This window comes from Cervus canadensis, chromosome 16 (assembly GCF_019320065.1).
Source record: "Cervus canadensis isolate Bull #8, Minnesota chromosome 16, ASM1932006v1, whole genome shotgun sequence".
Classification (NCBI taxonomy): Eukaryota; Metazoa; Chordata; class Mammalia; order Artiodactyla; family Cervidae; genus Cervus; species Cervus canadensis.
This window is the reverse complement of record NC_057401.1, coordinates 61,052,555-61,196,733: the sequence shown is the minus strand read 5'-3', so window position 1 is coordinate 61,196,733 and position 144,179 is coordinate 61,052,555. Positions and strand designations below refer to the sequence as shown.

The 144,179-nt window shown below is 49.4% G+C and overlaps 1 protein-coding gene across 2 annotated transcripts; it reads right to left on the bottom strand.

Annotated features, from left to right (window-relative positions):
- Positions 1–29,404: 29,404 nt before the first annotated feature.
- UBE2QL1 (ubiquitin conjugating enzyme E2 Q family like 1) lies at positions 29,405–84,396 on the bottom strand. 2 transcript variants are annotated; one of them, XM_043488793.1, is made up of 2 exons: positions 83,137–84,391; positions 29,405–30,765 (listed from the first exon to the last, which is right to left on the bottom strand). In XM_043488793.1, the coding sequence occupies exons 1-2, from the start codon at positions 83,920–83,922 to the stop codon at positions 30,634–30,636; spliced, it is 918 nt and encodes a 305-aa protein (XP_043344728.1). In that variant the 5' UTR covers positions 83,923–84,391; the 3' UTR covers positions 29,405–30,633. The 2 variants fall into 2 exon arrangements, with proteins under 2 accessions (XP_043344728.1, XP_043344729.1); XM_043488794.1 differs by lacking the exon at positions 29,405–30,765 and adding an exon at positions 61,008–62,136 and having other exon boundaries at positions 83,137–84,396.
- Positions 84,397–144,179: the final 59,783 nt, after the last annotated feature.

Genomic DNA, 144,179 nt, shown 5'->3' with positions numbered 1-144,179 from the left:
TGCAGCAGAGTCACTGGGCCCCCGTTTCCTGCTAAAGGGCCTTCTCCCTTTGGGGGTAGAGCTGTTGTTTGCCTGTCCAGTGTTCACCTCTGCCTTCCCCACCAAGGGAAACCCGAAATCCACTGAACAAAATCAGGGTTTCCAGGGCCCCTTTCAGCTACGGCGGGAAGGAGGTGACCAGCCCCTGCATAGCCCGGGGGAGAAGCAGCGAGACCCCCCCGGGTTCCCACACTAAGAGTCCCCTGCTTGCTGGCCCGAGTGCTCGGCGGGCAGGGGCTTCAGCCCAGGGGCTGATGCAGCAACTCCTCTGCAGACGACCGAGTCCATCACGTGTGCACCAGTGACGGACAGGTTGGGGACGGGTCCCCGTGGGAGTCTGATCAGGGACAGATTTGGGGTTCGGGTCAGGTTTTACCTCCTGGTGTTCTTGGCATCATGGACCGTGAGCCTCAATGGGATTTCAGGGGGAAACCCGGGCACCCGAAGGCTTAGCGGGAGAAAACCTTGCAAGCGATTTTAGGCGTCAATGGCCCTTCAGAGTGTTACTGGCCGGGCTGGGCTGCAGGAAGACCGTTCTCTTTCATCTCTGCCAAGACCGCCACGAGCTCCTTTAGAAAAACAGCTCATCTTGGCCAGAGCCCCGGCGTCTGGACAGCCCGGCTTGCCAAGATCCAGGGCCTGCTTCAAACAGGAGGAAGGAGGCGGTAGGCGGGTCTGGATCACGAAGCCGCTCTTGGTGTTAATTTACCCCAAACCCTCCCTGCCAGGAGTGGCGTTCTGGGAAGGCTGCCTCCTCTCCAGGGAGACAGTGCCCTCCATCCACATCTGCTGGTCACTGGCTCAGGCGGGAGAGAGGTCAGGCTCCAGGTGTTAACTGGAAGCTCCTGGATGCTGAGGCTCATTTTGGGTTCAGCCAGAATTGGCATTTCCAGGAACCCCCAGTCCTGGGGCTTCCCCGGTGGCTCAGACGATGAAAGAAAGTGAAAGCTGCTCAGTCATGTCTGACTCTCTGCGACTCCATGGACTGTATAATCTTCCCAACCCAGGGATCGAACCCAGGTCTCCCGCATTGCAGGCGGATTCTTTACCAAATTAGGTAATCTTCCCCTTGGGTGGGGAAGATCCCCTGGAGAAGGGAAAGGCTGCCCACTCCAATATTCTTGCCTGGAGAATCCCATGGACAGAGGAGCCTGGCAGGCTACTGTCCATGGGGTCGCAAAGAGTCAGACATGACTGAAGCGACTTAGCACACACACACACACACACACCGTGAAATGTGAAAAAGCTCACTTAGAAATTAGTTTTCTTGGACACTTTGAAAGTCTCTTAGCCGTAAAGCAATCAATATTTTATTTATGCAGACATTAAAATGTTAATGTTAAGCAGAATGCTCATGCACGGTTTTCAGAATTGTCTAGAAGTGATGAACTGTAGCTTCTCTTGGGGATTTATTCATTTTTCCCCCCCAAACTGACTGATGCACTATCTTAGGTACTAGACAGCTTGCTGGATGCCCTGACTGCTGGGGTCAAAGTGATCCTAGAGGGCTGACCTCTGCCCCCAGGTGCCAGGCCCGTGGGGGAGGGGGAGGAGGAGAAGCAGAGTGATGGTTATAACTGAGTCCAGCCCAGCGGGCATTCACAGTGGTGGGGATGGCTTGGGTGGGATGGAGGAGACCCCGAGTTCAGTTACCACCTGAGCGTCTGGGTGGCCAGAGGAGGGATCCAGCGGACCTGGGTGAGGAGCAGGCGGCTGGGGACACCTGGCTCTGCTTGGCTCTTCCGTGATGGGTGCCTGCCGGGTGGCGGGACACGAGCTATGGAAGGGGCAGGCCCAGGGGGAGTGGGAACAGCGGACGGTCACCTCCCTGGAGCTCAGTGATGAGGCAGAGCTGGGGGGACAGACGGGAGGGTCTGCAGAGCCCCAAGGACACCCCTGTGCCATCGGAGGAGAAGTGCAGGTGGACGGGAACAGGCAGAGGGGCTCAGCTCTGGGGGCCCGGGAGGCAGGGGTCCCCGGGGGAGGGGAAGGCCCTGAGGGGTGTCAGCCTCCTCTGCCCCCTGGGTCTCCATGGCTCTCGCTCCAACAGGGTGCCTGGCTCTCCCCTTCACCTCTCCCTGGGTGGAAATCCCCCTGAGGCCGGTCACCACCTTCCCGCTTCCGCTCCCCTGTCGGTGATGCCCACCCCTGCCCCCCGACATGCGGCATCCTCCCACCCCGCCATGGGCAAGCACCGCTCCCTGGACCCCTCACCCCGTGGCCCCAGCTCCATGCTCCCAACACCAGGGCCTCACGAGGGGACCCTCCCAGACCTGCTCCAGGCCTCGCGCCTCGGCTCAGCAGGAATCAAGAACCACAGGTGCAGGAGTTGACAGATCCGAGCTTCATCTCTCACAGTTCTGGAGGCACGAGGTCTGAGATCGAAGTGTGGGCAGGGCTGGTTCTTCCTGAGTCTTCGCTCCTTGGTGTGGAGACGGTCACCTTCCTGCCGTGTCCTCCTGTGGCCCTCCTTCTCTGCATGTCTGAAACCGAATCTCTTCTTACAGTGGCTCTGTCCTAGATTAGCGCGCCGCCTTTATGACCTCAGGGCTTCCCTTGGGGCTCAGCTGGTAAAGAATCCTCCTGCAATGACCTGGGTTTTATCCCTGGGTTGGAAGGATCCCCTGGAGAAGGGAAAGGCTACCCACTCCAGTATTCTGGCCTGGAGAATTCCATGGACTGTGCAGTCCATGGGGTTGCAAAGAGTCAGGCATGACTAAGCGACTTTCACTTCACTTTATGACCTCATTTAGCCTTTGACAAACCTAGATAGCATATTAAAAAACAGAGACATCACTTTGCCAACAAAGCTATGGTTTTTCAAGCAGTCATATATGGGTGTGAGAGTTGGACCATAAAGAAGGCTGAGCACTGAAAAATTGATGCTTTTGAACTGTGGTGTTGGAGAAGACTCTTGAGAGTCCCTTGGACTGCAAGGCGATCCAACCAGTCCATCCTAAAGGAGATCAGTCCTGGGTGTTCATTGGAAGGACTGATGCTGAAATTGAAGCTCCAATACTTTGGCCACCTCATGTGAAGAGCCGACTCATTGGAAAAGACCCTGATGCTGGGAAAGATTGTGGGTAGGAGGAGGAGAAGACAGAGGATGAGATGGTTGGATGACATCACTGACTCAATGGACACAAGTTTGAGCAAACTCTGGGAGATAGTGAAGGACAGGGAAGCCCGGCGTGTTGCAGTTCATGGGGTCGCAAAGGGTTGGACACGACTGAGCAACTGAACAGTAACAGAAATGATAAAACAGCATTGAAAGAGAGCTGTTTTCCCAGGAAGAAAGCTTCCTCACTTAGCTTACTAAATTGTGTTCACAGCTCCGGTAGAAAAGGAAAAATATGCATTTTGGAAGACTTTGAGGAATAATTTCCTACCTGTTCCAATTTCCAGTTTGTAATAAAAGTTTTCTCTCCTTTCCTCTGCGGCTGATCTGGAAATTGGAGCCGGCCCGGCATAACCTGGACACGGCCACTTTATTAGCATTTTTCAAAGTCTTGACAGATACATATGCTTTCCGATACCTCGTTTATTGCATCCTTCGTGCGGACACGTTTCTGAAGGTCTGGGTGCACAGTGAAGGAGGCTGGGATGGCGGGTGGGCAGCCCGATCCATGTCGCAGAGCCAGTGGTGACAGTGACACTGGGGCTCTGTCCCTCCCGGGCTTTTGATCCCCTGCAGCTTTCAAAGTGCTCTCCCGCTGAAGCTGGAAAACACCTCAGACTAATGTGAGGGGAGGAGGGGGCGGGGCTTGAGATGTGTGCACTGAATACTCAGAAAGCGTGAGTCGCTCAGTCACGTCGGACTCTTTGCGACCCCATGGCCTGTTGCCTGCCAGGCTCCTGTGTCTGTGGGATTCTCCAGGCAGGAGCACTGGAGTGGGTCGCCATTCCCTTCTCCAGGGGATCTTCCTGACCCAGGGATCTAACCTGGGTCTCTTGCTCTGCAGGCAGATTCTTTACTCAGAACTTAGGGGTCTGTAAGTCCTGTTTCACCTACAGATGCCCGAGAGGCACAAGATGCTTTTCCACCCAAATCCCGAACCTCTCTTCCAGGGCCCCTCACCTGGCCAACCCTGAGACTCCTAGGGAGACCTTGACGCCCTTTTGATCCAGGGGGCTGGGGGCGGAGCCTGGGAATACCCAGGGGGGCTTCCAGGGAAGACGGGCTGCCCTGACCCCACCACAAGGACACTTTAACTCTGCCCCTTGCCCCGCCGGTGCCCTCCTGAGGCTGAGGGTTCGCGCTGATACTGGGCCGCCCTGAATCACCCGCACCTGAGGGTGTGGGCGTGAAGCCGTGGGGAAGACTGTTTCACATTTCACTTTCCTCTAGAAAGCAGCAAAGCAGCAAAGGGAGCAAGGATGCACAGTGTTTGCCCCAGGACTGCTCACAATAACCCACATGTGGGAGCAGCCCACGTGCCCACTGACCGAACATCAGTGGACAGATGGACAGATAAAACGTGGCCTATTCACACAGTGGAATGTTCGGCTATAAAGAGGACAGGAATCTTGATATAACATGGATGAAACTTGAAAGCGCTGTGCTCAGAGAGGGAAGTCAGACACACAGGGATATGTATGGAGTGATTCCATCTACATGAAGCACCCAGAACGGGGAGGCGGAGGGGAGATTAGTGACACAGACTGTACAGATACAAATGTTAGTCTTCCGGAAAGTGTCTCACAGACGCACCAAGAGACAATGTTTAACAGATGCCTGTGCATCCTGTGACGCAGTCAGGCTGACACAGACATTGACTACCACACCGTTCATCCACTCATCCATCAACTCATCCCCCCATCCACCCATCTAACCACCCCTCCATCTATGCATGGTGCATCCATCCATTTATCCCTTTATTCACCCACCCCCATCCATTTATCCCTTTATTCACCCCTCCACCCATCCATTTATCCCTTTATTCACTGATCCACCCATCCATTTAACCCTTTATTCACCCACCCACCCATTTATCCCTTTATTCACCCCCCACCCACCCATTTGTCCCTTTGTTCACCCACCCATCCATCCATTCACTCATCCATTTATCTCTTCATCCATCCATCCCACCCACCCATGCAACATCCAACATCTACTCACTGGGCACCAACTATATACCCCAGATATTGCCAGATGCTTGATAGTAAGCAGTGGACACAAAAGATCAGAGTACAACCTTTGTGACCCTTGGAGAGAGCATTAGGCATGAAGAGATGTAAAGCATTGTTATTCTCACGCATGCACTGAGGCCCAGAAAGGTGACCATCAAGAAGCAGGAGGTGAAAAAAAAAAAAGAAGCAGGAGGTGGCGGAGCTGTCCTCACCCCAGGCCTGGGGCTCTCAAAGGCCAGTGTGGACCCACTAGCGCCCTGCAGGTTCTAACCCAGCCTGGTTTTTTTCTGAGACCGTGAAACAAAGGAATTTCTCGTGTTCTCTATTTTTCAGAGTTCTCCAGGGAAACAGAACCAGTAGCATGTGGGTGGATACAGAGTTGGATTTATGGTAGGAAACTGACCACATGGTTGTAAAAGCAGACACTCCCCAATATCTGCCGGGTAAGTCGACAGGCTGGAGACTTGGGAAGAGCTAGTGTTCCGGTTTGAATCTGAGGATTACCCAGTTCTGTGGTCCTCAAGCGGGAAGAATTCTCTTTTGCTCCAGGGATGGTCAGCCCTTTTGTTCTAATCAGGGCTGATTGGGTGAGGTCCTCCTACATTAGGGAGGGTAATCTGCTTAATACATTCTAACAGTCTAAATGTACATCTCATCCACGACCCCCTCACAGACATGCACAGAATAACATTTGATCAAACATCTGAGCACCCCGTGGCCAAGTCAACTTGACACTTAGATTCATCACCTTATATACACACCCGTCCCACAGGTGTCATGGGGTTTGAAAGGCATTCTTTAAGACGGGGGAGTTTCAGGAGCTGAACTGTGGGGTAGAAGCTAAGAGACACCCCGAAAGTGGGACACAGCATCTTCTTCTTCCTGGGGGTGATGCTGGGGGATTCTTGGGTGGGGAGAAACCCAGTTTTCTTTTTCTGTATGGAGGGAGAGTTTGGGGTTATTCTCTTTTGTTCATAAGCAAAGTGCTGCAAAGACCTATGTACCACTTGCAGAAGATAAATGATATCACACACAGGGGGAAGGGAACCCTCACATTTGCAAATTTCTGATGAGACTCTGCTCTGCACAGAAATTAGATCTGTTGGCGTTTTCTCTTTTCTGTTAGATAATGGGGACAAAATTGCCCTCTGGTGCCTCCCAGTGATTGTCCGTCTTAGTTAAACCAGTCCTAGATAAGAAGGTCAGAGCTGGGCCTGGGTCTTGCCTGTGGCCCACATGTGCTTCTCGGGGAGGGCAGCGAAGGGAAACAGAGAGCTCAGGCCATAGGTTTGCCGCCTGGGGGCGCCTGCCGAGCCTCTGCTGTGGTTGGGGGGCCCCCCTGTCATCTGCCCCCAAAGACTGAATGACAGAGCTAGCTCAATGACAGGGGCCCTGGGCGACTCGAGGACTGAGGGCCCACAGCCTCGGGCAGGAGTGGAGCCGGCCAGCCCAGGCGACGCAGTATTCTGGGGGAAAGTCCCAGCGTGAGGAAGCCCCCTGGGCAGGTGTTTGGCTCTGAGCAGTCTCCAAAGGCCCTCTCACTGCAGTGACAGCAGCCCGCTGCAGCCCCGGGGTGGGGACCCCTGGGGGCGAGACCACGTGCTCCAGCTTCCAGCCCCCAGGGGGTGGGCGTGCACGCATTTGCCCAGAGCCAGGCCGTCTGCTCAGGAGTCTCGGGAAGGAATTGGTTCCTCTTGACCATCAGAGCCTAAAGCAGTCCCGGAGGGAGCCGAGCCATCGGCTCTTCTGGCTTGGGACCCCAGGAGAAAGTCAGGAGGGACAGCTCTGCCCCGTCTTTGGCCCATCCGTCCATCATGACCTTCTGATTTACCCTTCCACTGGGCAGAGACCCATGGACAACACCCCAGAGGGACCAAAAGTCCCAGGTTGCCACAAGCAGAGGTGGGTTGGACCCGGTGGGAGCTTAGGCAGTTTGGGGAGGTGGGGAGGAGAGATGAAACTGATGCTTTCAAACTGTGGTGTTGGAGAAGACTCTTGAGAGTCCCTTGGACTGCAAGGAGATCCAACCAGTCCATCCTAAAGGAGATCAGTCCTGGGTGTTCATTGGAAGGACTGATGCTGAAGCTGAAACTCCAATTCTTTGGCCACCTGATGTGAAGAACTGACTTATTTGAAAAGACCCTGATGCTGGGAAAGATTGAAGGCAGGAGGAGAAAAGGACAACAGAGGATGAGATGGCTGGATGGCTTCTCCAACTCAATGGACATGAGTTTGAGCAAGTTCTGGGAGTTGGTGATGGACCGGGAGGCCTGGCGTGCCGTGGTCCACAGGGTCACAAAGAGTCGGACATGACTGAGTGACTAAACGGAACTGTGAAGGCTCCAGACTTTTAATGCCAGAAACTGAATCTGGACTTCTGCCAGAGACGATACTTCTGAATTGATTTTGTACAAGAGAATGAAAGCTTATTTAATTTCTGTTGTTTGGAGGTTTTTTGTGATATGTAGCTGAAACAAAACCAAACATAGTGGGAGAAGGAAAGTTAAGACTAACAGTGATACATCCTGGTAACACAAGACACAGTTCTTGATGACTAACTGGTGTGCGAGGTGTAAGGAAAAGAGGCGGAGGCTTAGGTGACATGGGTTATATGCTTGAAAGCTGGGTAGACAGTGGGCGGGGCACATTAGGAAAGACTTTGAATTTGATTTTGGGCAAAGGATGCCCAGGCTATTGGAGATGGGGACTTAGATCTTAAGGGATGGGCTTGGGGTAGAGACTACCCTGAAATAATAGGTGGGACCACGATCAATGAACTTCCTTGGTGGCTCAGCAGTAAAGAATCTGCCTGCCAATGAGGGAGACTCGGGTTCGACCCCTGGATTGGGAATATCCCCTGGAGAAGGAAATGGGAAGAGCCGACTCCCTGGAAAAGAACCTGATGCTGGGAAAGATTGAAGGCAGGAGGAGAAGGGGACGACAGGGGATGAGATGGTTGGATGGCATCACTGACTCAATGGACATGAGTTTGAGCAGACACCGGGAGATGGTGAAGGACGGGGAAGCCTGGCGCGCTGCAGTCCATGGGGTCACAAAGAGTTGTTCACGACTGGGTGACTGAACAACAGCGACCAGTATTCTTGCCTGGGAAATGCTATGGACAGAGCAGCCGGGTAGGCTGCAGTCCGTGGGTCACGAGAGTCAGGACTTAGGGCCTAAACAACAGCAACCACAACGTGTTCCTCCTTGGAGCTCCCAGCTGCAGTGGTGAAGCGGGGGCGCCTTCGTCTCCTGCCCACCGGCCCCACATATCTGTAGCAGCGCTTTATTCAACTAAAAAACATTTTCCAACCTTATTTTACCGAAACATCCTTACATCATAAAAGAGATGAGAAGCACGGCTCTGGTTAAACCGTGGTTGAGCTTGGAGCCTTCCTGCCCCATCCCACCCCACCGAATCCCACCATCATCCTGAACGACGTGAGGGGCTCACACACACACCACGTCCTCCAGCTTTGGGAGTCACAGCTTGAAAGACGCGGATTTCACGGGCTGTGACCGAAGCGGGAGCGAACTGACCCCGAGAGGCTGCGGAAGAGACAGGGATCAGTAAAACCATGGATCCTTATTCCCTCTCCTGTGCCTCAGACGGGCTGCTCCTTGGCCCACTGCCTCAGTCCTTTGGCCCCTCTTCCCCAGGACGCTGGGTCCTCCCCACTCATGCACTATCCCAGCTGCCTGACGTCCTCTGCAGGCCTCCCACCACGATCCCTGTCCTCTGACCACTGAGCGGCCCTCCTTGGCCAGTCCTGCTGTCCACTGGGTTTTCACAGCTGAATCTGCGACCCTTCGGTCTCAGCAGACTCCACACCAGAGCCAGCCCCCGCCACAGCAGGCCCTGGAGCTGTGAGTTCTGCGTGGGAGGGCTGGCATCCGGTCCCCTGATCGCCAGCAGGATTTCGGAGGTGCGGGGTGCTGTCTGGAGGGCTGGCTCGGTGTGTGCTCAGCACTGTGGGGCTGACGTCAGTGGGAGATGCAGCCAGAGTCTTTTTTAAGAAGTATCTTCATTGAGTTCTAACCCACTTATCATCCAAGACGGTCATTTAAAGTGTACGACGATCTGATGGTGTGTTGGACAGTTTTCTCTGTTGAGTCAGCTGGACCATGGTGTCTAAGTGTGTGGTCAAAGATTATTGTGGGTGTGTCTGTGAGGTTGCTAGCTGAGATTAATGTTTAAATCAGTGGAGGGAAGCAGATTCCTTAAAATAATCCTCTCTACAGTCACACCCTATTGGCTCTGTTCTCTGAGAACCCTGATTAAGGCAAGCGGTCTTTGGCACATTCACAGATCTGTGCGATCATCACCACTGCAATTGAATTTAGAAATTTCATCACCCCAGAGAGATCCTGCAGCCTTAAACATCACCACTTCAAGTTCCCTAATCCTCCCCCAGCCCTTGACAAACTTCTCATCCTATTTTCAGTCCCTACAGATTTGCTTATTCTGGACATTTCCTACAAATGCGGTCATACGACACGTGGTCTTTTGTGGCTGGTGTAATGTCTTCTCGAACCTTGGCTGCAGGGGGAGCTCAAGTAGACATGTACAATACCATCGACAGGAGGACGCCGGAACACACCAAAAAAAAGATGCCCCACGTCCAAGGACAAAGGGGAAGCCGCAATGAGATGGCCAGAGGGGCGCAATCACGTTAAAATCAAATCCCATACCCACCAGGTGGGCGACCCACATATTGGAGAACAATGATACCAAAGAAGTTCTCGCACTGCTGGGAAGGTTCTAAGCCCCACGAGAGGCTTCCCAGCCTGGGGTTGGACAAAGGGACTTGGAATCCCTGGGGAAATGATTTTGAAGGGCAGTGAGATTTGATCCCAGAACTTCCCCGCGGGACTGGAGGAAACAGAGACTCGTTTGTTTCCATGATGTCTTCACGGCTCACCCACGTTATGGCATTGTCAGTACCTCACTGCAGTTTTTTTGCTGAAAATATTCCATCGTATGGACACACTGCCTTTTAAATTCATTCATCACTTGGTGGACATCGGGGTTTTTCTCACTTTTGGCTGATGGGGTGGTGGTGTTAAACTTCTTGTGTGAGCATATGGTTTCATCTCCACTGTGTATACACCCAAGCATGGACAGGTTGGGTCTCATGGTGACTCCATTTGTCCCTTTCTGAGGAGCTGCCAGACCATTTTCCCAGGAGGCTGCACCCTTTCACCTTCACCCAGCATGTGTGGGCCAGGCTCCTGAGGCCAGGGGAGGCCTGGGGAGGCCTTTGGGTTGGAGTGTCTTTAAATGACTCCTGGGACTTCCACGATGGCCTGGGGGTGGGGAAGACCTGGAACCATGAATGTGTGTGTGTGTGTTGTGTGTGGATGTCAAGGGTGTGTGGATGTCAGGAGTGTGTGCGTGTGTTTGGGGTATGTGTGTGTGTATCTGAGGGATATGTGTGTGTATGTTGGGACTGTGTGTGTGTTGGTGTGTGTGTGTGTGTATCTGAGGGATGTGTGTGTGTATGTTGGGAGTGTGTGTGTGTTGGGAGTATATGTCAGGTGTGTGTGTGTGTGTCAGGGGTGTATGTGTATGCCGGGGATGTATATGTGCATGTTAGGAGTGTGTGTGTGTGTGTACGTGCACGCTCATGTTGGGGGTATATGTGTGTGTATGTTGGGGGTGTATGTACATGTTGGGGATGTGTGTGTGTATATGTTGGGGGTGTATGTACATGTTGGGGATGTGTGTGTGTATATGTTGGGGGTGTATGTACATGTTGGGGATATGTGTGTATGCTGGGGGTGTATGTACATGTTGGGGATGTGTGTGTATGTTGGGGGTGTATGTACATGTCAGGGATGTGTGTGTATGTCGGGGATGTGTATGTACATGTTGGGGATATGTGTGTATGTCGGGGGTGTATGTACATGTTGGGGATGGGTGTGTATGTTGAGGGTGTATGTACATGTCAGGGATATGTGTGTATGTCGGGGGTGTATGTACATGTTGGGGATGGGTGTGTATGTTGGGGGTGTATGTACATGTTGGGGATATGTGTGTATGTCGGGGGTGTATGTACATGTTGGGGATATGTGTGTATGTCGGGGGTGTATGTACATGTTGGGGATGGGTGTGTATGTTGAGGGTGTATGTACATGTCAGGGATATGTGTGTATGTCGGGGGTGTATGTACATGTTGGGGATGGGTGTGTATGTTGGGGGTGTATGTACATGTTGGGGATATGTGTGTATGTCGGGGGTGTATGTACATGTTGGGGATATGTGTGTATGTCGGGGGTGTATGTACATGTTGGGGATGGGTGTGTATGTTGAGGGTGTATGTACATGTCAGGGATATGTGTGTATGTCGGGGGTGTATGTACATGTTGGGGGTGTGTGTATGTTGAGGGTGTATGTACATGTCGGGGATATGTGTGTATGTCGGGGGTGTATGTACATGTTGGGGATGTGTGTGTATGTTGGGGGTGTATGTACATGTCGGGGATGTGTGTGTCCACGTGGTCCTTTCTGGGGACCTCGCGGGTGTGCCGGGTCAGGCCCGGAACTTGGTGGACCAGTGACTCGAGGCGGACGTCTGGAAGGCCCGCTGGCCAGGGCTGTCCACTGGGCATGTGTGGAGCTCCTTGGGGGCCCCGGGCCAGAGCCAGCCTGCAGGCCCCTGGACTGTGCGGAATCTCCTCTCCTGCCTGATACCTCACTGCTCCAGGGCACCACCATCCAGCAGCAAAACCAGAGTGGGGACCGACGTCCCCCAGACTCCAGACAAGCCCATCCCAGTGGGAGTCATAATTGAGTGCCTGAAAACTACAGACAGGGTGGAACACCTCACTTAGTTTAATTATCTTATTATGACTGTGATGCCCGAGACCTCAGAGATGCTCGAGGGCCGTGGCTCGCAGAGAGGCAGCTTTCCTGAAGCCGAGGGGTGGCTGCAAATCTGTAGCCGTGTGTCATATTCCTCCTAAGGAAAGTGCCATCTGGGCCTGCCTCCTACTCTGAGAACCAACTTCTTGCTGCTCCGGGCTGGGTCTGCACTGTTTGCCTGGAGGATTTAACCCTGAACAGGCAAGCCCAAAGGCCCGAGACAAGAGGAGCCTGCACTCTGGTGTGAAGTCTGGTGGGGGGCTGTTATTAGTCAGCTGTCACTGTGTAACAAGTGAGCCTGGGATTTAGTGGCCCAGGGCTTCCGTGGTGGCTCAGATGGTAAAGAGTCTGCCTGCAGTGCAGAAGGCCTGGGTTTGAGCCCTGGGTGGAGAAGAACCCTTGGAGAAGGAAATGGCAGTGTTCCTGCCTGGAGAAGGCTACCGTCCTCGGGATCACAATAAGCTGGACACGACTGAGTGACTAAGCACATATACTTAGTGACTTAAAGCGACATGCACTCGTTTCATGACAGTCTCTTTGGGCTGGGAATCGGGCCTGGCTTTGCTGGGTGCTTTTATGCTATCAAGATATCCATGAGACCTTAGCCACCTCTAACTTGCAATGGAGAAGGACCTCACTGGTGGTGGGCAGAGTCAGTTCCTCGAAGGGACTGCCTTCAAGTCCTTGCCACATGGGCCCCTGCAGAACCCGAGGGAGAGGCGGCCAGCAAGAAGGAGTCACCAGCTTTTGTAACCCAGTCATGGAAGTGACTTTCTCTCAATGTTGCGGTGTTCTCAGGCTTGAAGCCGACACGTGAGTGGGTGGGGAGCGGGGGTTGATTACACAAGATTGTGGGTAAGAGGGGGTGGGCATCCTCGGACTGTCCTCCAGGCTGCAGCCACGAGCCTTGGAGTGGTGCTGTCCGTCAGAAATAGTTAAAATAGTAAGAATAAACTGGTAAAATTAATTTGAACTATTTATTTAATCAAATGTATCTAAAACTATGATTTCAGGGACTTCCCCGGTGGCCCAGTGGTGAAGAATCTGCCTTGCAAGGCAAGGAACATGAGTTCGATCCCTTGTTGGGGAACTAAGATCCTACCTACTTCGGAGGAACTCAGCCTTTGAGCTGCAACTAGAGAACCTGTGCACTGAAACAGAAGGTCCTGCCTGATGCAGCAGAGGTCTGGGGTGCTGCAACCAAGACCCAGTGCAGGCAAATCAATAAATGGGTAAAAAATTCTTAAAACATGACTTCAACACGTAATCGGGATCAAGATTGTCGTTAGGATAGTTCACATTCCTCTTGGCACACTCAGGCTCCGAAATCTGCAGCATCTCAGTTTGGATTGGCCAGAGTGACGCCATGTTGGATGGTGCAACCTACACCAGGCTTCGTCAGGGGTTCAGCGCTCAGTGGGCTGAGGCAGGACCCAGGGACCCAGGAGAGGGTCTAGGTCCTCAGCCCTGGGGGACCCTCTCTGGGAGAGCGCCCTCTTGACCTCTGCCCCTGGTGGCCATGCCAGCCCCACCATCATGCGCTCACCTGGCAGGCACTCACCTCTCTCTCTCTGTTTCCAACTTTGTGCCTTTGGCCTAATTGCTGCTCTTTGCTTGGTGGAGGACCCCTTCCTGCCAACCTCGAATCACCTAAGGCCCAAGGAGGTCCTAGTGACCTTGGGACCCCCAGAAGAGGGGCTGACCTGATTGCAAACCTGCTTGGATGGTCCGGTCCAATTTACATTTCAAGCAAAGGGCAGGTGTGGTTCTTAGTTAAAACGCTGATGCGTCTGTGATGGAGGAAGCTGCGTGTCCGGGACCTACGGGCTCTTCCATCTCCCCACTGCAGGAGTCAAGCTCACCTGTTGTGTCCAGGGCGAGTCCCTGCGGCCTGGCCTGGTGCTCCCGGTTGTCGCGCAGTTTGGCAAATGCTGCCCCAATACTGACTCCATAATGCCTGCCTCGCCGGGAGATCCTAAATGCTCACTTGACCCGAGAATCTCGCAGGTCCTGTAACAAACAACTTGCCCTCCACGGTGTCTCCTGCAACCCACACCGGCCTGTTCGTCACCCATCCTATGCAGACTTGCTCTTCCTCAGTCCCTTCTATACTGACTTTCTCACCAAATTTAAGAGAAGGGTGTAGAATGCAAGCCCTAGGAGCAAAGGGTCCAAAAACTGGCATTTCCTGATCTTTGCACTTTCTGGTCCTAACGTGGCCAGGACTTAAGGCCTTTCAAAATCCTAGGCATGGATGATGACTGCAGAAGGGGTCTCGGGGGAATGAAATCTCCTTAAGGCTCCAGATATGTTTTTTTGTTTGTTTCTAGTACCGTAAAATCATCTTTTATTCACTTTCTGTTGTAGGTGTTACTATATGTCACTAACCCAGCAACAGTTCAGTTCAGTTCAGTCGCTCAGTCGTGTCTGATTCTTTTCGACCCCATGGACCGCAGCACGCCAGGCCTCCCTGTCCATCACCAACTCCCGGAGTTCACTCAAACTCATGTCCATTGAGTCAGTGATGCCATCCACCATGTTGTCCCCTTCTCCTCCCGTCTTCAATCTCTCCCAGCATCAGCGTCTGTTCCAATGAGTCAGTTCTTCGCACCAAGTGGCCAAAGTATTGGAGCTTCAGCTTCAGCATCAGTCCTTCCAATGAATATTCAGGACTGATTTCCTTTAGGATGGACTGGTTGGATCTCCTTGCAGTCCAAGGGTCTCTCAAGAGTCTTCTCCAATACCACAGTTTAAAACCATCAATTCTTCAGTGTTCAGCTTTCTTTAGAGTCCAACTCTCACATCCGTACCCAGCAATAGTAATGTTTACAAAATTAAACAAGCTTTCCTCCTTCACCTGTAACTGGAGCTGAGTCCTTGAGTGTCTTGGAAGTACAGGGGCATCTCACTAAGAGCTCCTGTCCTGTCCCCACATATCCAGACAAATGGACACGCCTGGGGACAGGAACCACAGAGGGTCCAGGCTCAGCCTCTGGCCTCAAGGCTCACTCTGTTCATGTCTCTGGCTGGACTTGGGGTTCAGCCTTATTTGTGTCTTCTGAGAACTGCCCTCACTTTCTTATATATTCACTGTGCACTTATCTGTTTGTCTGTGGCGATACTGGGTCTTCACTGCTGCGTGGGGACCCTCTCTAGGGGCCAGCAGTGGAGGCTTCCCTTTAGCGGCTATGCACAGGCTTCTCACTGCAGTGGCTTCTCTTGTTGCAGAGCGAGGACTCCAGAGCTTGGGCCCAGCAGCTGTGCTGCGTGGGCTTACCTGCTCCGAGCCACGTGGGATCTTTCCGGACCAGGGATCGAACCCGTGTCCCTTGCATTGCAAGGCAGATTCTTAACTACTGGGCCACCAAGGAAGTTCCACACTATACACTTAAACATTAACCAAAGTGAAAGAAAGTGAAGTCACTCAGTCGTGTCCAACTCTTTGTGACTCCATGAACTGTAGCCCGCCAGGGTCCTCTGTCCATGGGATTTTCCAGGCAAGAGTACTGGAGTGGGTTGCCATTTCCTTCTCCAGGGGATCTTCCCAACCCAGGGATTGAACCCTGGTCTCCTGCATTGCAGGCAGATGCTTTTATCATCTGAGTCACCTTGGAAGTCTAAACATTAACCAAATTTAAGCACTATTTACAAAACCCAGGCTTCATAGGTTCATTGGAATGGGAGGATTTTCCCATTTTTCACTTCTCCCAGACTTCGTCAAGCAGAGAAATGCCAAGTCTGGTATTAGAATCATTTTGCTTCTTGTGGTCCCAGCATCGCCCACACGACGGCTGTCCCCAGACGGCCGTGGACCAGATCTAAAGCAGGCCGCCTGCGTCAGTGCTGGTGGCAGCAAGCATGTCACCCTGCTCCATTGCAGGTCCTCTTCTCCCGTGGATTACAGAGCTGGCCTCTCAGCCTCCCTCTGTGGAACCCAGATCCAGGATTTGACGGCGCTGTGGGTTTAATTTCACCTTGCTTGCTTGGGCCAGTGCTTCAGCTTCCTGACTTTGTCTGTGGGCCTTCCTCCCATGACGTGTGGAATTAGTGCTCCCTCCAGGCTCCAGCCGTCTGCAAACCTCATAAGCATTCCAGCCATAGCTCACCCAGCCACTGGCCAAGATGTCAGCTGGGGGAGACATTTGCCGAGGTAATTCTCAGGGCATGGTTCTGTCAAGCCTCTAGGCGTCCCGGTTGCGTCCTGGCATTGGGATGGAGAAAGACTCAGTGATGTGGATGTGCCACCGGTGGGCATCTCCCATCAGCTGGACATCTCATCAGTGAGAAACACTCTTGGGGGGCAGGTTGTTTGAAACAGAGCAGGTCCTTTCCCCTGCCCTGCAGGCCCTCAGTCTGACTTTTATCTGTGAAAAAACTTCAGCCAAAGAATAAGTTTCATCAGAGACTTGAGAACATGCAGAAACAAAATAAAACAGTCAAAGGAGACCGAATGATAATAATGTAGTCTTTAAGCACAGTTAAAGACCTTTAGCTCTTTCTCAAGGGCTGTAGATAATATTCTGAGCCACATCCTGTGAGCTGTCTTATGCCGAAAACTCCACCAGGTGGAAGGACTTACCCACGACGTAAGCTGCCATAATTCTGAGAACTGGCCTCAAAGAGATGGAAATAAACTGACCCTGGAACTGAAGATTAACTGTACCTAAAACAATCAAGATGACGCTGATCAGACCAGCGCTGACCAATTTCAAAGTGAGCGTCAGAGCCGACTGTTGTTTGTACATGCCTGTGTTCTTTCTGTCTGTTTCCTCTGATTGTTTGGGGTGGGGGCTCAGTCTTTGGACAGAAGTCTGCCCTCCCCACCGCCCACCCCCCCCCACCCGCCAGTTGCCGGCATCTGAAATAAAGCAAGTTTTCCTTTCCATCAACCTGGCCTGTTTATCGGCTTTTGAGCCGCGAGCAGCCAGACTGCGCTTTCGGTAACTCTTTAAATCCACTGGGGGAGGCAGCTGCCCACTCTGGGTTCTTTAATCCTGCCCACGGACACTGTGAAAGGAAAGCGACCTGGGGTGAGCGTCTGGGGTGACACTTGGGAAACTTACCCCAGAACCAGAGGCCCCGCGCTGGCCTCTGCTGCGCCCCTGGACACATGTCCACACGGGGAGAGGAGACTGTGGCATCCGTTTTGGGCCGATTGTGCCGGCCCCTGGAGATCAGGAGTGGTGGTGGCCGGCCTGGCTTCAGTCCTGCTCTGCAATTGCCACCTGCTGTTTCTGGAATGTTCCGGGGGAGCCTGGAGGTGGGGTGCACTCACCGCTCCCTTCCTGGGATGGCCTCTCTCACTGCTCCTGATTTTGGGATGTACCTGAGCAGGCAGAGAGGTTCTTTGGAGACCCTCACTCCCAGGGTGGTCCGGCAGCATGAGGGTCCTGCCTGGAGGTCCAGGGGGCCTGCAGGTGGGGGTGGGTGGGTGGCCGGGCCCTGGGGCTGTGGGAAAATCGAGTCCTTTCTGAGCGAGAAGAATCCCAGCTTCACTGCTGCTCTGTTTAGTTGCTAAGTCATGTCCGCCTCCTTTGTGACCCCATGGACTGTAGCCTGCCAGGTTGCTCTGTCCCTGGGATTCTCTAGGCAAGAACACTGGTTGCCATTTCCTTCTCCAGGGGATCTTCCCGACCTAACGATTGAACTTGCACCTCCTGCATTGTAGGTGGATTCTTTACCACTGAGCCACCAAGGAAGGCCAATGGTGTGACTTCGCCATAGCACTTTAAATATTGTCATTTCTGCCCCACCTTTCTTGCTCACAGGGACTCTCTCTGACCACGAATTTCCCTTTTCATTCCTGCCGTCTCATATTTTTAAGTAAAACATTATAAGGAATATATGGCTTTTCCTCTCTATCAAAATGGAAAAAAATAATAAGAAAAAGAACCCACACCAATAGCATGTTAGGAAGCTCAAGTGGGCAGTTTGGGCCAATCTATGTGAATTCTATGCCTTCTGGGACCATGAAGGCCCCCTGCCAAGGCCTCTTTGTTCTGATGGTCCCCCTGGGCCTGCTGAAACGGGGACCCTGACCAGGCCTCTGGGCAGGACAGGAATCTTTTATTGGTACATCTCCTGGTTCCATCCAACATTCAGAATTATGGGGAAGGGAAGGAAGCTTAAAAAAAAAAAAAAATATATATATATATATATATATATATATATATATATATATATATATATAGATCTTCCTACGACAAAGAAAGTAAATTACAGGGTGAACTGTAGACGGATATTTCTGTACAGGTCCTGCCTCTTTGGCTGGTTGATGTGCTATTTGTGGTTGAGAAATGCAGTCTTCTGTTTTAGGTTTGGGATCGGAAGGGCCAGTTGATCCTGCAGTCCCATCTCACTGGCTGACCCGCCGAATCCTTTGTAGCAACAGAACCCCCTCCCCGGGCTCTGAGCAGGCCTGGTCTCCAGGGTCATCGGTTCTGGTGGAAACGGTCAGAACCAGGTCCAGCTTACCCCTGCAGAGAATCTGATTTGAGGGCAGACTGATTAATTCGCGAACCAGTTGGTGTCTCATTGAGTCCCAGGCTGGATGAGCTTTGGAAAGAAAAACTGATTAGCATGGCCCGGAACCACCCACACATTTGAACACGGCGTTCCGAAGCCAGCGGCCAAGAAAGGGGGTGACGCTGGGCCTCTCTGTGTCTGGTCCCTGTTCCTCATCTCCCTCTAGTTTAAAGGCTCTCTCTCTCTATTAACCCATCAGCAGACCTTGGAGCATCTGCTTCGCGCCTGGCGGACGGAGCAGAACGGGGGCTGCACTGTGGCAGCAGGTGGGGGGCGGATGACTAACACAGGCACTTCTGTGCGGGGCTTCCCTGGGGTCTCAGAGGGTAAAGAATCCGCCTCCAGGGCTGGAGAAAGAAAGTCCCTCAGTCGTGTCCAACTCTTTGCGACCCCATGGACTGTAGTCCCCCAGGCTCCTCTGTCCATGGGATTTCCCAGGCGAGAGTACTGGAGTGGGTTACCATATCCCCCTTCGGGGTACATTCCCAACCCAGAGATCAAACCTGGGTCTCTGGATTCAACCCCTGGGTTGTGAAGATCCCTTGGAGAAGGGAATGGCTACCCACTCCTGTATTCTTGCCTGGAGAATTTCATAGACCGAGGAACTTGGTGAGCTACATACAGTCCATGGGGTTGAAAGGTGTCAGACACGACTGAGTGGCTTTTACTTTTTCAGCTTTGTGCTGTAGGCATATCCCACACTAATTCGTCTGGGAGAAGTCTGAACCTTCAGCCAGTGGAGAGAGTGGAGGGATGCCCAAGGTGGCCAGGAGAAGCTCAGAGGAGGGCGGGGGCTTTTCTCTGTGGCTTTAGGCTGAGCTGCTTCCCCAAGGGCGGCGGTCTTTCCTGACAGTTGTTGATGATGAATTTACAGGGCTGGGGGTGCTCCTTCCTGGAGAAGAGGTACCTCCCCTTTCTCTTCTGCCTGGCTCTGTGGTCCCGGAAGATGTTGTGTCTGTTCACATCCAGGAGGGCGGAGGGTGATGAGTAAGGGCTGCGGGGAGGCGACGGCGGACCCCACAGCAGGACCGGCGCTGCGGGCTGGTGACCCAGCACTCAGCCGCCCGGGTGTTCTATACGCAGAGCGAGTCTGAGAGGGGAGAATCCAGTTCCAGGGGAAAGGTGTCCTTGGGAAGCTGCGACTCACTCGTCCGAGGGAGTCCCTTGGGGGTAGTTTTCCTAATGAGACGTGCCGACCCGAGGTGCCCTTTGCAGACCCTCAGACCCAGTGGACCCACGGTGGGCTTCCTCCCGCTTCCTCTTCTCCTTGGGGAAGCTTCGGGCCCCCCGTCCCTCCCATTGTCCAGCTGCAGCTCTGCCTGCCCCCCACCCCAGGGCCGGGATACTGAGAAGAGGGACCCCTGCTCAGGCTTCCGGTGCGGAAGGGGGGTGGTGGGGGAGCGGGCATGGATGGTGCTCTCTGGACGGCGTGACCTGCAAACTCAGAGGTGGGGGCTCGGCCTCAGAGTCAAGGGCAGGCCGGGCCGGGACACGGGCGGGCGTGCCAGTTTCAGCGTCGCTGGCAGTGACACCTGGGGCGAGTTGACACTTGCTGCTCACCGCAAGCTACACCCACATCCCAACCTTATTGGAAAAAGTCTTTGCAGGTGTGATTAAAGATCTTGAGATGAGGAGATCATCCTGTATTATCTAGGGGTGTCCCCCCAAAACAACAAGTGCCCTGATAAGAAGAGGCAGAGTGGGCTTTTTGGCACAGATCAAGGCAGAGATTGGCAAGATGTAGCCACGGCTGGGGAACCCAGGAGCCACCAGAGGCTGGAAGAGGCAAGGGGAATCCTCCCCAGACCCGAGACGGGAAGCATCATCTTACCAGCACTGTGACCTTGGGCTTCTGGCTTCTGGAGCTGTTAGCGCATAAGTTCTGCACTGTTGTGACCACCCAGCTTGTGATGACCTGTTATGGCAGCCCCGGGAAACTATTATTTATACTTTATGTGCCTATTGACATATATATATATATTCTTTATGTTCCAAGACAATGGATGCTTCAAACACATGTGCTCCTGTAGATGGAAATGTTAGTCGCTCAGTTGTGTCCAACCCTTTATGACCCCATGGGCTGCAGCCCGCCAGGCTCCTCTGTCCATGGGACTCTCTAGGCAAGAACACTGGAGTGGGTTGCCATTCCCTTCTCCAGGGGATCTTCCCGACCCAGGGATCGAACCCGGGTCTCCCACATTGCAGGCATCCTTTTTACCGTCTGAGCCACCAGGGAAGCCCCAGATATATTTATACATCTAGGAAAACATGAACAGAATAACCAGGCTTCCACCTCTGGTTCCGGCTTCTTAATATATTGGATGAGAACCTTGGACTCTGAATTTAATTTAAAATGAGCTTCCCTGGTAGCTCAGACAGTAAAGCGTCTTACCTGCAATGTGGGCGATTGAACCCGGAGACCGAGGTTTGATCCCTGGGTTGTGAAGGTCCCCTGGAGAAGGAAATGGCACCCCACTCCAGTATTCTTGCCTGGAGAATCCCATGGACGGAGGAGCCCAGTAGGTTACAGTCCATGGGGTCACAAAGGGTCAGATGTGGCTGAGTGACTTCACTTTTTTTCTATGACTGAAAAACACCCTTCTGAAAAGTGAGGTCTTTAGGTTACACTTCTTCTGTTGCAGAGTCCTTTCATTATGAGAAGTCACTTGGACAGGCTAGTTTCAAAACACCCCATGTGATGGGAACAGGCTCTAGGCTAAGGACTACCCCTGGGGCAGACTGAACCAAATTAAATGACCGGGTCATTCATTTCCAGTGACCGCTGAGGCCCTTTCCAGTTTGTTTACTAAATAAACACTTGGCATGAAGATTTGAAGTCAGAGCCTTTGCTTTTATTTCCAACACTAACTTTCTGGAGTAAATTTGAGTGAGCTCCACGCGATCACTTACTAAGAATGGTTTCTATTCCTACCATTTGAATGTGGGAAAGGTGGACCCTGGATGCTGTTAAAGTCCAGGGCTCTGAGGATGATGGACAGAGGACACAAGCCCCCCAGCAGGTGAGAAGGGAGACCCTGGGAGCCTCCAGGTCCTAAAAGAGATTATCTATAAGAGATTATCTGCAAAATTATCTGTGTTATTTAAAATTGGTAAACTTTGGAAAGTTGTAGCTCGAAGTATCCTTTGAAGTTAGAGATTTAAAAGGTGTTTTAGGAGCAACATAATGTAAAGCTTAAGTGACACAGGGAAGTAATTGACCATGTTAAAGTGAAATCAGATTAGAAAAATCAAGTAACTTTTTAACTCCTGCTTTCTATCTTCAACCTCAGCATAGTACTGCCCATGAGTCCACCTCAAAACGCTGCTCATGGAGATGACATGAGAAGATAGTTCTAAAGGTCTTCGAGAAATTAAAAACGTTGCCAATGTAGACAAACAGGAAGAAAAAAAAAGGAAAATTTCTCTATGGGAAGGTTCATTCATGTTGCTTACAGTTAGGTGATTGGATTTGACAGAGGATGAGATGGTTGGATGGCATCACCAACTTAATGGGCAGGAATTTGAGCAAACTCTGGGAGATAGCAGAGGACAGAGGAGCCTGGTGTGCTGCAGTCCACGGGGCCGCAAAGAGTCAGACACGACTTAGTGACTAAACAACAAAAATCTTCAAAATACTTATTAAAAAACTTTTCATGACTCAAAAAAAATCTTTAAAAAACTTCTCTGGGATAAACTTAAACAACAAAACATGCTTTGCTTTCAAAACTCACCATGTTCAGACGCTGTTGCTTCTATAAAGACCAGTCCCTGCCAGATTATACACAATCCCTACACTTGGAGGCTGAGCAGACTAGACACAGTTTAATTAAACTTCATTTTTGCAAACAGATGGTGTACACTCATCTACCTCCATATCTCTACCTTATCCTTGTGTTTAAGTAAGAAAGTGACTTGTATTTGGCCACCTGATGCGAAGCACTGACTTATTTGAAAAGACCCTGATCCTGGGAAAGATTGAAGGCGGGAGGAGAAGGGGACGACAGAGGATGAGATGGTTGGATGGCATCACCGACTCAATGGACATGAGTTTGAGCAAGCTCCAGGAGTTGGTGATGGACAGGGAGGCCTGGCGTGCTGTAGTCCATGGGGTTGCAAAGAGTTGGACATGACTGAGCGACTGAGTGACTGAGCTGAACTGAACTTGTTTTGATTAACATGAAACAGTTATTCTAGCATGGGAATAGAACTCAAGCCAAACACCTAAGTGACGGACATAGCAGAGGCCAAGGGCATGAATCTTATGTAGTCTTGATCCGTCCGGGTACAGATGGAGACCACACATCTTAGGTTAGGGGTCAGCTGCAGTCCTGTTGGGCCTTTAACTTTTGCCTTAAGGAAGCAATGTCCCTGGACACAGGCCACTCAGGCCACCGCCTCAGCTCCCCCACCAGCTGGACTTGGATATACTTCAGGGAAGAGAGTAGGACTGGACACACGTCCATCTCCATCGCCCGAGAGAGAGGCAGAGCCGACGCCCAGCTGATGGAGGACCGTCCCTGCCTTTGCTCACAGGAAAGGGTGTGAGTTCACCTGGGAGGAAATGAACAACTTAAAGCAGATTCTAACAGCCAGCTCAAGCTGTCAGCTTGACCATTCCAGGTCAGTCTCATTGCTTTCCCCCAAAATGCTCTGAGTACCAGTTACATGCCAGGGAGGGGACACCCTGTTTCCTATTTAGCGCTGGTCTTGTCAGCAACCTCCACAGTAAATAGTCACTATATAATTTTCATTTAGAAAGTGGAAACAGCATCTGGGAGGCTAAATTCCTTATTCACATGTGATGAGAAGCAGAGGGGATTCAAGGCTGTTTGATTCCAAAGCCTTTGCCTGTTCATACCAAATCACACTGAGAGATTTTTCAAAAGAAAAATGTGCTCTTGATTGGAAAACAGTCTCAAATATTGACACCAGGGCTGAGAAGCTACTCTGATAAACAATTTAAAACTAAAAGGCAACTGATATACTGGTGTGAAAAGTTGGCTGAAGTATCTCTTAAACAAAGTGAGCTTGCGTGCTCAGTGGCTCAATCGTTCAACTCTTTGTGACCCCACGGCCTGCAGCCCACCAGACTCTTCTGTCCATGGGGTTTTCCAAGCAAGGATACTGGAGTGGGTTGCCATTTCCTCCTCCAGGGGATCTTCCCGATCCGTGGATCTTCTCCTGCATTGGCAGGCAGATTCTTCACAAAACTGAGCCACCAGGGAAGTCGCAAAAGTGAGCTCGTATGTGACCCAGCAATCCCACTTCTGGGCATACACACTGAGGAAACCAGACCTGAAAGAGACACGTGCACCCCAATGTTCATCGCAGCACTGTTTATAATAGCCAGGACATGGAAGCAACCTAGATGCCCATCAGCAGATGAATGGATAAGGAAGCTGTGGTACATATACGCTATGGAATATTACTCAGCCAGTAAAAAGAATTCATTTGAATCAGTTCTAATGAGATGGATGAAACTGGAGCCCATTATACAGGGGTGAAGTAAGCCAGAAAGATAAAGACCAATACAGTATACTAACGCATATATATGGAATTTAGAAAGATGGTAACAATGACCCTATATGCAAAACAGAAAAAGAGACACAGATGTGCATACAGACTTTTGGACTCTGTGGGAGAAGGTGAGGGTGGGATGGATGTTTAGAGAGAACAGCATCGAAACATATATATTATCAAGGGTGAAACAGATCACCAGCCCAGGTTGGATGCATGAGACAAGTCTTCGGGGCTGGTGCCCTGGGAAGACCCAGAGGGATCGGGTGGAGAGGGAGGTGGCAGGGGGGATCGGGATGGGGAATACATGTAACTCCATGGCTGATTCATGTCAATGTATGACAAAACCCACTACAATATTGTAAAGTAATTAGCCTCCAACTAATAAAAATAAATGAAAAAAAAAAGGTGAGCTTGTGTTACATGAAAACTGTCAGTTTCCAGAATCACCATTCCGTAAGAGTTTTTTGGAGAAGTATCTCTGTACTTCAGTATTAGTTTAGGTGACAGCATTGTGCTAAGCACACAATGTCAATTATGTTGAGAAACTTTGACGGGGATCTTTGGCAAACCTGTTTATAATGCATATGGACAACTGAAGGAGAAATCTAAATCACACAAATGCTTAGATTTGGTTCGCATTTCACTGATTTTTATAGAGAATACCTGTGACATGCTCCAGAGTGTTCATTTGGTAAACCACAAATAAACTGAAGCAGAAAAGAACCAGAGGACACCATGTAACAGAGAGCTGCCCACAGCGGACCACAGAGGATAACGTATGTGGAAATCCAGAGGCGTTCCGACAAATACGGACACACGGCATGCAAGGACGCCACAAACATTCCATGGAAAGACATTCACTGATTGTAAAGTCTTTCTTTTCAGAAGCACGATTTTCCCTCTTAGGACCTTGCCTCTAGATTATGTGACTCAGGCATTCAACCTCTTCTAACAGTCAGCGTTTCTTTTCTATTTATTTTATGGCACACGCGGTTTCCCCTCTCTCATTTGCGGATCACAGACTAGGACAACTTTGGAAGGAGTATACAGCGAAGCCTCAGCGTGCATCGTGGTAGTAGTCTGAGAGCGTCCAATAGCCCACAGCTGTAGATGGCATCCTACCGTGGTCACCATGGCGACAGTGTTCATGAGATAAAATGCCTCAGTAAAAGGGATGAGCGGGACACGAACCCCAGCGCTTCAGGCCACAGCAGCTCTAGTTTAGCTCAAGGAGTATCATCAGCAGTGATTCCCAAGACCTAGACATACGAGGCGATTGTGTGTCTTAATTTACCTCCGGCAGAAGAAACGGGGAAGCACCTCCTTGTTGGACCTCTGCAGGAAACAGTGGTGAGTCTGCAGTGAGGAGGGGTATAGCGTTTATCGCCTCACCACGTGCTGCCTTCCTGACCCGAGAGGAGGACCTTGGAGCCACCTCCCCCACCCCGTCCACTCTCCTATTTACTTAGCCCTATCATGACCTGGTGATAAACGCGAGTACTTTCGGATCTGCGTTCTCTTTAAACATTCTGCCTTGATCATGGGTCTTTGGCCAGCACACCGGGCGCCTGTGTTTCTTCTGGAACCGAGCTGACAGAGCTTACTGCCGGCCCTGATGACAGCAGTGTGTGTTTGGCTGTCCCAGCTCATTGGTTGGTCATATCTTACGGGTCAGATGGGCCCTGGGATTGAGGGATACTCAATACTATGTAAACTGGAGGCGGCAAAAATCAAACAGATGAGTCAGACCATAGCGTCACAGCTGAAAGTTAAGGAGTGAAGCTGTCTATTATTTTAATGTCTTGGGAGGGGAAGAAAAGTACTGTGACCGTATGGATTGAGCTCCAAGCCCCTCACCACGGCTTCCCAAAATAGGAGGGAGTACAAACTTTCTTTCAGAGCAACTTGCTTTCAACGCAGAGTGGATGACTTTGGGTGACTTCCACCCAACTTTGGAAGGTCTGTGGCTCTTTGGACCCAAGAGTGAACTAAAAGGCGTGCACTGGGATGTGGGTCGTGTGGATTGCCGAATGGTCTGTGGGAAGCACCATGGGGGACCAGAAAGCACCACCAAGACAGTGGCCTTGCTGTCACCTCTCTGGCTGACTTTGGAAAAGCTACGCTGGGCTTGTTGCCTCCACTGTAGGGTATACCAAGTTAGACTTAAGCTCCTCCTAGATTCAGTGGCTCTGCCCTCACTGCAGTTGGGATCAGCTCTCCTTCTCTAGCAAGCAAATTCTGTGAAGATTCTGCACGCTTTTGGGAGGGTTCAGATGAAACATGGGAATCCAGTTCTTAGGGAAGGGGGTAGTCCCAGAGGCCATTAGGCTGTCCGACCTCCAGAAATCAGATCTGCAGACAGGGTCCCGGCAGTGAGAAGGGGCAAGTGGCTGCCCAGTCCCTCCTCCTGGGCCTGTGTGGACGGAGACCCTGCTCCACCCCGGCCTTCCCTCTTGCCCAGCCATAGCTCAAAGCTGACTCACTCCGAAATCTTCCCTGGTGATCGGCCAGGAACCCTCTGAGCCACAACTGCTGCAATGCAATTTAGCATTTAGCTGTCTGTGTGCTATTCTTGTCTGCTGAAGTCCTCCAGGAAGGAGCTGCGTCTTTAACTTCTACGTTCCCTGTATCTGAGTGGGTAGAGAGATGCTCACTGAGTGTGCTTGACTGACTTAAAGGAAGGGGCTGACGACAGAAAGCCAGCATAGGATTTCGAGTTGACTGCATTCGAGCCGTTGGAACTGCTCAGTCTGAGCCTTCATCCAAGTGTGCTGCACCATACATTTCCTCATGCTCTAAAAATGACGCTTCAAGGTCACATGACAGTTATTTGCTTCCCAAGCACTTTCCCTCATTGTTTAAGTCCATTCTCATGCCAACCTGGTAGGAGGTTACAGCCCAGAAAACCGGGGCTCAAACAGGCGACGTGAGTCGCCAGTCACACAGAGGCTGCGGGTGTTTGCCTTTCCATATCGGGTCTTTTCATGAGGCCCAAGTTCCCGCTCACGGAATAAGGTTGTGTTAGTCACTCAGTCATGTCCGACTCTTTGTGACCCCATGGACTGTAGCCCACCAGGCTCCTCTGTCCGTGGGATTCTCCAGGCCAGAATCCTGGAGTGGGTGGCCTTTCCCTTCTCCAGCGGATCTTCCCAACCCTATGACAGAGCTATGAGGGAAGCTATAGCCCAGGGAACTGAGGCTCAAACAGATGATGTGAATTGCCAGTCACATAGACACTGCGGGCATTTGTCTTTCTATACCGGCTTTTTTTCAGGAGGCCCAAGTTTCCTTTCATGAAATAAGGTTGAATTGTGATAAATGGAATGAAGTTGGGGGCTGATAAATTGAGGTCTAAATCCTGTTTTTTTTCTGAGTAATGAATTTTAGAAATTGTTAGTCTTCCAGAGACTCTGTATGTGTGTATGTGGAACCTTACTGATCACAGAGAACTTACCGAAAGTAAAAGTGTTAGTCACTCAATCGTGTCTGACTCTCTGTGACCGCATGGACTGTAGACTGCCAGGCTCCTCTGTCCATGGGATTCTCCAGGCAAGAATACTAGAATGGGTGGCCATTCCCTTCTCCAGGGGGATCTTCCTGACCTGGGGATTGAATCTGGGTCTCCTGCATTGCAGGCAGATTCTTTACCATCTGAGATACCAGGGAAGCCCAAGAACTTCCTAAGCAGCAGTAGTTCTTGATCTTCAGAAAGACCATAATCTACACACAGGTCCCCCGCACAGCCTCTGGCCTGCTGTGGAGAGGACACGCAGGGGCTCGGGCAGTCAGTCTAGGAAAACCACTGACTGGAAAGGAGGCATGTGGGGGTTTGCATTTTTCTTCCCTTGGTTCTGTGGGCACCGGCTGGATTCAAGTTCCCGTCCATGAGCAGGGATGTGGAGATGGTGGGCCTTGAACATGTGCTGGCCCATTCAATTCCTCCCTTGCTGTCCGCGTGCAGAGTGATGGGCTTCTTGGCCTGCGTGGGAACATGAGCCCAGCCAGCCCAACTCAGAGGGCAGGCAGGACCCACACGCAGGGTCATCACGGAACATCCCCTCTAGCCTCCACTGTTTGGCCAACCCTGCCATGTTTGCCTCCAGCCCCTAGAAAGGGGAATTCTTGCTTCTAAGAGTCAAAGCAATAGTGGAGTTTTAAATTATTCCCTGCTGCTTTTTAAAATAAAAAAGTCTTCCCAGTTTAAGACTAGTATTTTTTTTAAACAAAGTTATTTCTTCTATAACTTCCAGTTTCTAACAAAACTAATGGAAATGCCATGCAAAGGAGGTTTAGGATGCACAGGTTGGAGTCGGGCCAAGCCAACGGTCTCCCCCCTACCAGCTGTTGGCAGTCACCTTGCCCACCACCTGGCTGCACCTGAACCAACCGTGGACAAGCTGTTCCATCAGCTAATGAGCAGCACGGAAGTGATCCAGCTTTGGGTCAAATATGTGCCTACGTTTCTAACAGAAAGTTACTTTTATTTTACAATTGGAAGTGGGGACTTCTGGAAAGAAAGAAACCGAGGTCTCTCCCTGACCAGCGTTTCTGCCCTAGGTCCTCACTCTCCCACGTGTGATTCCATTACAGAGTGGAACCCAGGGGCCCAGGGGCCATCGGCTGAATGTCATGCTTCCAGGATGGAGAATTCCACTGTGGAGGATCAGGTGAACGGACGCTTTAAGTTCATTGTCATTGAATTTCATGACTACTCTTACTCAGAGGGAATTTGAACAAGAGGTCAAGCATCTTAGCTGCCCAGAACTGCATCTGTGTCCAGGGCCGTAAGCACATGGTTAAAATAATTAAAGTAGCAATAAAGAGTAGATTTGGGCAAGGACAAACCCCACTGGAAGGAGCTGGTCCTTGACTTTAAGGTTTGGTGTCTCAGATCTCTGACCACCTGGGACAGGTGAATGGGTCTCCAAGTACCCAAAACTGCCTGAAGGGTTTAATATAATGAGCAAAGATGTTTCCTCTTCCTTCATGGTGCTAAACTATAAGTGGTAACATCCAGGTTTTGGCAAATAATCCATCAGTCCTTCCAGTTAGTTTCCTATTGTCTTTCTGGCTGCTTCTGGGGACCATTTCAATCCACTGGATTTTTGAAAAGACCATGGGTTCCTGAAATTCCTTTCCTGCAAATGGTGGCAGAATGCCTTCCTGGCACGTGTAGTATCTGAACTATTAAATAAACCCAGGAATCAAACTTGCATCTCTGGCATCTCCTGCGTTGGCAGGTGGATTCCTTACCATTAGCACCACCTGGAAAGCCTAAAAATAGATTACATACTTTCAGTGGAAGGAGAGCTCACGATGAACGGATTCAGGTATGCGTGATTTTATTTAAAATGTGTCCGATAAGATTTTTCCACTTGGAATGAACATTTTACCTCTTTCTGCATATTATAAGAAACAGTGGTTTCCTCATTTCATGAACTTCTTGGAAAGGTCTAAGTAACTTAACAGAAGAGAAAACTGAAATCGTGGGGGGATCAAATAACAGAAGTTTATATCCTAGCGAGGGTGCTCACGCGTCGCGGCCTCGGGGACACACGAGTGACTACTGGGCCATGCAAATCGCCCTACCGTCGCCGGGTCTCCGAAGGCAGTTCTGGCATTCCCTGTCACGAGCACACAGGAGGACGTGGGTCAGGCGACGTCAGCGAATGGGACATGGTCTTTTGCTTTCGGCGGTGGGTCGACCAGCAGAGAGGAGACAGGAACACGAACGTCGTAGGAGCGTCTGAGGATGTCGGAAGAGACCCCGTCTGCACCCCACCACCGTTGCTCTGAGCACTGCCCCCTCCTGCCCGGCCTCTGCACCCGTGTGTCCCATTGCGGCCACCGCATCCCGCCTTCACCCGTGGGCGCGGGCTGAGCTGCGGACCGCACACGCTTCGGCGTCGGCCTGGGGAGCACGGTCTAGTCAAGAGGGCAGTTGCTGTTTTCCATCCCGAGAACCTGGCCATATTGAATGTTTTGTTCTCATGAACCAGCGGTCATAGAGCACAAATGAGGTCTACATGTCATGACACGGGGCCATGGAAAGACGCGTCTTCAAGTTACGATGTTGACCTGCCGGGGAGAGGAACAGACATGGGGCACAGCAAACGGGGACCAGGCGGGGTGCGGTGTTCCCAGGGGCGTGTCGACGGGTCGAGCGAGGGGAGCTGAGGGTCCTGCCTGCTCTTTGGGGCTGCTGTCATGAGAAGAAGCTAGGGGCCCAATGACGGGGCGGGGGGGTGGGGGAGGGGAGGGGAGGGGAGGGCAGGTGGGCGGGGGCACGTCACCATCTCGACGTGTGTTCTAAAGTGACCTAGAGATGATCATTCATTTATCATCGAAACCTAATCCCGAACGGCGTTGGCTCCCCCCCTTCTCTCTGTAAACACATCCGATCATAAATAACTTAGGCGTCTCCTTGGCATTCAGGATTCCGTTCCGAAGGCTGGAGTTATAAAAAGGATGAAGGGTGCTCAGCGTGGAGAGGAGATGGCGGGTGTCTATGTGTGTGGAGAGGCAGCTTAAGCGTCTAGTGCACGTTGCAAACATCAGCCGTCAGAGACAGGCGGGGTGACCCAGCCATACTTTTCATGAGTCTTCACCAAACTCTTAAAGGTGGCTTCAGCTTCCTTGCGACTGAAGGACTTTTTCGACTTGCCAGCTTTTCTACAGATCCGCCCCTGTGTGAGAGGGAAAAGATAAAAACCCCGTGAGAGCCCAGCAGTCATCCCGATTACCGCCCTCTTTGTGAAGAACACTCACAGAGGTGGGGATTTCTGAAGTCCGCCATGAAAGGAGAGATAGGGAACATCACGGCTTTGGTACCAAACAGATGCAGGAATCCAGCAGCAGGCAAGATTTCAGGGGAGGGAGAGCCACGCGTGCTGCTGGCGTCCTTGGAAGGCACTCATCCTTGGATGCTGGCAGGCGTCCCTGGGAGGACCAGCTTTATCAAAAGAGCATCCATGCAGAAAGCAGAGCGTCGCCCTGGAGGCAAAAATGCTATTCTAACTTCTCTTCCCACCCACCTCAGGGTGCCTTTAATTACAACTTAGAGATAACGTGTTTATGTATAATGTGTGTATTTATACATTCACATACACATGCACACTTGAAAACTCTGACTTTTCACATTCAAGCTCAGGAGCAGTAAGTGACTTTCTTGTATTTCATGGTGCGGGGGAACCAGCTCCTGAGAAGACAGAGCGGCCATGGGCACGGAGGTAGAAGCTTGGCCTTGAGTGTTCCCAGGGAGGGGTTCAGGCGAGGCCAGTCCCTGGTGGTGGGGGGGCGAGGGGAGAGGTCTGCCCAGTTCTCAGTGCCTGGGCAGGCCGTGGTCTGCAGGACGGAGCATGTGGGGCTGCAGTGAACAGAGGGTCTGGCTCATCTCGACATGGTCAAGGGCTCCAGACCACGAGTGAGGAGGAACAGGAGACCCCACCGCGTGGCCGTGACTCAGGCCATCACACCCCTCGGGAAGCCCTGGGGAGAGAGGTTTAACTTGGCGGTGGTGGGGATGGGCAGACGAAGGCCCACGAGGGGTGGGGCGGGGCCGGACTCCCGTCAGATGAGCTGCTGCTGTTCTTACTGCCCCGGGCTCCTCCAGTCCCCACGTGACAGCCCATCAGCGGAAATACTGTCTGAGCCTCTCGGGCACACGTCCTTGCACCCAACCTCCCTGCGCTCGTCTGTCCTGGCAGATCCGCTTCTCTTCCCGAGCATCTCATATACACGTTTTGTAGGTGGGATGCAAACACCCGCAGTTTCACCCACTAGTGAACACACGCACACTGTTCTCAACAGAAGAACATTCACTAACGATGCGCTCTGGGCAGGCTCTCTGCATTCCCGACACGTGATACACAACATGGGCGTGTGCCACCCCACAAGGGGACCCGGACAGGAACCAGACCTCATCCCCAGGGCCTCACCACATACCTGTCCCTCCACAAAGGCAGCCCCCTCCCCCAGGTCTGTGTGGCTGGGTGCGCGAGATTCCCCATCCGAGCTCTCTCTGATAACCCACTGACAAGTCCCCTGGGAAGACATCTGAGTCCACGGGGAAAATGACACCGATCCCTAGGAACTGAGAATGGGAGGCTGTGTCACACATTTAAATTCAGGGCTTTGCGTTCCTTTCCAACACTTGTTGTCTTTTCAACAGTGCAGACTCAGAGCCACGCCCAGCCGAGGAGTCAGAAACCTGGAGCTCCCATTCTGTCTCCTCGGGCCATCTCTCTGGCTGAACTTTTCCACCTGTCAGTCAAGGGCAAGACCACCTCTTCTAATTAGCTTCTTGGTCCACATCAAATAGGAGATCAAAGCAGTCAATCCTAAAGGAAATTAACCCTGAGGTAGTCACACAGAAGCTTGGAAGACCCTGCTGACCCCAGAACCCCGCCTCTCGTAAGCCCCCCAGTACACAGGCAGGCCATGGCCAGATGTCCAGTCTGCACACACCAGTGAACGGGCCTCTTCTAAATACTAAGCAAGCGGTAACTGCAGGGCTGCTGGGCACGTCACAGACACATGTGAGCGGGTCTCGCATCATCCCTACTAGATAATCATCACTTTGCTGACAATGGCCCATAGTCAAAGCTACAGTTTTTCCAGTAGTCATGTACAGACATGAGAGTTGGACCTTACAAAAGGCTCAGCACTGAAGAATTGATGCTTTTGAACTGTGGTGTTGGAGAAGACTTAAGAGTCCCTTGGGCAGCAAGAAGATCAAACCAGTCCATCCTAAAGGAAATCAACCCTGAATATTCATTGGAAGGACTGATGCTGAAGCTGAAGCTCCAATACCTTGGCCACCTGATGCTGACCTATTGGAAAAGACCCTGATGCTGGGAAAGACTGAAGGCAAGAGAAGCGGGCGACAGAGGATGAGATGGTTGGACGGCATCACCGACTCAATAGACATGAGTCTGAGCAAATTCTGGGAGATGGTGAAAGACAGGGAGGCCTGGCGTGCTGCAGTCCATGGCGCTGAAAAGAGTCAGACACGACTGAGCGACTGAGCAACAATTACCATGTCAAATGAGCTTCTAAATAGTGAAGGAAAACTGGAAAAGACAGGAAACTACCATTTACTGACTTCTAGAAATGTCCCCGTGCCTCTTCTGCTTTGCTTATGGGATGTAGTTTTACTAGATACAGAGGGACCACGAGAAGCTAAATGCATTTATAATCATCACTATGTGGGCCAAGATCAAAGTCCAGCATTATTTCGTTAAACACAGGCAAGTGTATCTTTGCAGGGATGTCGGCATCAATTTCTACATAAGTGGGAGCAAGTATCAAGAGCTAATTTCTTTTGCATAAAACGCAAATTCTAACCACCTCTATCATTCTTTTCTATGATACTGAAAATTTATGGTATTACTTGAGAATTCTGAACTAAAAGCAGCCGGACAAATACCAGCTCACAATAATGTTGGAATATTCCTGTGCTCTTGGCGTGAACGTATACTTGGCTTATTCTTTGTGAAAGTCCCAATTGTTACAGAAAACAACAGACAAAACCCCAAATGAACAGACCAGTCTTTGTGGCCTCTTCTCCCCGAGAAGAATTATGAACATAAAACACCAGCACCCAGTCAATTCAGCAGCTGGGAGACAGAGCCCGTGGGCAACAGAGTAAGTGTGTGGCAGCCGGGGTCTCGGCATCTCCACTGCGCTCAGCTGGCTGCCAGCTCCTCCCCTCGCGCCTCTCGTCTCACGCCCGAGTTTGCAGCTAACAGACATCGCTGCCTAGACAGCCTGTCCTCCTCTGCTTGGCTACTGAAGCATCGCCCAGTTACACACCAGCCTTGAAAACCAGGGCGGCTGAGCTAGGCTTGCTGAAATGCCCGTGAGGAGCCCAGGCACCGAGAAGGCCAGGGACACGCTGTCCGCCCTGGGCCCCGTGATGGGCCAGGCCATTCTGACGTTGAACCAACTCCTATTCTTTTTTTTTTTTTTGACAGTGCCATGTGGCTTGTGGGAGCTTAGTTTTCCAGCAAGGGATCGAACCCAGGCCAAGGCAGTGAAAGCAATGAATCCTATAACCACTAGACTGCCAGGAAACTTCTTTTGTTTTTTAATTGAAGTATAGCTGATTAACAATGCTGCATTAGTTTCAGGTGTATGGCAGAGTGATTCAGTTATATATGCATATATCCATATATGTCACACACATTTATATTAATTCTCTGAATACATGCATTATGTACATACATTTTTTCCATTTTATGTTATTACAAGATATTGAGTACAGTTCCCTGTGCAATACAGTAGGTTCTTATTATATATTTCATATATAGTAGTGTGTATATGTAAATCCCATATTCTTAATTTTATCCCTCCCCTGCTTTGGTGCCCACAAGGTTGTTTCCTGTGTCTGTGAGTCTGTTTCTGTTTTGGAAATAAGCTCATTTGTATCACCTTTTTCAGATTCCACATATGAATGATACTATATGGTGTTAATATTTATCTTTCTCTTTCTGACTTCATTTAGAATGGTAATCTCTAGGTCCATCTATGTGGCTACAAATGGCAATATTCCATTCATTTTTATGGTTGAGTAATATTCCATTCTGTATATATATAATATGTATATAGTAACATATGTATTATAGTAATATATGTATATAGTGACATATGTATATAGTAACATATATGTGCATACATTGGGTTTCCCAGTTGGCACTAGTGGTAAAGAACCCACCTGCCAAAGCAGGAGAGTTCAATCTCTGGTTCGGGAAGATCCCCTGGAGAAGGGAATGGCTACCCACTCCAGTATTCTGGCCTGGAGAATCCCATGGACTGTATGTATAGTCCATGCGGTCGCAAAGAGTCGGACAGGACTGAGCGACCTTCACTCACTCACTCACACTGCTCCACGGTGGCTGCACCGGTTTGCATTCCCACCAGCAGTGTCTGAGGGCCCCCTTTCCTCCACACCCTCTGCAGCATTTGCTTGTAGACGTTCTCATGATGGCCGTTGTGACCAGTGTGAGGTGACCCCTCACTGTGGTTTTGGTCTGTGTTTCTCTAATACTTGGTGATGCTGCACCTCCCATTCTTCATTCCAGGGTGCAGTCTCCTGGAGTCTGGACTCGGGGAAACTGCAGCCTAACTTCTCTGACCCTGTGCGTGTCCGTGCTACCTTGCTTCAGCCGAGTCCAACTCTGTGCGACCCCATGGCCTGTAGCCCACCAGGCTCCCGTCCACGGGATTCCCCAGGCAAGAAGACTGGAGTGGGTTGCCATTTCCTTCTCCCCGACCCTCTGTACTTCCCTCTATAAATCAGGGACAAAACCCACTTCACAGCATCATTATGAACGTCAGATAAGATACTGAATTTCAAAACATGTTGAGAGTTTTAAGGTGTATACAACGAATTAAGAACAGTTTTTCTTATTTTCCTGGTACACTGACAGTTTCTCCTATCCGTTTCCACGTAACTAATACTCAGACAGTCTTTCCTGGAGATTTCCCTTCAAATAACTCTTGTTTTCCCTCAAACACCTCTACTTTAATGCTAAAGGACCTGATCTGAGAGTTTACTCAGCCCACGTGATGGCCCTGTGTTCTCACAAAGAGCTCAGAAAAGTACCCTCTCTCTCCCGATGACCGTCAGCCTTGCTCCAGATTGTAAATGTACACTTATATGTAACCATAGGGTTCTGCCCCAAGCACCTTAGAAAGCTCAAAATCTCACTGCGATATTGACACCAAGCAGTGCTCACAAGCACCCAGTTCCCTGGGGCTGCATCTGCCAAACATAGCCATTCGTTGGTAGTTGGTTTGAACTTTCTATTTTGCTCATGGCTTTTTAATTTTGGGGGGGCATTGTCAATCACGATGAACAACATGAGAACATTTCCACAGAGCTAACGAGTGACCCAGACTCAGGGCCTTGCACCAGCTGCCGGCTCTGCCGTGGCTTCTGTTTTCCCCAACGTGCACACTGCATTTCAGTCTGGCTCTGTCTCCTACTCATCTCTCGTTCATTCACTCACTCACTATGTTGAATCCTGGGTGTAGAAAGACAGGGACTGCGGCCCTTGCTGCAGGGCCTTAGATTCATTACGGGGAGAGAGCTGAGTGTGTTGTCGCTGCTGAGACAGAAGGGGGTACGTCAGGGTTTCTCAACCCCAGAACTACTGACAATGCGGGCTGGGTGATTCTTTGTTGGGGTCTCCCATGCCCTGGAGGGTGATTAGCAGTGTCTGCGGAGATGCTAGTAGGACTATGTGAGCTATGACATCCAAAGCATCTCCAGATATTGCCAGAGGTCCCCTGAGAGAGAAAATCACCCCCAAACAAGAGCCACTGGTGTATGGAATAAAGATGGCCCCAAGCAAGGGGGGAGATGGTCCATCTCTGCTCATTCAGCAAACAGTCGCCCCAAGTCTTCCCGGGGTTAGGAACTGGGCTGGTTACTGGGACTGCATGTGTGCGTGCCAAGTCACCGCAGTCGTGTCTGACTCTTTGCGACCCCATGGACTGCAGCCCGCCAGGCTCCTCTGTCCATGGGATTCTCCAGGCAAGAATACGGGAGTGGGTTGCCATTTCCTTCTCCAACTGGGACTGCAGGGTTTTCTAAATTGGAAACGGTTCTGATCCTCATGGAACTTATAGCTCAGAAGGGAGGATGGGTTCTACCTTTCGGGAAGAGGGAAAGAGAAGAGGTAGGGTTCATTGTCTGTGGGTTCAGAAAGACTTCCACATCTGAAGACACTTGAACTGAGCCTTGAAATATGGGTGGAAAGTGTTTGCCAGGCCATGGGGGTGAGGATAAGGGATCCCAAGTGGAGGTTGAAAGACATGGCTGTATTCAGAAAAGGATGGGCAGACACTTGGTGAAGCTAGGGCGTGTGTGTGTGTGTGTGTGTGTGTGTGTGTGTGTGTGTGTGTGTGTGTGTGTGTGTGTGTGGCGGGGGTGAAGAATTAAATACATCTGGCTTCAAAGCCCTGCTCCAATATCTCCTGGCTGTGTGACCTTGGGTGTGTTACTTAACCTCTCTGAATTGCAACTTCCTCACCTGGAAAATAAGCATAATAACAGTACTATATGACACTGAGCTTTTATAGGGACTTAATATGTTAACAGGTGTAAGATGCTCAGCTCAGTACCAGGCACAGGATGAATACAATAAGTGTGGATTTTCATCTTTGAACTTATCACAGATGATCTTATCCCTATTCTTTGGCAAAGTTAGTTTCATTCTGCCCTCCTGCAAAAAAAATGTGTGGATATTACGACGGTTTATTCGGTCACAAAAACATCTTCAGGATTCTGTATTTGTAGGGCTGCTTTCCTAGCCCTTTTGGTAACATCATTTTAACTGGTTGGCATGAACATATTCGTTTGATATTTCTCTCTTGATTAGGTTTTCTTCTATTTTTCTTCTTTGCAAACATACTGTCATGACATTTTTGTGGTTCACTTGCCCGTGAATTACAGGTTTCTGCTCCTTTAAAACTAGTAGGAACTTACAGACTCTTCATGAAAAGTTTTGAGGCTTCTTCACTCATTTCCCGTGTTGAATTACAGAGCGGCTGTAATTTGTTTTTAAAGTCTTAGAACGTGTGACTGTTCGTCTAAAGGCACTCATGCACCCCACCCCTCCGATGTGGGTTTCAAGCGTGTGTTGTGCTCAGCGTAGACTCTCTCGAGGACGCCGCACGTGCAGGAGACGCTCAGACTGGCCCCGTGCTCGGCTTGAGGAAAACAGCAGAACACGCGGATTTGGAAGGAGGTCCGAGGTCCGCTTGGAAAGACGGCAGTGATCTCACCTCTCTTTGAAGCTCTGGCGTTCAAAGCAGGTCAGCTTACAAGCTCTGAAGGACAGATAAGACTCTACAGTGAATGGGACTGCTTCAAAGCAACACTTTCCCAAATCAAAGGGCGACTCTGAAACTGCTGACCAGCGAGGAAGGCACTCCTGCTGGATGTGGTCCAATGAGGCATGAGGGAGAGGCTGATGCGGGCTGGAAACGTGCCGAGGTGATTCTGCAGCCTTGACCGTGGGTCTGAGAATGTGTGTATGCAAATATGTGTGTATATACATGTACATACGGATGCACATATGCATGTGCGTTTGCATGTACACACTCACATGTGAGCTTGCATGTGCACGTGTGTCTACGTGTGGCTCCAGTGATGCTGTTAAACTGCAGGGAGAGAGATGTGAGGGTCCCTGAGCTGACTGGAATCCAAGGGTCACCTGGAGGGAAGCCTCAGGCCTCATAGCTGGACTTGGAGGATGGTCAGTTTACAGGGGGAGCCCGCTGCCCATCAGAGACCCCATCCAGCACCAGCCAAGGCAGGGGAGGGGAGCAGAGGGGCTCAGAAGGGCAGGCAGTGAGGGGGCAGAATGATGCTGTAGGCACGTGCCGTGTGGCCACCTGAGCAGGTGATGAGCTGATGCTGGAAATGATTCTTTTTCTTTTTTTCCTTTGGCTGGATTGCATGGCTTGCAGGATCTTAGCTCCCAGACCAGGAATTGAACCCGGGCCCTTAGCAAAGAAAGCACCGAGTCCTAACCACTGGACCGCCAAGGTGTTGGGTTTTGACAGCCACGAAAGCCCCTGATGGCCCGCGTGGCCCCGTCCGCAAGTGCAAAGGCATCTGCTCCGTGTCCGGCTCACATCAGCTCCTGTGCTGCAGTGGTGGGGCCGCTTTCACACACTGCATCTCATTAAACCTCCACCGGCAACGCTCCACGTCAGCTTGGTCATCAGGCCTGGTCAGTGGGCTTCCACTGACCGGCTGAATCCCCACCCAGCACAGCTGCTTCCCGCAGACGGCCGGGTGAGGACCAGAGACCCCCGGCATGGGACCAAGGGGAGATGGCCCCATGGCTGGGCCCTCAGGACATGCCGAACCCGCCGGGAAAGGGCTTTGCCGGACCCGGGGCTCCCTCCTGGCAGCCAGGGTGGCCGAGGACACAGAGGCTCAGTCCCTCCCTGCGACCTGTCCCGGTGCTGGGCATTCAGGCCCCTGTGCCCTCCTTTTGGGTTTAACCATAATTCACACCCAACATGGCTCCTATCACACCATCCTCACATCCCGCCCCAGCTATTTGTAATTTAGTCTTAGATCTTATTGGGAACATCTTTGGTGAGACACAAAAAACTAAAAATAGAACATCATACAAATACACTCCTGGGTATATACCAAAAAAAAAAAAACCCCAAAAAACAAAAATACAAATCCCAAACCACTAATTCGAAAAGATACATGCACCCCAAAGTTCATAGCAGCATTATTTACGATTGCCAAGACCTGGAAACAATCTAAGTTTCCATCAACAGTTGAACAGATAAAGATGTGGTATACATAAACCATGGAATATTCAGTCAGTTCAGTCGCTCAGTCGTGTCCAACCCTCTGCGACCCCATGAACTGCAGCACACCAGGCCTCCCTGTCCATCACCAACTCCCGGAGTTTACTCAAACTCATGTCCATCGAGTTGGTGATGCCATTCAGCCATCCTATCCTCTGTGGTCCCCTTCTCCTCCCGCCTTCAATCTTTCCCAGTATCAGGGTCTTCAGCCGTAAAAAGGAATGAAATTTTGCCATTTGTAGTAACATGGATGGACTTGGAAAACATTGTGCTAAGTGAAGTCAGTCAGACAGAGAAAGACAAATACTGTACAGTATTGCTTATATGGGAACCTAAAAAGCAAAACAAATTGGTGAATATAAAAAAAACCAACCGGACTCATAGATATAAGAGAACAAACTAGTGGTTACCAGTGGGAAGGGAGGGGGGGCAGTGTAAGGGTGAGGGAGTAAGAGATATAAACTCCTAGGTATAAAATAGGCTACAAGGACATGCTACACATCACAGGGAATACAGCCAATACGTCAAAATAACTATAAACGAACTACAACTTCTAAAATTTGCAGATCACTATATTGTATGCCTATAACTTAAATATTTTACATCAAGTATACTTCAATTAAAAGATCAAGCCTCTATATCCTCATTGCAAAATACTATAAAGATTCTACTGCTGCTAAGTTACTTTGGTTGTATCTGATTCTCTGCAACCCCATGGACTGTAGCCCACCAGACTCCTCTGTCCATGGGATTCTCCAGGCAAGAACTGGAGTGGGTTTCCATGCCTTCCTCCAGGGGATCTTCCCGACCCAGGGATCAAACCCGCATCGCTTCCGTCTCTTGTATTAGCAGGCATGTTCTTTACCACTAGCGCCTGGGAAGCCCATAAAGATTGTACTCTATATTAAAGGTCTTATTTTTATAATATAAACCACACACACAAAAAAAGACTGTGAGGCAGACTCTAGAAATGATCAACTCAAAAGTTTCATCTCAGAAACAAAAAAGCTGCCTATCTTTTTGGAAATTACACCTTGAGGACACAAGGTCTGTCTTCTAATTCTGACACCAGGTACTAATTCACAGTTAAGACACGCAAAGCCTATTAGAAAAGCACGTTCCAGGCAGGCCGCTAGAACATTCCATTGGAACAGAGGACGCTGGGGGCGGTGTGCGCGTGGCGGCGGATGGATTGGAGCCGCGCTTGGCGGCTGTAGGTGGAAAGCCCAGACTCCTCCGTTCAGCGGGCTGCATGGAGCTTTGTGCGGGTGCACACGTGGCTCCTCCGTCCGCTGCAGAAGGCGCCGTGGTCCCTCTACCGGAAACGTCCTCACAGAGCATCGCGGGGCAGCACGCGCCCGCCTGAGGCAGGCAGAGCGCCAGCAGGCGGTGCTGTGTCTGGGAAGGATAACTGGGCGAACCCGGGGACACCTGGGAGGAAGCGGGACGCTCCCCATCAGCACAGCCTTCGCTGCACGCACACCAGGAACACACACGTTGTGTGCACACACACAAAACAGCGGAAACATTTAAAAACCAGCATTAACGCTCCTGGGGTCGACCCACCCTGAAAGACAGCAGCCCCCACCTGTTTGGCACCAGGGGCCAATTTCGTGGAAGACGAGTTTTCCACGGACTGGGGTGGGGTACGGTTTCGGGATGCTTCAAGCGCATTCCACTTATTGTGCCCTTTCCTTCTGTTATTATGACGTCAGCGCCACCTCAGATCATCAGGCACTAGATGCTGGACACTGAGAATCCCTGCTTAAAGACACAGCTGGTCTATCAGTCGCCGACGTGCAAAGGACTCTGCATTTCCCATAGATAAACTAGGTGCCTGCCACGGAGCAGAGCTTGTTTGGGGTGCTGGAGCCGCCAGGCGGGGAGATGGCCAGGGCTTGGCCTGGGCCTGGTGGGTGGCGCACTGGGAACGTCTGGAGGAGTGGATGCTCTGCGCTGTGTTAGTCACTCAGTCCTGTCCGACTCTTCGCGACCCGGTGGACTGTAGCCCACCAGGCTCCTCTGTCCACGGGGTTCCCCAGGCACCAATACTGGAGTGGGTTGCCATGCTCTCCTCCAGGGGATCTTCCCCACCCAGGGGTCCAACCCAGGTCTCCCACACAGCAGGCGTATTCCTTACCATCTGAGCCACCAGGGAAGCCCTGGAGGAGTGGATGCATGAATGCAATTGGCCAGACTCTGGTCCCCTCCCTGGCAGGACCACAGGCCAGCTTTCCACAGCACTGGCCCTCATCAGGGCCAAGGACGCGTGGCCACTGCCGTCAGGAAGGAAGGTTTTCTGGGCGGGAAGACTCTCCACTACAGTCTCTAAATCAGCTTCCCAGTTATTAAGTGATCAACGTCTTCAGATAGCCTCTCTTGATTTTTATGAACCTCTCAGGATGACAAAGTCAGCATCACTTTTATATAAACCTGGATAATATTTAATAGAAATTAAAGTGAAGCCACGACGTCATTTAACCCAGTGGCGCCCGTTAGCTACTGTTCCCCTTTCTGTGATTTCAGTTACCCTTGGTCAGCTACGGTCCAAAAATACTACATGGAAGATTCCAGAAATAAAAATTCACAAGTTTTAAATTGCACACTGTTCTGAACGGCAAGATGAAATCTCTTGCCCAGGCAGATCTTGGATACACTGCAGGTTTGGTTCTAGGCCATTGAAATAAAATGAGTATTACATTAAAGTGAGTCACACGAATATTCTGCTTTCCCAGTGCATATAAAGGCTACATTTACACACCACTCTAGTAAATTAAGTGCACAATTGCATTGTGTGTTAAAAAACAATGGAAACATTTAAAAACCAGCATTAAGTGCAAAATGTTAGTCACTCAGTCGTGTCCGACTTTTTGTGACCCCCATGGACTGTAGCCCTCCAGTCTCCTCTGTCCATGGGATTCTCCAGGCAAGAATACTGGAGTGAGTCCCCATTTCCTCTCCCGGGGGTCTTCCCCGCCCAGGGGTCAAACCTGGGTCTCTTGAATTGCAGGCATATTCTTTACTGTCTGAGCCACCTGGAAAGCCCAAGTACAATATAATGCTGTTGAAAAGTTGGCACTAATAGACTTGCTTGATGAAGAGGGTTGCCACAACCTTGAATTTGTTTAAAAAAAAAAACAACCCACATTATCTGTGATGCACAGTAAACGAGGTGTGCCCGACCATTGCCCTCAGTCCCACCCGGGACGTGAATCCTCCCTGTCCAGCATTCCCACGTGGAGAAAACGACACAGCGTAGCGTTCAGTATGATCCATGGTTTCACGCATCTGCTGGGGGGCTTGGAGTGTGTCCCCCCGCAGATAAGAAGGGATGACGTGATAACCGTTAACCATCCTCAAGCCACTGGCAGCACTGAAGCCGCAGTTCGTGGATATTTTTGATTCTTGCAAAACATAAGCATCTCTTTCTTCTACATTTTAAATAAAGTTCTAGCAATTATGGGATCTGTTTTAAGACAGATTGCATTTTCTTAGAAGACGCAAACAGGGAAAAAGGAACGTGATGATCAGACTTTATGTAAGATAATCACTTCAAAATTATTTTTTTCTGGAGGCTCTGCCAATACTTCTGCTTAAGCAACTGGGTCCTGGTGGGTTTCACCAGCTGTGTGGGGCACAGGCAGTGGCAGCTGGACTCCACCCTTTAAAGGCGGTCATGGTGGTGGCCGCTCGTCCTTGCTGTGCGGGGCACTGTTCTCAGGACCCGGCTTGCAGAGACTCCTTAAGTGGGGTGGGGGGTGGTCCCTGGACCCCCACCAGGTGGGCTCTGCTATCGACAACCCATCAACCCTGATTCACAGGTGAGGAAACAGACACAGAGAAGGCAATCACGTGCTCAAAACCACATTGGATCCCCCAGCTGAGTCCCAGGCCAGGCCAGCGCTCAGAACACGGAGCAGCTCCCAGGAGTCGGCGAGGGAACCAGACACCGACCCTTACCTGCACGGGACGCTGCAGCCCGGCTGCCCTCGCTGGATGCGGGCGCTGGGCTCCCTGAGCGCCTCTGTCCCCTCCCCCTGCACCCTTCTTCCCGCCTGGAGCTCACTCCGCGTGCACGCTCTGAGCTGATCTGGGCGCCCAGTCTGCCTTCAGCACCAAGTCTGGCCCTCTGGCTACCGCCGTGGGGACCTCGGCCCCTGCCGGACTCCGGGGACCTTGGTCAGCTGGGCGCCTTCACCCCCCCGGGCCCTGTTCTGTGGGATGCCGGCATCCGTGGTCTCCATCTGCCACACACACGGCATGGGAGGAGCCGCTGGCCACGGGCCAGCCGAGGACGGCGTGTTCCCTTCTCCAAGCTGGAGGCCCGTTTAACGCAGCACCACGCTGCTTCTGGGCCTGCTGCTTCCGAGTGGATCCCGGCGCCTGGAGAAGTCCAAGAGCAGACCTTCTGCCCTGCCGGGAGAGCCCTACGGGGGCTCTTCATCAGCTTGGTCACACTCCCCCCGACCTGGCTCCATCACACTCAGCAGCCTTCTCACAGGGGCAGCTCCGCGTCCTGGCGAGTGAGCAGGGATCGGGAGTGTTTTCCTACCCACCGGAGCTCTCGGGTCAGGATCCGGCCAACCCTCTGCCCCCACCCCCGACACGTGACATCGCAAGATGAAGACTCTGTATTACTTTATTCTTCACTGTGTGTGTGCGCTTGGTCACTTAGTCGTGTCTGACTCTTTGCTACTCCAGGGACTGTAGCCCGCCAGGCTCCTCTGTCCATGGGATTCTCCAGGCAAGAATGCCGGAGTAGGTTACTATTTCCTCCTCCAGGGGATCTTACCCACCCAGGGATCGAACCCAGATCTCCCACATGGCAGGCGATGGATTATCTACCATCTGAGCCACCAGGGAAGCCCAAGAATACTGTAGTGGGTGGCCTATCCCTTCTCCCGGGGATCTTCCACCCCCAGGAATCGAACCCGGGTCTCCTCCATGGCAGGCAGATTCTTTACCACCTGAGTTACTCAGGAAGCCCTGTTCTTCACAACTTCACTGAATCTCAGGCAAGTGGTGGTGTTCCTAACAACGTGAAATTTCAATTCTGCCCACTGGAGAGACCCCATGGCTGCCTTCCACCTGCTTCCAGTGGGATGGGTCTGAGAAGGCAGGGTCTGCGTTCTTAAAGTGCTGGGGAAGGATGGAAGTCGGGGTAATGGGGACATGATGAAGGCTCGGAAGGCAGCCCAGAACACGGTTTGTCTCTGAAGAGCCACGCAGACCGGGTCTCCGGTGCACACGTCCTGGTTCACACATCATGCCCTGAGCAGGAACCCTGGAGTCCACAGCTCAGCCTCTCCCCCGCCTCCCAGGTGCCGGTCACTTCCTGCTGGACACGGTCACCGGGCCGACCACTGCAGCCTGCGTGGACACTGCGGGCGTCCAACTTATCCAGCCTTCTGATCAGCGTTTTCCCCTAACTTCCCCATTTTCCCTTTGACTTTGTATTTCTACATAAGTTTAAAAGAATTGTTTATTGTTCATACCAGTTTAAAGGTTATTTTCCATTGACAGTTATTATAAAACACTAGCTATGCTCCTTGTATAATACATTCCTGAGCCTGTCCTACAGCCAACAGTGGGCACCCCCACCCTCCTATGTTGCACAAACCCCACCAGCTTTCTGGTCTTCCCTGGTGGCTCAGCCGGTAAAGACTCTGCCAGCAGTGCAGGAGACCTGCGTTGGATCCCTGGAGGAGGGTCGGGAAGCTCCCCTGGAGAAGGGAATGACAACCCACTCCAGCGCTCTTGCCTGGGAAATACCGTGGACAGAGGAACCTGCCGGGCTACGGCCTACCGGGTCACAAGTGTTGGACACGACTGAGGGACTAAACTACCAATTTTCTAGGCAGCTGTTCCTCAAAGTCTAGAACGTCCCCAAGAGTCCCTCGCTCAGCCAAGGAGGCCTGCTGGGCCAGCCCTTCCGGTTTTGAAGGTGGTGGGGGGAGGGGAGTGGGGGCGGGGCCCTCCTGTCCTGGGAGGAGAAAGTGGGCGGCTCCTTGCAAGCTCCGCCCCGCCCCCCAGCCCAACACACCAGCAGGTCGCCGAGTGAGGGCTGGGAGAAAGTGAAAGTAGAGTCGCTCAGTCGTGTCCGACTCTTTGCGACCCCATGGACTAGCCCACCAGGCTCCTCCGTCCATGGGATTCTCCAGGCAAGAACTGGCGTGGGTTACCACTTCCTTCTCCAGGGGATCTTCCCGACCCAGGGATGGAACCCGGGTCTCCCGCATTGCAGGCAGATGCTTTACTGTCTGAGCCACCAGGGAAGGGAGGGCTGGGACCCGGGGGCAGGGCGCCAAGAATCCGTAACGGGGCTGAATCCAGGGGCCCCTGAACTCGGCCTGGGATGCTGGCTCCCGCCACATCGGTTTGGCTTGGGAAGGGGGTCGTGGCCTGAGCCGGGCTCTGTTTGTGAGGCCACGCTCTCCTGGAGGGTGCTCAGAGGTGGGGGCAGGTCCGGGGGGTGGCAGAAGGTGACGCAGTCTGAGGCAGAAGTCGGGGCTGACCGGGGTCGGGGGCCGTGTGGGAGGGTCCGTCCTGCTGGCCCCGCCCCTCACGCGACCACGGAGCTCCAGCACTGATGTGAGCCGGGCCCCGGGCTCACAGGTGAGGCCGCCCCTGAGGGTGGGCACCAAGCGGATTCTGACCCCTCTCCTCTCCCTGCATCACGGGGGCGGCGCTCCTGCCCCAGGAATGGCAACCATCCCGGAGGCACCTAAGTCCGGCGAAGACCTTGGTGCTTTGGTTGTAAAAATGGAAAATAAGGAGACTCATGGGCTGGTGGGCATCGCTAACAGGATGTGCCTTCCAGGTAATGGAAAGAGCCAGACAAGTGTCACCAGGAACGTGTCACGCCCGGCGCACCTTTGCTTCTTGGCACATCTGCACAGACTGGCCGAGGTCTGGGGTGGGTTTTGCACGCTTTCGGGATGCACCTGTGTCTTTTTTGGGGGGGCGGGTCCCAAGTTTCCATTCCATCCCATAATGAGCACGGAGATCCCGGCCAAACAGCAGCTGCCTGGGCCCTGTCCCACCTCCATGGTCTTAAAATGGGGTGTTTTGAAAATAGACCCCCATAGAAAACAAACTGAGGTAGCTGTTGTTTAGTGATGTCACATGTAGGTGGTATCACTTGGTATCTGTCTTTTTCTGTCCTGAAATGGACTTATCTACAAAACAGAAACAGAGTTACAGATGTAGGAAATAAACTTATGGTTCCTGGGGGGGCAGGAGGGAGGGATAAACTGGGAGATTGGGACTGGCATTTACATCCTACTATACATAAAATATATAGCTAATAAAGACCCACTGTAAAACACAGGGGACTCTACTCAATTCTCCGTCATGACCTAAATGGGAAAAGAGTCTAAAAAAGAGTGGACACAGGTACACGTATAACTGATTCACGTTGCTGCACGGCTGAAACTAACAACACAGTCAATCACCTAAACTACAATAACAATTTAAAGGAAAACCAGTCGATGTTTACCAAAGGGGAAGGCGGGGTAGGGATAAATTTAGGAGGATGGGATTAACAGATGCACACAACTGTATATAAAATAGATAACTAACAAGAGCCTATTGGATAGCACTCAATATTTTGTAATAACCTATAAGGGGAAGAATCTGAAAAAGAATATATATATATATATATATATATATATATATAATTTACATATATATATATGAAATGTGGACTGAGTCACTGTGTGTACACCTGAATCTAACATGACATTGTAAATCAACTATACTTAAATTTTAAAAAATAGGGAACTTTCTTTCCTGGGAAAAGTGGCCATCTATGTGTGAAAAACCTTGAATAAGCAAGCAGCTTGTAGTAAACTTAAATCACGCCTGGTGTATTTGCCCGGAGAACTTGACTCTGACAGTTTTGTGTGCTGGCTGGTAATGAGGTGCTAATGAGGCGCAGTGCTGGGGGCAGAGGCAGAGGAAGGGAGGCTGGGAGGAGGGGAGGCGAGAGTGGGACCAGCCCCCTGCCTTCCCTCCCCATCCAGACCCCCTCCCCCCTCCCCACCCAGAGTGTAGACACCACCCCCCCCCAGTACCCTGCTGGAGCAGGCAGCTCCCCACCCTGACTTCCGAGGACCCCAGACTGTTCTGAGCCAAGTCAATGGTGCAAAGACATCCTAACACAGGAATCCCAGTGCACTTGACCTTAACAACCAAGTGTTTCATCAGGTGTACTTTTTGGAGGGTCTTGGGGTGAAATCCAGCACCGGTAAGTCGGGCGCAGCGCCCATAACCAGGGCAGGTGCTGCAAGCCTGTGCATTTCTGCCCCGTGAGCGTCCATTGCAAGCCAGTGTCTCACTTCCACCGCTGGGGTCCTCTGCCCCCCGCATTACGTCCCATGCCTCCCCCACCCCCACCCAGCCCCCCAGCTCCCTACGCTGCCTTCCTTACACTGTTTTCTCGTTAAATGAAGAAAGCGCTAGCAGTGAGAAGAGCCCTGCTGCACAGCACTCAGGATTGCAGCCACGCGCTATGAACACCTGGATAAAGGTAAGGCTTGCAAACCATCAGGGCTACATGCTGCCATCCATCCGTATGTGGGAGGCACACAGGTGCTGGGGCCAGGGCAGGTGAAACCCACGTCTGCTTTTTATGTTTACAAGAAAATGCAGGGCAAAGATAACACATGAAATAGCTTACTCAGTGCTGAGAAGGAAGGGGTGGGAATCTTTCTAGAAAACACCATGTTCTGTCACCAGAGAACAGTCTCAAGAGTGTAATCAAGAAAGAAAGTAGATTTCAAACTCAAATTTCTAGTCTCTGCCTGAAAAGCTTAGGAAACTGACAGGCTGATTCTGGCTGACCTAATAAAAATCTAAAAAGGGATTTTCTATAAGCACCTGGGATGGCTATTACTGCCTTCAGGTCATTACTTTAGGGATGTTCTGATTTCAGCTCTTTATTTGTATAAGGGTGGTGCTACAGAATCTTTTCTTTTTGATTAAGTCAGAACTATAGTAAGTAGAGAAACGAATTCAATCAGTGATTTTTATAAACATCACTGGGAATCCTCAGCCAACACATGCTTTGTAATATAATAAACATAGAGATGGGAATACCAGACCACCTGACCTACCTCCTGAGAAACCTGTATGCAGGACAAGAAGCCACAGTTAGAACTGGACATGGAACAACAGACTGGTTCAAAATTGGGAAAGGAGTACGTCAAGGCTGTATATTGTCACCCTGCTTATTTAACTTATATGCAGAGTACATCATGTGAAATGCCGGGCTAGATGACTCATAAGCTGGAATCAAGATTGGCGGGAGAAATATCAATAACCTCAGATATGCAGATGACACCACCCTTATGGCAGAAAGTGAAAGAGAACTAAAAAGCCTATTAATGAAAGTGAAAAAGGATAGTGAAAAAGTTGGCTTAAAACTCAACATTCAGAAAACTAAGATCCTGGCATCCAGTCCTATCACTTCATGGCAAATAGATGGGGAAAAGTGGAAGTAGTGTTAGATTTCATTTTCTTGTGCTCCAAAATCAACGAGGATGGTGACTGCAGTCACAAACATAAAAGATGCTTGCTCTTCGGAAGAACAGCTATGAAAAACCTAGACAGTGTATTAAAAAGAAGAGACGTCATTTTGCTGACAAAGCTCCATAGAGTCAAAGCTGTGGTTTTCCCAGTAATCATGTATGGATATGACAGTTGGACTATAAAGAAGGCTGAGCACTGAAGAATTGATGCTTTTGAACTGTGGTGTTGGAGAAGACTCTTGAGAGTCCCTCGGACAGCAAGAAGATCAAACCAATCCGTCCTAAAGGAAATCAACCCTGAATATTCATTGGTAGGACTGATGCTGAAGCTGAAGCTCCAATACTTTGGCCACCTGATGCGAAAGGCTGACTCATTGGAAAAGACCCTGATGCTGGGAAAGATTGAGGGCAAGAGGAGAAGGAGGCAACAGAGGATGAGATGGTTGGATGGCATCACTGTTGCAATGGAAGTGAGTTTGAACAAGTTCCGGGAGATGGTGGAGGACAGGAAGCCTGGTGTGCTACAGTTCATGGGTCGCAAAGAGTTGGGCATGACTTAGTGACTGAACAGCCACCACCAACAACATAAAGCTTGGTTGGTCACAGTTCTGACAGAGTGACATGTATCAACTTGCTTAATCCACACCATAGAGAGATCTCGATACCCGCCCTCATGAGGAGGAAATAGGCTCAGAGTTCAACAGCCCACGGTCACACTGCTGGTAAGTGGTGGAGCTGGAATCTGAATGCTCAGATGGTAAAGAATCTGCCTGCAATGCAGGAGACCTGGGCTGGGAAGATCCCCTGGAGGAGTAAATGGCAACCCACTCCAGTATTCCTGCCTGGAGAATCCCATGGACAGGGGAGCCTGGTGGGCTACAGACCTTGGGGTTGCAGAGTCGGACATGACTGATTGGCTAACATTTTCACTTTCCCTGCCCATCATGGATCTGCTGTACTAGGTAAAGCAATCTTCACTGATGCAAATAGAAAGACTGAGTGGCTTGCCAGAGTGGCTCCCATCCACACATGCCTAGGGTATCAGCAGGTTTGCACAATACCGGTACAATCTTTAATTGAGCAGTTTGCAATTGTATTGAAATGTTAAATAGATTTCTAAAGGCAATAAACCCCATTGTGCCAGTCCCTTTAACAGAAAGGATCACTTTATTTCTTTATATCAGACTGTTGGATCCTTTCCTAGTCTCGCCCCCTCCTCTCACGGTAATCAGGGTTATACTTGTTTCCTTTCCTTGTTTTCCCAAATTAATTTTCCTCTTTTGTTCAAAGGCAGTGAACTTTGGGGCCAGCGGAAGAAGTGTATCCCTCTCTCCAATCCCTTCCATGAGGATACAGGTCTGTCGTTACATGTAGTGGGTAGGGGGCTTGTCTTTTATCAAAACCTATGTGTGTGCTGAAAACGGCAGCCACAGAACCTCTCCTCCCCTCTGGGGACACATGTGTGTCACAAGCTGGCTGCCGGAGACAGAGGGGCCAGGTTGACTGATGCCTGACCTGTGGGTACCTTCTGCTTTATCATGTTGTGTAAACGAAACCTGTTTTACAAGTCGACAGCGATCCCTGCAAAGCCTGCTATGGTTTCTACATCATTTTCAACCGACCTTTCTCATTTGCGTCTTGCTTCTTGGTGTGGCAGAGACAGCAACTATCACCTTCTACGATAAAAGGTGGAAATGGATGCTGGTAGGTGGGGAACGGGGTCACCCCGAAAGAAATGCTGGAGTCACGATTGGAGCTGGGACCCCACTGATTTATAAACATCCTTCCCGCATTATCTAAGATAGTAAGCAGCAGCTTCCTAGATCTACCAAACCCCACTGACTCAAGAATTTTAGAAATGGGACCAAAAGGAGTCTCTGATTTATGCATTATTAGTTACATAATCTCAATGTTAAGACTACACCATGGTAAGTCCAATTAATTTTGTTTTCTTTATAAAGATCACTATTTGATCAATATAATGGTACACAATAACACTTGATGTAGCCAAAAAAATCTGGCTTACTAGACCATGGTAAGTCCAATTAATTTTGTTTTCTTTATAAAGATCACTATTTGATCAATATAATGGTACACAATAACAATTGATATAGCCAAAAAAATCTGAATAGCCACAGAGGGCAGAATGATGCCTCTATAAAGACACAGCTGGCTTCCCCGGTGGCTCGGATAGTAAAGAATCTGTCTGCAATGCAGGAGACCTGGGATTTATCCCTGGGTTGGGAAGATCCCCTGGAGAAGGGAATGGCTACCCACTCCAGTATTCTTGTCTGGAGAATTCCATGGACAGAGGAGCCCGGGGGGCTACAGTCCATAGGGTGGTAAAGAGTTGGACACAACATCACACGCTAGTAAAGTAATGCTCAAAATTCTCCAAGCCAGGCTTCAGCAATACGTGAACCGTGAACTTCCAGATGTTCAAACTGGTTTTAGAAAAGGCAGAGGAACCAGAGATCAAATTGCCAACATCCGCTGGGTCATTGAAAAAGCAAGAGAGTTCCAGAAAAACATCTATTTCTGCTTTATTGACTATGCCAAAGCCTTCGACTTTGTGGATCACAATAAACTGTGGAAAATTCTGAGAGATGGGAATACCAGATCACCTGACCTGCCTCTTGAGAAACCTGTATGCAGGTCAGGAAGCAACAGTTAGAAATGGACATGGAACAACAGACTGGTTCCAAATAGGGAAAGGAGTACGTCAAGGCTGTATATTGCCACCCTGTTTATTTAACCTATATGCAGAGTACATAATGAGAAACGCTGGGCTGGAAGAAGCACAAGCTGGAATCAAGACTGCCGGGAGAAATATCAATAACATCAGATATGCAGATGACACCACCCTTATGGCAGAAAGTGAAGGTGAACTAAAAAGCCTCTTGATGAAAGTGAAAGAGGAGAGTGAAAAAGTTGGCTTAAAGGTTAACATTCAGAAAACTAAGATTATGGCATCTGGTCCCATTACTTCATGGGAAATAGATGGGGAGACATTGGAAACAGTGTCAGACTTTATTTTTTGGGCCTCCAAAATCACTGCAGATGGTGACTACAGCCATGAAATTAAAAGACGCTTACTCCTTGGAAGGAAAGTGATGACCAACCTAGACAGCATATTAAAAAGCAGAGACATTACTTTGCCAACAAAGGTCCATCTAGTCAAGGCTAAGGTTTTTCCAGTGGTCACGTGTGGATGTGAGAGTTGGACTATAAAGAAAGCTGAGCACCGAAAAATGGATGCTTTTGAACTGTGCTGCTGGAGAAGACTCTTGAGAGTCCCTTGGACTGCAAGGAGATCCAACCAGTCCATCCTGAAGGAGATCAGTCCTGGATGTTCATTGGAAGGACTGATGCTGAAGCTGAAACTCCAGTACTTTGGCCACCTGATGCGAAGAGTTGACTCATTGGAAAAGACCCTGATGCTGGGAGGGATTGGGGGCAGGAGAAGAAGGGGACGACAGAGGATGAGATGTTGGATGGCATCACCAACTCAATGGACATGGATTTGAGTAAACTCTGGGAGTTGGTGATGAACAGGGAGGCCTGGCGTGCTGATTCATGGGGTTGCAAAGAGTCAGACATGACTGAGTGAGTGAACTGAACTGAACTGAACTGAGCCACTAACACTTTCATACTTTTCATAAAGCATTTGAGGAAAAACAAATTCTAGAGATAATGTTTGCACATCCAATGCAAACAGTGTGTTTTCCAGATACATGAACTTTTTATATGATAGACTTGGTATTAAGCCTAATAAAAAAACTATACAAATTGAACCCAAATATATTCTCAAGACATCCTAAATGTACTACAAATTAAACAAAGCAATTCTTATAGATGAGATTTCTGAGTAAACAACAGCATAATCAAATGTTCTGAAGAATCATTTTTTGAAATAAGTTTTTGAAACCAAGCAGGACCTGCAAAGAGTCGGACATGACTGAGCGACCGAACAACAACAAGGACGCCGTGGGGCCTTCCCACGGACAGGCTGCCCCCTCCCCCTCTCTGTGTCCCCGCCCCTCTCTGTGTCCCCGCCCCCTCTCTGTGTCCCAACCCCCTCTCTGTGTCCCAACCCCCTCTCTGTGTCCCCCGCCTCTCGTCTGCAGAAAAACTTCAGCCTTCTTAGCCTTCTCAGAGTTCCAAAGAAGAAATTTAATCAGAGAAGTAAAAAAATGAGGACACAAAGGAAAACAGTCAAGTAAGACAAAACAACAATAGCTTAGCCATAAAACAAAGACAAGGGCCTTTACTTCCTCCTCGAGGACTGTAGATGATATTCTGAGCTGTACCCTTGAGCTGTTTTTCAGACACTAAAACCCCCACCAGGTGGAAGAAGTTAACTGTACGCTCCTCATAAGCGTGGGGACCCCAGACCCACTGGAACCATAAGGTTGATGATGTTTATGCCCGATACTTGGTTATCTCACCACCAAGAGTCCCTTGGACAGGAAGATCAAACCAGTCAATCCTGAAGGAAATCAGTCCTGAATATTCATTGGAAGGATGGATGCTGAAGCTGAAGCTCCAATACTTTGGCCACCTGATGCGAAGAGCTGACTCATTAGAAAAGACCCTGATGCTGTGAAAGATTGAGGCTAGGAGGAGACGGGGATGACAGAAGATGAGATGGTTGGATGGCATCACTGACTCAATGGACATGAGTTTGAGCAAGCTCTGGAAGACAGTGAAGGACAGGGAAGCCTGGTGTGCTGCAGTCCATGGGGTCGCAAAGAGTTGGGCACAACATAGCAACAGAACAACAACAACCTCACCACCAACCGATCAAAAAAAAAAAATGTCCATGAGCTGATCAGGCACCTTTGACCCTCACCCTAAACACTGTCTTCAAAACCCTTCCCTGAATGCCACCGGGGACTTTGGGCCTTTTGACCACAGGCTGCCCATTCTCCCTGCCGCATGTTGGATGCCTCGCAGAAAACCCTGTACTGTCCTTCAGCACAGCCTGGTGTCAGTGGACTGGCTTTACTGTTCGGTATGGTAACATTTGGTTTGGTAACATTTTGGGGGAAGCATGAGAAAGCCATATTGGCTGTCAGTGGCTAGTATACTGTAACTGAACAGAATTATATTTCCATTTTGGAAACCTAAGTGTCTAATGGGCTGCCCTGGTGGCTGGGACCATTAAAGAATCTGCCTGTGATGTGGGAGACCCCAGCTTCAATGCCTGGGTTGGGAAGATTCCCTGGAGAAGGGAATGGCAACCCACTCCAGTATCCTTGCCTGGAGAATTCCATGGACAGAGGAGCCTGTTTATTTATGTTTTGGTCACACCTCCCAGCATGTGGGATCTTAGTCCCATGACCAGGGATTGAACCCAGGCCCGCTGCAGTGGAAGCACAGAGCGTTAACCACTGGACCACCAGGGAAGCCCCCTGGATACCTAATTTTAACCATGGATATAATGTATGGAGTTAGTCTGTATGGCAAATTCAGGTCAGCTGTGATTATGTGTTTTATGCCCACAGATATATTTTCATATACCTGTGAACACACAGCATAGACTGGAGGGGAACAAACCCCTTCTCACTGTGTGTTGGGAGGGACACGTGAGGCTGAGGCATCCCAGCTCACAGTCTCGGGTACCCAAGGCCTCCATGGAGGCATCACAGGACCACACACCCCGCATCCCACGTGTGGTCCAGCTGCTTCCCGAGGGGGAAGCAGGGATCTGGGAGAGTCACCAGCACTGACGTGGTGAAGGCTCCCCTGCGTCCCGGCCGGAACGCCAGAGGGAAGTGGGACGTGGGTGCCCCACATGGCGTTTCACACATTAGCTCATCTAATCCTCCCCCGGGAGGTGGACACAGTTGTAATTTTGAAAATGATCCTGTGGAGAATGAAGGGGCGAATCACTTCTCTGTGTCAGCAGAGGTAGCCAGGTGTTTGTCAGCGACCCAAAGGCTGCCGTCCACGGGGTCTCAAAGGGGTGGCCCAGCGGAGCACGCACCCGCAGTGACCCGAGCCAGCTGCTGGAATTAGACGTGGAGCTCATCGCACCACACTGGGCATCGTGGGACCAACGTGCGTCTCAGCTTTCACAAGAAATATCACCATATCGCCAGCATAAGAAATTTAATGGTCCTGAGTAAGCCAGGATACACCAGCCTTATCTGGTGACAGAAGACCTTGTTCTCACCACACCACCCCCTGCCTGCTCTCGTCCTAAGTAACAGCCTAGGGACTAGCGCTCCTGCTGGAGGGTCATCTGCACGGTGTCACAGACGGCAGCGCGGACGGGCCCACCCAGACACCGTGAGCACAGGCCAGCATCCTCTCAGCCCTGCAGTGACGCGCTGGTCGCTCAGTCGTGTCTGACTCTTTGCGACCCCATGGATTTTAGCCCACCAGGCTCCTCTGTCCATGGGTTTCTCTAGACAAGAATACTGGAGTGGGTTGGCATTTCCTCCTCCAGGGGATCTTCCCAACCCAGGGATCGAACCTGGGTCTCCCTTATCGCAGGCAGACTCATTATTATCTGAGCCACCAGGGAAGCCCCTGAAGACTTAAAACCAACCAGCACACCCGTTCTGATCAGGTTTCCAAAAAGCATCTTTAACAAAGTCAACGTTTACGGAAGACAAATTTCTTCTTCCACTTTAACCGAAAACAGCTCATGCAATGGTTATGTTTACAGTGGACAATTTGGGATAGGGTTTATTTTGGAGGTGCTAATTAGATATCAAAGGGAGTGAAAGAATTAAATTATCAACGCTGCCCTTTTCCTGAGGATGGGAAAGGTAATCCCAGGTATGTTTTGCAGTGATATTTTAAATGTTACAGGGCCATTTTTCACAATTTCCTGTCTTTGTCATGTGACGTTCATGTTGGCTTGTGTTGCGATGCAAATATACAAAAATCAAGCTTGTTCGATCTTGATATCCGAAATGGCAAAAAACGATGGTTTGGCTCCAGCTGTGTTTGCCTGCCTCTCATGGTATTAAGAGTGTTTTCGTGCCACCGGGATGCAATCGCCTGTTGACCTCGTTATTTGCAGATGATAGAATTGCCTAAGCAGAAAATCCTAAAGGCTTAGCAATTTTTTTCAACCCCTGTGAGGCATGATTGACAGGCCAATGCTGTTTGTATTTAACGTGTATAACTCGCTGAGCCTGAGACGCGGCTGATTTTGAGGAACTCGATGGGGTAGAGGGCGTTCCTGCCCTGCGTCCCCACCTCCTGCGCGTCAGATGGTGGCCGTGTGGCTAGTTCTGGCCGGTGGGCGGTGACGGGGGCGGGGCACGTCCGTTGTGGGCGGGCCAGTAGGAGCGGCTGCGCTCAGCCATCCTCAGCCTCCGCGGCTGGGAATCTGACCGTGCGCCTCACGTGCTCTCGATGGAGAAGGTACATGGTGGGAAGAGGCGCCAGCTCCCATCAGACCGTGTGCAGGGAACACACACTCGATGTGGACACTGAGATTTCCGGTGTGCTCTGTTGCCGAAACGAGAGCTGTGATAAAATTCTTGACAAACAGTTTAAAACAATTTACGCGCAACATGAATGATCCACAAAGGGCTGAGAAGAGCAAAGAGGGGGTGTCTTGTCCTCCCTGACGCTGGACAGAGTAGCAGACTAGGAGGCTGTGTCCCTAAAGACAGAATAATGTTCGTGCAGGAGCAGGGAGATGGGAGAGTGGAGCCCAAGAGGACTCTACATATGTGGGAATTCGTATATAATAATGAAGGCAAAAAAGTAAAGGACGGTGGAAGACAGGCCCCTGCAGCACATGGAGAAGCTGGGTTTCTCATCGCCCACAAAGCAAATGGGGCACACTTAAGATGCAAAAGATAGAGTTATAAAGCTACTGCAAGAACATACAGGGGTGCATCTTGTGAGGTAAGCCTGAGGAGATGGGTCTTCACACACAGTTCTTGCTGTGAAAAGACGGATGAACTGAACTACTGCAAAATTAGCCATGCTGCAAAATTAGCCATCTCTTCTTCAATAAAAGATGAGAGAGAGAGAGAGAGAAGGACGGGTGGGCCATGATTAACCCAGTTCTCTCTGCACGTGAGGCCGAAAGAAAAAAGCCACAGTGAAAATGAGATGGAAATGAATGTACAGCTATATAAATACATTATGGATATGTGAAAATTTGACAGCTTTCCCATATGTCAATAATAACTGTTTAGAAAATGTAACGAAAATAAGCGTTACTGACCAAATCAACAAACACGGCCCATCCTCTAAGTGGCTGCCCATTACAGCCTCTAAGGTGGCCCCAAATCCCCATTCCTGGGGTTCCCACCCCTGGTGACCTGCGATGTGAGTGTGGGCAGGACCTGTCACTTGTCATGTGAACAGATCATGGCAGAGCTGATGTGACGTCCCTTCTGGGATGGGGCCTCTGCTGCGGGCATGCTATCTTGCTTTCTCACCAGCCCCCTCTGAGGGAGACCAGATGCCCCCCCAGAGAGGCGGGGGGACCGGGGAGGCCCAGCCAGCAATCGCCAGGGGCCAGAATGTGAGTGATCTGGGAAGCAGGTCCTCACCCCATCAGGTCTTCAATTCCTCAGCCGATTTAGGCCCTTATTTCTACTTAGAATTTGGGCCTTTATAGTGGTAATTAAAGTTAATGAGGGCTTCCCTCATAGCTCAGTCAGTAAAGAGTCTGCCTGCAACACAAGAGACCCAGGTTCGATTCCTGGGTGGGGAAGATCCTCTGGAGGAGGAAATGACAACCCACTCCAGTATTGTTGCCTGGAGAATCTCATGGACAGAGGAGCCTGGCAGGCTGCAGGCTATGGGGTCGCAAGAGTCAGACACAACTGAGTGACTAAGCACACAGCACGCACAAGGTTAACGAGGTCACTAGTGAAGTGTTAAGTGTTAGTCGCTCAGTTGTGTCTGATTCTTTGTGACCCCGTGGACTGTAGCCCACCAGGCTCCTCTGTCCATGGGATTCTCCCGGCAAGAATACTGGAGTGGGTTGCCATGTCCTCCTCCAGGGGATCTTCCTGACCCAAGGATTAAACCTGCGTCTCTTACATCTACCTGAATTGGTGGCAGGTTCGTTACCACTAGCGCCACCTGGGAAGAACTGGGAAGCCCGTAAGCAAGCCGTAGTCCTTTAGGTCTGGGGTCCGTATGGGCAGAGGACATTAGGGTGCAGACAGGCACAGAGGGATGACCACATGAGGGCATGGAGGAGATGCCCACCTACAGGGAGAGACGCCGCAGCAGAAACCGACCCTGCCCACACTGTGATCTTGAACTTGCAGCCTCCAAGACGATGGGAAAATAAATGCTGCCCAGTCTGTGGTACGTTGTTATGGCAGCCCTAGCAAATGAGTACAGATGCTATACCTCAGTTTAAAAAAAAAAAAGATGTTTTCGCAGGACCTAGAGATTTTCATACTTAATGAAGTCAGACAGAGAAAGACAAATGTCATATGATATCCCTTAGATGTTAAATTAAAAAAAAATACAGATACAAATGAATGTATTTACAAAACAGAAATAGACCCACACACACAGAAAAAAAATTACGGTTAGAAAAGGGAAAAGGGAGGGCTGATAAATTAGGAGCTTGAGATGAACAAATACACACTTGACGTTGAAGCACCAACATTTTGGTCACGCGATGGGAAGAGCTGACTCATTGGAAAGGACCCTGATGCTGGGAAAGATTGAGGGCAGGAGGCGAAGGGGACGACAGAGGATGAGATGGTTGGATGGCATCACCGATTCAATGGATATGAGTTTGAGCAAACTCTGGGAGATAGTGAAGGACAGGGAAGTTTGGTGCGCTGCCATCCATGGGGTCACAGAGTTGGACACAATTGAGTGACTGAACAACAATATATAAAATAAACAACCAGGACCTACTGTATAGCACAGGGGACTATATTCAATATTTTGTAATAGCCTATAAGGAAAAAGAATCTGAAAAAGAATGTACATATACATACATATGTATAGCTGCATCACTGTGCTATAACCTGAAACGAACATGGCATTGAAAATAAACTAGACCTTGATTACAAAAGACAAACACAGAGGCAAATACATAAATAGGGAGGCAGTTCAGTGTAGGGTTTAAGAAAGAACCAGATATGATTTGTCAACGAGACCAGGAAGTACGCACTGGAATAACAAGTACAGGGGTGTGGAGAGGTGTCAAGCTCATGCTGTTGGTGGGATGCAACCTGGTGTGACCTTGATGACAGGCAATTTGACAACACTGTCCCATCAATATGTGTGCCTACCCCCTGGGATCCAGTGACCCGCTTCTGGGAGGGTCCTTCAAGGTAACGCAAGCACAGGTGAGGGACTGTGATGCACAAGAACGACAAGAGAGAGGCTGCTCTGTGGACAGCTCCGGAGTCCATGACTCCACACCTGGGGCGCCTAGCAGCCTTGCAGAGCGACCTGATCTGGCTCAGCGACCTAATGTCTAGACGTGCACTGGTGAGGAAAGACTTGCAGACTTCAGACCATCACACACAGCACGATGCCATTACTGTGAAAGCTGTTACACTGGTACAACTGTGTGTGTGTGTGTGTGTGTGCATGTGTGTGTGGTGTGTGTGTCTGTGTAAAAAAATCATTATTTCTGGCAGGTAGAATTCTGGATCTGTTCATCCCCTATTTTGTACATTCTGCTATTGGATGGATTTTGTACAATAAGTACGTACTACTTTCTATAATCAGAAAAAAGCTCAGAATTTTACATGTTAGATAAAACAATGTATAATATTAAAAATTTGCACATTATCACAAAATCTATGCTTTTCCTGGCCCCTTCAGGAAATACTGAGTCCTTGATATTCATGGTAAGAATTAAAAAAGATGATGATGATAAAAACCGTAATAGCATCATATAAGTGCGTCATCACAAGTCTTGCCCTGAGTGGACAAAGGCCATAGCTCATCGCCCTCTGGGAAGGGCAGTCTTCTGAGAGGCTGTCTTTCAGGTAGGGGACAAAGGCATCAGGCTGTGTGCTATCCTGTAAGGACCTTCAGCCTCTGGACCCAGCGCTGGGCACAGAAGCACACCTGAATCCTGGCTCCCCTCGGCAGCTCACTCATTGTTGGCCTCTGATTGTCAAGAACCGACTCGGGCTCTTGCCTGAGTATCATAAAATGTCTCCTGGAAAAAGGAACACACCTACACTGTCGGTGGGAGTGCAAATTAGTGCAGCCACTCTGGAGAACAGTCTGGAGGTTCCTTAAAAAAATAAAAATAGAGCTACCATATGATCCAGCAATCCTACTCCTGGGCATACATCCGGAAAAGATGAAGATTCCAATTTGAAAAGATGCAAGCACCCCTATGTTCATAGAAGCACTATTTATAATACCCAAGATATGGAGGCGACCTAAGTGCTCACTGACAGATTAGTGGATAAACAAGATGCTGTGTGCTTAGTCACTTCAGTCGTATCTGTGACTCTCTGTGACCCCCTGGACTGTAGCCCACCAGGCTCCTCTGTCCATGGGATTCTCCAGGCAAGAAGACTGGAGTGGGTTGCCATGCCCTCCTCCAAAGGATCTTTCCAACCCAGAGATTGAACCTACATCTCTTATGTTTCCTCTATTGGCAGGTGGATTCTTTATCACTAGCACCACCTGGGAAGCCCATTCATCCACAGGTGAATGGATAAAGAAAATGTATGTATATACAATAAAATATTACTCAGCAATAAAAACAATAATGCCATTTGCAGTAACAAGAATGCATCTAGAGATGGTCATACTAAATGAAGTAATTCAGACAGAGAATGACAAATACCATATGATATCACCTATATGTGGGAGCTGAAGTGAAAGTCGCTCAGTCGTGTCCGACTCTTTGTGATCCCATGGACTATACAGTCCATGGAATTCTCCAGGCCAGAACACTGGAGTCGGTAGCCTTTCCTTTCTCCAGGGGATCTTCCCAACCCAGGGATAAAACGCAGGTCCCCCACATTACAGGCGGATCTTTACCAGCTGAGCCACAAGGGAAGCCCAAGAATACTGGAGTGGGTAGTGTATCCCTTCTCCAGCGGATCGTCCCGACCCAGGAACTGAACCGGGGGTCTCCTGACTGCAGACGTGTTCTTTATCAGCTGAGCTCTCAGGGAAGCCCTATGGGATAAATACAGCACAAATGAACTTATGTGTGTAACGGAGACAGACTCACAGAGAGAACAGACCTGTGGTTGAGAAAGGGGCGGAGGGGTGAGGGAGGGATTGGGGGATTGGGATTAGCCATTCGAACTAGTGTGTATAGGATGGGTAAACAACAAGGTCCAACTGTATTGCACAGGAAGCTGTATTCAATATCCTCTGATAAACCATAGTGGAAAAGAACATGAAAAGGAATATACAGACAGAATATATGCATATATTTATGTAAATCACTTCACTGTACGGCGGAAACCAGCACAGCGTTGTAAATCAATTATATTTCACTGCAATAAATTAAAAGTAAAATAAAAAAGTAAAACAGTTCCTGGTCCTACTTTAATCTCAGAAGGGCATTTGACTCCAACTCAATAACTGTTGTTAAACTGAACTGAATTAGAGCCATCCCTTCTCTAATAAATCATGATATCATGGGGGAAGATCAAAGCCGGCTGCAACAGAGGACACCCATTTGTTGTTTTTCATTTAATTGGCTTTTTGTGGTTAACTGCATTAAGTGGAAGGAAAAAAAGCCCACAGATCATTTTAACTATGATCCCGTGAAAGTCAGCAAAATCGTCCCCAAATTAAAATGTAAATATCTAAGTGTATGTTGTTTGAGTAAGAAAATTACCGTACTACTTATAACATGAATTTTTATTTTATAAGATGCCTTGGATTATAAGTATTAAGGCTTCAGTCTTACGACATTTTGTTAGACTCTGATATTTGTGAAGTTTATGGAAAAATCCCTCTGCTTGTGTAACATCTGGGGTCAGTCGGTCTTGGCAATCAGTCATGGAAAAGACGCTGAGTGTCTGTCATCTGCAAAGCATTTCATCTGGACACAGAGATGAACATAATTGTGATCGAAGAGATTCATTCAGGAAGAGTCTGAGCATGTTCCCGACCTTTGTCAATGTTGGCAATGAAACCAAGCCCGCCTTGCCCTGCAGAGTTCCGTGTTCCAAGAGAACCAGAGATGGGAGGGCTTGTTTAGTCGGCCTGGAGCGGAATAAGGCATTCAGGATGCTGGAAGGAGAAGCGTGGCTATGTATAAATTGTATTCACTTCTGCCGGGAGTTGTCACCAAGAAGGGCTGTCCTGGCCTGTTCTCAGGCTGGTAGAGATATTTGGGGACAGTTTAATGAATTCCTCTACTTTTGAATAAAACAGGAATGCGTGCACAGTGCAAATGGCTGAACGAACAGTTCTCCCTGGTAAACCTTGCGTCTGATGTGTCCCCCCAAACTCTTAGGGGCTTGTTTCAGACACGATCAATAAATTTACCAATGAAGAATTGTTTTCTCATACACTGAGTGAATAGAATTACCATAAAAATGGAAATGAGGGTTTTCAGAAAGCATCCTACATCTAAGTTTGGTCAAGACAACTAGAATGGTAAATATCGCTTTTGATTAAAAAAAATGCAACTTGGGGGTATCAGCATAAAATCGATTTGATTAAAGCATACTCACTCTAATTTTGACCTCAATTGGCCCATTAATGTGGCCTTCCAGGATGGCTGAATCTCAAGCTGTTGTTTCAAATAAATCATCAGCCCATCAGCATCCCTCCCTTTCGGGCCACCCAGCGTGTCTACACTGCCTTCCCGACAGCATCCCCTCTGCACCCTGGCTTTGCCCAGGGTCCTCTGCCTCTGCAGACCCCCGACAGATACACGGAGCGCAGCCCCCCTTTCCTGAGACCCCTGCTCCCAGGGCTGACAGAGATGCCCAGAAAGAAAAGGAGGTATAGCACCTGGGCGAAGTGGAGGAGACGAAACACCGACCCAGAGAGAAACGGAAGGATGCGTGGCTGGTCCAGGGTGAACGGGGATGTGGGAGGCAGTGAAAGCTGGACAGACAGGAGGGAGAAGCACATTCCGGTCAAGCAGGGACCAAGCGGAGGAGTGGGAGCTGTGTGGGAGCAGGGGTGGGGAGATGTTTAAACACTGTGAAAAGAAAAGGGGGGCAAAAGTCACTAGGTGCGGGAGAATAACATGGGGCTGGGGTGAGCACCAGGGAGAGGGTGAGCCCCCGATCCCTGGTTTTGATAAAAGCAGGGGGAGAAGCCCGCAGCCAACAGGGCCAGAAAGAATCTTTCAGGAAGAGAAGAAAAGCATGAAAAAAAAAATTAAGGCAATTAAGATCTTCAGGGAAAGGAAAAAAGCAAGGCATTCCGAAAAATGAAGGAAACAGGAGACTCCTGCCTATGAGGAGGAACATGTGCATGGGGCGCTGCAGGAGGAACAGGGCCCGTGAGACGAGAAACATCCAGACACTCGGTCCAGGGGCCTGGAGGCGCTGCGGAAGAGGGGCTGGGGCCCCAGGACAGCGACAGGAAGACAGGAAACCGGAAATCCAGGTCACAAGAGGAGAACACGTGGCCAAAACTGATATGGCGTGAAAGGAAGACTGTGCTACGGGCGCAGCCATGTCCCCCAACATTTGTATGTGGAAGCCCTCACCCCTAGGACCTCAGAATGTGGCTGTCTGCAGACAGGTCTGTACAGAAGTGAGTAAGGTAAAGTGAGGTCATTGGAGGGGCCCTGATCCCGCCTGACTGGTATCCTTGTGTTAGGTCCATGCAAACGTAATTGCAGCTTTGCATTGCTGAACAGTGCCATTTGAAATTGGAATACATTCTTAAATAAACGGTTATGCCACAGAGGATGAGATGGCTGGATGGCATCACCGACTCGATGGACATGAATTTGGGTAGACTCCGGGAGTTGGTGATGGACAGGGAGGCCTGGCGTGCTGCAGTCCGTGGGGTCACAAAGAGTCGGACACGACTGAGTGACTGAACTGCACTGAACTGAACTGATGCCACTCCAGGATTCTTGGGCTTCCCTGGTAGCTCAGCTGGTAAAGAATCCGCCTGCAATGCAGGAGACCTGGGTCCATATCCCTGGGTTGGGAAGATTCCCATGGAGAAGGGAAAGGCTACCCACTCCAGTATTCTGGCCTGGAGAGTTCCATGGACTGTACAGTCCCTGGGGTCGCAAAGACTCGGATGTGACTGAGCGACTTTCACTTCTTCACGTGCTGTATTAGGAAGAGGAGGTGATCAGGACACAGACGCACATGGGAACCGGCAGGTGAGGACACCGGGAGGAGACGGCCGTCTACACACCAAGAAGAGAGGCCTCCAAGGAAACCAGCCTCACGGACACCGTGATCTGACTTCCAGCCTCCAGGACTGTGACAAGTAAATGTCTGTGGCGTAGCTGCCCAGACTGTGGCGCTTGGTGGCTCCAGCAGCCCTCCCATAACAATACAGCCCAGTGCAGGCTGGAGTAAGGAAAGTCACTGCTGAATGGAAGGAGGGGGAGAGGACAGAACGAGTTTATCTGGCCTCGTAGAAACCCCAATCAGGCTAAGACCACAAACAGATGTTTACAGGGAAGCTCTTCCACATTAAACCTACAGGACACATAAAGACCAGCCCTCCGTGTGGACTGATCTGAGGCCAGTGGGCAGGACCCTCGCTCACTCTTTCCTGGATTCTACAAGCCAGCCTTCATGACTGTCCCCCTGGTGTATTTTCTGGCAAATCAAATGAGGACACTTCAAGGGCACGTGATTAAAAAGCTCATAAGAGGAATTCTCATTTACTAAGACACCAGGATCAGAACATTCAGTGTTTAGAGGAGAAATAAAAAATTCAGATCACCTGGGATGCTCACATTGCAGGGGGTGAAATTATTTCCATACTCAGTGTCAACCAGAAACACCATCCTGATGGAGCGTCTGTTGCTAAAAATGTCCACTTCACTGACACTGTAATTACAGTGCATTCAACACCTTTAATCTTCCTTTGATGATTCACGGTCTTGGGTACTGGAAGGCCACAACTCAACTTCATTCTGTAATAGCTGTGGGGTGTGTACTAGGGGGAAGGGCTGGGCTAGTCCCCATGGCCCCACAAGCTCCCTGGGAGCCGCACCAAAGTGCTCCCCCGGGGGGAAGGTACTCCTCCTCTGGGGAGAGGCTCCCACTGGCGGGGGTGGAGGGTGGTGTTAGCGTCTGACTCAGGGTGACCTGAGGCTTGCGTGTGCACTTGGGGCGGGTTGTGCAGCCTAGCGGGAAGGCCTGCAAAGGCCGCGCTCGCAGACCCCAGACCCTCCAAACCCCGGGGAGGGCTGGCAGGAGTTCGTTCTCTCTGACTCCCACAGAGCCAACCCTGTTCAGCTCCGACTGGGAAAGGCAGCCAGAACGGGACAAGAACCCTCACGCAGGAGACAGTGAGATCAGCTATTTCTGATAAAGGCTTTCCGAACCCTACAGACACACGAGCAGTCTGCGTGCCGAGCAGCCCTGCAGGAACTGACTGGGGCGACTTCCCGCTGATGAGATGGCTCACCACCTCGACTCTGGAATTTCGTCAGATGCAGGATTTCGAGTCTCTCGTAGCTTTAGTTCCTATGATTGTGCCCTGTGCTCAGTCGTGTCTGACTGTGACCCCGTGGACTGCAGCCCGCCAGGCTCCTCTGACCGTGGGATTCTCCAGGCAAGAACACTGGAGTGGGTAGCCATTCCCTGCTCCAGGGGATCTCCCCAAACCAGGGACTGAAGCTACATCTCCTGCATTTCAGTTGAATTCTTTCCCGTCTGAGCCACCGGGGAAGCCCTTCAGTGTTCCTAGCACAGGATTTTAAACTGTGCTATACTGGGGAGAGAATTTGGTTGCATGCCAAGGAAATACCAAATGTCATCACAGCTCAGTAAGCATCACTGAAATCTGGGTCTACAGGTGAACGTGTTTCCCCAACTCTGCTTAATCCCGAGATTCCACAGATTTGTTTAAAAAAACTTAGAATCTTCTGGAACAAAATTTCAGTATAAAATCATAATAGAAATGCTAACTAAGCCTAATGGGGTTTGAGGAGATCTTTGGATCAAGGCCTGGCACCTGGTTCCCCTAGCTAGAGCATGGCTTGAGGCCAGGGCAGTGTCAGAAGGGGTAACCTTGCAGTCTATACCAGCGTAAAGAGGGCTTCCCAGGTGGCGCTGGTGGTAAAAAAACCCACCTGCCAATGCAGGACCTGTAAGAGACACAGGTTCCATCCCTGGGTCGGGAAGATACCCTGGAGGAGGAAATGGCAACCAGCTCCGGTATTCTTGCCTGGAGAAACCCATGGGCAGAGGAGCCTGGCGGGCTACAGTCCATGGGGTCGAAAAGAGTTAGGACTGAAACAACTTAGCAGCAACAGGCAGCATAAAGAAATGGAGGGGGGCCCCACCCAAGGCCCAGCACGGAGGAGGCGCCACCCTCCTCCTCACAGGGGCCCTTCTCTCCTCTTCCAGTCGCTACCAAACCCTCTCCCCAGACTGTCTGCTGCACATTCTTCTGGTCTGCACAACAGTAAACGTTTCATTAAGTCAAAATAATACTGGAATCACCGTATGTTAAACTTAACACAACAGTACATGCTTAAGGTTTGCCAGGAATACATTTTAAAGGATTCGCTCAGCCAACCTCAGAGTGAGACCTTCTATAGCATTCTGAAATATTTTCTAATGTGTCTAAGGGGACGACAGAGGATGAGATGGTTGGCTGGCATCATTGACTCGATGGACATGGGTTTGGGTAGACTCCGGGAGTTGGTGATGGACAGGGAGGCCTGGCATGCTGTGGTTCATGGGGTTGCAGAGTCGGACACAGCTGAGTGACTGAACTGAACTGAATGTGCTATCTATCTGTAAATATTGTGACTTACTGACTTAAAAGCCTTGCAGAGAGTAGTGGGATAAATGAGACTGGCAGGAAATGGGGAAAATGAAGACTGGGTACATTGCACCAATATTCACTGTAATTATGTAGAGAAAATAACATGGAAAAGGAAGGGAAAGACTAAGAAGCAAATAAATGGGTGATCTAGACATTCATACTTATGAAAGATAACATTACTTATGAAAAATTCTTTCTATCACTCAAACTATGGTTGACTTGTAAGACTAGTTAATAACACTGCATTGTTCTTCTGAAGACCAAACAAATTATGAAATTCACCATAGGTTTAGAAAGCAGACATGTCAGAAGTGTTTCCTTGTGGCAAAAACCTAAACTTTTCCCTTAACCTTTTGGGACATCTTAATTCAATGGCACAGAATGGAAGTCTCCATTGACTCCGGGGTTTGCCCTACAGGAATTCTGGACAAGGCTCCTTCTGCCCTGAATGCACACTAGTAGGGAGGTCTTCTACCTTGAGGAGTCCTGTAACGACTTCATTCTGTCCAACCCTTCCCAGCAGACTGTCTTCTTACTAACTGTTATTGTTTTTGTTCAGTCACTAAGTTGTGTCTGACAGTTTGCAACCTCGTGGACTGCAGCACGCCAGGCTTCCCTGTCCTCCACTGGCCTTCCCTGTCTCCCAGAATTTTCTCAAACCCATATCCATTGAGTCGGTGATGCCATCCAACCATCTCATTCTCTGTCATCCCCTTCTCCTCCTGCCCTCAATCTTTCCCAGCATCAGAATCTCTTCCAATGAGTCAGCTCTTTGCATCAGATGGTCAAAGTACTGGAGTTTCAGCTTCAGCATCAGTCCTTTCAATCAATATTCAGGGTTGATCTCCTTTAGGATAGACTGGTTTGATCTCCTTTCGGTCCAAGGGACTGTCAAGAGTCTTCTCCAGCACCACAGTTCAAAAGCATCAATTCTTCAGTGCTCAGCTTTCTTTATGGTCCAACTCTCATATTTGGACATGACTACTGGAAAAACCATAGCTTTGAATACACAGACCTTTGTAGGGAAAATGATGTCTCAGCTTTTTAATATGCTGTTTAGGTTTGTCATGCTTTCCTTGTGGCTCAACTGGTAAAGAATCTTCTCTGGGTTGGGAAGATTCCCTGGAGAAGGGAAAGGCTATCCACTCCAGTATTCTGGCCTGGAGAATTCCATGGACTGTGTAGTCCATGGGGTTGAAAAGAGTCGGACAAGACTGAGTGACTTACACTTTCACTTTAGGTTTGTCATAGCTTTTTGGCCAAGGAGCAAGTGTGTTTTAATTTCATGGCTACAGTCACAGCCCATTATGATTTTGGAGCCCAAGAAAATAAAATGTGTCACTGTTTCCACTTTTCCCCCATCTGTTTGTTATGAAGTGATCTGTCCAATTAGTGGTCCTCAAACTTGAATGTTTGACAACATCTACTTAATGATGCTACAGAATGAGACAATAGGGAGAGAAGATCCCTCTTGGAAATTATCACTAAGCCCCTAGTTGCCACTTGAGGAGTAATGGTCTGGTTCAATCACGTTGCCCTTGGGAGCTCAAGAAAACAGACACTTACTATACCCTTGGGTCTGCTAGTCTATCCTGCTCCTCAGGCTGGACTTCCCCTTATCTCGGATCCCCAGGAAGCCACACGAGTAGAAGTGCTCTGTCAGCAGCAATGCTGAATGCAAGCACCACTCCGAGGTGGGGATCTGGCTTGTCTACCTCCATCAGAGACCCCTGCTGGCCGGCATGCTCATGCCTTCCTCCACGCAGACCCGGGGCTCTCACCTCCTCCCATTGGCTGCATCCTTCCTACACTTCCTCCCACATTTGAGCTTAGAGTTTCGGGCTGTGGGTGTCTTTCTGGGTTGAACGCTGATCAAGACCCAGCTCTGAAGACCCTGGGTTTCTCCTGGCCACAGAGATGGCATGAGACCATCTATCCCTTCTTCAAACACCCTGAAAAGGTTAAGCAGTGGTCGTCTGCTCTTGTGCGACATACTGGCCCCAAAGGCAATCAAGTCAGGGGTTGACCAGCAGCTGCTGAGTGCATCCTCATCTGAATGGGGTGATCGGCTGTCCTCTGAGACCCTAAGTGGTACATGGTTGGGGACAAGCTGCAGATTGAGGGCTATTGATATTTTTTCTTGGGGTGTGTGCTAAATCGCTTCAGTCGTGTCCAACTCCTTGTGACCCTATGGACTGTAGCCCACCAGGCTCCTCTATCCATGAGATTCTCCAGGAAAGAATCCTAGAGTGGGTTTCCATTTCCTCCTCCAGGGGACCTCCCCAACCCAGGGACTGAACCCTCATCTCTTATGTCTCCAGCATTGGCAGGTGGGTTCTTTACCACTAATGCCATCTGCGAAGACTTTCTTAAGGTAGGGCAACTGAAATGATCTCAACCAGAAGGTTCAATGACAGCCGAATAATGAGTTTATAGGAGGGGAAAAGAGACATAAATGCCCGTGAAATAAACAATCTGAGCAGTGCTGGGTAAAACCGTTTCTATTTGCTGACTACAGTGCTGAAACCACTACCAACCCACAGGGGTAGTTATGGCAACACCACCCAGGCCCACACGTTGATTTAGATGTTGTTACAGACTCCACTTCCACGAAGCAGCTCACACCCCTTCTTAGACTGGTGCACCCTACGAGCTGAGAGCCCCTGGGGACGGGAGGGTGCTTCATGTCTCTGGTGATCTCAGAGGTTGAATTTCAGATTTCAGTATTGCTAGCCTTGCGGGAAATCAGTGGGAGCACAACAGAAACAACGTAAAAATCCCGGAGGACCAATGAACTGTACACTATTCCCTCTCCTTGTGAGAATGCTGATTCCATTCATCTGCGTCTTAAGTGCTGGAAAAAAACCCTGAAGACATCTAGTCACTATTTTGTCAAATGCAGGAAGCCTTACCCCAGTTTCCAGGCCAACGCGCAGAGCCTTAGCTGACTAAGCAATAAGACAAGAGTGGGGTTTGCTGTGGATTATCCTCCAATTATTGTAATATATTGTATACGTAGGTAGATTGAACATTTCAACTACAATTCTCATGAATTTCATTAAAAGAAAGACTTTTCCTTGAGTTTGGGATTAGCATACACATCGCTACTACATATAAAACATAAAAACAAGGATCTAACGTATAGCACAGGAAACTACAATCAATATTTTATAAAAGCCAATGAGGGACAAGAATGTATATACACATGAGTATATATATATAAATACATATGTATACTTATTCCTATATATATAAATATATATATATACACACAAATACACATGCATAAGAAAGAAGACAAAGAAAAAAGAAAGACAGACAAGACTTTCCCCAAAGGCATCAGTCAGGCAGAGAACCACTAAGTGAAACTCTCTTTCAGCTGTACGGAGGCAATTTGTGTTCATCCTGTGTGACCTGTGATAACTACTGGAAACCACAGCATTTGAAAACATTTAAAATTTGATTTCTGACTCAGCTTTTCATCTTGAAACAAAATGGAAGCCCAAAAGTTTTCAAGTGCCCTTCGTATTCTGTAATAAAGCAAGCATCTCAACTATATGGAAGGGTACCAAGGTGTGATTGAGAGAAGATAAATGTGAGAAATAATGATATTCTTCAATGTGATTTTCTAACTTAGCAGCAGCAGAAATTAGGTAATTTAAAGATATTGCTAACAAACAGGGTTCTTGGAGAGAAAGGCTGTAAAGCTGAAAAGCAGCTCTCACATCTGTGCTTGGGTAATAACACAATCACGGTTTTTATCAGAAATCAACTCCTAACAATAAAAAATGACTTGATGATGGAGAGTCAACAGGTGATGACAAGAGTCCGCAAGAAGAGGTTGACAGTTCTGGGAGAGCAAAGAGGAGGCTGCACTGCGGTTTTTGTGAATATTATAAAATTATGGTCAAATATTAAAAAAAAATTGAACCAACTGAATGTCAATATCACTCTGAAATACTAATACTGATGAAAGCAGATTGCTTCCTGTGATGGATATTGAATGTAAAACCAATTCTGGATCTTTGGTTGTACTTTTCTTATGTATTTATTTCAATAAAATGCTACTTTTATAAGAAGAAGGAGCATCTATTGATCACCCCCTGTATGCAAGGCACCTGCGGCTATCATTGCCTTTGAGCTTCATAATACACCTGTGATGTGGGGTTATTTTCAGGTGAGGCAACTGAGGCTCAGGTGGGAAGCAGGCTTGGGAGGAGGGGTTGGGGTGCAGCCGGCCCCTGCTTGAGGTCCATGGCTTTACCCCAATTCCACCCAACAAGACCGTGACTGAGCTACATGCTGGGGTCCTGACCCTCATCTCCAGAGGTTCTGGCCACGAGCTGCATGGTAAGATTTAAGTTCTTTCCCAAGACAGCTGTCAACACCTAAAGCCATGGGCTCCAGGGGCCACGAATCCTCAAGGGAACATAAATTTAGATGCAAAAGCCATCTTTATTTTCATTAACTCCTAACTGCAGTTCAGCACTTCACTTAGTTGTGCTTGGAAGTAACAAAGCAGAGCAGATTCAGCATTGCTTTCATTTTGTTACCAAGAGAAATCCCAGACATTGAAAACTCATGTGACAGTTGTAGATAGCTTGAAATGTCATCAGTTTCTATGTCCGGTTAGGAAAGTATATAGATTTCTTTTTAATATTTATTTTTATTTATTTATTTGGCTGTAGACTCTAGTTCCCTGACCAGGGATGGAACTTGGGCCCCTGCATTGGGAGCATGGAGCCTTAGCAACTGGACCCCACTAACTAGGTCTTGATACTAAATGTGTCAATAAAGTCATGCTTTTTAACTTCTTATTTTAGTTCATCATTTTAAAAAGGTGATAACTATATTTCTAAGTCTGACTGTTTTCCTGTGAATTTTATTTTATGCATTTGATGCATTGTTCTGAGAAGGTGTCTCCAGATGTCCACAGATGCTAAGGGTGGCCTCATGGGGTCTGAAGTTGTAGGAAGGGGCTCCTGAGGCCTCTGGTTCCTTCTCTGATCTGTAAGAATAACCAAAAGGCATCCATCTCTCTTGTCTATGAAAAGGCGGATGCCAGGATCTTATAAATAAAATTACTGAAACAAAAATCACTGTAATTCAATCCAGTAGAGTTCAAAGTCACTTTTTATTAAATTAGTTTTAGTTATGAATTAAAATAATTTCCTTTACGCTTTATGTAATTTTACCGGTTGATCCTTATAGAGAAACTCTGTCTTTTATGGGCTAGGATTACGATGCTTCCTAATATGCATTATAAAAGTGATCAAAGGAAAAGCAAGCAGTTCTGTGAGGGGAGGGACCACAGGGGCCACTACCGGCAGCTCATCTGTCAGTTTCAGGCGTTCACTGGATGAAGGGCTTCCTGAGGATCCTAACCTGAACATTTGCAGGGCTCTGTCTTCCCCAGGCCAAGCTGGAGGGGCTCCGACCTCAGGGGAGTGTGTCCCCACACACGTGCCCTACAGAGGAAGCTTCCCTGAGATGCAGTCCTCTTGTACAAACTGAGATTAAAGAAATTATGATTAATTTAGTATTCGGATGACTTTTAAAAGTTACATTGTAAAAGCGCATGTCATCTTATTACAATTAATTTAAGCTTGTAACAAATTCAGTTTCAAGTTTCCTTCAAGATATTTCCACTGGCAGGGGAGCAGAGTGGGGTAGGGTATGCCTCTAATTGTCGAAGACTGACAGAAGTTAACCCTTGCCGCAACAAAAGCTTATTTTGTACAGTTACATGCAATTCCTAGCCAGTGTCTCTTGGGAAGTAAAACCGGCTCCCAGCCTGATAGTCAAAATCACCCTCATTCATATGTATTGGTAAGGCAAAAGTAATTATTGTGTATGTGTGTGTGTGTATGTGTGTGTGTACACAAAATGAACAACTTTATAAAACAAGAATAGCTGCTGTTTACTATAATCCCATATAATCCATTTTGTAATTTCACATTCTGATGTTTGGAAATGTCTGATTTTCCCCATCAAAAAATGGCAAGTACCCCCTTAACAATATTTTTCTGGGAAATTTCTCCTTCAATTCCCAAGTGAGCTGAATACACTTTTAAAATATAATCTGATCCATTAAAAGATAGGATGTCCTTCTCTCATCAAGAACTTTTAATAATAATAAAAAATCTTGGGGATACTTGCTAAATATTGTGAGGGAGAATTATTATTTTACAGAAACTATTTTTAAAGTAGTAATTTCTTCAACCTGTGTGGCTTCACCAATGTAACCATTACGTTCAGAAAGCATTGCTTTCTCCGGTTATTTTCAGAATCTTTAAAATGTCTTTCCCTTTTGTGTATAGAAGAAATAATGCAGCAATAATTATCTCTCTCCTATAGTTTGAAAGAATTAAAACATTCTTCCATTTCACATAATAGATACAAGCTGCTGAGTGTTGAATTTGGGCCAATACAGTTGTTCAAGCTTGTGGATAATTCCGTACCACAAAGTACGGAATTTCAGATTAGATTTGATGGCTACATCGTCCCGCCCCTTGTGTATTAAATCTGAGTTGTAGCAAAGCCAAGTGCGATATGCTTACAAAGCTATCCCTGAGGAGCGTGGGGACCCATGAGGAACAACCAAGCTGCAGGTGCTACCTGGTGGGGGGGGCGGGGGGCTGCCACCTGCCTATGTGACCGCCCATGGGAAGCAGGTGACATCTCAGCTCTGCCCTTCTACTAGCCATCTGCCTCGGGCACAGACTCAACCTCAGTGAGCCTCAGTTTCCTCCTCTGTAGGATGGGAATAACAATAGCACCTACCCTACAGACTGTTGCAAAGATTTAATCAAATGACCCACTAAAGTATTTGCACAGCAGCTGGCCCACAGTAAGCACCTGGCAAATTCACAGTCTTACTGTATTTCAAATAGCTACGAGCGGAGGGGATGGGGTGTGTGCTCAGCTGAGCAAATTGGTGATGGACACATTTGTTCGGCACATACGATATGCTGGGCATTGGGTGAGGGGAGTGGGAAACAGAGCTGCAGATAGGTGATGCAGTCTCACAGGATCATCGTAGAAATCAACATTTTCCAGACCACGCGGAGGTATTAGAGAACAGAGCCCTCGAGTTATTGGAGGGGTGATGGAGGAGTCTTCCACGGGAGCTCAGACATCTCGGCACGGTTGTGGAGGATGGAAGGGGCTCAACTGATAAATGGGGGAGCTTTCCAGATGGAGGTGAGCCAGTGAGCTCAGCAAAGGGGGTAGACCTGCCGGTGTACCCTGGGAGGGTGAGACTGGTGGGAGAGGGGCCTCCTGGGGGCCCTGGTGGGAAGAGCCACACCCCAGGTGGGCGCTGATTGGGGGTTTGGTTGTATTCTATAATGGTCATGACCAAGGGCGTGAGAAAGCCAGGTGAGGGTTTCGGGGAACCAGAGCAACGCCAGCAGGGAGGATGGAAGGGGATGCAGAAGCTGGACGGGGCACGGCAGGATGCCAAGCGGGGGATGACAGCCCTGTAGGGAGACAGCGGGGCAGGGCGGGGAGGAGAAAGGCTGGGAAACAGGAAGGAGGCGCTAGACCACCCCCAGACCCGCCAGGTAGGGAGTACACCTTCTGGCCACTTGCTCCGGCTCCCGGATCCCACCCACCCTCCTCCCCTAACCAGCGCTGCGTGGTTGGTCCCAATTCTGCTCCTTCCCCTGACGCTCTCCATCTGGGGTCCTCAGTTCAGTCCTTCCTAAAGGAAATCAGTCCTGAATATTCGTTGGAAGGGCTGATGCTGAAGCTCCAGTACTTTGGCTACCTGATGCCAAGAACTGACTCACTGGAAAAGACCCTGATTGAGAAAGATGGAGGGCAGGAGGAGAAGGGGACGACAGAGGAGGATGAGATGGTTGGATGGCATCACGGACTCGACAGACATGAGTTTGAGCAAGTTCTGGGAGTTGGTGATGGACAGGGAAGCCTGGCGTGCTGCAGTCCATGGGGTCGCAAAGAATCGGACATGACTGAGTGAACTGAACCGACCAGTGAAACAATACTCAGAAAAGCAGGCTAACCCTCAGTGTTACAATCAGGTACCTGCAATGAGCGTTCCTGCTGAGGTAGTCACACAGAAGCTTGGAAGACCCTGCTGACCCCAGAACCCCGCCTCTCGTAAGCCCCCAGTACACAGGCAGGCCATGGCCAGATGTCCAGTCTGCACACACCAGTGAACGGGCCTCTTCTAAATACTAAGCAAGCGGTAACTGCAGGGCTGCTGGGCACGTCACAGACACATGTGAGCGGGTCTCGCATCACCCCTACTAGATAATCATCACTTTGCTGACAAAGGCCCGTAGTCAAAGCTACAGTTTTTCCAGTAGTCATGTACAGACATGAGAGTTGGACCTTACAAAAGGCTCAGCACTGAAGAATTGATGCTTTTGAACTGTGGTGTTGGAGAAGACTTAAGAGTCCCTTGGGCAGCAAGAAGATCAAACCAGTCCATCCTAAAGGAAATCAACCCTGAATATTCATTGGAAGACTGATGCTGAAGCTGAAACTCCAATACTTTGACCACCTGATATGACGAGCCGACACACTGGAAAAGACCCTGATGCTGGGAAAGATTCAAGGCAGGTGAAGAAGAGGGTGGCAGAGGATGAGATGGCTGCATGGCACCACTTTCTCAATGGACATGAGTTTGAGCAAACTCTGACAGACAGTAAAGGACAGGGAAGCCTGGCATGCTGCAGTCCACACGGCTGCAAAGAGTCGGACAGGATGGAGCAACTGAATAGCAGTCACTAGATAGTTCTTGGTGACCGGCACTTCCCACAGATTATATTCACTGTGTGCCCACCTGGCACGGAGTGGGCGCTCAATGCCTGCAGTGCATGAACCAGCTAGTTATCCACAGTTCTGGGTGGTCCTGCACCTGAGCCCTTGGTGCTGTGTCTGATCCGAGGTGAGGACTCTTCTGACACTCATGCTCCCTTTTTACAGGGTTTCCACTCTTTAGTCCAGGGAGGCAGGCCTGGGTTATGTGACGGTCTCCTCTACACAAGCAGGGCTTCCAGAAGGCTGGTCAGGGCGGACACAGGACAGTGAGTTCAAGCAAGGTGGGAGGGGGGGCTAAAGAGTTATTACACCTACCACGGCCTGGAGCTCCGGCTGCTGGTGGGAGGAGGGGACCACAGAGGGTGGATGTGGAATAAATGAACAGTTCTGGTCCAGCCCTGATCGTTCATTACAATCAAGTAGGAGATTTTCCAGCAGGACTCTATTAGGGCCTGCTCTTATCCAAGAGAAATCTGAATCTTCGGGGAGGGGGACCTGGCATTGGAATAATGTGGGCTTCCTAGGTGGCACAGTGGTAAAGAATCTGCCTGCCAACGCAGGAGACGCAGGTTTGATCCCTGGGTTGGGAAGATGCCCTGGAGGAGTAAATGGAAACCCACTCTAGTGTTCTTGCCTGGAGAATCCCATGGACGGAGGAGCCTGGCGGGCTACAGTCCGTGGGGTTGCAAAGAGTCAAACACTAGTCAACGACTGAGCTCACACGTGAGCACTGGGATAATTTAAAAGCTTCCCAGAGCATCTAATGAACCCGGGGCTGATGACCTCCAGCAGAGAGGACAGGAGTTACCCCTCCCCATCCCATCTCATCTCCCTACTCCCTTGCGTGCGTGGGTGTGTGAAGTCACTTCTGTCATGTCCGACTCTCTGTAACCCCATGGACTGTAGCCCACCAAGCTCCTCCATGCATGGGATTTTCCAGGCAAGAATACTGGTGGGTTGCCATGCCCTCCTCCAGGGGATCTTCCTGACCCAGGGATCGACCTAGTGTCTCCTTCAGCTCCTGCATTGGCAGGCAGATTCTTTACCACTGAACCACGGGCGAAGCCCTTCCCACCACCTTATCAACCCAGTAAGAATCTAGGATTCAAGAGATTTGAAATGTGGCTCAAAGAACCCACTATCAGTGGCTTTTTAAAATTTTATCTTTTAAATGGACATGAAAGTCATTTGTCTGGTCCCTTCACTGCCCCCAGAGTGGCACCACTGGGGCTGCTTTCCTTCTAAACTTGCCCTCACACATGCCTGTTCCTGGGGATGAGAAAGGGCAGGACTCTGGGTTAAGACAAACTTCAACTTCTTGTTTGCGTTGGCACGTTCCATTAAAAAATCAAACAAAAGCCCCTAAACTCTCCTGACCCTGAAGAAGGAAAGCAAACCTTTTACAGCCTTTACTACAAACCAGACAAGTAAACACAAAGGCATTTACATCCTCTTTCTCTCTGATCCGCAAAAGGCGACAGCTCAGGGCGAGGTGAGTCACTAGGCTCTGAACTGCACCGTCAGCCCCGGGACGGGCAGCCTCGCTGCCGAGCTCGCCAAGGTGGCGTGGGGCTATTTTAGGATGCAGAGCCCTGCCCGCGTCCTCCCGGCCGCCCTACTTGATAGCGGAACAAGCTATTTTTTCCTCCGAACCATCGGGCACACGGAGACCTCCAGCCGCAGTCATCCGGAATGGGTGATGACCTCCGTCACCTGCACATGGGCACAGGATACAGAGACACAAGGACTCATAAGACACCTCCCCCCACCCCCGCCTCCACCCCAAAACACACAGATCCGCTCTTCTGGGTGAGTCACATGGCCTGACCCACGCCCGCCTGTCACTGTTTACACGCCCGCTCCGCCCAGCGTCCCTTTAAAGGGGCCACGGTCCCTGTCCCCAGCAGGCCCCGCTGAGTGCGGCCCTGTGTGCACACGGGTGGGCTTCGTTTACGTTACTCGGCAAACCAGCAACAGCCTCGAGAGGAAAGAGGTTGCGCTGGTTAAGAAATTCCTGTTTGGGCTTGTTACGGGCCTGCGCAGTGATCCCACCGAAACTCATAGGATGGAGTCCTACCTCGCAGCACCTCAGAAGGTCACTAACGGTGTGTGGAGGGCCTTTACAGAGGTGATCATGCCAAACAGAGGTCATTAGGGTGGGCCCTGATCCAGTAACACAGGGGATTCCCTCATAGCTCAGTTGGTAAAGAATCCGCCTGCAATGCTAGGAGACTCCGGTTCAATTTCTGGGTCAGGAAGATCCGCTGGAGAAGGGATAGGCTACCGACTCCAGGATTCTTGGGCTTCCCTTGTGGCTCAACTGGTAAAGAATCCACCTGCAATGTGGGAGACCTGGGTTGGGAAGATCCCCTGGAGAAGGGAAAGGCTACCCACTCCAATATTCTGGCCTGGAGAATTCCATGGACTGTATAGTCCACGGGGTTGCAGAGTCGGACGTGACTGGGCGACCTTCACTTTCACTGATCCAGTAAGACCAGTGTCCTTACAAGAAGGGGAGGTGAGGACACACAGAGAGAAGGAAGGCCACGCGGGGACACAGGGAGCAGACGGCTGTCCACGAGCCAAGCAGGAGGCCTGAGAACATCCTCCTCACCTCAGAAGAAGCCAAGCCTGCTGTCACCTTGCTCTCAGACTTCTGGCCTCCAGAAGGCGAGAAGTGAAAGCCTGTTGTTTGAGCACCCCAGACTGCGGTGCTTTGGGGCAGAGCCTTAGCTAACCCACACAGCGCTTTCAAAATGTTGTGTGTGTGAATTACAACAGCTTGGAAGCCAGGACACTGTAGGAATCCACAGGTCTGTTCTTGGTTACTTTTTTGAGATTGTGTTTGCTTGCTTCCAGTCGCCGAGTTGTGTTTGACTCATTTTCAACCCCACGGACTGGAGCCCGCCAGGCTCCTTTGTCCATGGGATTTCCCAGGAAAGGATACCGGAGTGAGTTGTAATTCCTTCTCCAGGGGATCTTCCCCACCCAGAGACTGAACCCGAGACTCCTGCGCTGGCAGACGGGTTCTTTACCACTGAGCCACCTGGGAGGCCGTGGAGATCGTGCAGTGACAAGTAAAAAGCTACTTCCAGGCTGAGTACTTTGGAAGAAGTCCTGAAGATGGGCTCTGTGTGTGTGTGTGTGTGCGCCAGACTCAGGAACACCCATGATGCAGAACCCTTGAAGCCCCAAAGTCGACATCCGAGATGCACTTTATCATCAAACAAAGCTGGTCTGCAGGGCCTGTTCCTTCTTCGTCACACACTCACAAGTCTGGACACCTGCCACTTTGCTGTGTTCCAAAATTCCAGAAATGACTGCTGTCAGGAAACTCAACTGTCCCAGAATCGCTCACCTATTTCTGGTTCAAACCCTGAGAACTGAAGGCGTTTCACTGTTCTCATTCTGCTGATGGATGGCTGTGTCCCTGTCCTCTGTGGACACAAATGGTGACCACATAGGTCACCTCCAAGCACCGGCTGGAGACAACCAGGGTTCTAGCTGGCCTGGGCATGACTTTGTTGTCATGGACAACCATCACCAACATGGCCTGGTGCTCAGAGCCTCGCAGTCATGGCTGGTATTAGCACATGAAGCTGCATTCACTTCCCCTGACCATGTGGAGCTGAGGTTCCCTCACCTGTACAGTAACCAGCAGAACCAGGTAAGCTGATCGCCTTAATGCTTAGATGCCCAGAGCTTGGCACAGAACAAACAGTACATGCTAGCTGCCGCTGCTGCTAATGCATCGACCTCCTACTGGGTTGAGTCCCGTGGTTGGCACCAAGGGGACAGAGGAGGACTAAGAAACTCTCTTTCAAGCGCCATCTGGTTCCCCTGCCCAGGGTGATGTCTCACTAATTAAAAAGGGGACCCTCAGGAGGCGCACTGATGTGAAAATAGAACCCCAACTTAATGCACCCTCAAGCCACTTTGACTCCAACACTGCTGAAAGTGAAGCTCCAATACTTTGGCCACTTGATGTGAAGAGCCAACTCGCTTGAAAAGACCCTGATGCTGGGAAAGATTGAGGGCAGGAGGAGAAAGGGATGACAGAGAATGAGATGGCTGGTTGGCATCATTGACTCAATGGACATGAGTTTTAGTAAGCTCTGGGAGATGGTGGAGGACAGGGAAGTCTGGTGTGCTGAAGGCCATGGGGTCACAAAGAGTCAGACACAACTGAGTAACTGAACAACAACAGCAAGTCATTTTGGGGAACCTTCTGCTCAGACAAGTGCAGGCAGAGGGCATCTGTAGAATCATCAATTATTCCGGGAGTGAGAGCCGGTACACATGGGGCACGGCCTAGGCATGACCCTCCAAGGCATGGAGAGTTTTCATTTAATTTCACAAACGAAGAGTAACCTAAAATGTCTCTTTGTAGCCAGAAGAGGATTTGGTAATAAACAGGCAAGGTATGTATGTCACCATCTCTACACAGAATATATACAGAAGAAATATTTGGTAAGTTAATTTAAAACAGACAAAATTCCTAAAGCAGCACACCAGAGATGTTGATAACATGGGGCCCCCAAGAGTTAGGTAACACGAAATGACGCGTGAAATGACTCGTGAAATGACTGATCTGTCACACCGCGTGATAAACCCAAACATTTAACATTCTACACAAAATGGTGAAGCAGATCTCTTCTTTATATGACCAGTTAATTAAGAAGACCAATCTCTTCTTAATATGACCCTTAAAAGTATTTTATGACGTGTCTATAGGCAGAGAAACAAAATCGACCTTAGGGTATGCCCAATTCAGAAAGTTAAGCTTAGCAGTTGCGAAAGAGGAAAAGGAGCCTTTTCTAACTTTGTCAAATAAGAAAAATGCATCCTAAAAAAGAAAGTGCCAACAGAGAGAGGAAGGTAACTAGAATGGAACCGTTCTGCCTTTTAAAGTAATTATTGGTTTGGTAGCACTTTTGGTTCTCTTTGAAAACCTCATCAGGTATTTTGATTGTTTTCCCAAAGCCTATTACCTTGAACTGCGGAAATAATTCGGTAACCAAGGTACGTGCAATGAACAACCTGTAGGCAGGAAATTTACAAAAGCTGGAAAGGCACCTAACACACAGGCCCCCAAACACCACCCGGGGCGGATCTCGCCCTGCACAGAAGCCTGAGACACTGGTGAGCGACCATCCCTCCGGTCCTGACACTCCTTTTCGAGTGGTTTGCGCATATCCTACACGACTCTCTTCTGGATGCTGAAGTCAGCAGGAAAAGTGCAAAGGAACCGAATTGGTATTTTTATAAACTTCTGAGTGCTCCTCTTCCTTTCAGATATTTTACACACTAGACTTTAGAACAGGTAGTATAACACAATATGCTAGGTGGGGAAGGCGCTGAGTTCAACTAAGATTTTGAAACTAATAAAAATGTTGATAATTACTTGCAACAATGAGGTCTCTAGTTTGCCAACTGTATGAAGATTCTCAATTTGGGTTACAGAGAAAATAAATATATACCCAAGGACTTGCCCAATTTAATAGAAGTGCCCAGGCACCAACAGAACGATCATTCACAGCATTGATGTGACCATGGCAAATATTTATTAACAACTTACTAAGATAGATGTTAGAAAAAAAAAAAAGTCCTTACTTGTCATTTGAAATCTTTATTTTCCTGCATCTTTCAAAATGCAGGCTGAGGTCCACGTGACCTCTGGGATCGCTTCCAAATCTAAATGATATGATTCTATGATTATAAGGCAAAATGATACTCCTACGCCCCATGTCCCCAGAGTCGTCCTGGTGAAGGATAAAAGATGGTAAGAGAGTGTTCTAGAGAGTTCTGATTAGCACAGCTTTCTGATACCAATAACAGATGCATTTCTGTGAAAAATTCTTCCCCATCAATCCTGATGCTATAAACGGGCCCCCCTCCGACCCCCGTGGCTTGTATTCCATCACAGACTCCCATAACATCAGAGCCAGCACTAAACCACAAGCTTCAGGGTGAATTTCTGATGCTAAAGCGTTAAACCTCGCCTTTCTAAAGCTGCCACATCCATGCTGTTTCAAACTGGAGAAACAAGCGGAAGCTAAACCCCAGGAAAGCTGGACTAGCAGGATAGTTACTTGGTGAAAACAGACCTCCGTTAAGAATTAAGTGCCGAAGCGACTGGCATGGAATCCCAGGGGCTCCACCTCTAGCGAAATTGGCAGAACAAGCATTATTTGATTAGTGTGAAAGATCCTGAAGAGGCAGGTGACAGGGGACTGATGGCTTCTAAGATGCTGGCTGTAGAAAGATCACATTGAGGTCATTCGGGGTCTCCTAAACAAAACAGTGATTCTCCATAAATCTAAAACACACCCACATAAAACTATGCTTTTTTTTTTTTTTTTAAAGTAATGTTCCATAGCGATTTAGGAAAACATCAGCCAACCTGAACGTGATCAAGAGCATATAGCTTGGGAAGAGAAAACCACCACACCACCACACCTCTGCCTGCAGCTCGGGGAAGGGATTTCAGAAGGCTCATTCATTCTCGGCTCTCAGGTTCTCTGGGGGTTCTTTGCAGTAAAGCTGCCATCTGGGGCAGCAGGCGAGAAGACATCAGGCTTGCCCCTGATTTCAGTAGTCAAAAATCTTTAACCCTGATGATGGATTTAAGCCCTGGGGGCATGAGGAAACTGAAGCAAGTTCACAGGTCTGAGAGCGCTACATCTCTGGGGGAGCTGATGGTCCCGGTGAGAGGCAGGTCCCAGCCGTTTCCTGGAGGGAGCCTGACCTTGTCACTTACAGAACAACTCACACCACACCTCTGCCTCGCCAGTCAAATTTCTCAAGAGCAGAATTTTCACCTTGCACTAGATGCCGGTCAGGACGAAGCAGGTCCGGCGAGCCCATTCGGCAGCAGGCAGCTGGCCCTCCGCAGAGACCGCCCCCCCACCCAACTCGCAGGGCATCCCTGAGCTATTGGGGGTGGGGGTGGGGGAAACCTCTGTGTGTGGCGGGCGAGGGGGCGATAAACTGGGCTGGACGTTTATAGATTCTGAGGTCCATACAAAGTTTCACCTTCGGGAAGATTATGGCTACAGGAGATGGGGAGGCCACGGAGAAGGAGACCTGGGGTGGGGGGTGGGGTGGGATGGGACAGGAGGGGAGAAGAGATGGGGATTCAGGGGGCAGGGAGGGGGGAAGGAGGCGGAGATGGTGGAGGGGCAAGGGGGAAAAAGGCAGGAGCAGATGGAGGCAGCGGGTTTGAGGCGAGGACCTGAGGTGGACGGGAAGAGCCAGAGGGGCGATGGGGAGAAGGAACAGAGGAGGAGAGACAGGAGGGTGTGCGGAAGGAGAACGCGAATTCTGGAGAGGCGGGGACGCGGAGAGACGGGATGGAAAAGCGGGCCACGGAGAAAACGCTCAGGCAAGTCGAGCGGAGGCGCCCGGAGGATGTCTCCCCTTTGGAGCCAGGTTTCGAGGGCGCACCGGGAGCCCGAGGGGCCCGCCCCGCGCGCTCCCCAAGCCGCCCTCCGCCCGCCCGCTTACCTGGCCCTTGACCAGGCTGGCGGCGAACTGGCGCATGACGGCCTCCACCGTGTAGGCGCTGGACCAGCCGCGCGGCGTGAGCAGCTCCATGCAGATGGCGCCGCCGTCCAGCACGTAGCCGTTCTCCAGGCGCGGGCTGAGCACCCGCATGAAGGGCGGCGAGAAGGGGAAGTTGTCGGGGAAGGTGAGGTTGAGCAGGATGAACTCGGTGTTGGTCTCCTTCATGTCCTGCCACAGCACCGAGTCCTTGTCCACCTGGTGCAACTTCACGTTCCAGTCGAACAGGCTCTCGTCCACCAGCTCCACGGAGATGAAGCGGTCGCTCAGGCGCGCGATGTCCCGCAGCTCCTTCATGAGGCGCCGGCTGCGCACCTGCGCGCAGTGCTGCTGGCGCGCCGCGGGCACCAGGCTGCCGCCCGCCGCCGCCGCCGCCGGGCCCGGCCCCGCCCTGGCGCCCGCCGCCCGCTCCCGGGGGCCCCCGGCGCCCGGCGCCCCCGCCGCCCCCGCCGCCGCCGGCGGCGCCTTGTCGCGCGGGGCCAGCTCCGCCGCGCGCTTGCCCTTGCCCTTGCCGGGCCCGGGGCTGGCGTCGCCCGCGCCCCCGGCCGGGTGCGGCGGCTGCGGGGGCTTGTTGCCGCCGCTCTTGGCGCCGCCCTTGCCGCGCAGCGCCGCGCTCTGCGGGCCGCCGCCGCCGCCGCCGGCGCGGTGGTTGTTGTGGTGGTGCTTGGGGTCCTCGGTGTCCCGGTTGTGCAGGCGGATGAGCCCGATTTTGCGGAGCAGCGTGGCCATCTTAGGCTCGGCGCGGGTGGGGGGCTCCCCTCGGCTCCTGCGCCCGGAGCCCGAGGGGCGCGCGGGGCGGCGACCGGCGACCACTCAACGGGGCGCGGCGCGGGCCACCCCCGGCGCCGGCGGCCGTGGCGCAGGCGAGCGGGCAGCACGCGCTCTCGCCAGCCGCTGGGTCGCCGCTGTCATATGACGGGGCCGGCTCGGGCTCGGGCTCCGGCCGCCGGGGAAGCGGAGGCGTGGAGGGCGCGCGGCGCGGTGGTCCGTCCCCCCCCGGCCGGTCCCCGGAGCCCGGCGTCCGCGGTCCTTTGTGCGCGGCCGCTGCCGGGGCTGGCTTCGAGTCCGAGCGCCGCGCCGGGGCGCGCAGAGCCGGCCGCCGCGCCCCGGAGGCAGCGAGGGGGGCCGCGGGCTCGGGCCGTGCGCGCCCGCCGGGCCGTGCCGTGCTGCGCGAGCCGCTACCGCGGGGCCCCGGCCGCTGCCGCTCGCGTCTCCGCCGCCGCTGCCGCTGCGGCTGCTGACATTGCAGAGGCGGCTGCTCCGTCTGAGCGGCGCGCGGCGCGGAGGGGGCGGTCCTGCCGGCCCGGGCGGGGGGACGGGGGGGCGCGGGGCGGGGCCGTAGGCCTGCCTGCGCCGAGCCTCTCCGCTCCCCTCAGCCGCCCGCCCGGCTCGGGCAGCGACACGCGCACGGCCGCTGGGGGGAGACAACGGCGCGCGCCGGCCACACCGGGCGCCGGGCTGCGGGGGCGCCGCGCTCGGAGCCAGGCAAACGCGGAACGAGGAAGCGAAGTAGGGATACAAGGGACGTGTGTGGGAGCGCACTCGGGGTCTCGGAGGCCCCCAGTCCTTGTGCCCCGGCATCCAGGCTCGGCCGCCGGCCCGGGACCTCCGACCTCGAACAATCCCCAGGGGAAGGGGACGTCGGGGAAAGGATGGAAAGCAACCTGTTTACTGATTCCCTCGTCCCAGATGGAGCCTGGGGTCCCACACGGCAATCCGGGACCCGAGTCTGCACTTTCCCAAAGACCGATCAAAGAATCAGAGCCTGCGAAGCAGGACTCGGGAAGCTTGCGCGCCGCAATCCCCTAAAGAATAACACTCACCCCCGCCCCCACCTCGAGTCAGGACTTTAGAAGAGGACCGTTTCATGAGTTGACCCCTGCGTCCCGGCCCGGCTCCTCTCCTCCCCGCCACGCCAGAAGGGCCCTGCGTTCCGAAAGGGGAAGGAAGGGACCTCTGAACACTGGCTTTTGCGTCCGACGCATGGCGCCCGCGGGTGCTTGGTACCCGCGGGTGACCTCGGGACCGGCAGCGGAAAGGGTGGGAAGCCTCCCTCAACTTGAACGCTTTCACCCCTCCCCTCTCTTTCTGCCTTGCACCCATTGAAAAGTATTTTTATCTGGTGAAATTCCAAGCAAAACGCCCCCGAAGCTGGACCAACCAGAGGAGCCGTGGAGGCAATGTTTGCAGCGATCGCGCTGCCGCGCGGGCCGGGTCTGGTGTGCGAGGCCCAGCTGCGCAATGGGGAACCGCGTGGGGCGGTGATGAGCGCCGCGGTGTAGGAGGCGTGAGTGTGCCTAGTCGCTCCGTCGTGCCCAACTCTTGCGACCCCCACAGACTGTAGCTTGCCAGGCTCCTCTGCCCATGGGATTCTCCAGGCAAGGATACTGGAGTGGGTTGCCATTTCCGGCTCCAGGGGGTCTTCCCTCCGACCCAGGGATCGAACCCAGTCTCCTGCAATGCTGCAGGCGGTCTCTTTACCAACTGAGCTGTGAAAGTAGGAGGAATGCCCCCAAAACCTAGATGGCTCAGGGCTGCCTCCGGACTTCGCCGTTGTTTCTGGTTTGGCTTTCATCTGACTTGAGGACCCTCTAAATTCATCCGCCCCGCGTGTTCATTCTGATGTCACCGTGAGGGTTGTTTCTAAATGTCTGTACCATTTTCACTTTGTCCAAATTGTTAAAAATTTTCACTGTGAAAAATAACTTTTCAGACCACGGTGGAAATAAGTACAGACCGGATGGTCTGCGGTTTGCTTTTCTGGGGTTGTCTCCCAGCAGAGCAGGGTGCTGGCCCGTCCTCGCTGGTTTGTGGCAAGTGCACGCACCCTGGATCAAGGACGAGGTACAAAGGTGCATCTCTGTGGAGGGTGTTTTTCCAGTGGGTGGGACTGGGCAGAACTTCTGCCCAGGCAAGACCAGTGGCTGGTGACCAAGTCTCGGCTGTAACTGACTGCGATGTAGTTGTCCGGGTCTCCTGGGCATTTTTGTGACCTCCATTCTATCCAGCTCTGATTTCTAAAGAGAAGTGGGGTAGGAAGATGACAGGTCTGTCTGTAAATATGCTGAGTGCATTTAACCCGTGGGAAGATGGAATGTTAGAAGATCAGAGGTGATGCTGGTGGGGACAGGCAAGCATTACATGTTTTATCATTTTATGGCCGGAGAAGCCATCTTAAGTTCTATCTGACCCGTTTTACTGATGAAGAAGCTGTTTCAAAGAAGCTCAGCAGCTGGCCCAGCTCAGCCCTGTGCTGGGACTTACACCCTGACCCCGTGTCCCCGAGTCCTGTGCTGGGGTTGACCAGCTGCCCCAGATGGTACCCTGCACTATAGGATTTCTGCTTGGGTTGAGTATCGGTCCTGTCCTGGAGCTGGAAGTGAGGAAGCCTCTGTAGATGTGACTGTCATCCCCACAGACTAGTGGGCCTTGGGGGATCTGCGAGAAATGTTTCTTACCTGAAGCAGGGGCATCATGCTATGTAGTTTGGGAATGGTTTAACTGAAATCCCAGGCAGCTGTCTGTTAGGTCTTTATTTCTGGTTGGGAAGATTACTAGAGTGATCATATAATTTATTCTCTGAATGCAGCTTTTTTTTTTTTTTTTTTAAGTGAAAGTGAAGGTGGAGTTGCTCAGTCGTGTCCAACTCTGTGACCCTATGGACTGTAGCCCACCAGGTTCCTCCATCCATGGGATTTCCCAGGCAAGAATACTGGAGTGGGTTGCCATTTCCTTCTCCAGGAGATCTTCCCAACCCAGGGATTGAACCCAGGTCTCCCAAAAGTGTCTGAGCCACCTGGGACCTCATTTAATACTGATGCTGAAGCAAGAGGCCGAAGCAGGACTGACCGACAGGTGAGATTGTCCTCATCTTACCTGTTATACCTAATCCGCTTGAGAGAATAGTATGGAGCGATAACCTTATAGCTATGAAGATTATATAGCAAAATGAAGTATTTATGATGAACTTAATAATTTCAAGTAAGAAAGCAAAGTGAAACGTTATATCCACACTATAGCTACAGCTACATAAAGCTATGTGTAGGAAGAAAGACTGAAGGAGGAAAATTGGAATGGTAACAATTATAACCTCACTACAGGTAGGTATTCTCACCTTACTGTCCCCTCAACCCACCAGTCAGTGGACCCGGAGACCTGCTTCAGTGACTGCATGGTAAAGGCAGCAATGGGAAGAAGGACCCTTTTCTTCTTATCCCAGGAGATTCTAGAAAGTTCTATGTTAGAAGAATTACCCAGCCTAGCAGTGTATAGAGGTTACACTTTGTTGTTAAAATTTTTCTTGTTTATTTGATTTTCCAACACTCTGAAAAGGAATATGTTGCAGTTGCAATGAAAAAAAAAAGTTAGCAAGTTTTTAAAAATTACCTTATTAGAGATTAAGTTTACACCATTAGGACAGTTGAATTGTGAGCATTTAGCAAAAGAAAATAATCTCTAAGGATAACTGCAGGTCCCGAGTTCCTTCTCCCTTTGCAAGCAGTGATGGGATGGGGATCTCTGCAGAGAGAGCCGAGGCCAGTCTGCCCAGAAGGAAGAAAGGTAGGGAGGAAGGGAAGCTGCTTATCACAGTCGTCATCCGTCATCTGGGAACTGTGTTGTATCTGCTGATGACACTTTCATGAGCATTTGAATCCGTGGTGTCTGGGCCAACTCTCTCTAGTGGCGGTTTTTATAAAGAGATGCAGAACTGGGTTTGGCCATTTATTTTTTTGTCTCAAAGGGCTGTATTGAGTTTTTCCAGCTGGTCCTCTTTCTTTTGGAGTCTAGTCTCAAAAAGGCATCAACCACACCAGCTCGAAGTGTCAGCCCCCAAGTCATGCACATTGTTTATTCCCTTGAACGGAGGTGTTGAGATCATGACCAAAATTCAAAAACATTTTTCTGCTAAAAGAATTCACTGCAAGGCAACATAGTGTTGATCTGTGATGTCACTAGTCACATGACCTGTGATGGCCTTCGTTTTTCCACCAATCATCAAAGCCAACACTTACATGGCAATTCATATCTCATGTCATCCCAAGCACTATGTGATCTGAATCTTAATTCACTTAATCTTCAGTTCAGTTCAGTCTCTCAGTCATGTCTGACTGTTTGTGACCACATGGACTGCAGCATGCCAGGCCTCCCTGTCCATCACCAGCTCCTGGAGCTTACTCAAACTCATGTCCATCAAGTTGGTGATACAATCCAACCATCTCATCCTCTGTTGTCCCCTTCTTCTCCCACCTTCAATCTTTCCCAGCATCAGAGTCTTTTCCTATGAGTCAGTTCTTTGCACCAGGTGGCCAAAGTATTGGAGTTTCATCTTCAGCATCAGTCCTTCCAATGAATATTCAGGACTGACTGGTTGGATCTCCTTGCAGTCCAGGGGACTCTCAAGAGTCTTCTCCAACACCACAGCTCAAAAGCATCAGTTCTTCGGTGCTCAGCTTTCTTTATAGTCCAACTCTCACACCCATACATGACTACTGGAAAAACCACAGTGTTGACTAGACGGACCTTTGTTGGCAAAGTAATGTTTCTGCTTTTTAATATGCTATCTAGCTTGGTCATAACTTTTCTTCCAAGGAGTAAGCGTCTTTTAATTTCGTGGCTGTAGTCACCATCTGCAGTGATTTTGGAGCCCAACAAAGTAAAGTCACTCACTATTTCCATTGTTTCCCCATCTATTTGCCATGAAGTGATGGGACCTAACACCTCTTTAGTAGGCAGCATGTTTAGCCTTGCTTTACAGAGAAATTAAGTACCTGGTCCAAAATGACACAGTGAGTGGTCAGTGAGGCCAAGATTCAAACCTGGACAGATGGTGCCGCACCATTGCTCTTTGAGCACCTACTGCATATGCAGTCACTGCAGAGACCACAGTGCAGGGCTCCTGCCCTCTGGAGCTGGGGTTCTGGGGAGGGCATCTTTATCACCCTCTGAGCGCCCCCTGAAAGTTGCTCTAGGAAGCTCTAAAGGAAAGAGCTTGAGGACATCAAGGAATATTCCATACGGTGCTCCTCACTAACTCAAGACCCACCATGGATGCGGAAGAATTTATCATTTAATTGAAAACTCAGCTTTTCACTTTACAGCACAGACATCTGAAGTCACAGCAGTGAGGCTCTTGGCCAGAGTCACAGGAGGTGGTGGCGAGGGAGCTCGGACCCCCAGGCCCGATGCCTCTTCCACATGCCGTAGGTCGTGGCCTAACAGGGCCGGGCTTTGCTGCTTTCTCCCAGAGTACAGGCTCCCTCCTCTTGGATCAGACCTGACATTTGTTCCCTTGGGGTGAGCTGGGCTCTGGTTGGGGAGTAGGGTGGAGTGGCAGGTGAGTGTTGGGGAGGACTTCCTTGGGTATGATTAGCATGGGGCCTCCAGGCATAGAATGGCTTCCCTGGTGGCACAGATGGCAAAGAATCTGCCTGCAATGCAGGAGACCTGGGTTTGACCCCTGGGTCAGGAAGATCCCCCAGAGAAGGGAATGGTGACCCACTCCAGTATTCTTGCCTGGAGAATCCCATGGGCAGAGGAGCCCGGCAGGCTACAGTCCACGGGGCCGGAAAGAGTTGGACACGACTGAGTGACTAATACTTCCTGGGCATGGGAGCTAGTATCCTTATTCAGGTGTGGTGAAACTCCCTCGGCAGGCAAGGGCAGTTAGGGTTCTAGGTTCTCAAAGCTTTCAGTCACCCAGATGGGCCATTCTCAGTCATCTGGCTTCCGTTTCTCCCCAATCCATGCCCAGGCTCTCACATCCGCGTGCTGGCAAGGCTGTGAGTTCAGTGTCCTGTGTGATCCTGCCGCCTCAAGGAGCAGCTTTGGGGACGGGTTTCTGCTGTGCCGGTCCTGCACCTCCAAGGGTTATGATGGTCTTTTTGGGCCCTGGTGGAGTGTCCCGCCGGCTCTGAGTCTTCTTGAGCTGATCGTTCTGATCTCTGAGCCTGTTGTTTTCCTTCCACCAGCTCTCTCCCCACTGTGCAGAGCCCCCCATCTTCTGCCTTTCCACTGTCATCAGTGTCTCTACCGTCAGGGTCAAGTGCAACAGCTGCATGCTCTCCCCAAACCTTCCTTTCAAGTGCATCCCGCATCTCAGGCGGCACAGGTGCTGAACATGACAGAACTGATGCTGCTGCTCTGCACTACCTACCAGTTTCCATCTTCCACCAGCATCGATTCCATCGTTTTGCTCAAGTCAAAGCTCAAGCCAAAGCTGGTCATCTCAGTCTTTGGACTCACTCCTGGTGCTAATCATGTATTAGTCCAGGTCCAATCAGGAACACACAAGCTGGAATCAAGAGCACCAATCTCAGATATGCAGATGACACCACACTAATGGCAGAAAGTGGAGAGGAACTAAAGAGGCTCTTGATGAAGGTGAAAGAGAAAAGTGAAAAAGCTGGCTTAAAACTCAACGTTCGAAAAACAGATTATCGCATCTGGTCCCATCACTTCATCGCAAATAGGAGGGAGGGGAATGGAAACAGTGATAGACTTTCTTTTCTTGGGCTCCAAAATCACTGCGGACAGTGACTGCAGCCATAAAATTAAAAGATGCTCCTTGGAAGAAAAGTTATGACAAACCTAGCCAACATACTAAGAAGCAGAGATATCACTTTGCAGACAAAGGTCCATGTAGTCAAAGCTATGGTTTTTCCAGTGGTCATTTATGGATATGAGAGTTGGACCGTAAAGAAGGCTGAACACCAAAGATGTGATGCTTTTGAACTGTGGTGTTGGAGAAGACTCTTGAGAGTCCCTTGGACAGCAAGGAGATCAAACCAGTCAATCCTAAAGGAAATCAGTCCTGAATATTCATTGGAAGGACTGGTGCTGAAGCTCCAACACTTTGGCCTCCTGATGTGAAGAGCCGAGTCACTGGAAAAGACCCTGATGCTGGGAAAGATTGAAGGCAGGAGGAGAAGGGGACGACAGAGGATGAGATGGTTGGATGGCATCATTGGCTCAGTGGACATGAGTTTAAGCAAGCTCCAGGAGATAGTAAAGGACAGGGAAGGCTGGCATTTTATGGGGTCTCAAAGAGTTGGACATGACTTAGCTACTGAATAGCAACAACAACAAATCAGCAACACAGAGATATGAGTGTTTCAGCAGGAGATATTTAATCTAGAAAATTGATGACAGAGGCATTGAGGTGTTTGAGAAACAAAAGAAGAAACAGGGGTGCTGAGGAAGCCAAAAAAGGGGAATCGCCCTTGGGTTTTAGCCGCTCACCCCCCCAGCATTGCATGAGTGCTGGAATGGCTGCAGAGAGCGGTCCCCATCGCTGCCCACGGCTGCTTCCCGCTGCCCTCACTGCAGCGTCTTTTGGGAGTTGGCAGAACATCCGTACGCCTTTGTCCGTTCTTGACCTCCAAGCGTCAGGTGGTCCAGTTCAGAGGGGGTCGGCGTGTTGACCGCCTGGAAGACCCGGTGAACCATTGCCACGACGGTCGCCGAAGGCTTCCTCTTGGGCTATACTTAGCTTTTTGAGCAGAGAAGAAAGACCTTGAGATGGCTTTTGTAATTACAGAATTTAGATTTTCTCTTGGCAGTTGAAGGCATGCTTGACTGATGAAATGAGTCATGCTTTCTTTTCTGAAGAAGAAGCTGCTTGGTCCTGGAGAGGTTTCCAGAGATAATCATCTCATTCTTCCTGCCCTTTTTATCTTTGCTGGAGGCAAAGACAGTTACTTTCTGGTTGTATGGAAGTGTAAAATGACAGCTGATATTGTGTGTCAAGGTAGCGCGTGTCTCTATTCACTGTTACCTTAAATATTAGGTCTAAATATAGGCCCAAATATAGTATTCTGAGAAAGTCAGTCCTGCTTCCTGACACAGCTGAGGGGTGGTGAGTGCAATATTGTAATTAGCTGAAACTGAGAACATGTATTATATTTATCTTATGCATTTTCAAAGCATTAGAATATAATGGAATCTTTGGAACCTTTTTTGCTGTTTATCTTCCCAGCAGTGCAGGACAATAAATGTGTTGGTGCGCTCATGTCAGCTTTGAAAAAAATAATTAAAAATAAACTCTGCAAATTGGGTACTCAAAAATAGTATCTTATTGTCGAACTTTTTAAAGTAGAGGGTTCATTTGCATTCACTGAAGTGCGCAGATTTTTATTGCATGACTGAGTGGGTTTTAAGCATGTATGCACTTGTGTAGCTTAGACTTCAGTTAAGATGTGGACTATTGCCATCACTCCGTGATGTGTCAAGCCCATCCTAAGCCTCCACCAAAGGCACCCTTTGTTCTGGTATCTATTACCATAAAGTAGCTTTACTTGTTTTTGAGCTTTATATTAATGGAATTACACAGTAGATCCTCTTTTGTGTCTGGCGTCTGTCAGTCGATATATAATCCACATATGGTCTCATGGTGAGATTCATCCATGTCGCGCCTGTATCGGTAGTTTGTTTTATTGATCAGTAGTATTCACCACACTGACTCAATGGACATGAGTTTGAGCAAACTCTGGGAAATAGTGAAGGACAGAGGCACCTGGTGTGCTGAGGTTCATGGGGTCGCAGAGAGTCGGACACGACTGAGCCCCTGAGCTACAGTATTCATCGCATGAATATACCACGAGGTGTTTATCTGTTGTCCTGGTGAAGGACTTTGGAGTTGTTTCCAGTTTTGGATACTGTGTATATAGCTTCTGTGCCCACTGAGATGCAAGTCTTCTTAAAAAAATGTATGATTTTACTTCTTTCAAAAGGTTATGACAAGGAGTACGTCAAAGACTAGGTCTGTGTTTAATTCTGCAAGAAACTACTAAACTCTTTTCCAAGTTGGTTGCACTGTTTTCCACTCTCATCAGCATAACTGCTAGAAAACCAGAGAGAGAATCCTCAGTGGACCTGAAATGTGGAGGAATTCCTGAAAGGCAAAAACAGACGGAAGCAGATTGTCAGAGAAAGCAGTTCGGTGAATCCATGACATGAATGTTCTGCCACAGAGGCTGCAGCTATTTGAGACTGAATGAAGATCAAGAATGCCAAAGAATGCTCAAACTACAGCACAATTGCACTCATCTCACACGCCAGTAAAGTAATGCTCAAAATTCTCCAAGCCAGGATTCAGCAATACATGAACCGTGAACTTCTAGATGTTCAAGCTGGATTTAGAAAAGGCAGAGATCAAATTGCCAACATCCACTGGATCATCAAAAAAGCTGGATTTAGAAAAGGCACAGATCAAATTGCCAACATCCACTGGATCATCGAAAAAGCAAGAGAGTTCCAGAAGAACGTCTACTTCTGCTTTATTGACTATGCGAAAGCCTTTGACTGTGTGGATCACAATAAGCTGTGGAAAATTCTGAAAGAGACGGGAATACCAGACCACCTGACCTGCCTCCTGAGAAATCTGTATGCAGGTCAGGAAGCAACAGTTAGAACTGGACATGGAACAACGACTGGTTCCAAATAGGAAAAGGAGAACATCAAGGCTGTATGTTGTCACCCTGCTTATTTAACTTATATGCAGAGTACATCATGAGAAACGCTGGGCTGGAAGAAGCACAAGCTGGAATCAAGATTGCTGGGAAAAATATCAATAACCTCAGATATGCAGATGACACCACCCTTGTGGCAGAAAGTGAAGAAGAACTAAAGAGCCTCTTGATGAAAGTGAAAGAGGAGAGTGAAAAAGTTGGCTTAAAGCTCAACATTCAGAAAACTAAGATCATGGCATCCGATCCCATCACTTCATGGCAAATAGATGGGAAAACAGTGGAAACAGTGGCAGACTTTATTTTTTGGGGCTCCAAAATCACTGCAGATGGTGACTGCAGCCACGAAATTAGAAGACACTTACTCTCTGGAAGAAAAGTTATGACCAAGCTAGACAGCATATTAAAAAGCAGAGACATTACATTGCCAGCAAAAGTCCATCTATTTAAGGCTATGGTTTTTCCAGTGGCCAGGTATGGATGTGAGAGTTGGACTATAAAGAAAGCTGAGTGCCGAAGAATTGATGCTTTTGAGATGTGGTGTTGGAGAAGACTCTTGAGAGTCCCTTGGACTGCAAGGAGATCCAACCAGTCCATCCTAAAGGAGATCAGTCCTGGGTGTTCATTGGAAGGACTGATGCTGAAGCTGAAACTTCAGTACTTTGGCCACCTCATGCGAAGAGCCGAGTCACTGGAAAAGACCCTGATGCTGGGAAAGATTGAAGGCAGGAGGAGAAGGGGAGATAGAGGATAAGATGGTTGGATGGCATCATGACTCAATGGACATGAGTTTGGGTAAAGTCCGGGAGTTGGTGATGGACAGGGAGGCCTGGCGTGCTGCAGTCCTTGGGGTCGCAAAGAGTCGGACATGACTGAGCAACTGAATTGAACTGAAGATAAAGAACAGGGAGGGGACTCTGGACAGTCACCCCAGTGATCCTGGAGGGGCCACAACAGGCAACGTTGGAAGATGCACCCAAAGTTTGGAGAAAGCATGGGAGCTACTGGACATCCCAGGGTGAATTAGAAGCTGCTTATCTGGACAAACGGGCTTCCCTTATGGCTCAGATGGTAGAGAATCCACCTGCAATGCAGGAGACCTGGGTTTGATCCATGTGTCAGGGAGATCCCCTGGAGGAGGAGATGGCTTCCCACTCCAGTGTTCTTGCCTGGAGAATTCCATGGACAGAGGAGCCTGGCAGGCTACAGTCCATGGGGTTGCAAAGATTTGGGCCCAAAAGAGCAACTAACGCTATCTGGATAATCAGCACCGGTTCGCTCCTTCTGTTCATGTCCGTCACCCACAATCATAGAAGACAGCAAATTCAGCCTCAGCCTTCCCCAGAGAATGAGCAGGGTTTCCTGAGCAGAGAATGAAACGCCTCCAAAGGCTTTCGGAAAAGCCACCCAACCAGAGAGCTACCATCTGAGGAAACAAAGCTCAAAGAATAGCAAAAGAGATTACAATATATATAACAGATAGCTTCAAAAGCAATGTGAGATAACATTTGTCCTGCTGTCTTTCAGGGGATGGCATTTCTGAACATTATTGTTACTGAATAATTGAATACACGCCTAAATGAATTAATCCAGTAATGTATATTTAAAGAGAAAAGCCTATATTTTTGAAAATCTATTTTTAAGTGGAGGATAATTACTTCACCATGTTGCGTTAGTTTCTGCTGTCCAACAACGTGGATCAGCTGTGTGTACATACATCCCTGCCCTCTGGAGCCTCGCTCTCCTCCCTCCCATCATCCCCCCGCCTCTAGGTCACCTAAGAGCCCTGAGCTGAGCTCCCGTGTTAGACAGCAGGTTCCCGCTAGCTAGCTCTTTCACACCTTGTAGGGCATATATATCAGCACTACTCTTTCAATTTGTCACACCTTCTCCTTCTCCCGACGTATCCCCAAGTCCGCTCTCTACACGTGCGCCTTTATTCCTGCCTTGTAGATAAGTTCATCAGTACCATTTTTCTCGATTCCAGATGTATGAAAAGCGCCCGGTTTGAGCAAAGCCAGCCCCACCGGTGAGGCTGCTGCCGGGAGATGTTTGTGCGCCTGTGTTCAGGCGGCGTGGACAGCGAGGGCTGATGGTCTTGTGCAAGGAGTCGTTTCCTTGTTCCAGGGTTATATGGTCCCCATCTGCTTTTGAAGCAGGGGATAGTGTCTCCGGTCGGGCAGCCTGCCCCAGAGGAATCCCATGTTTCTTTGAGGGACGGGACCACACCAACAGCCAGGTGACGTGGGAAAGAGACACGGACTGCCCTGCGTGGGAGCGAGTCGTGACTGCTGCTTGGCAGCTGAGACGGTGGTGATGACACGGGGTCTCTGAGCTCAGATGTCTTCCCAGAATTCCTGGCACAGGATTTAGGGGAAGATTTTATCCTAAGGTCGGTGGCAAGAGCGCCTTCAACAGACAAATCAGATGACGAGAGAGCCCTGGTAGAGAACTCTTTCAAACACATAGAAAAGGCTGGGGGCAGGGAACCAAAAAACTATATTCTAGCTTAATTTAGAGCGAGCGTGAACTAGGGAAAAAAAGGTGGGAAAAGCCACTGTCAAAGGTCATGGTTCTGATGCAAAACAGAGGCCGTGATTACGATGCCTGGCTGCGACTGTCTCGTCTTGGATTTAGAAGCTACGAGTGTCCCAAAGTGCAAGAATGTTTGTTTAACCCGATGAAAGCAAGATTTTGAGGGGCTGATGCTGGTGGTTTGAGTCATCAAATGTTTATCTCAGAAGCAAATGATATTTACCTTTCGTTTTATTCATTTCTCTTTGGCTGCGCTGGGTGTTGGTTGCTGTCCGCAGGCTTTCCTGAGTTGTGGAGAGTGGGGTTACTCTCGTTGTGGTGCTCCGGCTTCTCCTTGCGGGGCGTGGGAGGCCTCTCTCCTTGGGGACCACGGGCTCCACGGTGCACGGGCTTCAGGAGTTGTGGTTCTCAGCCTTCACTGCCCTGAGGCATGTGGAATCTTCCCAGACCAGGGATCAAACCCGGGTCCGCTGAACTGGCAGGCAGATTCTTCGCCACTGGACCAGGGGTGAAGTCTGTGAATGGTATTTCTGAATTGCCCCGGGCTGACTCTGAGATGCCGCTCTACCTCTGTAACCCACGTTTGGGTTTCATTTTGTCCTTTAGCTTGTTAAACATGTAAGATTTAATTATCAATATTTCTGCAAGAAATTGATGTGTTTAGGGATGTGTGAGTGGGCCGGAGTATATAGGCGAGCATTGATGGGAAGCATCTACAGCAAGTTCATGAACTCTTTCTGAAGTAACATGAACTCTTTTGGAAAACATTTCAAATGTCCCGTTTTCCTATTTGAGAAGGTCTTTCCTATTTTGAGAAGGTTTATGTTTGAGTGCTCGTGGATATTGTGGGCAGCATTTTTCTGTTTGCCCCAGACTTGGATCTCTGTTGACACTGGCTCACGAGCCAACAAACAAAGAACAGATCAGCCTGTTTGTTGTTCTGAAGCAGAGACGGTGCACGTTTCTGTCTGACCATGGTTGCTCTGCCTCATGGAACTTTCTGGTTCTTGCTCCCGAGGTCACCTTCCAGCAATTCCAGTGCTTTTGGTCTCAGCATAAATGGCTCCAGGGCAGAATGAGGCCCCACTGCTTGGAGAGCAGGTGACTCGCCCAGAGTAATTTATTATTTAGCCCTGGGAGGGTTCAAGGTTTGTACAACCACGCTTATCCTTCCTATGTACAAGGCCCTGGGATGTTTTCTTATTTGTCCTGTCTTAATCCAGGAATCTAGTCGATTCCTGTGATTTTCTTTTGTGTGTGTGTCTGTGTGTGCGCAGTCTGTTCAGCTCTTTGTGACCCCATGGACTGTAGCCCACAGCCTCCTCTGATCATGGGATTTCCCAGGCAAGCATACTGGAGTGGGTTGCCATTTCCTCCTCCAGGGGACCTTCCCAACTCAGGGATTGAGTCTGAGTCTTTTGTGTCTCTTGCAAGGCAGTTGGATTCTTTTTTTAAAAATTATTTATTTATTTGGCTGCACCAGGTCTTAGGTGCTGAACGGGGGATCTTTAGTTGCAGCATGCAAACACTTAGCTGCAACACATGGGATCTGGTTCCCTGACCCGGGATTGAACCCAGGCCCCCTGCATCGGGAGTTCAGCGCCTTAGCCACTGGACCACCAGGGCAGTTCAGGCAGCTGGATTCTTTAGCACCACCTGGGAAGCCATGATTTTCTTTTATAGATGATGCTGAATTGAGTTCACTCTTTTCCGATAGGCTTTGGTCTGCTGTGTTAAAATTCTCTCCTACACCATCTCCGGCTTGTACCATGTAACCACCACCCCCTCAACACACCATAAAGCATTTGTTGCCCTGAAACATCTTATAGGGAGGAAAGCATTATCTCCATCTATGGCTGGACCACTCTATGTTAAGTCACTTTTAAAGAAAGAAGACGGTCATCTGTGACCCTGGGGGTAGTCAACACTGGATTACTCCAAAAGTGCCTACCACTCCCCCACCCCCTTCCTGGGGTCTGGATGAGCCCAGAAGCCACCCCCATCCCAACCTGCCCATGTGTCTGAGCCCGAGTGTCTGAACAGCCTAAAAGCTCCTTGCTGTTCTTTGCATTCACTTTAGCTGGGGAGCAAACGTTTATGAGACCTCCCTCTGAATCTATCACTTTGCAGTCTCATCTTTTCTGAGAAAATATTCTATAGTTTTAGTGCTGCTGTTTCATCTAGACAGCAATATTTTCTTGAAAAGAGATTTTATTCTGAGTGAGCTTCTGCAGAATAAGAAATTAGGCAATTTAAGAAGATAGATATTACTTCCTCCAAAACAGATAGCTTAAGCAGATAAGCCAGGAGTCGTGCACACATATATATATTTTTTGAAAGCAATTACCATCTGCCTGATGAAGAAGAATAACTCTGCTGGAATTGGGGTTTACTGTGCAGCTTTATAATTAGGAAGCCTCCGAACAGAATAATATCCTTATCAGAATTCATGAAGAAGGGCTTCTAATATTTTTCTTTTATTTTCAAACTCATTATATAAACAACGTTTGGGGTTTCGGATAGAGGAGTTTATACGTAGACTGCTGTCTTGCAGGGCAGAGCATTTTTGTGACTATATTTTTCGAGAAGGGGAGGAGCCCCTGCAGCTGAGGTGTGGGTCCTTCTTGGTTGCTCTGACATTTCGCTCACATCAAATGTGTGTGCTGAACTCCTGCCCAGCAGGGCTGGTTCTGGGCTAAGGAGGAGAGGTGGGATCCAGCTCTTATTTCCACGCTGTGGTCCCGCGGTGGTCCCCTTCCTTTTGCAAATTCCTCCATGTGCTAGGTTTGCCCAGTCCCTCATCCCTGCCCCTCCTCCGCGTCTGTTCTCTGTGCGGGAAAACGCCCCCCACCCCGGAGGCTCATGGCACCCTGAGACACCTCAGCTGCCCTTTCGTGGTCCCCTGTGCCGCACAGGGTGCCAGTGATTTGAATTAGCCAAACATGTCTTCTTGAGCGTGGCTGGGGGTGGGGAGGAGCCCGCATCCTCCCTGAGAGATGGAGGGTTTTCTGCCACATCAATAAACAAGGATGTCCCGGTCATCAGCCCTCCAGGGCATGCGTGAAGGAGAGCAGTACGTGCCAGACGGGCCCCAGATAGCTGAGAGGCACAGGAAAGGAATGATTTCAGTGAGCTCAGCCTCTTGCCTCTTCCCGTACACGGACAAGCACTAAATTCCTTACCTTGAAATGCCTGGTTTGCACTCATTCACAAAAACACTTTTGATGTTCAGACTACCTGCCTTTTGTTGCAAACTTCTCTGTAACCTGACTCCTCCCTGCCCTCCTCCTGCCTTGAAGCAGTTTTCTCAGAGTTAGTTGAGATGCCGTCTCCTGGGCTTAAAGTCCTAAAAATTCCCACTGAATAAAAGATTGTTGTTTTCCAGTTGCTAAGTCGTGTCTGACTCTTTGCGACTCACACTCATGTCCATTGAGTCAGTCTCATCCGTCTCATCCTCTGTCCCCCCCTTTTCCTCCTGCCTTCAATCTTTCCCAACATCGGGGCTTTTTTTTCCAGTGAGTCAGCTCTTCCCATGAGGTGGCCAAAGGGTTGGAGCTTCAGCTTCAGCATCAGTCCTTCCAATGGATCTTCAGGACTGGTCTCCTTTAGGATGGACTGGTTGGATCTACAGGCAGTCCAAAGGACTCTCAAGAGTCTTCTCCAACACTACAGTTCAAAAGCATCAATTCTTTGGTGCTCAGCTATCTTTATGGTCCAACTCTCACATCCATACATGCCTACCGGAAAAACTGTAGCTTTGACTATACAAACTTCTGTTGGCAAAGTGACGTCTCTGCTTTTTAATACACTGTCTAGGTTTGTCATCTCTTTCCTTCCAAGGAGCAAGTGTCTTTAATTTCATGGCTGCAGTCACCATCTGCACTGATTTTGGAGCCCAACAAAATAAAATCTGCCACTGTTTCCATTTTTACTCCATCTATTTGCCATGAAGTGATGGGACCAGATGCCATGATCTTAGCTTTTTGAATGTTGATATCTCTCAACTTTAGGTTGCTGTTGTTCAGTTGCCAAGTCATGTTTGACTGTCTGTGACCCCAGGGACTGCAAGACTCCAGGCTTCCCTGTCCTTCACCATCTCTTGGAGTTTGCTCAAACTCATGTCCACTGAGTTGGTGATGCCATTCAACCATCTCATCCTCTGTCATCGCCTGTAGTGACTATTTTTTATGTCGACATCCTCTTACCCCAAAGACATACATTCACAATTTTTACCTGTTACAGACGGAATTGGGTCCTGGAACTCTCTGCTTCAGGTGTTAAATTTCTAACCTTCAGTACTTCAGAAGGGCCTTTCTGGAGGCAATTACAGTAAAATGAGGTTATGAGGGTGGAGCCTAATCCCCAGCCTGGTGTCCTTATAAGAAGAGGAGATTAGAACACAGACCTAAGGCTCCGAAGGAGAACCGTGTGAGGACTTTGGGAGAAGACGGCCATCTGCAAGCCCAGGAGGAAGGCCTCAGAAAACACCCACCCTGCTGACTCCTTCATCGTGGATTTCTAGCCTCCAGAGCTGTGAACACGTGGTGCTTTGTTGGGGCCGCCCTAGTAAACAAATATACCCACCCCCACCTTTGCACAGGTCTGTTGGCCCAATGAGCCTCCACGGTGCCCTGCACGGGGCTGGGATCCTTGCGCAATCCGGGCCTGCTCCACACGGCCCTGGCTTCTAGTTACCACCTTCTCCTCCAGCTCGTTTACGAAGCACTGGGTCGCCAAGGCTCACGTTTAAGTCGGCTGGAGCACACATTTCATTTGTCCCTAAAACACTGTTCTGCGTGTGATTTCGTGCCCAGACTGCCGCACAGTGGCCCTGGGACTCTTAATGTGCTTGGGACGTGCTTAGTCGCCTCCGACTCTTTGCGACCCCAGGGACTGCAGCCCGCTAGGCTCCTCTGTCTGTGGGATTCTCCAGGCCAGAATACTGGAGTGGGTTGCCATCCTCCAGGGGATCTTCCCAACCCAGGAACTGAACCCAGGTCTCCCGCATTGCAGGCAGATTCTTTATTGTCTGAGCCACTGGGGAAGCCCAAGAATACTAGAATGGGCAGCCTATCCTTTCTCCAGGGGATCTTCCCCACCCAGGGATTGAACCGGGGTCTCCTGCATTCTTTACCAGCTGAGCTACCTGGGAAGCCCTTGGAACCTTAATATGTGAAACTATTTCCTGGCCATTCATTCCGTCTTTCCTCACAACCCTCAGGCAGACACACACCTGACCCCCAGCCCCGGAGGGCTCACGTTTTCCCTTTTCCTGGGGCTACTGAAGCTTCCCCTGGGCTTGTCCCAGGAGGTGGTGCTGGGGCTCTGGGACCCCCCAGGTGGGATCTGGGACAGAGGGGCTGGGAGGGGGAGCTGAGTCCTGCAGGGCTCCCTTCGTCCCGCTATGTAGATTCATGTGACTGTAACAGAGGGTTCTGCCTGTTTCAGGTGGGTGATGAGCTGTCTGCCTGTGAGCTGGGGCCTCACCTTCTCCTCTGCAGCCCTCAATGCCCAGCAGAGCACCTGGTACCTGAGGGTGCGCCTGGAGCCCAGGGAGTGTGTGATGTAGCAATGTTCTCAGGGAGGGGGTGGAGGGCAGAGGGGACCGGCTGCCCTCTGCTCTCCTAACGCGGGCGGTCCCACCCGGCACTCTTTTCTGTTCAGTCCCCATGCTCCATTGTTGAAGGGGGAAGGGTCAGGTCGTAGGGGCTCTGTAGGGAATTGATGCTTTCAAACTGTGGTGCTGGAGGACTCTCAAGAGTCACTTGGACTGCAAGGAGATCCAACCAGTCCATCCTAAAGGAGATCAGTCCTGGGTGTTCATTGGAAGGACTGATGCTGAAGCTCCAAAACTTTGGCCACCTGATGCGAAGAACTGACTCACTGGAAAAGACCCTGATATAGGGAAAGATTGAGGTCAGGAGGAGAAGGGGGCAACAGAGGATGAGATGGTTGGATGGCACCACTGACTCAATGGACCTGAGTTTGAGCAAGCTCTGGGAGGTAGTGAAGGACAGGGGAGCCTGGAGTGCTGCAGTCCATGGGGTTGGAAAGAGTCGGACACGACTTAGACATTGAACAACAACAAGAGAAGGGCACAGAGATGTACAAGGAGAGGAGTGGCCTGCTGACCGGAGGCGAGCACCTGTGGGGGAGGGGAGGCTGGCACCATGGGGGAGGGGGCTGGCACCTGTGGGGGAGGGGAGGCTGGCACCATGGGGGAGGGGAGGCTGGCACCCGTGGGGGAGGGGGCTGGCACCGTGGGGGAGTGGGCTGGCACCACGGGTGAGGGGGCTGGCACCTGAGGGATGGGGCGTCAGCTTCCTGAGCCAGGAGCTGCTTGCTCCCCCGTGTCCCAGTGGATGAGCCCTGGGCTGCAGGAGACTCTGGAGCCCAGCCCAGCCCTGCCAGGCCCCCAGGCTGGGAACCTCTCCAAGGCAATGCAGAGGCAAGGACAAACAGCCCAGGCATGCAACCAGAGTGAGCTATTTTTAAAAGTAACACGCAAGAGCCATGTCTGTGACGTAGAAGCAGTCTACCTGCAAAGTGGAATAGTGATTCATCTGCTGATGATCTGGAGACGTCACTGACTCTGAGGTCACGAAGGCACGTGCAATCTGCCTTGTTAAAAGTTTAGGGTTTGCTGAATTTTGTAATAGGAAAATGTAAAAATATTCAGGCTCGGGACTGACATTAAATTATTCAGATAAGAAAGTAGTGTTAAACTAGAAATATGTAAATAGAGAGAGCCTTGAAGTCATCCTGAAGATATTGCCCTGTCTCCAAGGAGAGTTCCCCAAGGTGGTAGCTGAAACAAGGTTAGGTGTTTCTCAATGCAGCTGCCCCAGGGCTGCTCATTTCCTAAGCTGAATTCATCTGCTTTTTTTTTTTAACTTTTAATTTTATATTGGAGCACAGTTAATAAATGATGTTGTGTTAGTTTCAGGTGTACAACATAGTGATTCAGTTATACATATCCACGTATCTATTCTTTCTCTAATTTTTTTCCCTTTTAGGCTGTTACGAGCAGAGTTATCGAGCAGAGTTCCCGTGTGTTACAGGAGGAGCTTATTGATGATCTGTTTTAAATACAGCAGTGTGTACATATCAGGCCCAAACCCCCTTACTGTACATCCTCCCGTCCTTCCCTGCTGGTGACCCTAAGTTCTCCTCTGAGTCTGTGAGTTTGTTTCTGTTTTGTAAATATGGTTCAAAAGGATATATACACCCCAATGTTCATTGCAGCGCTGTTCGCAATAGCTGAAACATGGACGCAGCCTAAATGTCTGTTCACAGAAGAACAGATACAGAAGACGTGGTGGGCGTGTACAGTGGAGTATGACCCAGCCGTTAAAAAGAATGCAGTCATGCCATTTACAGCAACATGGATGGGCCTAGAGATAGATCACCAGACTAAGTGAAGTAAGTCAGACAGAGATGGAGAAGGGTTTTATGATATTGCTTATATGCGGAGTCTTAAAAAAATGATACAAATGAACTTATTTATAAAATAATGCATTTGCTTTTAACAACAGCCTATCTAAAAAGGAAAGTTCAAAGAGACTTTAGGGTCTCCAATGTGATATATATTGAAAGATTTAATATATATATATACAAAATTATTATGGTTATTAATACTGATTAACCAGTCCATCCTAAAGGAGATCAGTCCTGGGTGTTCATTGGAAGGACTGATGCTGAAGCTGAAACTCTAATACTTAGGCCACCTCATGCGAAGAGCTGACTCATTGGAAAAGACCCTGATGCTGGGAGGGATTGGGGGCAGGAGGAGAAGGGGACGACAGAGGATGAGATGGCTGGATGGCATCACCGACTCGATGGACATGGGTTTGAGTAAACTCCGGGAGTTGGTGATGGACAGGGAGGCCTGGCGTGCTGCGATTCATGGGGTCATAAAGAGTTGGACACGACTGAGCAACTGAACTGAACTGAACTGATGGGGCCAGATGTCATGATCATAGTTTTTCTGAATGTTGAGTTTTAAGCCAACTTTTTCACTCTCCTCTTTCACTTTCATCAAGAGGCTCTTTAGTTCTTTGCTTTCTGCCATAAGGGTGGTGTCATCTGCATATCTGAGGTTATTGATATTTCTCCCAGCAATCTTGATTCCAGCATATACTTCATCCAGTCCAGAATTTCTCATGATGTACTATGCATGTAAGTTAAATAAGCAGGGTGACAGTATACAGCCTTGATGTACTCCTTTTCCTATTTGGAACCAGTCTGTTGTTCCATGTACAGTTCTAACTGTTGCTTCTTGACCTGCATACAGATTTCTCAGGAGGCAGGTCAGGTGGTCTGGTATTTCCATCTCTTTCAGAATTTCCCACAGTTTATTGTGATCCACACAGTCAAAGGCTTTGGCATAGTCAAGAAAGCAGAAGTAGATATTTTTCTGGAACTCTCTTGCTTTTTGGATGAGGCAATGGATTTTGGCAATTTGATCTCTGGTTCCTCTGCCTTTTCTAAATCCAGATTGAACATCTGGAAGTTCACAGTTCATGTACTGCTGAAGCCTGACTTGGAGAATTTTGAGCATTACTTTGCTAGCCTGTGAGATGAGTGCAACTGTGCAGTAGTTTGAACATTCTTTGGCATTACCTTTGTTTGGGATTGGAATGAAAACTGAACTTTTCCAGTCCTGTGTCCACTGCTGAGTTTTCCAAATTTGTTGGTGTATTGAATGTAGCACTTTAACAGCATCATCTTTTAGGATTTGAAGTAGCTCAGCTGGAATTCCCCCACCTCCACCAGTTTTGTTCATACATTACACAGTACTATTTGTATACATTATATATACACATGGGCTTTCCTGCGGGCTCAGACAGTGAAGAATCTGACTGCAATGTGGGAGACCTGGGTTCAATCCCTGGGTTGGGAAGATACCCTGGAGGAGGGCATGGCAACCCTCTCCAGTATTCTGGTCTGGATAATCCCCATGGGCAGAGGAGCCTGGTGGGCTACAGTCCGTGGGGTCACAAAGAGTCGGACACAACAGCGATAAAGCATGGCATACCTGTGATGCCTGTGCTCCGTAGTGTCTGACTCTTTGCAGCCCCACGGACCATAGCCCGCCAGGCTTCTCTGTCCATGGGATTCTCCAGGCAAGAATACTGGAGTGGGCTGCTATTTCCTTCTCCAGGGGATCTTCGCAACCCAGGGATTGAACCTGCATCTCCTGCGGCTCCTGCATTGCAGGCAGATTCTTTACCTGCTTTTACGTTATTGCAAATGATATAATTGGTGGAAGATACTCCAGACGCATGCTCCGCAGTAAAATGGCATTAGGCGTAGGGCTTGCACATGGAGGTCAGGAGAAGGAAGACATCTTTCTTGTTCTCAAGGTCATGTTAATCCAGAAGGGCACAGCATATGAATTAACACAGCAACTGTTTAGCAAAGACCTAGCTTAACCCAGGGACAGAGGAGCCTGGTGGGCTGCCGTCTATGGGGTCGCACAGAATCAGACACGACTGAAGCGACTTAGCAGTAGCTGCAGCGACAACATGAGAGCATTATTAAATATATATAAAATGGCTTAGTACATAAGAGGCTGTTATTACTATTTTCCTTTGCAATTATCTTTCTCCATGTTCTTCCAGTCAGTGATTTCTTTGGGCTGAGCCTCTGTTTATGCATTTATAACGCCCTCATTACTGTGTGTCACTGAAAGTTTTTGCTAGATCTCATTCCATGGAGATTTTGGGACTCCGACATTGGGCTACTGCCACTTTTCTTCATTGGCCTTCCCAGTTGGCTCAGTGGTAAAGAAATACCTGCCAAGGCAGGAGACGCAGAAGAGGCCGGTCTGATCCCAGGGTGGGGAGGATCCCCTGGAAGAGGAAATGACAACCACTCCAATACTCTTGCCTGGATAAATATATCCCATGGAGAAAGGAGCCTCGTGGGCTACAGTCCATGGGTTGCAAAGAGTCAGACATAACTTAGCGACTAAGAACACACACACACACACACACACACACACACACACAGACTTCCCTTCATTACTTACATAATTTCAAAATTATTTCTCAATCTCTTGATTTTCTGAAAGATTGCTTTTCCTACCGTGTAAATGTTTGAGCCAAGAGTTGAATTTAATGAGATGTTGTTTGTTTGACGCTTGATAAATAAGACGTCATTTAACCAGGGCTTTTGCTGTACAAAGAATGAGAAAATTTAACGAGTTCCAGAACGGCCCTGGCAGCTCACTGCCCCCGTCACACTTGCAAATGGTTTATTAGAAACTCCTTTTACTCATCAATTTCCATTTGCTTCCATTTTCTAAGTTGTGGCTTATGTCTGCAACTCTCCATATTTAATCTAATTCCAAAGTCAAATTACTCTTGGTTTATTTGGGTCAAACAAGGTCTGCTGTGAGGCAATTTTGCAGGTGTGAAAAACTTATTATTCACTTTTCATAGAGCATTGCCCTTTTCCTGCCAAATAACAAATTCTACTGAATCACTGTTGAGCGGAAAAGTAACCTTCATCTTTTTATCTCAGAATAGGCAGATCACTTTTAAAACTCTTCTTCCCCTATATGCAAGACAGCAAAAGAGACACAGATGTATAGAACAGTCTTTTGGACTCTGTGGGAGAAGGCAAGGGTGGGATGATCTGAGAGAACAGCAATGAAACATGTATATTATCATATGTGCAACAGATCGCCAGCCCAGGTTGGATGCATGAGACAGGGTGCTCAGGGCTGGTGCGCTGGGACGACCCTGAGGGATGGGATGGGGAGGGAGATGGGAGGGGGTTCAGGATGGGGAACACATGTACACCCATGGCTGATTCATGTCAGTGTATGGCAAAAACCACTGCGATATTGTAAAGTAATTAGCCTCCAATTAAAATAAATAAATTAAAAAATAAATAAATTTAAAAAAAAATAAATAAATTAAAGCTCTTCTTCCAAACCTGAGGAGGTCAGATAAGGTTTCATTTGTTCATTCATTCATTCATGCATGCATTCGAGGAATATTTGTTAAATGTGGTAGACTAGGCTAAGCTTTTATAATTAAAAGGAAAGTATAGATTGCAACACCGGAATGGCAGGGGTTAATATTCTAGTTCAGCCATCTCAACCTGGCTACATACAGGCTCACGGGGGTGGGTGTGTGGGGCTATCTTGGGAAAAACTGATACCCACTTCCCCAGGGCCAACTACACAGAGCCTCCTGGGTGAAGCTCAGATCTGGGCAATTGGACTGCTTTCCCAGTGCCACCTCTAGCCAGGTTGGGCTTGCTGGTCTGGTAAGACAGGCAGGAAACCGTCACCTTCTGTGCCATGGGCAGTGATTTCAATGGCCAGTGTGGCTGGTTGAACCTCTGGAGCCAATGTGGCCCCACATGGACAGTGTCCTCCCCCAGGGCTGTACCCAGGGTCTGGAAGCCCGGAGGCGACTCCCTGGGCCCGGGGCAGGTTCTGAGAGGGGTGGTCTGTGTCACTTGACACCGTGGTCCTGTGAAGTGTCGGCACAGGCGGGCCACTCCTGGTCTGTTCTCCAGGCATCACTGGTGAGTCAGTCACAGTGGTTCCAGAGGCTGCAGAGGGTCCCCCACGGGACTCACGTGCTCAGCTGGAACAGAGCAAAGAGCTGCTGGTCACTGCCCCGGTGACCATGGACTTGTGATGGGAATTCCACCGAGAAGAAGAGCTGCGGAGATGACAGCCTGGTAACTGTTAGCAGCTTCTTTGTTCAGTCACTCAGCCCTGTCTGACTCTTTGCAGCCCCATGGACAGCATCATGCTAGGCTTCCCTGTCCTTCACCATCTCCCGGAGCTTGCTCAAACTCATGTCCATTGAGTCGGTAATGTCATCCAACCATCTCATCCTCTGTCGTCCCCTTCTCCTCCTGCCTTCAATCTTTGCCACAGTCTTTTCCAGTCTTGAGTTGTCTCTTCCCATCAGGTGGCCAAAGTATTGGAGCTTCAGCTTCATCACCAGTCATTCCAATGAATATTCAGAAGCTTGTTAGGAACAGAATTAATCAGAACTCCCTCCCTCATCTGTTTTGTCCTCTAGATTTAAACTATGGGCAATTAATGGCCATCTTTAAAGAAGATGGATAGCTACACATGTGCTCCGTAGAACCAAGCCTTCTAAGCATCACGGGGTCCAGGGAGAGAAGGAGAAGCATTGCTGTGGTTGACCATATATATTACAGGTCTTGCCTGTTTTCTGTTTGACCTTCCCTTTGTCCCTCCTTGATCCTCCAGGTCTGAGTCCATAATCATTTTCATGGCCCACAGAACCTCTCCCCGGTGAGTACTTTTTCTTAATGGAAGAAGCTGAGCCAGGCCGGTTGGCAATCACTCAGGAAAGCGCTGAAGGAGAGAAGGGGCATCCGGCTGACTGGTGATAAAGGTGCTCTCGGACCCTGGAGTGGGTCCCACCGAGGATCTGGCAGAAGTCTGCCCACTGCAGGTCTGTGCCAGCGTCCCAGGTGCCCTTTGGAGACTTCACCACCCCGTGCACGAGCTCATGACAAGTCCCAGCTCCCGACAAAGCGGCCAGGCAGGAAGTGGTGGGAACAAACATGGTGTTCTGCCCATAAAACAGAAAGCATTCGGTTTTGCGTGCGTGCACACTCAGTCCTGTCCAAATCTTTGTGACCCCCTGGACTGCAGCCCACTAGGCCCCTCTGGCCATGGGATTTCGCAGGCCAGAATACCGGAGTGGGTTGCCATTTCCTCCTCCTGGGGATCTTCCTGACCCAGGGAATGAACTTGGGTCCCTCACATTGGCAGGCAGATTCTTTACTGCTGAGCTACTTGGGAAGTCCCATTCAATTTTAAAGGAGGTTTTTCGTTTGTTTGCTTTTGTTTGAAATGAACTCAACTTCTTACCGCTAAGAGAAGTTCTCTGATGAATTTTATTTAAGCGGTCTGAGACTGACTGCCCTGGACCCTGACCGGCTTATAACAGGCGAGGTATTTGGCTGCAGGAAGGAATATAATGTTCTGCGGTGCCTGTGATGACGGACCACCAACTGGGTGGCTCAGAACCACAGAAGTTTCTGCTCTGCTGGCTCTGGGGGGAGCAGACGTAGGAGACCAAGGCATCGACAGGCTTGAGCTCCCTCTGATCCTCTAGGTCAATCCTTCCTCACCTCCTTCTGGCTTCTGGCGGCTCCCGGAAGTCCTTGGGGCTCCGAGGCTTGCAGCTGCCTCGTTCCAGCTGCCTCTGTCCCCTCGGGGAGACCCCCCTGTGTGTGTGTGTGTGTGTGTGTGTGTTCACGTGGCCTCCCCTCTTCTAAGGAGCCTGCTCTTTGGGCTTGGACTCACCCTAATGGCTTCTTCCTAGCCTGATTGCAGCTGTCGGGAAGCCTGTCACACACAAGGGCACACTCACAGGTCCTAGCGGTTGTCATTGGTGCTGGCATTCAGCCGCTCAGTCGTGGCCGACTCTGGATCCCACGGACTGCAGCACGCCAGGCTCCCCTGTCCTGCACTGTGAGGACTGCACTTATCTTTTCTGGGGCACAATTTAATCTATAACAGAAGGTGAGACAAAATGACGCAGCGCGCTCGTGTGGGAGGTGGCGAGCAATGAAGGGGGAGTGAGGAGGAGATGGGGATGACGGCGAACAGAACCCCGGGAGCCGGGGAGGGGGCTCTTTGTTCTATGAACGTGCCGATCATCGCAAGTCCTCTACTGGCTATGTCTGTCCCAGGAAACACATCCAGCTTGCAGGACAGTGAGTTTCCATTTGTCAGTATGCGGCGTTACATCGTGTTTGTGTGTGTGTGTGTGTGTGAGTGTGCAAACTTAGTCGCTCAGTTGTGTCCGACTCTTTGCGACCCCATGGACTACAGTCTGCCAGGCTCATCTGTCCATGGGGATTCTCCAGGCAAGAATACTTACTGGAGTGGGTTGCTCTCCTCCAGGGCATCTTCCCAATCCAGGGATCGAACCCAGGTCTCCCACATTGCAGGTGGATTCTTTACCAACTGAGCCGCTAGGAAAGCCCAAGGATACTGGAGTGGGTAGCCTATCCCTTCTCCAGGGGATCTTCCTGACCCAGGAATCGAACCTGGGTCTCCTTCATTACATCATGGACATGATTTAAATTGGCAGGAGGTGAATGTCTTCGTTTGTGGAGCAAGGTACACAGTCTGTCTTTTAAGTCATGTTTAGGCTGGACTGGGTCGTGGGGCGGGGGTGGGGGGAGACAGGCGAACCCGTGGATGGGAGGAAGGAAGAAGCGATGACGTCACACTGAGCCTGGAGCTCAGTCCAGGTCCGGGGGCCCAGCCACCCCACGCCCCCGAGACAGTGCCCGGTGACCTGGGCGCTGCCGTCACTGCTGTTACAGCATGAACTGACGCCCTGGAGCTGGGCAGAGCTGCTTCCTGCTTCAAAGGCAAGAGGTTCTGTCTTTAGAGAAAACGAAAAACAAATAATCAGTGCCGACTCTCTGATACCCTGCTGACAAGACTTAGAAAAATCACGCAAAGCTGGAAGGCTGTTGTTGTCCCCTTTGTTGAAAATATAGATTCATGGAAGTAAATTTCCTGGTGACCGTGAGTAACACAAGGGATTCCTCTGGGGCCTCCGAAGGCCCTCAGATCCCTAGAAGAGCTAAATTAAAGCTGATTCATCGCAACTACCAGAGTGCAGAGAAATAGTCGGGAGCAGTAGGTTGGCCTGGGAAAGGGCGTGGCCTTTAGAGCCGGTCAGACATTGTTCATAAGCCTGAGTGTACGATGCCCAGCTGCAATAGTGGATCAGCTCATTTAAGTGTCCACTTTGTACAAGTGGGAGTAATTCAACCTACCCCTTGGGCTGTGGAGGGATTCACTCTGAGAACGTGTGTGAAGGACTTTGCTCAAGGCCTGCTTTATGTAGCCCCTCAACAAGCATGACACCCAGAGCACACTTCTCAAGGAACAAACCGATATAAGCAGGGCCTCCGAATGTGAGCTTACCTGCAGATGGGGTCTTTAGACAAGAAAGAAGGTGAAAGTGCTAGTCCACCATCCGTGTCCGGCTCTTTGTGACCCCATGGACTGTAGCTGGCCAGGCTTCTCTGTTCACGGGATTCTGCAGGCAGGGATACTGGAAAGGGTTGCCATTTCCTTCTCCAGGGGATCTTCTCAACCCAGGGATTGAACCGGGTCTCCTGCACTGGCAGGTGGATTCTTTACCAGCCACTAATGTCACCTGGGAAGGTCCTCTTGTAAGGATACTAATCCCATTTGTGAGGGCTCCACACTGGTGACCTAATCGCCTTCTGAAGGTTCCACCTCCTAATGCCATCGTACTGGGGACTAAAGCTTCAACATGTCAGTTTAGAGGCAAACATTCAGTCCATAGGAGAAGACTCTTGAGAGTCCCTTGGATTGTAAGGAGATCAAACCAGTCCATCCTAAAGAAAATCAACCCTGAATATTCACTGGGAAGATGGATGCTGAAGCTGAAACTCCAATACTTTGGCCACCTGATGGGAGGAACTGACTCATTGGAAAAGACTGTAATGCTGGGAAAGATTGAAGGCAGAAGGAGAAGGGGACGACAGAGGATGAGGTTGTCGGATGGCATCACTGACTCAGCAGACGTGAGTTTGAGCCAGCTCCGGGAGCTGGTGAAGGACAGACAAGCCTGGTGTTCCGCAGTCCTTGCAGGCATACATGTGTGCATGCGTAAAGAGTTGGACGTGACTTAGCGACTGAAAACATTCAGTCCATAGCGTGGGCTATTAGAGTGAGCTCCAATCCAATGTGACTGGAGTCCTCATAAAAGGGGGATGTTTAGATGCTGGGAAGGGCATACACAGAGGCCACTGTGGCCATTTACCAGCCCTGGGGAGAAGCCTGGAGCAGGCGAGCGCCTTCAGAGGGAGCGTGGCCCTGGCCGTACCCTGATCGAGGACTTCTGGACTCTGGCCGTGTGAACGGTGCGTTTCTGCCGTTTGAGCCTCTGCAGTTGCTGGTCCTTCGCTACAACAGCCCCAGGAAGCTCACAGACGGCGGTCGGGGCACCACAGAAGCAGGGGTCAGTCCTCTGATCTGCTAGATGCTACCCGAGGTGGGGACCATTTCCACTCTACCAGCCACACGATGCCCAGGACAAGATCAGTGTCACCTCCATAAACGCCGAGGTGCTCAGTCACCATGAGGACCCAGACACTCCCAGCAAAGAGGCCCCTTTAGCAGCTGCCTTGCTATTTCTTTCTCTATTTTTATTAGTGAGATCTATAAAAAGATCTGAACATCTTGAAGACTGGGAAAGCGTTTGGGTGCAGCACAGGCATGGAAAAATCCCCCCCAAGAAGAGTCCTGAGTGTTGGTGACATCACGTGCTGCAACAACGTCTAATTATATGAGAAATTATTAAATTATGAAACGTGAAGCTGGGAAAGTGGACTCAGTCTCCCGCAGGTATAATGACTCGCCTCTGTGTCTGCTGACATTGGATTCACAGGGTGAATGTCGTATAGGCTCCCGCCACTGTTCTAAACGTGAAACTCGTTAGGAAACATGCCAAGGTGACAGAGCCAGTGCAAAAGGAACCCTCTTATTTGGCCTCTGATATTTTATTTGCACGATGGTGTGATAAGACCGATTGTTTAAGGTTAATCAATGCCAGCTGGAAAGTTAATCTTGACTTATTTGCTTGCTTTCTATTTTCTTCCACAACTTTCTTTTGGCTTCATAATTATTTACATTCTTCCACTGATAATGGCTGGTTTGGCTGAATGAATGTGGGATGTGGAAACACTGTGAAAACTTAGAATCGGAGTCTGGGGGGTTCATGCCAGCAGGTTTCTCAGCACGATGGTCCCCGGGGGGGCTTGTTCCTTGGTGGCCTTCCCTGCATTGCAGGGTGTTTAGCAGCCTTCTGCTCTATAGCTCCTGGACGTCCGCAGCAACTCCCTCCCTTGTGAGGACCAGAAGCGTCTCCAGATGCTGCCAAGTGACCTTGTGGAGGGACACCACTGCCCCGCCCTGGGCAAGCCTCTGGGTTACAGAAAGAGGGTAAAGGATTTGGCAAGGACAGAAGACCTAGGGCCATATGTGAGTGAACTCTGAGCTGCTGACACGCAAGGCCTCCTGCTGGAGTACTGGGGAAGCCAAGCACACCTTTCACCTCCAGACAGTTCACCTTCCAAAGTCAGTCCTCTTGTTTATTTCCCCAGGTTTACATGATGAAATCGAACATAGTTATCGATAAAGCAGAAATGAACGACGCTGTATTGGCTTCCTAGGGCTCTCCTAACAACAACAAAAAAATCACAGACAGGGTAGCTGGAACAACAGGAATTTGTTTTCTCAATGTTCTAGCGTCTGGAAGTCTGAGGTCAAGGCTGGGTCTGGCGGGACCGCCTTCCTCAGCTTGCAGATGGCTCCTTCCTGCTGTGTCCTCACATGGCCCTTTCTGCGTGTGCTCAGAGGGAGGTGGGGGAAGGGAGAGAGAGACCACCTGTGTGTCTCTTCTCTTCCATGAAGAACACCCCTGGATCAGGCTCACACCCTCTGATCTCTTTGACCCTCCTCACCTCCTTAGAAGCCCCGCCTCCAAATATAGTCACTTGGAGGGCTGGGGCTTCAACCTGAGTTTTGGAGGACACAAGTCAGTCCAGGACAAATGCTCTAATTCTGTCCAGGGATTCCCGGGACACAGTCAGTCCCAGGGAATCAGGATGAAGAGCCTCCGCTTTGAATCACGTCTGCCCTTCTGCAGGGCCTCCCTTGGCGTGGGAGCATTTATTACTGTCTCGTTCGGGGCTCTCTGATCTCCCGAACTGTGGTGTGTCCCCTGCTTTGTGTTTGATCATCTAGAGCGATAGCGAGCCAGGATGGAATAAACCAGACCGAGCGGGCCTGCCGGGCTTTGCAGCTGGCCCTGCGGGAGGGCAGGATCTCTCCTGCTCCTGGTGCTCTTTCCCTGCCGGGTGATGAACTTCCTAGATCCCTCCTGATTTCGAGTGCTGGGCATCTTGGCTGTTTGGAGGAGGCTGCAAGACGAGAGAAAAAGCACAGGCTCATTGGAACCTGAGGAAGAGCTCTCGGTTTACCTCCTCCAGCCACTGGGCCAAGCACCACGGGTGCAAGACAGAGCCACCCAGAGGGCTGCCTCCTCAGCAGATGCAGAAGGGTTGGTCAGCTGGGGATCGATGGCCAGGGACGCCGAGCGGCAGGGAGGAAGGTCCACAGAGTCGGGAGGCCCTCGAGCAGGGCCTTTGTCTACTTTGGGGGTAAGTCACAGAGGGCTTCCTGGAGGAAGCGGCAGCTGAGTCAAGATGAATTTATGTAGGAATCTGTACACTTGTTTCAGAAATTTAAATGGAGGCCTTGATGTTTTCTCTGGGTGATTCGATTCACATCTTCCGGGGCATTTTAATTACTCTGAAACTGGTTATGTTAAAATGAAATTTGGGATTATTTATTTAAAAGATTTTAATCAAGTTGCCCTAATTAAGGATGTTCCTTAAATTAAAGGGGAAGAGATGCATCTTTTCCATTTCTTTATAGAGGCAGGGATGCCTGGAAGGGAAGAGCTTTGCTGAGAGGCGGCCCAGGAAGCTGAGATCCTAGAAGGTGTTGCTCGGACGTCTCTGATGTGCCCGGGTCCCAGGGCAGGTGCAGGAACCCAGGGCTCGTCTAAAATGTCACCCAGGAGGGCGGGTTTGTGAGCAACTGGGAGCCAAAGGGTCTTAAACAACTGCGGAGAGCAGACAGCGCTTTATTTTTTTAATGGAACGGGACTTGAGTGAGTGTGCGTATTGAGCAGTCTCCTTTAACAATATATTTGTTTCAAGGAGACTGTACAGAGCTCACGGGTCTTACGTTTTAGATTTGTATTTTGTCCAGATCTGACCCCCTTCCTTTCCCAGTTTCTTCCTGCCCTGATGGTGGTTTGGGTTCCAAGCAGTCCGCTGTGTTTCGGCAGGAGTTCCCACCTGATGCTTCTGACTCCGCCTGCTGGGTGTGGAGTGCCCTGCACCACCAAACAAGCAGTTCTGTGTCACCAGCTGGGGGTCCCGCCACCACGACCCCCACTGAAGACAGAGTCCAGCCCCCCAGACTAAGGGCTCATTCCTGCAGCATCGACCCCCCTCCCCCTGCCACTTCCAGGGCCCGCTCACCTGTGCTTCCGACCTACCTACGGTTATAGGTCGGAGGGTCCAGGGATTCCCCCTCTTCCTAGGGTTTGACTATTTTGCTGGAGCGGCTCACAGAGCTGCAACGTCTTACTTCCTGGCTCTCCAGGGCGTTATAAAAGGGGAGAGACCTCGGGGAGAGGCAGAGATGCGGAGGACGCAGCGCGGGGGTGGGGCAGGGGGCACCGGGCATCTCAGCACCAGTGTCCCTGGATTTTCTCCTGTTCACAGCCCAGAAGCCCTCCCACCCCAGGCTTTTTATGGGGGCTTCATTACAGAGGAAGGGTTGGGTACATCGTTCAATCTTCAGCCTCTGCTCCCGTGAGTTGTGGGTGGGACTGAAAGATCCACCATCTAAAGCACTCTGAAAGGTTGAGTCCCTGCCCTCCCGCCCTCCTCCTTGCTGCTTTCCAAAATCCTCTCAGTAACAGAACAACAGACACAGGGCTTGCCAAGGGTTCTAGGAGCTCTGTGCCAGAACCGGGGCTCAAGCATCGCCTTCTTTCTTTCCTCTTTATTGACGTATAGTGATTCACAAACTTGTGTTCCTTTCAGGTGAACAACACCGTGAATCAGCTATAAATATTTACATAAATGTTTTTAGATTGTTTCCCCATAGAGGTCATTGCAGAGTATTCAGTTGAGCTCCCTGTTCTATACCGTAGGTTCTTATTCGTTATCTATTTGATGTATAGTAATGTCTGTATGTCAGTCCCAGGCAGGAAGATCCCCTGGAGGAGGAAATGGCAACCCACTCCAGTATTCTTGCCTAGAGAATTCCATGGACAGAGGAGCCTGGCGGGCTAAGTCCGTGGAGTCACAAAGGGTCGGACACGACTGAAGTGACTGAGTACTACCACCACCACATATGTCAATCCCAACCTCCCAGCTCATCCCTTATAAATCACAGTATCACAGCACCAAGCCCGTTTCTGAGATGACTCAAGGTCTTGTTGGGAAAGGAGAAATCCTTCCAGATGAGGATGTGGGATGCGTCCATAACCCTTGAGTCTCAACCTTGGTTGCACAATAGAATGACCTAAGAAATAATAATTTAAAAACAATTAAATGAAAATCTCTCAGACTTCCTCCAAAGATTCTGATGTGCAGGAGAAGAATAAGCCCTGTTCTAGAAAGAGCTTTCGGAGAAAATGAGTATTTTGGCTCTAGAAGACATTGCAGGATTCCCACAAGGCATGAGTGGGGGCAGGACATGGATGCAGAGCTTCTGGGTTGTTCCTGACCAGTAGCCCCCAACTTTGCTGCCCGTCAGAATCACTGGAGCAGTTTTGAAAACCTTGGTGTCCATCCCACATGCCATGTCAATGGACCATAAGCTTCACAGACACATCAGTTTTTTCATTTTTGTTTTTTTAATGTTCAGCCAGGTTTGAGAACCAGGGTTATAGACCAGGAGTCCTCACCCATGAAGGTGCATCCGAGTGACCCCAAGGGTGTGCTAACTCACAGGTCACTATCCCTCTTCCACCCCAATTCCTGATTCAGCAAATGCACCTCTAACACACCAGGTGATGCAAATTCTCCAGGCACGCCCTTGCAGAACCTCCTAGGTCAAGCCAAGTCTCCTGCACTTCATGCCGGCCGCAGACTGGTTCTGCAGCCCCTACAAAGGAGAACAGAACGTCCATGTAGGCAAACGTCCACAGTGCCCTGGACCAGGTAGACGTATGCTCTGTTCCTTGAGGAACAGAGTCACAGGCTCACTGTCGCTACAGAGGAAGAACTCCCATGGCTTCTGTCTTTAATCCTTGGTGGCTTCAATCTATCTTACCTGGATTTGGCCATGGGCTGTCACTGTTGAATGGCCAAAGCCAACAGGACATTCAAACAGATGACCACATTCCAGCCATTGATGATCCCTTCCCCCCACCCTTTCATGATGCCCAAGAAAATTAAGCAAGGATTAAGTCAGTCAAAGCTATAGTCTTTCCAGTAGTCACGTATGGATGTGAGAGTTGGACTGTGAAGAAGGCTGAGCACTAAAGAATTGATGCTATAGAATTGTGGTATTGGAGAAAACTCTTGAGAGTCCCTTGACAGCAAGGAGATCAAACCAGTCAATCTTAAAAGAAATTAACCCTGAATATTCACTGGAAGGACTGACGCTGAAGCTGGAGCTCCAATCCTTTGGCCAGCTGATGCAAAGAGCTGACTCATTGGAAAAGACCCTGATGTTGGGAAAGATTGAGGGTAGGAGAAGAAGTGGATGATGACAGAGGATGAGATGGTTGGAAGGCATCACTGACTCAGTGGACATGAATCTGAGCAAACTCCAGGAGATGGTGAAGGACAGGGAAGCCTGGTGTGCTGCCATCCATGGGGTTGCAAAGAGTCGCACACGCCTTAGCGACTGAACAATACAAGTTATTTGGGATAAGGCGAGATAAATTATTCAGCAGTTAGTTTGACATTTAGAAAGCTATTTATAAAAGTGATCATTTCTCAAGAAAATAAAAATAGTGAGAAAACTAAAAATTGGCAGTTCTAGCAGCAGGAGATAATGTTATGCAGAAGGCATTTTCAGGGTTTCCTTAAAACATATTTTGGGTTTACTCAGGGTTCTTTCTCCTCGTTGACATTCAGCTATTCCTCCAGCAAGATTCTCCAATCTTCCTTTTTTTTTTTCTTTCAACATTGTCAACTTTAAAACTGCTTAGCTGTTCATTGTACCACCATCCACATCAGCATTGTCATCTTCCGGGGGTGGGTCAGCTCCTCTCTGTCCTCCCCCAGCTCTGGGCAGAGTAGGAGGAAGAACTGGAATCTGTGTTCCATGGTGGGTGTTTGGTGGCATCACACAGGAGGTTCCGTGGTGCCATACACGGGAGGACGTTTTTAAACTCTCAAATCAAGTAGGAGGTGACGCTCCTCCCACGAGAATCTACATCTCCTCTCTCTCTCCCTCCATCCTGCCCCATTCCTGGCTGGCGTCTATCAGGGACACAGCTGATGGAATGTACCCTGTTCAGAGGGACCACACCACAGGATGGCGGGAGACACTTGCAGTGCCATGTGGGTCCCTCTCGGGCTTCCTAAGTGAAGGCTGAGAGCAGACATGGCCAACAGGCATGGGTCCGCACCACTCAACCAGCCCAGACCACACGCGGGAAGAATAACATGGGTCTCACAAGTCTGGATCCGCTGGGATGGTGTCCATCCTGATTTGGGGCTGGAGTTAATTCTTTGAGGATTCTTATCAGAATCCACCGAATATCATGCCCAGTCAGCTATGAGCTGTAAGTATAGTCCACTGATATGCCTTTAATGGCGTGGGGCCAACATTCTCAACCCAAGATCCCTTGGGTTTATGAAGCTGCGAGTCCAGGTGTCCTTTTGGGTGTTGTTAAACACAGCTGTGTCCCTGGGGAGCCCCTGATGGATGATTATTAGTCGCTGTGTGCTGTACGTGCTCAGTCGTGTCTGACTCTTTGCGACCCCGTGGACTGTAGCCCACCAGGCTCCTCTGTCCATGGGATTCTCCAGGCAAGAATGCTGGAGAGGCTTGCCATTCCCTTCTCCAGGGGATCTTCCCCACCTGGTGATCGAATCTGTGTCTCCTACAGTGTAGGTGGATTCTTTATCCATGGAGCCACCTGAGAAGCCTAGAAATTGTGTAGAATGCCCCTCAATTTAGCTTCTTGGAGGTTTTCTTTCATGTCGATACTGAGGATGTTTGGGGGAGGAAGGGGAGGTCTTCTGTAGCCCATCACATCGAGGCACCCGATATGGACATGACATCCTTGGGCAGGGTAACCCTGATCATGTGGAGTGAGATTCCCGGATTTCTCTACCATAACTATATTCCCTCCCCTTGCCATATTCTGTCTTTTGGAATCAAGGGTCATGGAGTTGAGCCCACAGCTTGGTGCGGCAAGAATGATGTTACATTCTACTCTCTGGAGGGGGGAGGAGTTACACAGAACCTTCTGGAATCATTCCTGAGCAGGGCTTTTATGAGAGGTGGGTCCAGATGTTCCCAGACCTTATTTGTTTGCAGACGACAGGTGATGAGAACATCAGTGGCTCAAACAGTTCTTGTTCAGTGATGACCACGACAGACACTGGTGCGTGGTTCCCGGGGGCTCATGCCAGGAACACACCGTGGCTCTCGTGCTGAAAGGGACTTCTCGTCAAAGGCGTGAGTGGGCTCCGTGAGCCCGAGAGGATGGCCTGTCCACTGCGCCCTCTTTTGGAGAGCTGCACTGACCACCCCAGCCTGAGACCTACCGCAAGGCTGGGGAATGAGGAGGAGACTCCCTGACAACAGGCGGAAGCAAAAGTCGCTCAGTCGTGTCTGACTCCTTGCGACCCCGTGGACTATACAGTCCATGGAATCCTCCAGGCCAGAATACTGGAGTGGGTAGCCTTTCCCTTCTCCAGGGGATCTTCCCAACCCAGGGATCGAACACAGGTCTCCCTCATTGCAGGCGAATTCTTTACCAGATGAGCTACCTGGGAAGCCTGACAACAGGTAGACAGTCTTAATTAACAGAGACATCACAAGATAGTTTCCTGAATGAGGTGGAAATGACAGCCTCCTCTCTCAAAGCTGTAATTAAAGAAACAGTGGAGAAATGTTATCTTCTCCAATTCTGCACATTCAAGCTTACCTGTCACAAACTATTGTTAAACTCCCTCTTTGGTGTCAAAAGCCTGCTTGTTGAGATCATTTACACTTGAGTGCGTTCGCTAACAGAGGTTTACTTCTTTAAAAGGCTCTCCAGGTCTGGGGTGCTGCGTTGTGACAGTTCAAATCCACTTTCTGTCTATCAATTATTTCAGTTACTCATGCTGGGAACAAGCTTGTTGAAAATCTAACCTTTTTAGGTGCATTTTTTTTCTATTAGGTTTTTGCATGGGATGTCAACAGTGTTATCAAAAAGAGATTGGGGTCTGGAAGCTATTAATTGAGCTCTTCCCAGGGAGTTTTGGATTTTTCTCTGATTTAAAATCTCCCAGCTTCTCATTAGCTGTCCATTTTACACAAGATAGTGTATGTAAGTTGATGCTACTCTCTCCATTCGTCCTGCCCACTCCTTCCCCTACTATGTCCACGAGTCCATTCTCAACATCTTTGTCTCCATTCAGTTCAGTTCAGTTCAGTTGCTCAATCATGTCTGACTCTTTGTGACCCCATGGACTGCAGCAGGCCAGGCCTCCCTGTCCATCACCAACTCCTGGAGATTACTCAAACTCATGTCCATTGAGTGGGTGATGCCATCCAACCATCTCATCCTCTGTCGTCCCCTTCTCCTCCCCACTTCAATCTTTCCCAGCATCAGGGTCTTTTCCAGTGAGTCAGTTCTTCGCATCAGGTGGCCAAAGTATTGGAGCTTCAGCTTCAACATCAGTCCTTCCAGTGAATATTCAGGACTGATCTCCTTTAGGATGGACTGGTTGGATCTCCTTGCAGTCCAAGGGACTCTCAAGAGTCTTCTCCAACACCACAGTTTAAAACCATCAATTCTTCGGTGCTCAGCTTTCTTTATAGTCCAACTCTCATGTTCATACATAACTACTGGGAAAACCTAGCCTTGACTAGATGGACCTTTGTTGGCAAAGTAAGGTATCTGCTTTTTAATATGCTGTCTAGCTTGGTCATAATTTTTCTTCCAAGGATTAAGCATCTTTTAATTTCATATCTCCATTGCTGTCCCACAAATAGGTTCATCAATACCATTTTTCTAGATTCCATATACATGCATTAATAGTATTTGTTTTTCTCTTTCTGACTTACTTCACTCTGTATAACAGGCTCTAGGTTCATCCACCTCACTAGAACTGACTCAAATTCCTTCTTTTTTATGGCTGAGTAATTACTCATTGTCTAGATGCACTGCAGCTTCTTTTACCAATTCATCAGTTGACGGACATCCAGCTTGCTTCCATGTCCTGGCTGTTGTAAATAGTGTTGCTGCGAACACTGGGGTACATGTGTCTTTTAGAATTGTGGTTTTCTCAAGATACACTCTCACCGCGCCCCCCCACCCCGAGAGAAATAAAATTAAATCCCCCAATGCAGCAGCTTTTATTCATGATACTGACTTATTGATGAGTCAGGAGAAGAAGCACCATTTACCCCCATGGGATCCACATGGCCTTGGCTGTGGCCTTGCTCTCTTGGAGGCAGAAAAGCAAACAAGGCTGGTACTCACGTGGGAGGGTCAGCCTGGGGCTTGTGGTGAGGAGGTGGTGTCCCAGTGAGGAGGCGGCGCGTGTGCCTGGATGATACTCAGGGCTGGTGACGCTGTGGGCATCCATCGCACTGTCTTATCACAGTCACACGGAGACCACGGTCTGCACCCACTTCTGCTTGATCGGTCCTGAGAGTCTGGTCTGATTTTTTTTTCTCAAGTCTGCTTGCTCTGGAATTGGACTATTGTGAGGGATCCATTCTAGACACGCCCATGTGAAATCCTCACAGAGGCCACTGGATGGGGGGTTGGGTGGGGAAGAAATGAACTTCTCTGTAAGGTCGGCCAAGGATCTGAAATGAGAGGGCCTGGGGGGTTGACTTATTCCCTCTGCAGGATCCTTTTCATCAAGGAGCTGGCATCCCCCTCCGCCCCTCTCCCCACCATGCCACTGCTCTGTCCTGGCCTCGAGGTGCTGGGGGCAGAAGGCGCAGAGTACCCCGATTCTGCTGACCTGCAGCTCGAGAGAAGGCTCAGAAGGAGAACTGTGCTTGGACCGGTGTTCATTCTGAGAGATGGAGGGTTTCCTGCCACAGCAGTAAACAAGGAGGTCACAGTCATCTGCGATTCCAGCCCTCCAACGTGAACCAGCGAGCCCTGAGGACGTTCGGGAAGGAGAATGCGTGACATCCAGCAGCCATCAGACTACAGCCACTCGCTCGGGTGAGCACAGTCAAAGCTGTGGTCTTTCCAGTAGTCCTGTACGGATGTGAGAGTTGGACCATGGAGAAGGCTGAGTGCCGAAGAATTGATGCTTTCAAACTGTGGTGTTGGAGAAGACTCTTGAGAGTCCCTTGGACTACAAGGAGATCAAACCAGTCCATCCTAAAGGAAATCAACCCTGAATATTCATTGGAAGGACTGATGCTGAAGCTGAAGCTCCAGTCCTTTGGCCACATGATGCAAAGAGCCAACTCATTGGAAAAGACTCTGTTGCTGGGAAAGATTGAGAGCAGGAGGAGAAGCGGGCAACAGAGGATGAGATGGTTTGATAGCATCACTGACTCGATGGACATGAGTTTGAATAAGCTCCAGGATATAGTGAAGGACAGGGAAGCCTGGCAGGCTGAAGTCCATGGGGTTGCAAAGAGTCGGACATGACTGAGAGACCAAACAACAACAGCAAAGGAAGCTCGGGATGTGAAAATCAGAGGATACTGGCCTCAGCCTATGAAAGGAAAGATTTCGGGGAGCCCAGACTCCTGCATCTTCCATACGACAGGAGAGTGCTAAATCCCTTAACTTGGGATATATGGTTTCCTTTAATTACCAATAATCTTCTGATATTCAGACTACCTGTCCTTTGTTGCAAAACTTCTCTATAACCTAGCTCCTCCTCTCGCCTCCTCAGAGCTGTTCTCTCAGGATCACTTGAGATGCTGCCTGCTGGGCCTGAGTCCAAAAAATTCTTGCCAAAGAAAACAAAACTCTCAACCTTTAGATTGCATGTACTTTTTTCCATCTACAATTCCTTCATGTGAAGACACACATCTTTCTTCCTTATGACTGCCAGCTCATTCCCAAGAGTTTCCTGGTTGACATTTAAATAAATCCTCTGTTCTTTTTAGACCCGATTGCCTTTATTAAAAGAGGACCCTGTGAACACAGAACAAAATTAAAGGTGGGGAGGGTGATAGAGGGAAGAGAAAGAATGGAAGCCAGGGCCCTGTGCTCACCGCCGGCTCCTGTCTGACCTTGCCTTTGGTCGTCCTGCTGAATCAGGTCGCTGCCCGCGGAGCAGCTGGCTCTGCTGGAAACCTGTGTTTTTCCAGGGAAGCTCTTGGCTTGGAACAGGCATTCCTGGGGCTGCTGGAATCGAGAGGGGGCAGGAGGCCAGAGACTAGACGGCCTCTCTGAGAGGGACCTGGCCGACCAGACGAGGTGACCATAGCTATGTAACCTCTGGGGCGGATGCCCAGCGCTGGGCGTCATGAGTCAGGAATTACATCGCTGTGTTTCTGTAACTCCGCCGTCGTGCCGTTGACCTTGAGGGTGAGGGAGGCAGGCAGCCTGTTGACTGGGACTTGGTCAAAGAGGAATGGGCTCCGTGTCCGAGATCTCCTGGTCACTGATGCTTGTGCCGGGAAAGTAAGTCACCATATCAATTTCAAAGCACTGATAGGAGCGTCTGTGGAGGCTTTTAATCAAGCTTACACATTTTAACAAGATCATCCACCTGCATTATGTAACCAGACAGGTATATTCACACCTCTGGTGCCTGGAGAATCCCAGGGACGGAGGAGCCTGGTGGGTTGCTGTCTATGGGGTTGCACAGAGTCCGACAGGATTGAAGCGACTTAGCAGCAGCAGCAGCGGTATCTAAAATTCAGTGTCGACGTCATAATTCAAGATAAAATAGTTCCCTCGGTTGGAGAAACACTGAAGTGGACATGAGTGCTTTTAAAGACATTTTTTAACGCATTTCTCACCAAGGCATGCTGAAGTTGGAACTCTGTGTGACCTGGAATGAGTCAAAAACTCCACAGGCTTCAGTGACTAAACTCTGCGCCAGATCAGAGAAGCCACTGAAGGGGCTTGTGCTGGCAGTGCGTTCCGCAGGGAGAAAGTTTTCATTTTTATTTGTGATAAGAAACATGGTGTTGGGATAACTCTTTGTCCCCAGGGCCTCGTCTCACAGGTGAGCTAGCTGAAGCCCAGAGGAGGATGAGTGACCCCCGGAGGCAGCCACCAGGAGGGTGGGGGAGCACTGCTCTGCGGGGACGGCCCTGCGGACACCGTCACTGCCTGTTCAGGGGGACGCAGGCCTCCGCTGGCCTCAGAAACGGCGTCTCGGGTGGCCTGGACCCCCACCCACCCCAGAACCCCATGTTCTCAAAGCTTCTTCTCTTCTATCTTGAAATTTCCCTCCCAGGATTTGACCGTAACCACCTACTTCCTAAGAATGCAGAAATCCATCAGACGGGACGGTCAGGAGACCCGTAGTCAGGAGCAGCCTGGGTCATCACTCACGACTGATTCGGTCCTGCTCTGAAATCGCCTGGGCCGAATCAGGACATGGGAGGGTCCAGATGGATAAAAGAGGACCGGGTGTGTGTGCCAACTGGCCGGGGAAACAAATATTTTCCACTGGGATTCTGGATGCTGCTGGGCCTTTATTTAGAAATTAACAAGGAGGGAGGGATGGATTGGGAGATTGGGATTGACAAATACACACTGCTGTGTGTAAAATACACACTACATATAAAATACATGATACACACAAAAGACACACTACATATAAAATACACACTACACACAAAAGACATACTACACATAAACACACTACATATAAAAGACACGCTACATACAAAAGACAGACTACATATAAAAGGTACACTACATATAAAATACACACTACATACAAAAGACAAACTACATATAAAATACACACTACATACAAAAGACATACTACACACAAATTACACACTACATATAAAATACACACTGCATACAAAAGACATACTATACATAAAATGCACACTACACATAAAATACACACTACTATATATGAAATGCACATTATATATAAATACACATTACATATAAAATACACACTACGCTACATATAAAATACACACTGCTATATATAAAATGCACACTATGTATGAAATACACACTATCATATATAAAATGCATACTACATATAAAATACACACTGCTGCTGCTGCTGCTAAGTCGCTTCAGTCGTGTCCGACTCTGTGTGACCCCATAGACGGCAGCCCACCAGGCTTCCCCGTCCCTGGGATTCTCCAGACAAGAATACTGGAGTGGGTTGCCATTTCCTCCTCCAGTGCATGAAAGTGAAAAGTGAAAGTGAAGTTGCTCAGTCATGTCCGACTCTTTGCGATCCCATGGACTGCAGCCCACCAGGCTCGTCCATCCATGGGATTTTCCAGGCAAGAGTCCTGGAGTGGGGTGCCATTGCCTTCTCCAAAATACACACTACTATATATAAAATGCACACTACTATATATAAAACAGCAACCCACTCCAGCATTCTTGCCTGGAGAATCCCAGGGACAGAGGAGCCTGGTGGGCTACAGTCCATAGGGTCGCAAAGAGTAGGACACAACTGAAGTGACTTAGCACACACACGCACATATATAAAATAGATAACTAATAAGGACCGCATGTATATGAGATCACCTTACCTGCCTGCTGAGAAACCTGTATGCAGGTCAAGAAGCAACAGTTAGAACTGGACATGGAATAGCAGACTTGGTTCCAAATCGGGAAAGGAGTACATCAAGGCTGTATATTGTCACCCTGCTTATTTAACCTATATGCAGAGTACATCATATGAAATGCTAGGCTGGATGAAACACAATCTGGAATCAAGATTGCTGGGAGAAATATCTATAACTTCAGATATGCAGATGACACCACCCTTATGGCAGAAAGTGAAGAAGAACTAAAGAGGCTCTCGATGAAAGTGAAAGAGGAGAGTGAAAAAATTGGCTTAAAACTCATAAGATTATGGCATCTGGTCACATCACTTCATGGCAAACAGATGGGGAAACAATGGAAACAGTGAGAGACTTTATTTTCTTGGGCTCCAAAATCACTGCAGATGGTGACTGCAGTCATGAAATGAAAAGATGCTTGCTCCTTGGAAGAAAACTATGAGCAACCTAGACAGCATATTAAAAAGCAGAGGCATCACTTTGCTGACAAAACTGTGATTTTTCAAGTAGTCATGTATGGATATGAGAGTTAGACCATAAAGAAGGTTGAGCACTGAAGAATTGATGCTTTTGAACTGTGGTGTTGAAGACTCTTGAGAGTCCCTTGGACTGCAAGGAGATCCAACCAGTCCATCCTAAAGGAAATCAGTCCTGAATATTCATTGGAAGGACTGATGCTGAAGCTGAAACTCCAATATTTTGGCTAGCTGATGCAAAGAACTGACTCATTGGAAAAGACCCTGATGCTGGGAAAGACTGAGGGTAGGAGGAGAAGGGGACGACACAGGATGAGATGGCTGGATGGCATCACCGACTCAATAGACATGAGTTTGGGCAAGCTCTGGGATATGGTGATGGACAGGCAAGCCTGGCGTGCTGCAGTCCATGGGGTCGCAAAGTCAGACACAACTGACCGACTGAACTGAGTATACCATAGGAAGTCTAGTCAATACTCTGTAATGGCTTATATGAGAAAAGAATCTAAAAAAGGGTGGAGATATATATGTGTGTGTGTGTGTGTGTGTCTTTAACTGATTCACTTTGCTGTACCTGAAACTGATACAACATTGTAAATCAACTATACTTCAGTAAAAATTTAAAAAGGGAAATTAACAGGAATTTAAATGTCCATGAAAATACACTATATAGCACTAAATACTATGGTATACAAAATAAGAGACTTCCCCGGTGGCTCAGATGGTAGAGAATCTGTCCGCAGTGCAGGACACCCCGGTTCAATCCCTGGGTCGGGAAGATCCCCCGGAGAAGGGACTGGCTACTCCCTCTAGCATTCTTGTCCAGGTAATCCCATGGACAGAGGGGCCTGGCAGGCTACAGGTCATGAGGTCAAAAAGAGCCAGACAGGGCTCACTGACTGATTTCACTTTCATACACTAAATAAATGCTAAATAATACTAAAACTCATCAACTAGGATCTAGCCACATGTCTCTTATGTGATGTTAATCACCCAGAGATTACTTTGACCGATCTTGGTTTCCTGACTCTTTTTTAATGGTTCATGTATCTATGGAGGGAACGGTCTTGGAAAATGTGTTGGTGAGTATTATCCACACATCATATTCTGTGGCTTGCAGCTCATCTGGCCTCTGTTGTTTAACTTGCTGTATTATTTGGTCAAACTGCTTATAAGTTCTGTTCTTCCCCTGAACAGGGAAGGCATCAGGCTACATCACCTGCTTCTTCAAATCTCTGACCCCTCTTCAGATCCTTCTCCATTGCTTCTGAGAGCTCCATGAAGAATGTCAGAGAACAATCTGGTTTCTGAAAATTCACCTGCACATTCAGAAAAAATGGTTAGAATGGATTCGAGTGAATGTCTAGGGTCTTTCCTGTCCTTTAAGGTAAGGCATCGGGAATGATCATCCTACAGTTCTCAGATAATTTTTGTATTTTTCAGGGTCGGTTGGGACCTAGAACACCCCAGATTTCTGTTACCAGGATTCATGTTCACATATTAACCAACTGGAAGCACATCTGAGGCAATGTGGCCAGTTCCAACTAGCAAACCTAGATCCAAACGCAAGTCTTCCCTTCTTAACCCCATGTCTCTTCTATTTATGTGTTTATTTTTGGCTGAGTGTTCTTTGTTGTGCGGGCCTTTCTCTAGTTGTGGTGCACAGGCTTCCCACCGTAGCAACACTCCCATTATGGAGTATGGGCTCTAGGGTGTGTGGGCTTCAGGAGTTGTGGCTCCCAGGCTCCAGAGCACAGGGTCAATAGTTGTGATCCACAGCCTCACTTGGCATGTGGCATCTTCCCAACCCAGGGATCAAACCTGGGTCTCCTGCATTGGCAGGTGGATTCCTTATCTTTGAGCCACCAGGGAAGCACCCCCACCCCGACCATGTCCCTCCTTCTATCGCCTCCCCCCAGTTGAAGGTATGACCTTTAAGCATTTTCTTTCAGTTTCTTTGTCTCTAAAATTAGAACCGAAACTAAGTGACTGCTACAACATGTTCAATTTTAAGATTCACGCTCGCAAGTAAGGCTATCTGGTTTCATACATCATTTGAGGAGTATGCCTATAAAGAAGCAAGGGAAATCTGTGAATAGCAGAAATATACATTTGAGAATAGACCACATCCTCATTTTGACATGATGAAAGAGTTCTGTTTCATTTGGCTGCAAATCATCACACTTTGATTTTTGTTCTCACTGGGGATGTCTTAGAAATTTCCTCTTCATTTTGACCTAAGAGAACCAGACCAATTTTCAGTTGGGGTTTGGTTCCACCAATTTTGGCATCACAGGAATATCTGATTTGATTCCTGTTCTTTATACTTAGGGGATTTTGACATGGTTGCAGGAGATGCCATATTTTTTCTAAGGATCACACACTCCTCCACCTCTCAGGAAGACCATGCCATGCCTGGGAAATTAATTCCTAGTGAAAACATGGTGGCTCAGTTGGTAAAGAGTCTACCTGCAATGCAGGAGACCTGGGTTTGATCCCTGGGTCAGGAAGATCCCCTGGAGAAGGAAATGGCAACCCAGTCCAGTACTCTTGCCTGGGAAATCCCGTGGACAGAGGAGCCTGGAGGGCTACAGTCCACGGGGTTGGGAAGAGGCAGACACGACTGAGTCAGTGGGCACACACAGGAGGACTCAGAGGCCTAAGCATACGCCACAGTCACAGCTGTGATTTATGTGGGCACAGCCCACAGGGTCACAAGAGTCAGACATGACCTAGTGACCAAGCCTACCTAGAAACAGCAACAATGACTGCGGCAAACACAAACGATCCCTATTCCCTCATCCACCTCCCTTCCCTGAAAGTAGAATTACTTTCTAAAGACGTTCAGTGAAATGTCTTGGGAGAATTCAGGCAGCTTGCTGTGGGAACTGGTTTTCCCAGCAGCATCCTCCCCATTTTGCATTTAGGGCCCTAAAACATGCTGGTTGTACCCCACCATCCCCAGCTGAGCTGAGCGAAAGAGCTCTGCCCCCACACACACAGCCCACAAGCAGCTGAGCTTCATCAGCAATGGGTAAGCAGGGACCAACTGAGGAGAAACGTGCTGGCAGCGACTGCAAAGCCCTGCTAGCGTTGCAAGAAAAGAAAGAAAAAGGAAACAGAGCCAAGCAAACGGAGCTAATACAGGGACAAGAGAGCCCTTCACGTCCCCCACACTGTTCAGTGTTCTCGGAGACTCAAGACACAACACTTCTGCTAAATAAGAAAGGGAACAGTCGGAGAACAAGAGAATGCTTTTTTGAAATAAAAGATAATTGCTGGGATAAAAAGCAATTGAAAAGTTGGAAAATGAAATAGAGAAAATCTTCCAGGCAGCAGAATAACAGCACAAGAGACTGCATGTATAAGCATAAACTTCCATCGTGTCTGACTCTTTGAGACCCCATGGACTACAGCCCACCAGCTCCTCTGTCCTTGGGATTCTCCAGGCAAGAACACTGGAGTGCGTTTCTTCTCCAGGGGCTCCTCCTGACCCAGGGATCAAACTCACATCTGTTGTGTCTCTTATGTCTCCTGCGTTGGCAGGTGGGTTCTTTACCACTAGAGACACCTGGGAAGCAATAGGATAGAGTAGGAGAAAGAAAACAAAAGACCTGAAGGAAAAATGTATGAGGTCTAATATGTGACTCACAGGAGTAAATTAAAGAAAGCAGAGGGAAGGAATAATATATAACAGAGACTGAGGACTTTCCAGAATTAAGGGACAAAAGTGTTCAGATTAGATTAGCCCACTGAGTTCTTGATGCCATGACTGAGACCCCCCAGCCCTGACACATTCCTGGGGGGATTTCAGAAAACCCAGGGTGCAGAAAGGCTCTTTATGTAAATAAAAATTGGTTTGAAATAAGATCTCTTGTTACCTACATGGGATGCTAAAAGATAATGGAGTGGTCTTTCAGGTTCTAAAGGAAAATGACTTGGAGCTAAGATTTCTCTACCCAGCCAAACTATCAAAGTATCAACTATGAAGGCAGGATGAACACATTTCAGATGTGTGAAGATTCAGAAATATCTACCAGTGTTCTCTCATCAAAGCTTACTTAAATTTTTGTTTTATATCTTTCAAGTTTCCTGTAAATGAGTTATCCTACTTTCATAATTAAAGAATATTTAAAAAAAAATTGCTTCCCTGGTAGCTCACCTGGTGAAGAATCCACCTGCAATGCAGGAGATCCCGGTTCAATCCCTGGGTCAGGAATATCCGTTGGAGGAGGGATACGCTGCCCAATCCAGTTTTCTTGGGCTTCCCTGGTGGTTCAGACAGTAAAGAATCCTCCTGCAGTGTGGGAGACCTGGTTTTGATCCCTGGGTTGGGAAGATCCCCTGGAGAAGGGAACAGCTACCCACTCCAGTATTCTTGCCTGGAGAATTCCATGGACAGAGGAGACTGGTGGGCTACAGTTCATGGGGTTGCAAAGAGTCAGACATGACTGTGCAACTTTCACCTTCACTTGTTTATACTTGAGCAAGGCAAAAAAAAAGGAAAATGGGGGTCCAGGAGATAGTGAGCCGCAGCCAGTAGGAGATAAGCTCCCAGATGTCAGCGATGTGGCCTGAAAAGTGGATCTAGGCTAGGAGGATGAGGATGGGGAACTCCTACAGGTCATTCCAGCAGAAGGAGGATTTGACTGGATAGAACAGATACTGGAGAAGATGGTGGTGGGGAAGATGTGAACAAAGGCACTCCTTAAAAGACATGAGAAAAACAATGAACAGTACAATAAAAGGAATGGATTCAAAACACACCATTTGGTTCTCAAAAAGCTTCATAGTCTCAGGAAGGTATCACTGTTGGCTGCTTTGTAACATGTGGAACCAGCCCTACAGATGAAGCCCTGAAGAGCTCATTGCTAGGGGTCTAAGTAGCTTATACATTTGAGGGATGTGTGATTTATACCTGAAGGAGTTAAGAGATGAGAGGGCATTACTAAAATTACTAAGGAACCAATAGGAAAATTAAAAATCGAGATGAACTTGTTGGGAGCAGGGGTGGGACACAGTTAAGACTTCATATGTCAAAGCATGAGATCAATATGTAATTGACAGATTGAGTAATGTCAATTGTTGTTATTCAGTCACTCAGTCATGTCTGACTCTTTGAAACCCACGGACTGCAGCACACCAGGCTTCTTGTCTTTCACCATCTCCTGGAGTTTGCTCAAACTCATGTCTGTTGATGCCATCCAACCATTTTATCCTCTGTCATCCCCTTCTCCTGCCTCAGTCTTTCCCAGCATCAGTTTTTTTTTTTATAAGCACATTTTGTAGAGACATGCTCGGAACTGCTGGAAGAGGAATCAGCGGGGAGGAAAGGGCATTTGGGGAGCGAGGGGCCCAGGACAGCTGCTCTCTGTAAGTCCCCCTGTATATTTGAGTTTTTATTCATGTGGTTCGTAGAAGTTGGAAAAGGTATACAATATATTACAAACAAACAAACAAACCACAAGGCAACTTTCACGAGGTTGCCTCGGGGTGGGCAGGGAGCAGATATGGGAACTTCTGCTCTGCATATTGGAGATCCTATTCTGATCTGAGTTCTGGCTTCCCAGTTCCACACCCTTGCTGTCGCCACCCTCCCCCACCACAGGAGATTCCCTGCTTTTCCTGCCCTCTCCCCCAAAAATGCAGGCTGCCCTCAGCTTGGAAGAGACCATGAATACCTCGCTTAGATTTCCAGATGTCCAAGGGGCTTATCAACTGGTTGTTGAGTGAAGATAAAACTTAATACATCATCTCTCACCAGCTGTTTATGGCTCTCTGTCTCCTTTGAACACCCCCCATCAACCTACACAGTTGAACACCTTTTGGCACACTCACTCACATACACTCACATGTGCCAAGCATCCCTAGATCCTCCAGGACGTGACCTGAGGGGACTTTTCAGAGCAATGACTGACTCCTGTTGGAGAAATGTGACCAGGGGTGGGGTGTTCACTGGGGTATCTGTAGCGGGAATTAATCAGCTGTGAGTCTTACAACCTCAACACTCCCAGAGAGTTCTGGAAAATCTGTGGAAAAACCACAGTTTCTACCCAAAGGGCTCCCATAAAGAAACAGCCCATAACAGAGAAAAGAGAATATGAGTGAGACCCAGGAGCTGCACAAAGAAGTAATAAAGGAAAAGTGAAATTCCAAAATTAATTACAGTAACATATGTAAAAGTGCTTGAAATGGAGTGGTTCCTTAATACTTGTTAGCATAAAAAAATCCCTGTCCCCAATTTAACTTCTATAAATAGTACTAAGTTTTGAGAAATGTTAATTCACCCTCTCAAGGAATGAGAACTCATATGCTATTTGGAAAATATGGAATTTAAAATTCAGCAATTATTGTAGAAGGATAAATGGCTCAGTAGTAAAGAATCTGTCTGCAGTGCAGGAGATGTGGGTTCCATCCCCGGGCCAGGAAGAGCCCCTGGAGGAGGAAATGGCACCCCACTCCAATATTCTTGCCTGGAGAATTCCCCAGACAGAAGACAATAGGCTATAGTTCAGGGATATAGTTATAGTTCATGGGATCTCACACGGCTATAGTTCATGGGATCTCACACGGCTAAAGTGACTGAGCATGCAAAGTATAATAAAATATATAGTTGGGATAAAATATATACCTTAGAAAGATTATTTATCTTAGTGGTTTATGTGTTAAGTACAAAAGCCCTTTGACAATGTAGAGGCTGGACATTTTTTAATTTACTGTTATGATTATGCAAAAAAGTTATTTATGCTTTTAATCAGAACCAAAGCTGGATAATTTCTTCTGTGATTATGTTTGTGAAATATGTTATCCTCAGATCGACAGACTGGAGATTAACATGAAAGAGTGAAAGCTAAGAAAACACAGCTCTTGGGATGATGATATTCTGGCTGTGGGTACACATACATAACTCAGCAGAGCAGACCCCAGGAACAGACCCGTGACATGCTCAGTATGACAGTTTCTTAGCAATTTTACATGTCTAGCAAGTCATTAGACCTTTATCTAAGGTTTGGAAAAGGCATGGTATTGAAATGAAGGAATATCCAACTCTTAACTCCTAGAATAACCACGTGTGCCCGAATGAAAGGCGTTGGGGGCTGTGACGTCACGGGTGGGGAGGGGCTGCGGAGACCCGGCCTTAGCACCTTGGGTACCTTCCAAGTCCCAGGCGTGGGGGGCAGGCCATGGAGGACGATTAGGGGGCAGGGGCTGGATGAGTCATCTCCCACTGTGTGGCAGTTAAGAATCTGCCTGCCAATGCGGGGAACAGGGGTTTTATCCCTGGCCTGGCACGATGCCACATGCCATGGAGCAACTAAGCCCCGGGGGCCACAACTACTGTGTCCCCACCTAGAGCTGGTGCTCTGCAGCAAGAGAAGCCACAGCAATGAGAGGCCCACGCACCCCAACAAGGAGTAGCCCCTCACTAGCTGAAATTAGAGAAAGCCCAGATGCAGCGACAAGGACCCAGTGCAGCCAAAAGTAAATAAATAAAATAAAAGGATCAGGCTTTAAAAAAATTGTTGTATAATACAAAAACAAAAATTTAGTAAGCATTTGAACCCGAACAAATTCCACGCTGGGTCATACAGCCTTGCTCTTCTTGCTAATAGGCAAGTCAGTGCAAAACCCCGCCTCGCCTGAGTTCATAAATCTGACGGCTGCGGTTGCCACATTAGGTGCCCCAAAGTCCTAGAAAGACATTCCAAGTGTTTTAGGGTGAAGTTCCTGTGGCTCGTGGAATTTTCAAATACTTCCTGGAGATGCTACTTGCTCAGATTCCAGGTGTGGTAATGGGAACAGGAATGTCTATGTCTCAGGGTTAGCTGGGAATGAACTCAGGACAGATTCCAGAATGTCCTCTGTGATTTGTAAGCGTGTATTAGCTTCTTAATGCCTCTGCAACAGATTGCCACAAATATGATGGCTCAATACAACGGAAACTTATTTTCTCACAGTTCTGAGTACTCATTGGGAGGACAGATGCTGAAGTTGAAGCTCCAATACTTTGGCCACCTGATGCAAACAGTCAACTCAATGGAAAAGACTCTGATGCTGGGAAAGATTGAGGGCAGGAGGAGAAGGGGATGACAGAGGATGAGATGGTTGGATGGCATCACCAACGAGATGGACATGGGTTTGAGTAGTCTCTGGGAGTTGGTGATGGACAGGGAAGCCTGGTGCGCTGCAGTCCATAGGGTCGCAAAGAGCCGGACACGACTGAGCGATTGAACAACAGAAGGATCTCCTCACCTCCAAATCCTTAATTTAATTACATATGAAGAGCCGCTTTTTTTTTTGGCCAAATTAGGCCATGTTCCTAGGTTCCAGGGGCTGGGCCAATGGACATGTCTCTTAGAGGCCACTGTTCAATCCCCTATAAAGATTATCCAAGTGACACAGGAAACCTGTAGGGTGGAACCTCTTGACCAGCTTTTCCTCCCGTGCCTGGTGGCCCTGCCATCTTAGAAACCTGTTCTCCGGAGCTTGCTGCTGGCGCTCAATCCTGGCCTGGCATCTTCGCAATGGCCTGCTGGGTATTTCCACTGGGAACCCCCACAAGCAGCTCAGCCTCCACGTGGCTGAGACCAACTCTGTGCTCCTCGCTTCCTTCCTCTGGATTCTTTTCACCCTTGTCCTTCTGCCGGAACACAGAGCCACACGTGGTTCTTCCCTCATTCTCTCCTCCAGCCGACTTCACTTGAGTGTCCCACAGTCACCCCACCTCTCTACTCAGGCTTCCCATCTCACACGGACTCGTGCGGAAGCCAGGACTGTGGCCAAGCCCACGCTCACTCAGGTCTGACCCTCGGAGGCTCCTGTGGATCGGCCCCCACCCAACAGCATTCACTTCCCGAGACCTTGTGTTCCCGCTGGAGAGACCCACGGTTCTCGTCCGAACCCCAACAGTGGCCCCAGACCTGGGCCGGCATTCAGTTTTTCAGATTTCAGAAAGTAGTGTGGTTGTGACAGTTAATTGTATTTCTCAACATGGCTGGGCTAAGGGACCTCCCGACAGTTGGGAAAACGTGGTTTCTGGGTGTGTCTGTGAGGGTGTTTCCAGAAGGGATGAGCATTCAAATTGGTAGAGCAAAGACCCCCTGCCCCTGTGGAGGGACCGAGCAGATCAGAAAAGCTGAGGAAGGGTGAATTCGCTCTGCTTGAGCGGAGACATCCACACCCTGCCCTTGGCCATCATCACTCCTGATTCTTGGGCTTTTACACTCAGATCAGAACTTAGGTTTTCAGCTCCTCTGGTTTTCAGGCCTTCACGCTGATAGTGCATATTCACTGGAAGGACTGATGCTAAAGCTGAGGCTCCAAATCCTTTGGCCACCTGATGCGAAGAGCCGACTCATTGGAAAAGACCCTGATGCTGGGGAAGATTGAAGGCAGGAGAAGGTGGGGGGCGGGCAATAGAGGATGAGATGGTTGGATGGCATCATCGACTCAATGGACTTGAGTTTGAGCAAACTCCGAAAGATAGTGAAGGGCATGCAAGCCTGGCGTGCTGCAGTCCATGGGGTCACAGAGACTCAGATGTCGCTGAGCGACTGAACAACAAGAATAGATCTACATGTACATCAATAAGTTATGTATCTTACTGGTTCTGTTTCTCTGGAGAACCCTGACTGATTGACCACCGCCCCCAGGCTCACTGCCTGATGGATGTGCAGGAGTATCTCTAGCCATCACCACTGGCCAGCTCTTCCCTGGTCCCGCCCCGACTACAGGGAAGACTGCACATGCTCCCCTTCCACCGGCGACTGAACAGAGCTTCCCTGCCAGGCTCCTGCTTAGGAAAAGTTATCTGTGGGAGTCGGGATGCAGCGCTGCCTCTGCCAAGGCCCTTAGATCCCAGCCTCATGTTTCTACCTGTCCCCAGCACCCCTCAGGGGCACACACTTGATAAACTGGAATTGATGAGAGTGATCCGGAAGGTGTCCTCTGCCAACAGCCCACAGGAGTGAGTCATCCGGGCCAGTCTTTGTGCTCAGGGAAGGCTACATAGTAACCTTTCTGTGAGGGTTGGAAGGGCTATTTCCCTGGGGAGGCTCGGGGTGGAGGGGACAGAGAACCCTTGTTCGGGCTGCTACTGGACTGCCATGGTGATTGGACGTCCAAGGGAAGCCTCAGAAGCAGCAATTCAACAGCTAAGGTATTGGGTTTTCAGGTAAAGTAATACTAGAGGAGTTACTTATCTATCCATTCATTCAATAAACATTTGTTGAGCATCTTCACTGTGCTCATCACTGAAGAACAAGAAAATTAAAGACAGTTTCTATTCTGGAGCAGAGGGATAATTCAACAACTGCCTATACTATATGATGATATGTTCCATAATAATAGTTACAGATTATAGTAACTGCTGGGCTTCCCGGGTGGTGCTAGTGGTACAGAATCTGCCTGCCAATAGAGGAAACATAAGAGACATGGGTTTGATCCCTGGGTCAAGAAGCTGCGCTGGAGGAGGACACGGCAACCCACTCCAGGATTCTTGCCTGGAGAATCCCATGGATAGAGGAGCCTGGCGGGCTACAGTCCATAGGGTTGAAAGGAGTTGGACGTGACTGAAGCGACTTAGCACGCACGCATAGTGACCACTATAGTAACTATAGTAATAGTTACAGAATGCTCATCGTGGGTCAGACACTGTGGTAAACACTGTACTAGCCTCCTGCCATTTATCACTCCCAGGAACTCTATGAAAAAAGAGCCTGTTTCCCCCACTGTATAACAAACAGACAGAACGGAGGCACAGAGAGGTGGAGAGACTTGGCCAGTGTCTACACAAATGGTAAATGGTGCAATATGACTCAAACTCACATGTATCAGCTAGTGCAAAGCTAGATGCTGTGACAAAGAGTCCCCAGATTTCATAGCAATAGCTCACAATCACAGAGCGATATGGTATTCTGAGTGTTTTACAATATTACTCTATTTGCTTCTTGCAGACACCTGAGGTTGCGTAGTCTTCACCTCCCCAGGGCAGTGATGAGAACTGAGGCACAAGGTCACTAAGCAGCTTGCTAAAGGTCATACAGCTATTAAGAGGCAGAGCTAACTAAGTGGAATTGGAACTGACAAAGTGACCCCGGCAGGTCATTGCCGTAACCACCCTGCCACACTTTACTAATACTGACTTCTCCCCCACTCTCAACAGTTTTGAGTTAAGTGGTCCATACTGGTGGGGTAAGTCTGCTCTGCTAGGCATCCCAAGACCCATATCCCATCCATGTCTTTATTCCTCCATCCCCAAGGATTCCAGTGTCTGATACAGTATCCACTGCTGACAAGGCTATTTTACAATTAAAATGTGATTCTTCAGCTCCCCTAGCCACATTCTAAATGTCAGGGGCTACCACCTTGGACAGCATAGGTCTAGAAGATTTCCGTCATTTCGGAAAGGTCTACTGGACAGACATTGCCTTGTCCAGGTCCAGGTAGAGACATGAGGGGAGTGGTCGTGGAGAAAACCCAGCAGATGTGTTAAGGCCCAGACCCAAATCTGGCCACATCGCTTCTGCTTGAATTTCTTAGTGTCAAGGCCATGCACGCCTGGGAAATGTGGACCAGACAGGCAGTCATGGGCCTGACTTCACTTCCATTTCTATGGAGGAAGGAAGTTCAGTTCAGTCGCTCAGTCGTGTCTGACTCTTTGTGACTTCATGGACTGTAGCATGCCAGACCTCCCTGTCCATCACCAACTCCCAGAGTTTACCCAAACTCATGTCGATGAGTCAGTGATGCCATCCAACCATCTCATCCTCTGTTGTCCCCTTCTCCTCCCACCTTCAATCTTTCCCAGCATCAGGGTCTTTTCCAATGAGTCATTTCTTCACATCAGGGGGCCAAAGTATTGAGGTTTCAGTTTCAGCATCAGTCCTTCCAATGAATACTCAGGACTGATTTCCTTTAGGATGGACTGGTTGGATCTCCAGTCCAAGGGGCTCTCAAGAGTCTTCTCCAACACCACAATTCAACAGCATCAATTCTTTGTCACTCAACTATCCTTATAGTCCAATTCTCACATCCATACATGACTACTGGAAAAACCACAGCTTCGACTAGATGGACCTTTGTTGGCAAAGTAAGGTATCTGCTTTTTAATATGGTATCTAGGTTGGCTATAACTTTTCTTCCAAGGAGCAAGAGTCTTCTAATTTCATGAAAGAAGGAAAGGTGGGTTTTATTTGGATTCTGGAGTCTCCACCACACTCACCTGCCTAAAGGTGGGGTCTCTGGTTTTAAGTCTCTAGTGAATCCACTACCTTCACAGGAGAGAACAGGTTCCAACGTGCCAGAGCTCTGACCAGAGAATTACAATTCTGCCTGAGGCAGTGGGTGAAAACATTTCTGAAATGGACAAGTGCGTTCTCCAAGCGTGGGACAAAAGCATGAAGGGCACGTCCACGGGGAGGCAGGAAACCAACAGAGGCAGGAGGCAGGGGCCACCAGGGTCCAGCCAGGCCCCAGGGTGGCAAGTACTTGGAGTTCATTCTTTTTTTGTTTTACTTAAAAAACTTATTTTTTTGGCCATGCCCCGTGGCATATGGGATCTTAGTTCCCTGATCAGGGATTGAACCCACGCCCCCTGCCTTGGATGCATGGAGTTTTAACCGCTGGACCACCAGGGAAGTCCCCTGGGATTCATCTTGAGGCCTGGAAACTCTGACAGGGGAGATGAGGGCTGCGGCCCCCAAGTTGCCAGAGGATGAGAGATTTCAGACGACACAGTCTACTCCTCTGAGGGGCTCATGTCTTCGTTCAGGGAAGAGCACCCTCGCCTCCTCCTGCCCTCCCACAGAACTGGGGTAATGGAGCAGAGCGAGGACGTGGGGGGCGTGGAGGGAGGGACACAGAGAGCGAGGTTTAAAAATCCCTGCTGCCGCAAACTGGAACATGTCGAAAGACTACAGTGAAGAACGATATACTATTAATGGGAGAGTTAGTAGTATATATTAATGTTAATATTAGTTAACATTACTATTAGCTATTATTAGTTAATGTTAATTAATATTATTATTAGCTATTATTAGTTAATATTAATAGTTAACATTAACTGGAGAGTTAGTTCGTGGTACAAGAAGAACAGCTTGACTTTGTGCATGTTTGGTACAAGCTCATAGAAGGGGACCATGTTTGTCTAAGGCCTGTCACATTCCGGGTGCCATGCTGGATGTTTTACATGTTTATAGACATGAGCTTGATTCTAGGAGGAGAGCGCTGATGACCGAGGTAATTCTTAAAGTCATGCAGCAAGGAAGTATTAGGACTTCGTCCCTTGCTGGCCACACCTGAATTCCATTTGCAGACAGTCAGGAGGACTTAAGGATACCATTTGGAACCATGTAGGGCCCAGTGCTGGGAGGAGTCATTTGCTGGAAAGTGTGATGGTGTCACCCTCACATCTTGTCACTCACGAATTATGCAGGACATGAGCAGCCTTGCGTGCTCAGTCGCTCGGTCGTGTCCGACTCTGCCAACCCGTGGACTGCAGCCCGCCAGGCTCCTCTGTCCATGGGATTCTCCAGGCAAGAACGCTGGAGTGAGTTGCCATTTCCTCCTCCGGGAGATCTTCCCGACCCAGGGATCGAACTCGTGACTCCGCTGTCTCCTGAATTGCAGGTGGATTCTTTGTTGCTGAGTCACCAGGGGAAGCCCCGTATTCAGCATTGTTTATATTTAGAAAAATGCTCTTTTTTTCTAGCTTAAGTTCAGTGGAGTCAGTATGTCTTGCTGCAGAAGTGAACGTCCTCTCATGTATTTGTTGTGGGAAGAACATGACTCAGGGTTCATTGTCACCTCTGCACCAACCACTTTCGTAGTCTTGGCAAGGGTCTTACCCTTCCAGGCTTCAGCTTCCTCACTGAAATTGGGGAGCAAATGTACCTAGCTTGGAGGTCTGCTTGAAAATTATACTTAATATATGTAAAATATCCAGCGCAATGCTTGTCTCTGAGCAGGCTGTTGGTGAACAGTCATGGTTATGATTGTGATTATGATTGTTACTTGACCTGATGTGGTGCCTATGAAAAAGCAGCTCTCAGATCCCTAACTGCAGTGGCCAGAATGGACCAGAGGCCCCAGTGCTCTGCTCTGAAATCTATTGCAGTTTTTGCTCCCAGGGACTGCTTCCAACCAATGATGGTGAGGCAGGAATACCAAGTCATGTCCATCCTGAGAGATGTGGGACTCTGCTGGCGAGGGATTTGGATTTGAAGACTGTAGTGATCTTCCCTAACTCTCCCTAGAACTGCCCTACCATCTGAGGTGCTTCTAGCCTGCCAGCTCACCCCATTCCTTCCTCCCTCCTCCCCTCACGCCTTCCCTCCCTCCTTCTTTCTCTCCTTTTCTTGGGGTCAGAACTGCACTTTGATCCAATGTTTCTCCCAGTCTTTTCTGATACCTTCTCAATTTTCTTTCACCAATATTTCTTTTAAAAATGTCTTGGATGCTCAATCCCATCTTGGAACCTGCTTCTCACGGGACCCATACTAGCACAACTAAAGCCATTTTCCAGAAGGTTAGGAGGTTGACACTAGTTCTGGTGTCCTTTGTAACCAAAGTTGTGCAGACCATGACCACGGCCCCTCTTAGCTTCTGTCTTCCAGACTGAAGGGTTTTGATATATTTTTCTTAGTCTTCTGACACAAGCTGCTTCTTTTTGCTTGTTTCGGGTGCTCTTTGCTGGCAGCGTCCCGGTTCTCTTTCTTGATCAGAACCAGAAGCAGGTGTTCTCCGCCCACGTGCACCATGATTTTCTGCAAGGTAAAGCTTTGTTTTCTGGATCATCACAATTAGAAGAGCTTACTTGCACCCAATGCATTTCTCTTCAGACTGTTTAAGCCAAACTTAGAGTTCTGCTGAGTGTCATCAGTTTTTACACTGGGGTTTGAAATCTCAGGACTTCATCAACGTACTGAAGGAGCTAACAGGGTGAAAACTGGCATGGAGTCTAAAAAGTTTATATATCCATGTTTGTGTGTAGGCGTGTATAACTGGCGAAAGAGTTAGATGTCTCAGCTTTCCCCTCTTTCTATAATGCTACCCCTGTCTCCTCTTGAACTTGTGGCAAGCTTTTCATAAAAAGTTGATGGTGAGTGTCAACTGCATGCTTCCATCTTCTGATTGGGTTACATGACAATCTGTAGGCAATAACAGTGTAATCTTGTCACAGTTTCGTCACATAGAATTTCAGGTGGAACAACAGATGTTTCATGTCAAAGGAAGTGGAAGAGAACTCTTACTGCCTCTCAATAATTACTAGTGTAAAACCAAGACACAATTTATTATTTTTATGGCACAAATCATGCACTTTCACTGGCAGGTGACCCTAATAGAATAAATGGTAAATTTGATTTACTTGAACATTCATGTGTCAATGAGGTACTTACAGAAAAATGCTTTCAGCATCCTTCACCAGTTGGAATTATTCTGCTTCTCACTTCTGTATTTAGGGAAGCTTTTCTGGCTTCCATTTGACCATGTATGGTGCACATTATAGTAGCTTCCTCTTAGGGTTATGAAGAATAAATGAGATAATCCATATAAAGTGCTCAGTAAAATGCTAGATGTTGGCCTCAGTATGATCATGATCATCATCATCACCATCACCATGATCGTCATCAAAGCAACAGAGCTACAAATATTCCCTTCTGCTAGAACTGCTAATGTGGGGAAAAGTCACAAAGAGAAAGGCAGAAACCAGCTGTTTTGCCCTCTTGGTAGGATAGCTGCAGTTTTTTAAACTTAAGCTGAATCTGGTTCTCAGAATAAGTGAGAATGTATGGCAAAAAGTGTTCCAAATGGCATCCCTAAAGGCCATGAGTGCTGATCGAGCAAGAAGAATGCAAATGGAAAAAAATGAAAGAAAGAAAAAAAATGCCTCCAGATTCCAAGGTCACAAAGTCTAAGAACCCTAGAAATTTCCCCGGGGCAGAAATAAGCTGACCTCGGAGGGGAATGGAAGCAACACCCTCTGGTCAGCAGAGTCCTGCAGGTTTCTGCCTGCAGCGTCATTCCAGGTGCACCTAGAATCGCTGGGATTTCTCAGCCAAATTCTATTTGCTCTTGGAGCCTGGGGTGTTTATATCTTAAACCATTCCTTACAAACAAATCAACAATATTTACCATGCTCAGTAAAAGGAAAGCAGCCACAGTTTAGCTGCTTTGAGAGGAAAAGCAAGAATTTTCCTGTTGGTCTCAAGGGACTTGAATGGCTTGTGGTTTCATCAGAGAACAATAGTCAGTGGAACAGTGAGTCAGGACAATGAGGAGATAAGTGATTTCGAGATTCTTTCAGACTCTCTCGGGCTCTTAGTGGATCTCAGTGGCTCTACTTGGGGTGGTTTCAAAAGTCAGACTTGAAAACCTCCCATTTCTATTCTCATATTCACCAATGGAAATGGGAGAAGAGAGGAAAGAGAACATTTATGGGAATGAAAATGGGAGCTGATGGCTAATCACCGATCACAAAAATGTAAAGAATGAGACCATGATTGTACTCATTGTGACCTGGCCTGAATCCTGCGGTCACAATACGTAGAATGAGGGCTAAATTCCTGAACAGAAGACGTAGGTGTTACAGGTTCAGCTATGTCCCCTCCAAAAACACACGTTGGAATTCTAACTCCGTGTTCCTAAGAATGTGACTGTATTTGGAAACAGAGTCTTTGCAGATGTAATCGAGTTAAAATGAGGTCACTAAGGTGGGCGATAATCACAAATGATTGACGTCCTTATAAAAAGGAGAAATTTGGACAGAGACACGCACACAGGGAGAACGCTGTCAACATGAAGGCAGAGAGCAGGTTGGTGGTTTACAATCAAGGCGCAGGAGAAGTGCCAGCAAAACCCTGGAAGCTAGGACAGAGGCTGGAGCAGATTCTCTCAGAGCCTCAGAAGGAATCGGCCCAGCAGACCTCTGGGTCTCAGACGTTGGGCCTCCAGGCCTGTGAGATAACATATTTCTATCCTATAAGTCCCCCTGTCTGTGATATTTTGTTGCAGCGACCCTAGGAAACTGATACAATGGGCAACAGGATCCCAGACCACCTGACTATGGGCAGAAGCAGCAGCACAGATCATCTCCATGCAACCTTGTCCACGGTCGCGGCTGCTCTCAGAAACTGGTCCATGGTGGGCTACGGATGCAAGTACAGGAGGCAGCAGTAAGAACTCGCTCAGTTCAGTCACTCAGTCGTGTCTGACTCTTTGCGACCCCATGGACTGCAGCACACCAGGCTTCCCTGTCCATCACCAACTCCCAGAGCTTGCTCAAACCCATGTCCATCAAGTCGGTGATGCCATCCAACCATCTCATCCTCTGTTGTCCCCTTCTCCTCCCACCTTCAATCTTTCCCAGCATCAGGGTCTCTTCCAGTGAGTCAGCTCTTTGCATCAGGTGGCCAAACAACTTGCTAAGTGCTGAAAAAAACAGAGGGAGGGGGAGCGCAGATGGGGCTATAAGTCTAAACCACAGAAGTACTCATTTCTCTTAATTATATGGAGAGCAAGTTGCCCCCAGGGTCTACTTGACAGAAAAGGATGGCTTCCTGGGGAGGTACATCCATGGTGAAAAAGCAGGCATTTGGGTTCTGTCTATTGCTTCCTTTGTTTTTTCCCCCTTGGCCTTCAAATAATCAAAAACTGTTTAGTGAGCTAGTTTGCAAACATCTGGGACTAGAGGATGTCTAAGTTTTGATTCCTGTGCTCAGAATTCCTAAAACACAGCTGGGAAGCTCAGGTATAAGACACCTTGGGGTTTTAAAGATGAACAGGATGTACATAGAGGTTCAGTTTCAAAGGAGGCAGACAACAGAGAGGACCTGAGTGACAGCCCAGTGCTGCTCCCGTGACTGTTTCTCCACTGGCTGCTCCAGCACCGCGCTGAAAATTGGGGTGATAGAGAAGATTGCAGCGTGTTCATGATTTCAGTGAGTATTTCCAAAGTTCTATCATTAAGTCAGATGCCTT

What these genes read in the sequence shown, in the direction of transcription:
- UBE2QL1 (XM_043488793.1), bottom strand. Translation starts at nt 83,922, where the DNA reads ATGGCCACGCTGCTCCGCAAAATCGGGCTCATCCGCCTGCACAACCGG. An exon ending in CCAGCCTGGTCAAGGGCCAG is followed by an intron (nt 30,766 to 83,136) that starts GTAAGCGGGCGG and finishes CCTCTCACACAG; the next exon opens with GGGCGGATCTGTAGAAAAGC.